Source organism: Lepisosteus oculatus, chromosome 10 (genome assembly GCF_040954835.1).
Source record: "Lepisosteus oculatus isolate fLepOcu1 chromosome 10, fLepOcu1.hap2, whole genome shotgun sequence".
NCBI classification, from domain to species: domain Eukaryota; kingdom Metazoa; phylum Chordata; class Actinopteri; order Semionotiformes; family Lepisosteidae; genus Lepisosteus; species Lepisosteus oculatus.
The window spans coordinates 33,660,666-33,804,844 of record NC_090705.1 but is presented as its reverse complement, the minus strand read 5'-3'; the positions used below and the strand labels follow the sequence as shown (position 1 = coordinate 33,804,844).

The 144,179-nt window shown below is 39.4% G+C and overlaps 2 protein-coding genes across 11 annotated transcripts in view; one reads left to right on the top strand and one right to left on the bottom strand.

Moving 5' to 3' along the window:
- dennd3a (DENN/MADD domain containing 3a) overlaps positions 1-49,116 on the top strand; it is a 49,372-nt gene extending 256 nt beyond the window's left edge. The window contains exons 1-25 of one of the 4 annotated variants that reach the window (XM_015357516.2): positions 1-25; positions 12,463-12,592; positions 13,243-13,513; positions 17,372-17,487; positions 19,717-19,856; positions 22,625-22,736; positions 24,409-24,528; positions 25,863-26,081; positions 26,852-26,958; positions 28,156-28,311; positions 29,607-29,703; positions 29,851-29,954; positions 30,441-30,622; positions 31,792-32,316; positions 33,115-33,207; positions 35,067-35,326; positions 35,903-36,073; positions 38,158-38,287; positions 38,769-38,876; positions 41,619-41,758; positions 42,961-43,121; positions 43,617-43,756; positions 43,972-44,090; positions 45,209-45,346; positions 47,571-49,116. The exon at positions 1-25 is cut by the window's left edge and continues 256 nt beyond it. In XM_015357516.2, the coding sequence (XP_015213002.2) occupies positions 12,509-12,592; positions 13,243-13,513; positions 17,372-17,487; positions 19,717-19,856; positions 22,625-22,736; positions 24,409-24,528; positions 25,863-26,081; positions 26,852-26,958; positions 28,156-28,311; positions 29,607-29,703; positions 29,851-29,954; positions 30,441-30,622; positions 31,792-32,316; positions 33,115-33,207; positions 35,067-35,326; positions 35,903-36,073; positions 38,158-38,287; positions 38,769-38,876; positions 41,619-41,758; positions 42,961-43,121; positions 43,617-43,756; positions 43,972-44,090; positions 45,209-45,346; positions 47,571-47,771 (3,894 nt within the window). In that variant the 5' untranslated portion in view covers positions 1-25; positions 12,463-12,508 and the 3' untranslated portion in view covers positions 47,772-49,116. Of the gene's footprint in view, positions 26-51; positions 319-12,462; positions 12,593-13,242; positions 13,514-17,371; positions 17,488-19,716; positions 19,857-22,624; positions 22,737-24,408; positions 24,529-25,862; positions 26,082-26,851; positions 26,959-28,155; positions 28,312-29,606; positions 29,704-29,850; positions 29,955-30,440; positions 30,623-31,791; positions 32,317-33,114; positions 33,208-35,066; positions 35,327-35,902; positions 36,074-38,157; positions 38,288-38,768; positions 38,877-41,618; positions 41,759-42,960; positions 43,122-43,616; positions 43,757-43,971; positions 44,091-45,208; positions 45,347-47,570 lie in introns of those variants that run through there. The other 3 variants (XM_015357517.2, XM_015357515.2, XM_015357518.2) reach the window with 3 other exon arrangements.
- Positions 49,117-53,753: 4,637 nt separating this feature from the next.
- LOC102696067 (solute carrier family 45 member 4) lies at positions 53,754-140,009 on the bottom strand. 7 transcript variants are annotated; one of them, XM_015357475.2, is made up of 10 exons: positions 137,618-137,849; positions 137,168-137,300; positions 131,149-131,250; positions 110,890-111,530; positions 74,055-74,243; positions 69,826-70,005; positions 66,466-67,568; positions 65,774-65,873; positions 64,609-64,820; positions 53,754-63,186 (listed from the first exon to the last, which is right to left on the bottom strand). In XM_015357475.2, exons 4-10 carry the CDS (start codon positions 111,137-111,139, stop codon positions 62,818-62,820), a joined length of 2,403 nt encoding a protein of 800 aa, XP_015212961.2. In that variant the 5' UTR covers positions 111,140-111,530; positions 131,149-131,250; positions 137,168-137,300; positions 137,618-137,849; the 3' UTR covers positions 53,754-62,817. The 7 variants fall into 7 exon arrangements, with proteins under 7 accessions (XP_015212961.2, XP_015212963.2, XP_015212960.2 ...); XM_015357477.2 differs by lacking the exons at positions 137,168-137,300; positions 137,618-137,849 and adding an exon at positions 139,941-140,009; XM_015357474.2 differs by lacking the exon at positions 137,168-137,300.
- Positions 140,010-144,179: the final 4,170 nt, after the last annotated feature.

Genomic DNA, 144,179 nt, shown 5'->3' with positions numbered 1-144,179 from the left:
CCTGCAGGGCGCATGTGTCGACCGGGTAAGGAAGCGGCCAGCGTGAGACAGCGAGGGGGGGGCGGAGGCTGGGAAAGCAGCTTCGCGATACAGTCCGGGGATCTGCTGGAGGGGGAGCTGCCATCAGCGCGCAGATTCACCGAATTGGACCGTATTTCAGCTTCTCTCACCTGCCTTATCATGTAAAACTGCATTGACGAGTTAAGGATACTCTTCTGGGCTGGGGTTGTCAGCTCGGAAGGTCTCACTCCCACTGCAAAAAGAATCATCCTGGGCGTTTTTCAGGATCTTTCATGACGAGAGTACGACTGCTGCCAGGTTGGTATTAATTGAGCCGCTAATTTACATTAGATGCTGCGGTACTGTGTGCGCGAACTGGCACCGTACGTGCATACGGTGCCACACAACTGCGTGTTGAGCTTTTTAACTCCAGAATGAGTAAAGACGAGAAAAAAAAAACCTGTAAAGAACCTGGTGGAAGTGAACCGTAATTTCATTAGCTTTTAAAGAATCAGCAGGCATTTTAAAGACAATGCCTGCATCGATTGCAGACTTTTAGATCAGTAGCTTGAAGAATGTTATTGTGCAGTGGCAATATACTTGTCTACACTGTGAAGTAGCGCACAGTTATGAGCTAGTTTATTGTCAAAGAAAATGTTTAACTTCTGCGTGGGGGAAGTTAACTTGTTTTACTAGTTGGTTTGTTTTTTGGTGACCGGTCTTCATGTGACATTTTATTCAGCAGCTTTGGTTTTGAAGGCATTGTCAAATTGTCTTAAACTTTTCCGGGTTTTAGCATGCTATGATAATAAGTGCGTTTTTCTGAGGTATGTTAACCGTGGGATATTTAATCACGAGGGAGACTAAAATCACGGACGCAAGTTAGTTGATTTGCTTACTTGTGGCTCTAGGATAGAAATCGTTTGTACTGTACTTATTTGCTTAAGGATAGTGGCAACGAAAGAACCATTTAAATTCCAAACACACATACATATTGCTGTTTATCTAGTAATTTTTACTTGAACGTTGCAAAATACCTAAGCTGGTGTAATTCTAATGTAACCCAGTGGAGTCAATAACTGTATCGTACAATTTAGGCATTTACAGTATGTTTCTTTATGGACTTGTGCTTGAGAGACGCATAGTCTATATTTTAATACATTTTGCATGAGAAAGACAATGTTATTTGTGCAGCACGTATGAAATTAAATCAAATTGATCGGAAGCGGTCAGCATTAATTATACATTTTTTTTCATAGCCTACAATATGATTGACGAAAGGTCAACGTTTTGCAACAGAAACGGTCAACAGCGCGACCACTTAAAGAGATAAACAGTAGTGTACGACCTGAATGTAAAATGAACATTACCGTGCATTTGCAAACAAATTACTACGATTTTGAACATGGAGTTGTGTTCTATTATAACAGTGTATCTGCATTTTCTTGATTTGAGGTCTGCATGATTCTTTTCAAACTTAACAACTGTCTAAAACTGAAGAGCTTTATGATTATGGAGTGCACAATTTAATTAGTCCATAAGAATATATAAGTACTTCGTGCGTGTAATTGCACCAGTTTCGGTTTTTAAAACCATTTTTAGAGAGAAGCAAATTGACCAGCGAGCAATCTGATAGCCAGCATTTTTCAGTGATGTCATTAGTTTGGAATGCAAACTACTTTTCAGGCATCTCCCATTTTTTGGAGTTTGTCCACTGGTCGTTGTACTTTCTTTTGCCAGTGCGTCGATATTGAGGTGATGGAAGTGCTTGATGTCACATTTTGGCGACTCAAAACACACGAATCGAATTGTAAAGGGAAAAGTCGTTCAAGTGTCTGGCTAGCAGTTCCTCGTCTTCAAAATCTGCATTGGCGGTGCTCTCACTTTATTGCCAATAAAATAGTCTAGGCCTATACGGTATATCTGCTTAACCAAAATGTGAATGGTCAGTATAATTTCCCAGGAAAAGGAGCAAGCTTGCTAAATGATTAGTACAGAAGTTCTACAGCTCCCTCTGTTGACTCTATCGGCTGTCCTCCACGTTACGTTCTGACCCGACCGCGGCATGATTAAGCGATTGCATTTTCGACAAATTGCAGCAGTCTGTGGAATCATTTTGACACTTTCAGTCCTACATCCTCGTGTTTGACCAATGACATTCTTTTTTTTTTGGTTTTGGCATAATTTGTCTTTTTTTAACTATATAAGGAAATTGCTGCGAACTCTGTAGGTGAGTTCCACGTGATGCCATGCTTATATAAGTAAGGAGAAAAAGGGGGTTTTGTTCTTTGCAATACGTGGAATAAATGTAGCCAACCACGCCTAAAACATTCACTTGTAAGAATTCACCTTAAGCCAATTCATGTCTGCAATTCCGCAGTTTTTATATTCCTATATTAACGAACAATTATTCGTGCATTCCATAAGCGCTCTGTGCAACACTAAGTTATTGCTGTCCTGTAAGGACTTGAAATGTTGCAGTTGTTCAGAGACTGAATTAAAACACGAAAAGTAAATTTTTTTCTGTACAGTTTGGACAAGTACCACCTGGCAGCAGTTTTTAAATAGAAACCAAATCTGCATTTACCATTAATGTGATATAATAAAAGTGTGGTGCAGTGGTTAGCATTACTCTCTCAGTGCTGGGGCACGAGGTTCGATTATAGATCTATCTGTGTGGGGTTTGTATGTTCTCCCTGTGTTTGGGTGGGTTCCCTCTGGGGGCTCTGGTTTCCTCCTACACTCCGAAGACATGCTGGCAGGTTATGTGGCTTCTGGGATAATGAGCATGTTTGGATTTGTGTCTGTGTGTGTAATTGTGATGGAGTGGGGTCCTGTCCAGGGTGTACCCCACATTGTGCCCCTTACTGGGATAGGCTCTGGTTCCCCTGCAACCCTGAACTGGAAGAAGCAATTAGAAAACGGATGGATAATAATATAGTGAAAATCTAAGGAAAAGAAAATATTTGTATGTGTGTTTGGGGAATATCAAGACAGGGCGAAAAACCTTCACTTGCCAACCACTGGAAATTCCTTGCGCTTTCTGGAGATATTCCACTGGGAATAAGGAAGAATTCCCTAGCACAAAGAAGTTTAGTATTAGGGATATTGGATTTTGTATTAGTGGACTGAGATGAGATTCTGATATTAACTACAGGAGCTTGTGATACAGGAGTCCGATTTCACAGCAACAACAACAAAAAAAAGGTCTAGTCAGGACAAGTTAATTTTTGTTGTGCAAAAGCTTAATCTTTTTTTTTTTGGATTAGATTTTGGCCTGTTTGGATTCCAGTGAATTCACAAGGTACTAGAATTGAAGATCTTGGGAATTCTAGCTTGTCAGGTCTTGAGCCTCACATACTGTAGTTTGGCTCATAATGTACCTGATGTTTTGCAGCACATCCAAAAAATGTCAAGTTTTCCCTTGGAAAAAAACAATAAATGAGCTTCCACAGCATTTTTTTTGGCATATACTTACTGCTTTATCTTCAGCAAATCCACAAACTGATCTTATAGTTGAGCCATTTTAAATAGAATTTTTTTAACATCTGCAAGTTTTCCTTCCTTAATAGTGGTAGTGGAAGTAGTTTATCATGACACTGCTGAACTCAAGCACCTATTTGCTTTCCAGCACAAACCTATGTTGAAAATATTTTATTTGGATGTTTTCTGTATGTGCAAATCAGCCATGTTGTTTCTGCACAGAAGCTCAAAATCTTAGATATGAGAGAGGAAATAAATTCTCCACCGCCTCATAGCATGCTATGTATAGATGAAAGAACAGGCAAGTTACAATTTATTTCCTTCTGATATAATCTAGCAAAAGCTAGCTTTTTTAGCATTTAGTCAATAACCACAGAAAAACAGAAGTACAACTCACTGGGTTTAACCTTTTTTTTGTGGCATTTTCATCTATGCTGTTTTCAAGTTACATACATCTTTGGCATAGTTGTGTTACGCTTGAATAATAATAATAATAATAATAATAATAATAATAATAATAATAATAATAATAGCTTACACTTATAGAGCACTTTTCTGGACACTCCACTCAAAGCCCTTTACAGGTAATGGGGTCTCCCCTCCACCACCACCATTGTGCAGCCCCACCTGGATGATGCGACGGCAGCCATAGTGCGCCAGAACGCTCCCCACACATCAGCTATCAGTGGGGAGGAGAGCAGAGTAATGAAGCCAATTCATAGATGGGGATTATTAGGAGGCCATGATTGGTAATGGGCCAATGGGAAATATGTCCAGGACACCTGGGTTACACCCCTACTCTTTTTGAGAAACTCCCTGGGATTTTGAATGATTGCAAAACCTTATGCTAGTAAAGCAAACAATTCAGTGATCATTAAGCAAGTTTTGTTTAGACCGCATTACTGATTTTACTGGTCCTACGTAGAGCACATCTGTTTCCACAAACAAAATCATTTCACTTCCGTTCATCTCTGTGCAAATTTGGGGATTGTACAAGACTGCTTGTGCACTTGAAATAATAGTTTTCTGATGATGAAAAACCCACAATCCTTCAACATCAAAGCCCAGAATAAACCAGAAACAGATCCACAAACAGTGGCTCAGTTTGTTCTTTAGTATTATGGAAGTTGTTAGTATAGAAATGTTGCAAACCAGATCAAAACGGTATAAAAATTTGAATTACTGTGTCAGTTCTGCTTGAATAAATGTTGAACGTTTTTCGTGTTTCTTCTTTTACATAACTCAAAGTTCCAGAAAACACTATAAACAGGAAACTAAAGGTTTTGATAAACAGTAGGTTCAATGTACTGAATTACAAGCGTTTTGGTGAAAAAGGGAACATTTCTCAAAAACCTCTAGAATATTATTTAGGCTTTCATGAGATATCATTGAAAGATTAAATGCTTGGAAAGAAATGTTTAGTGAAGTTCTACAGAATTTGTTAGTCATAGATCTCAGCTTGTTTTAGGTTTTGTGGAAAGTGGAGACAGTCAGCGCCTTCTCACAACAGCAACTTTGTGCTTATCAACCATTACCTCATTAAAGTTCACACTAAACCTGCACCCACAAATGTAGCCCCCTCATGTGAATATCTGTAGTGCCATGTCGCTGCTTTCTGTTTGATAATAGCTATCCTACCCCAGTAAGACCATTCCTGGCAGGGATCAGCTACACAGCCAGCTTTTGAGTTTCATTGAAATCATTCACAGGCAGGACAGCAGCGCAGTGGCTGGCATTGATGCCTTGTGTTCAATTCTGGGAGTGCTGTCCGTGTGGAGTTTGTATGTTCTCCCCATGTAATAATAATAATAATAATAATAATGTTGCTTTATTAGCCCTATACAATTTTTTTTGCATTAGGAATACATTTTCACATACCACAGCTTGCTCTCCATGAGACACAGACAGGGAGAGAAGCTTGGGATCAGAGCACAGGGTCAGGCATTGTATGGCACCCCTGGAGCAGTTGGGGTTAAGGCCCTTGCTTAGGGGCCCAACAGAGTAGGATTCCACTGCCAGCTGTGGGATTTGAACCAGCAACCTTCCAGCCACAGGCACAGATCCTTAGCCACAGAGTTACCACTCCACCCTGGTTTGGTGTCTTGGGTTTCCTCCCACATTCCACAGACATGCTTCTGGGTAAATTGTCCCAGGTGTCTGTGTGTGCCCTGCGATGGACTGGCGTCCTGTCTGGGGTGTACCCTTCCTTGCTCCTGAAGCTTGCTGGGACGGACTTGGTGTTGGAGGAAGAGCTGTATGGATGAATTACCCAGATGTTTTTGCCTCGATCTAATTAAGCGATCATTCGTGACCTGACAGTGATTCATTTAAATTGACTGTGTGTTAAATTGTGTGCAAGTACTGAATCATCTCGTGAGTGAGTCATCAGAGAGATTCGGTAAAGGAAATGGGGTGGTTTAACCTGTCGAATATCAAGCCTGGTCAGAGCTAAAAAAAGACAACACAGAAAGGATCCAATATGCCCTCTTACATTGGAGAGTGGTATAAGTTGTCACACTCACTTTCCATTAAAAAAGACTAATTACTCTGTGACTTGGTTGCAGTTTTAACTGACATGTTTAAACTGATGCTCCAAATATATAAGGTGACCATATTTACCAAAGATGGTAATGGTAAAAAAGGATTTTCAGTCAAGGGGCTTTACTGTAATTTCTTTTGAGGTTTCTAGGGCAGAAGGCATATGAAACATGGGAGAAATAGCTAATTTGTTTAGAAAACGTGAGGGCTGGAAATATGGGACAGTCCTGAGACTGAGACTATATGGTCTATACCATATATAAATGTTAATTGGAAGTTTTACAGTGGTCATGGTGATATTGATAAACTCCAAAAGGTGGCAAAGATATTTTCACTCCAGCAAGTAATCACAGAAACTTAGTTTAGATTGTTTTGCTTCATTTACAAGGCATTGAATGTATAGTGGTGACCATAGCTCTCCCACGTTCATTTTCTTGTTTTTTGCAACTTCACGTGATCACAGGTAGTCACAATATGTTCTGCCATTTTAACAGAATATGGAAGGAGAATATTGAATATGTATTTTGTCATATTATAGGTAAAGTTTTTACACGGACAGACAATAAAGCAGTCTGCATCACAGGATCACAAAATACTTCCCCATGTATGTCGCAGAATTCTATAACCTGTAAGTTGCTAAATTCTGTAAGTGTGAATTTGGCCGAGTCTTGGAGGGTCCAGTGTAAACTGGCTTTTAATGGTAGTGTAATCTGCTGGTATAGTATGCGATATACTGCAGTACTTTACAATAGCTCCAGATTTGCTATTGATTTTGCTGCTCCAACTCCAATTTGAGCTGCATTAGAAATGCTTTAAAAAAACAACCGACTATTTGGACATTTGTAAACATAGTACGTGATTTAAATAAACTGGCAGTTAAATATTGTATACTTTGAAGTGGGAACTTTACAGTAAGTTTACTTTAAACACGTTTGCACAATGAGAACTGTGTTTAAAGTGTGTTAATAGTTTTGCAGAAAGAGAATCTAAATAAGTTAAAGCAAATAGAATGTGTGGATAGTTCTGCAGTCTGCTCAGATGGCTTATGTTTCTGTGATGATAGCTAGAACGTCTGATCTCTTGGATTTAACATTTGTCACACTGAGTAGGCTAACGATTTAAAAAAAAATGTCAGATCATCATAAGCAACAATGAACACAACTGTGTTGATTAATTGTGGAGTGTTTAATGAGGTGGTTGAACATGAACACAAATATGAAAGACTGTAACATACCTGTCAAACATTAAGTTTTAATGTAAAAATCTAAAATATCAAGATTTAAACAAAAAAGTAAATTGCCAATTATTAAAGTTTAAATGTCAAGGAACGTTTAACATGGCAAAAGATCTTTCCAGCTTGCTTGTAGAGTTAAATTCAAACTACTTGTTGGGGTGCTCACCTTCAGTCTCCCCAGTATTTAGCCAGAGATTTACAGATTATGGTCCCTTTTTCGCTGTTTGAGAAAGACTTGTGTTGTCTTGCTGTGCAATGTCTTACAGTGCTCTCATCAAATATCATGTCTTTTACAAGTGCAGGGTATTGGATAATCATTGCCAGTTCTGTAAATACTCAGCATGGAAGCACTTTTTTCTTCCATTACTAAAAAATGCTAGGCCTTTGTATGTTGGGTCAAGTCATTCATTTATGGGGCAACTCTGGAGCTCAGTTCCTTCCAGGCTCAGGAGCTTCCCTACAGCTGAGCTCTGGGTTCCAGCAGACCCAGCTCCAGCACTGGAGTAAAATGGAGTAAAAATGATTCAGCTTCACTCCAGCTCCAGGTCCTGAAGGAGCTCTGGGGCTCTGGCCAACCCTACCTTACAAAACATTTCATTGTATTTAGATACACAGCAATGCTAAATTATCATGCGACATGGCAGTTACTGTTAAAATGTTTACATCGAATCTGAAGAGTTAAGCAATGTTAAGAAAGAATCACTGCAATATACTGTGCTGCGTAGACACTGAAGCCCCTGCTGCTTCTGGTAGAATGAATTAGAAATATGTATAAACCCTTCACCATAACAGCACACGTTAACCATCTTATCACAAACATAAGGGCTAACTGACCATATGATTGTCTAGAAACACATTTTGTCTCTCTTATAAAGAGATTTCTTCTCCTTGCATTCCCACCCATGAAGACCCATGCAGTCTTAGCTCAAGGATAGCCCATACAGTATGTGAAGGAAGCACTGCAACACAATTAAGTCTAAGCACAGATACCCTTAGGTAGGTTTTAACCTTCATAAGCAGGACAATGAATCTGACTAGGAAAAGCATGGTTAGTCTTTTGTATTTCAGAGCACAAGCTGGCAGAAAGGTCTTTTTTTTTTTTTTTACTTTGGGCACTGCTTAACACTGCTTTTTTTTCCCATACCTTAACTCTTAGGTTAATCCTTTACCCATTTTTCAGTTTTTTTAAATCTGAAATCAGTTCCAAATAAAGTAAGTCCCTTTCCCCAAGTTCAAAGTCTGCAAGTGACATTGTTGGGCAGCGTGACAGAAATTAGTGATCACTCTGTACTTAAACAGATCTGATCCGGTTATTTATCGGATACAGATTAATTTCTGAAAATAAATTTGCCTATAGCAGTCATATGGTGCTGTGAAGTTGTCAGTTAGATTAAAAACTCGAATCTTTCCCCCGTGAAAATGGTGATGCTGAGGAAGTTGAGGTTCATGTACATCGGAGTTGTTCTGCGCGATTAAGGCTGTCTTTCCACAGTACAGCAAAGTAATCCTTCGTTTGGACAAAGTGCAGTTTAAACAGTTTCCCTAACTGGTTTTGCTTCAGCGACACGCATTCAGGTTTTGCAAAATGGAAGACAGGATATGTACCAGTTTGAAGGTCATCTGATAAACAGAAACTAGACATTCACCATTACTTCACAAAAGCCTTGACGCCCTTTTTTTTCATTTTGACTTTTGAGGCAGCTGTTTCTTGTTATTCTTCATCACTACAGAGCAGTATGAAGTGTTACATGCAACGTGACACGTGCTGTCCATGTGGTCATTTTCAAAGCAGGCAGAATGTTTTCTGTTGTTCGCAGTAAGGTCTTATACACAACATGGCAGATGCACAAAGTAAATCCGGCCATATATTCACATGTCTTGCAAATATGGTACATACAGTATGAACTGCTTCCTGCAAAGCATTATCAAAAGAGCGAACAGCATAGTATATACTCATTTGATTGTTTGCTGTATCTTTGCTTGTACACCATTAAACACGATCAGTTTTGCATGCAGCTATCATGACACTGGTCTCAAGAGGTTACATGTTGCTCAATATGAAATTTTTTATGAAAGTCTTCATGAATTTGTCTAAAACATGCAAAATTATTGTTGCATGTTTTTTCTTTCCACTGAAGCATGTTGTTTAATCAATATTGAGGACGGCAAATGAAAAGCTCATCCAGACTTATCTTATTGCACACAGTCTTAAGATAAAAATTAGGTAGTTCTGGTTATTGATATTTTTTTGTTCTATAGATTCATTTTCTGTTTCAATAATCGTCATGGAAACAGTGTAGTGCCCTCGCCGGGTGAAGAAGCGAAGGCGCACCTGGCTGATACATGCGCCTGTGGTGCAGGCTGGGAACTGGGAGGCTGGGAGATGGTCTGAGGGTCCGCATAGCCCCTGCCTATGTAAATAGTGACTATAAAACCTAATGTAAATAGTAGTTAATTGCTTACTCCTGTTTGGTCCCTTGTCTTGTAACCACCCTAACCTTGCGTGTCCTATTCACAGCACTTGTGTGTGTTAACCCAAAGAGTTTGTGTATACATCTCTCTTGCCTGATTGCTAGCTGACAGAGTTCTGTCAATAAAGAAAGTAGACAGAAAAACGGTTAGTCTTTGCGTTTGTTAGAATCATAGCAATGATTGGCAGTACGTATGCAAATGGTTTTTCTCATCAATGGAGGTCAACAGACCTTTTTTTTGTGGTCAAGACTCACTGATGAACATTTATGAACAACATTGCAATTGGCTACTTCACGTAATATCAGGCCTAATGTTTACAGATGCACTACTGAAAACATACTGACAGGTTGCATCACAGTGTGGTATGGCAACTGCAGTATTGCTGACCGCAAAGCCCTACAGCAGGTGGTGAAAACTGCCCAGTCCTTCACTGGGGTACTCCCACCCATCCAGGACATTTACATGTATGACAGACGGTGCTTGAGGAAAGCTCTAAGCATCATCAAAGACCCCACACACCCCAGCTACAGACTGTTTGACCCTCTACCATCTGGAAAATGGTACTGGAGCATCCGGGCCCGGACAACCAGGTTCAGAGAGATTTTTCCCCTGTACTATCAAACTATTAAACTCCCAGCCTCTCTCACTTTTGATCTGATCATCTAGCCAGCAATACTCTAAAACTGACTTACAGAAAGTAAGCTGCGCCAAGTCATTTTTCCATTCAAGGCAACAGGAAGATGATACTCTTTCTGAACACTTTACTTTTGCAGTATCTCACTCCACACACCTGAAGAAACCCCACCACTGAAACCTTTTCTTTTTCTAGTTTTCCATGTAGAATTAACCCCAATATGTTCCTTAGAATGTAGATGTTTAATAAGTCACTATTTTTTACTTATTTTATAAAATAATCTCACCACTCTTACTAGGTAACTGATATATTGTATGTGGATTGTTTTCAATACATGAGTCATTTTCCTTTTATTATCCAGAAGTTTCCTATTACCCCTGATTCATGTTTAATAACTCTGTATTTTTGTTGGAATACTAACAAACATTTGACTTAATTGCAGTAACCCTTACTACAGTATCTCCCTCTTGGCCTTTCAGGTATCTTTTTCCTGGGCTTTCAATTCAAACCATTGGTTAATTGTTTCCTTTCACAGAATCATGTCATTTTTCAACATTCATTTCATAGAGTGCCTTCACTATCCATACGGTTCACGTGATGAAATGATTTTTGCTTCTATTTTCTGATAAGTATAGGTATATTTCAGTATGTTATCGAATCATGCATCTGATATCACAATAGACACAGGGTTGAACTGAGAGGCCTTGTCTGATCTGGCCCTGGACGTAATGGCAATCCATTGCTGGACCTACCAGTAATAAAGCAGGGATTCAAGAAGTCAGAGCATGGCTCAGTGAAATTTTGAAATGAGTTTATTTTAGTGAAGGCCTTTCCGGACAGCAATAAACAGAGGTCCATGCTGAAAACACCATCATTTTACAGCCCAAGTCAACCTCGTGTTCCCACAGATAGAAAGGTGGAGCACTTATCCATAGACTGTCACAGGTCATACATGGTATAGAACATTTATGCAAGTCTTACAGGATATTCTAGTGTACAGCTATCGGAGAGAATCACAACTGGGTTACAACCAGTGTCAAACAGATCTGTCTGCCAGCATATAGGCATATCAAAAATAATACTTATCAGGACTCTCTCTCAACTCTCATTGAAATGTGATTCAGCTCTTCTTTGGAATTCTTTAGAATCATTCCAAATGAAATCTTGGATCTAGTTTTGTCTTGTCATGCGTATTCTCTTCCTACTTAATGAAAGAAGAGCAAAATCCTTTTAAGTGTAACATCCATCCATCTTTAACCACTTTATCCAACTCAGGGTCATGTGGTAGCGGTAGCCTATCCCAGCAAGCAACGGGCACAAGGAATGGGATACCAATAATAATAGCTTACACTTATATAGCACTTTTTTGGACACTCCACTCAAAGCCCTTTACAGGTAATGGGGACTCCCCTCCACCACCACCAGTGTGCAGCACCACATGGATGATGCGACGGCAGCCATAGTGCGCCAGAACGCTCACCACACACCAGTTATCAGTGGGGAGGAGAGCAGAGTAATGAAGCCAATTCATAGATGGGGGTTATTAGGAGGCCATGATTGGTAAGGGCCAATGGGAAATTTGGCCAAGACGCTACTCTTTTTCGAGAAACGCCCTGGGATTTTTAATGACCACAGAGAGTCAGGACCTCGGTTTTATCTCTCATCCGAAGGACGGGATACTAATCCATCCCAGGACGCACACTCACACCAGGGCCAATTTTCCCAGAAGACAACGAACCTACCAGCATGTCTTTGGACTGTAGGAGGAAAGCAGAGCACCTGGAGGAAACCCATACAAACAAAGTGAACGTACAACCTCCGTGCAGATAGCACCACAGGAATTGAAGCCAGAGAATACCAACCACTAACCACTGCGCCACTTAGCTGCCTAGTGAACCATACAGTATGTGCTACGATTATATCACATAAGCAGTGCAAGCAAGCTATGGGATTGAGTAAAACTTCCAGTCATCAAATTATTTTTTCCCCAGAGAGTTAAGCCGCTCACCGCTTCCTGTAGATGTACGATTTCAATGTGCCGTCTGTCTGCTGCGTGTAACATCTGACAAACGGGAGTTTGTTTGTTTGTTTCCCCACACAGGAGGTGGCCATGGTATAGAGAGGCACAGTGAAGGGGGGCGTTTCTGATGGCAGATCCTGTTCCCTCCGGCTTGCTGGAAGTGTGTGTTGTAATTGGAGTGCCAACAGATAAGTTAAAGGAAACTTGCCAGGTAAATGGGGAAGACCTCTGCTTAATATTGATTCTGTTTCTGTTTCGCAGCATAAGTGAAGATCAATTTGTGAGAAATTAGGTATAGGCTTCTTTTTATAAGAAACAATTGCCCTTTATTTTTTAATGTTGGAGACTTATTGTGTCTGGCAGTAGCTCCTGCACGTACCTAGAGAGAACGAGACATGAGACAATAGACATGCTCTACCTTACGCTCCTGCCTGAAGAGGCTGTCAGGTTTTGAACAAGTACTGTTTTGTAAACCAGCAAAAATACATGATGCATTAGTTACATATTCAAGTAATAAATTGTTTTATCTGAAAATGTATGGAAAGGAAAAATTACAGAATTTCCAATAACACACTCCCTCCAAAAGAGACTGAAGACTAATTACATTAACTGATGTGTGTGATACATTTCTCACAAAGCTCATGGGACTGGTGTTGTATCTTTTTTTCCCCCAAAGTTTGATCATTTGCAGCTTAATATTTCTAAGATTTTTTTTTTCCTTGAATCTTTCAGATTTGATATGATTCCTCCAATTTTCAGAGCTTTAATCTCTGGAAAAGCTGTTGTGGAATAAAAATCTGATTTATGTCGTCTTGCCATCGCACACCTTGGTACAGTAGCCCTTTGCTTTTGTCTGTACAGATACAGCCACAGGGAAAAGGGGGAGAATGGCCACTTCTTGATCCTGAAGTCCTGCAAGTGCACGTTCCTCCGTTCGTGACGAAAGAGAATGCATTTGAGTCGAGCAGCGCGTTCAACAGAGTCCAGCGTCGGCGCTCGTTCATAAAGAAGAAGAGGGAGAAGCCTGACGCGACTTCGAAAGAAAACCCAGAGAGCAGTGAGCCAAAAACAGAGGATATCAGCGTCCCCAAAGACATTGATCTTATTGGACTGCCACAGCTTTGCTTTCCTGGTAATAATGCGGTCTGCTTTTCAACATTTCATTGCCATTAAATATTCTTCTTTGGTGTTTGGGATAAAATTGGTGATTTTGGAGACTTGCAGAATTAGTTAAACCTGCCCTTGTTCATCCAAAATAATGAATCTATAAAAAAGTTCTATGCAAAACTCAGTTTGTTTTAGCTGCTCGATCATAGCTCACTGTTGATTTCGATGTGCGAGTACTTTTCAGTTATAGTGGTATTTAGCCATTTCTTTATTCCAAAGTACAGTTATGGTGAAGAATTTGAAGACATAGTACTGGATACATGCATTTTAGAAGTGGCACAAGAAATGTGAGCAAATACTATGGATCCCTAATATATTTTAGCCTTCTAACTTTCTTATTGAAGACACCATTTTAAAAGATCTGATTGCATCTATATGACACTCTTTATAGGGGTCTTGATATACATGAGTTGATTTTATAGCTGTTAAATAATTGGGTCTTGAATCACCCACTTGATAATGTAGCCTGACTGTTATAAGAGTTTTTAGAAAACAGCTGTTGATTGTGCCCTGTGGTCTTGATTTTATAAACTCTTGTCTGTTTCTATACCAGCTATGATTACCTAAGGCAATAGAGCAGGGACAATTGCTGCCATGGTTATGTGGGTATTAACTGCTCAGCATGAGTAGTTACTGTCATCAGCCAGGTTTACTCAGATCAGGGTGACAAGTGCTAATACACTTATATCGCCCCATTTCTGATACTGTCAGAATGTCACCTTACGTTTTCACACCTCCATGTCCATACTAAACCTGAAACAGCTACTTCATCTGCATTCTAATTGCATCTATGATATAAAACCCTGGATGACTCAATTTCCTTTACCTATACTGTAACAAAAATGAGGTCATGCTACTTTGCACCTCCCATTACATATGTAAAGCCAGTGAAGTAACCTTATCTGTGAATGGCGCTGTGCTTAAATTTCAAACAACTGAAGTATTTAGAGCTGATTTGACCTGGGATTGACTTTTGAACCTCATCTGCAGAATATTGTAAAAACAACATTCTTCCATCTCAGAAATATTGCCAGTCTCTGTCCTATGTTTTCTTTGACAGAAGCAGAAAAGCTGGTCAACATTTGTCTTTTCATTAGAATTGAATTGAACAAACAGATCTATTCAGAACTCACCAGCAAGAATGTAGGTCATGTGCAAGTGATCACATTACACCTGTCCTGGAGTCCTTGCACTGGCTACCCTTCAGGTTTTGAGTCAACTTCAGGAGCCTCATTCTCAGCTATAAGGCTCTACATGGCTTAGCACCTCAGTACCTGTCTGACTTACCTTCCATCTTCCCAACCTTTGTTCGTCAGACTCCGGTCACCTGTCTTTTCCCTAAGCTCGTTTACATTCTGTGGGTGACAGGGCTTTCTCTTCCTGCACCACAAAGCTCTCGATTTATATCCCCAGGGATATCCGAGTGCCACCTTACTGATCACATTCAAACCCCGACTCAAAAGCCTCTCCAAAAATGTATTTAGTGTCTGTGTCTGCTCTAGTGACCATTATCTTCTGCCACAGCTATGGCCTCTTGCATTTCATACATGCTTGTTTTTTTAATTTGGTATCCTTATACATTTTTTACACCTACTGTAAAGTGCCTTGAGATGTGCTATACAATTAAAGATTACGCCTGGGCTGATCCTGTTTGACCAGGGTCCCCCGACACAGCAGCAGCAGCTGGTGTGTTATTTTCTCTCTCGGCTCTCTTTGAGACTGCCGTCTGTCTACTGCTGGTAAGGCACAAGGAGTACTCAAGACTCCACCTTTGCCATCCAGACTCGTCTAGACTCTTCTCTCTCGGCTCCGGAGAGAAGGTACCAGGCTATCTTGCCAAACAATATGGCCCACTCCTCCATGTACCAGTGACTCCAGTCTGCCCCGATTCAGCTGGCTCGCCTTGTTTCATAGCCAGTATACTTCAAGTCCCTTGAGCCTGGCAAAAATACTGCCTGTGACACCCCTCAGGACCGCCTGAGCTGTATTTGGTCCAGCATCCCTTGGTCACTGAGTCCCACAGGCCTGTAAGCCAGCCCTATCCATTTCTAAGAATGGATCTCTAGAGCTCTCACTCTCTCTCCTTCTAGGCTGTAGCCTAGACACCAACTGAAACCGCTTTCCACCCAGCTGGTCTTAGAAGCCTTACTTAGCCCAGAGGAGTGGCTAATTCCCTGTAGAGCCTATACTGAGAACAGTATTCCCCCATACGGTATCCCACTGAGCACATTCACATCAGGTTTTTCCTATTAACAGCATAAGCCATCTTGGCTCAAGACCACACCATGCGGGCTGTGGTTTGAGCCAAGATGGTGACTTTCTCACCAAGTCAGTTCTCACTACCTCACAGTATGCTATGAGGGAATGCATCTCTGCTTATTCCAGGTTTAACACTACCACTGAGTTTTTTTGTACATGCTGGTATATTTGCTTGTATATTTAGAAGGTTGAGCCCAAACAATTTAGCAAAAAGGAAGGTGAGGGGATAGCTTTGAAAGAAAAGCTGGCAATTTTGTAAAAATGTTATGGTCTGTATATTACATAATATAACAGTTATGCATATACACAAGGAATACTTAATAAAAAATTCTTAAGCTAATTTATATAGGTAATGTATGCTTATTTTGTTTTTAAAAACCTTGTAATTCTTCTACAGCTTCCAACCCCCCAAAAATGTTAGAAAACACTGCAAAACTTACTTAAAAGACTACACTTTCCTGCACAAAAGAAAAGGCTGGATCAGACCCAGAATTCATTGCCAGGGGGATTTTGAGGAAGAAATTAGCCAAGCTTTTGTCGTTTCCACATTGGTGTTATTTGCAGCAGTGCTAATGGGAATTCTTGATTCACACAAGGGAAAAACTTTGCCAGCATTTCTTCAAGACAGCATTTACTTTGGGAATCACACTAAAATCAGCTGTGGAGTGTAACATGCAGTATATGGAAATGAGAGTGTATTAATTAACACTCTTAGAAACCATGTACTGTATAAACAAAAAATCCAGCCCAGAGGCCTAGAGACAGCAAAATGTAGAAAGGGCAGTAATTCAAAAGACATTATCATTAGCTGCTTCTTGCATGGTACAATTTCTTTCACTTTAATGCTTAAGTGTTTACCAATTAATTATAAATGTACATTTTCTCTGTTATGTGGCATTTGGGGTGGCACAGTGGTCAGCATAGGAACAAGTAATAGGTTTTTTCCATGCTGAAAAGAGAAGAAAGGAAACAATGTTTCAGCTGTGGAGACTGCTTTGGTGCCAGGGCCCGGGGTTCATCTGGTGCTATCTGTGTGGAGTGTGCATGTTCTCCCCACATTTGTATGGGTTTCCGGATAGTCCGGTATGGTTTTCTCCTACCATTCAAAGACATGCTAGCAGATCAATTGGCTTCTTTGAACACTGCCCCTGACGTGAGTGTGTCTGTGTGCCCTGTGATGGATAGGCATCCTGTCCAGGGAGTAAAATCAGTTGTGGAGTGTAACATATACATGAACACTTTTAGAAACATGTATAAAAAAAATCCAGCCCACAGGCCTAGAGATGGCAAAATGTAGAAAGGGCAGTAATGCGAAAGACATTTTCACGTTTTCGCCCATTGCTTGAAAGGAGAGATGCTGGCTCTTCCCTTAAAACTATACTGGATAAAGTGATTTTGAAAATGGAATGGGTGAGCCCTTTTTTTGTCAGGGCATTGCATACATGTACATGTTTACAGAAAGATATAGGATTACAGGTTACAGGAAGTCTGGGGGGAAAAAATGAAACATTCCCACACAAACCTATGGCTGTGTGCTTACCTACTGCTCTTTGTCTGTCATCAGGAGGGCTTCAAGTAACCAATGAGCTGAAAGAAGACCGCTTCCACTTCCTGGTTTTCACTGACGTCTTTGGGACCAGAACCTATGGAGCAGTTGTTCAATACTACAGGCCAGTACAGGTGTGTGCATTTTATGAGTATAGCATGTGCTCATGATTAACATTAAAGACGACTTATTTAATGAAAACCAAAAAAGAGGTGGTTAAAGAGGTGGTTTGTAACGGAAATTTCCAGTATATTGACATGATTTGGAGGCTAACTAAGTTTAGCAACATTTGCATTTCCCTGCTGTGTTGCCCTGGTCAGAATGCAGAATGGTGTTTTTTTTCCTGTATTTACCTAGCTGTCCTGGGGCTAGGAGGCAAATAGGTAAAGACACAGTTGAGTAGAGTTCCTAATGATTTACTCTGGTTAATTAACTTCACAGTTAATCATTAGAAACCCCATATTAAAGAATAGACATTTAACAGTAACTGGCCAATAGGAAGGTTTAGCCAGCCTCCATAGGAGTGGACAACACACAAATGCAACCTAAGAAAGGGACTCCTATGAGAGAGTAGGAAGACTGAGAGGCAGGGGGAGAAGGAGAAAACACCATCTACTTCCTCCAAAGCATGACCGACGTGGGAAATCCTTTATGTGTAGTCTTGTAGACTAGATTCTGGCTAGGTAACCAGAGCATTGCAAGAGTTAGCAAAATTAACATTTTCTTTGTGTAAACATTCTCTTAGTATAGAAACACATTGTTAGAACAGGGCAATTTGGTTTTCATTCACATACAGGCATCTGTGTTTGTGAGATTCAACTCTGGCCAAGTTCCATTTTTCCCCAGGATGCAGGTGTCCTTTCTTTGGCCTTTTTAAGGTGTTTAATTGTTAATGCACATTACAGAGAATTCTATACCATTGTGTAATAGGTAACTATTACGTAGAGGTGTTAATATTTGTCTTGTCTAAGTTTAGGGCTGATTTATTACTCTATCATTATACCAGAGGGGAAAAAATTGTTTTATAAAGCTTGGTTATTTCCTGCTTTGCTATCTTGTAACAAAACGCAAAAGATAAGTGTTTAAGCTAAAATCTAGAGAAACAATTGTTTCCTTTTGCGAAATCCCAGCCTCCCAAGATACTGTCCCTAAATTGTTCTTAAAATAGTTTATGAGAAAATGAAACAATAGGCCATTTCAAGTTAAATAATGGAGACTATCTGTTGAGGGGTAGTCAAGACAGCACTTATACAGCAGTTTAATTAACCTATAAAGAAGAAATCTGAGCACCTCGAGAAAGAGGTGTGACCATTGGAGAACATACAAAACACTGATTCTGGACTGTAGCACTTTCTATGTGAACCCTGGACCCAAGAGGCTTAAGGCAGTAGAGCTAACTGTGCACTAAATCCCCATGATACCATACCAGTAACAAAAGTACGATAGAGAATTCTACTGCATGTTCGTTTGATCCGATAATGCTACTTAAGGCATTCAGTCTTATAAAAATACTGCTTGCAGGTACTTCTTTAGCAATAAAGCACATCGAGCAAATGGCAGAAAGAAATCATAATGAACCCTGTTACTATCTGGATAGAAAATACAGAACTGCAGTGAGTGTGAGTAAAACAGCTGAGAAACAGACCTCAAAGGTTGTGACAAAGACCCTCAACATACCAACGAGTGAGAATTTTTCAAGTTGAAAAGCCACACATGGAGATTCTGCTTCTGCTAAAGGGCGTCCCTCATAAAACGGCGCTTGAAAGGGCAAACTTGGAGGGTGAAGGGGTGTGAAATCGCCAGCTAAAGCAATGAGGGTTGTCAAGGGAACAGCAGTCACCGTTTCATTTGGTGTCCACTTAAAATGAGAATGAAAGAAAGCTTAAAAGTCCTTGGAAGAAAAGAACTGACTCTGGTCCACCCCTGCTCTTTATCTCTCTGGGGATCCTAAACTCCTGAAATGGAAGAAGAAAAATAAATCTTAACTTTCTGAAACTATAGGAAGGAGAGCAAGCAGCTTCAGCTTCATCTCCCAAAATGTAGGGCGATTCCAACTACCACGCTAAACCAGTGCCCAGCAAACACTGTTTTGAGCTGGTTGCCCTGTCACACTTTTGACGTGGCTAAATGGGCCCAATACAATGAAGAGAAGGATTAAACATCTAAGAAAAAAGTGCACCATTGAATGAAAGATGGAACTTAACAGGGGCTTACATAGAAAGCAGAATACTGTGATGTTTTGGCCAAAGTTGTCTTTGCTCGCAGGGGGGGGTGGTTGTGGTTTTTTATTTAATTTTGGATAGGAGGTGAGCTCAATGGGCATTTTTGCTTGCTAATGTGCAGTACTTTTGTTCATGTTTCAGTTCTCACAGGATGCCGTTTGCTATCAAAATGGGCAGATGCATTGGTCTGCTTCCAGAGCTCCCCGACTCTATACTGCCTTTGGCATCTGTATTATATCCAAATATGCTTACTACAATGCCCTCAAGGACTGCCTTTCATGGTAAGATTCCCGTTTATCACAGCCTGTTTTAAGAAATATGCCTTCCTGCCTTTTTGAAATACAGTAAGTACAGTATGCAGTTTGTTCATTTTGATGAGGCCTTTGATGTACAGTATTCCTACAGTTGTTATAACTATTGGAAATGGCTTATTGAAGTTTCAAATCTCAGGGTCAGTGGCAACTAACTAGTGTCAACATTTCCAGAGCTTCAGAGCAAGGAGATGTTTGGTGAGATGTAGGGGTCCAAGATTCATCGATCAAAGCAATCTCTGGTTTACCTTGGGTAATTAAGGTCTGGATAAATGATTAAGTCTCAATCAATAGTCCAGAAACATAGCATAATACAGATAGAGAGAGATAAAGGAAGAGACAAAAGACAGGAGAAAGAAGGACACAGAGAAAGAAGAAAGTGCGAGGCAAGACTACCTTGTCCAGATCTGTAAAGACCAGATAAGTATGTGAACCATGTTAAGATAACTTTGCCATTCCATTGTTTTAAGAAATGGATTGCCTGTATAAAGAACTTTGGTTAAAAGTGGCCTCTTGGCTTGTGAATACATTTTTAGACAAGGGCGATAGGTTCTTCATTCACTCATAGGTGTTACAGAGGATGTGAATGTCTGTGGTTTTTCCTCTAGTCAGGATATATTGGGCTGGTCAAGACATATTGTAGGCCTCTGGGACACCTTACTTGTAAAGAGCATAACTTGTATATTGTATATGTTTTGTGTTTAATGTATCTTTCATTATTAATAAATATTTGTTTAACCCAGTTTGTCTTTTGTTTTTCCCACCAAAGCTGTGCCAGAGACCAAAGAACTCATGCACCACTAATTAAACAAACCACTAGGGTATATTTTCTGGCAAAATCTTTGCAAATTGGGGATAATGAACAACTATAAATTTCAAAACTAGCACAATTTGCAGTATAGGAAATCAAAACACTACAAACCAAAACAAGACACCAAACTACTATATTATGGCAGGTACCTAAGATGCTTACCAGCCTCAAAACTTAAACATCTGCCTCTCTCACAGACTTCACAACATTATTCTAAAATAAGTCTGTCTCTTAGACTCCTCACAACACTTCCAAATTGTTATAACTCACAAATTTGTCTTTTTCCTCGTGTCCTCGCTCCCCTCCAGTGAGTGTGCACCAAAGAGATCTGCCTGCTCTTCTAATACAGCAGATTGACCAACAGGAATGCCCCTGCTTTCTGGTTTTTAAACTGCCACCTGACCAATTGTCATCTGGCAACTGGTCAGGTGACAGAGAGAGGCTGCTCATGCTCCAAAGCTTTCTGGGGAATGTAGTCCATACAAGGCTGCCATTGTGCCTGAACCTGCTCTAACAGCTTTATTCCAAAGCACTTGGAAAGCTTAATAGCCATGTGAGCTTGAATAAATTAATGGTTTCATATTTGCAAACGTTTCACTGTTTGCTTTTACTGCTCTCCGTGCTTCACACCTGACATCTGATTAAGACTTGTAAAGGAAAACAAAGATCCATGTTATTTTTTTGATGATGGGGTAGCCGGAAATAATTTTTCACTAAAACCTTTTGATATGTGAACAGTTTATATTAATGTATTGTTATATTTAATAACTTCATGTGCTTGTCGGGATTCCCTAAAAATTCAGTTGATTCTGGAGTGTTTCTCTCCAGATTTTTAGGAGACAGATTTTTAGGATTTGAAAACACTGAAACACACCTGATCTTCTTTAAAGGACCAAACTCATCATTAGGTGTGACCCTGGATGTAACCAATCTAATTACCCAGCGTTTCAGACGAATATCCCTGCTCAGAAAAAATCAACAGTGTGTATACAACTAGATGGATTTTAATAAAGAAGTTAGACTTTTTTCCCCAGTATTTTCTTGACTGTCGAACAGGTGGTCACATGAAGGTCCCTTTCTATCACACTTTTTAAGTTTGTGTTCTTTGCCTCTGATTTTACAATTTACAGTACATTTAGAAATAATTTTAAAATGCTACCAGGCAAGTGGCTGTGCAGTAGGCTGTCATTTCATGATAGAGCACAGGCAATTTCCAGTACATTACAATCACTAGGTGCTCCAAGCAAGGGCCAGTACTCATTGAGCCACTCAGGAGGCCCGTAAAGTACATTTTTAAGAATTATTTACCTTATTTCCATCATTCCGTTGTTGTTGATGTTGTTTTTCCTTCTTAATATCTTATTGCATAATTTCAATTAAGTGGCTGTATTAGTATGCGTATCCTGCAAAGGTACAGGTAAAAGTTTATTGCACGTGGAAAAAGTAAAAAAAGTAAAAAAATTTACCTTCTTTTTCTTATTGCATAATGTTGATTTCTGTACTGGAATCCACTGTTCAGCATTTTCTCTGTTTTGTAGTTTGTACTTTTCTATTTTTAAATCTTTTGTGAAATAAATCACTGGGGATAGAGGTATTAGCTGAATAAATTAATAATAATAATACTAATCAATAACCGTATGGATAACAGTGCTTGAGTAATGGAATAAAACACTATCTCACGACTGGCTGAGCAGATGGCCACATTAGATGGAAGGACATACACTAGATAAGTCTGTTATTTGCGTTTTCGAAAAGCATGTGTACAGAAAAATGAGAACAAGCAGATTTCTTGAAACCACACGGGCAGTTCCTCACCAGGAGGAACTTCCTCTCCAGATGTGAAGTGGCAGAATCAGTTAACACCTAATACATTACCGGGAAATCCAACTTGTTCTCCCTGAGATCTTTTCCCTTCTTTTTTTTTCAGTCTAGTGGCACAGCTGAAGTCTTACAGAGGGATGGACTTTGAAGACAGAGTCAAGGAATTTGCTGCAAAACTGGCCTTAGTGCCAACCCCCCCACCTGGACAACTTCATTTGGTGAGAACTGTTGGGCTGCTTTTTTGTAAGACCTATCAGTAAAAAAGATTCTGAATACATTTCCATTCACTAATTAACTGAAGAGGTGATTCCTGACATTCAAAATTTCAATTCAATTTATTTTTCCTGGGAGGAAATTTTGTTTGGGCTTGTAACTTGCAATTCAACTTAAGAACAGATACTCGTATTGTCCATATTAATTTTAGATTTTATTTTGATGTCATAGCTCAAGGTTGCCTCAGCCCTCATGATCACATCATTATTGATTTCTGGAAAAGAGCTACCACAGCCCTGACTCAGAGAGAGTCATTCATGATTAAAAAATTTAGAGCTCCTCTATATGTATGACATTATAATCTTTTGCTGAAGATGACATGTTTTCCTATGGCATGTCTTTGCATATGGTTTGCATTGTCTCTTTGGTTGAACTCTGTATCTCTCTGAACGTTCTTTGGTTGACACTCCTGTATTTGGGCATTAACTTGAAGAAAGTCCAATCTAGCCTTAAGACATCAAAATCTGATTTACCTCTTAGATATTGTCTTACTTACCGTCTTTATATTTTGATATATTGTCTTAGATATACTGTCGAGTGTGTTTTGGCCCCATAATGACACAATTAGTTAAAGACCTGATGTTCAGTAGAAAGGCTTTTAAATTCACAGAAGACATGCCAATTGTTTGATTTTGCACCATCATAATCTCCTTACAGGTAATTTTCTATCCTGTTTCTCACATTGGAGTGACAAGAACATGATATTACTACAGATATTTTTTATAAAGCCTGTCTTTTGCTCATCCCAGGATTTGTAGTCACACTACAATCGCTTCTTTCTTTCTATTCTGACATTTCTGCATTGCGTACAGTACCTAAAAAATCCCTTGAGGGAGTTCGTATACTCCGTACCTAATATCAGGGATAAAAGAAAGGGTTTCTTCAGCTTCTTCTGTTGAAGTCTTTCTGTTATGGACTTCACATACACTCTCAGCAGCATCTCCTGTCTGGAACAGGGGCTTGAATGTTACAGATAAGGCCATTTTCTTATCTGTCTCCAAAAATGCTCACCATCGAATGATCCGCTCAAATTTCCTTCACTGAAGGTATTTGAGTCTCGAAGATGATATTTTATGAAGACGGTTTCCGCTTCCTGCCATGAGCATGCTCCAGTCGCATTTATCCGCACGTTGTGCGCGTGTCCAGAGGTTTTGTGTCCTGGAAACAAGTCTCTTCCCGTTTGGCCATTATTCCATTATTCTGAATAGGAAAATGCCCTGTTTACGTTGGGTGTCCTTCTTAGATGACGGAAATGGGCGGAAACAGATCTGAGTAGTCTGCAGATAAAAAAATATTGGCTCTGCATTGGGAGCTCCTGCATTCCCTATGTTGGGATCACCGGAACCTGGTTTGTCTTGATATTATTCATATGGAACTTTTGACTGCTAGGTGGGGTGACAACAGGTGATTGGATCCTGTCAACACTATGGATCCTTCAGTTGTAGCTATTTGTACTACATTTGAAGGGGGGTACCATTGAGGGAATAGGTTAGGAGCCTTTATGTGGAGAGCAGAATGGATACTGTTTAATTTTTATAATGTATTTCATGCTTTGAAAAATACAAATTAAACTTCTTTAAAATGTTATACATTTAATGTTCTTTAATATTTATTTAGGTGTTCAATATGAAGCCTCTGCAGATTGTGCTTCCTTCAAAAGAGGATTTGGATCACCCTACTGTTGATTTGGATCTCCATCTTCCTTTGTTGTGCTTCAATGCCAAACAGATTTTGCAGGTAAGATTGAAAAAAATATAAGCTATAGTAACATTTTACAAGGGAGGTTTGTACTAGCAGAAGATGAGGATGGTGTTTACTTTGCTTTGTAAAAAAAATACCTGTTTTATGCAAATAATTAATGTAAAAACATCTATAATACATTATTTAGATATATGAAGTACAAAATAATCATAATAAATATTTTCCCATTGGGTAAATTGGAAGGTTGCGGTAATATTGTATTTCACACTAGTGACAGAAAATGTATTGTTTAGAACTGCACTTAAAAATTGTAGGACTGAATTAGTGAGGCTGTTGTATTGATTGGTTCTGAAACTCTTTTCACTGGTTTACTGATATGCGATCAATCTTCAATGGGTCATTCAAGGTCATTTCACAGATATGAATTTGAATGTGTTACCAAAACTCCACAACTAAAGAGTAGCTGTCCTACAGTACATCTTGTCTTAAACAGCTGTCACAGGCAGAAGAAAATAAAAAGCAGATCTGATGAGACCTACAAAGGCAGCAAATCTTCTGGTGTCTGAACTAGCATTCAGTATGTATTCACCTACCAGTATGTATTAGACTTAGACCCAGAGATCACCCCCTCGAACATGGAGAGAACTTTCCAACTCCATGCAGATAGCACCCAAGGAATTAAGGGCAGGGCCCCAGTGCTGTGAATTAACAGTTCTAACCACTGTGACACCATGCTGCCATGAGTCATTTCAGATCAGTCAGTGCAGATCATTAGGTGCCAGCTCATAAATGTACCCAATGAACAGCTCTGCCTGCACTTAAAAATAGAAATACCAGTAAGCTTTTATCATGCAAGTTCCATCATGTTTTTTTTTCATGTTATGAACTTGTATGTTCAAAAACTGCTGAAGATTCTGCACAGTTAGGAGAATACATCTTGGAACATATTTTGGAATTATACAAAATGTGAATTCTAGGTGAAGTGTTACACTTGTTTGCTTTCTGAAAGTTTTTTTTTATTAAAACATTCCATTAAGAAGAGGAATGAAAAGGTTTTTAAGCATTCCTCCCAATTTCTTTACACAAAGTGTTGCTGACTGGAATAATCTATCAAGCCGTATTACTGAAGTCAATGCCCTGGGATACTTTGAAAAAGGCAGGAAATCCTTGGATTAATAAGACAGTAGCAGTAATCAAGATGGGTTCCAATGGCGTCCCCTCACCTGTAATTTTTCCTGTATCTGTAAGTTCTAAACTGACGTTATTTTGGGGAAAATGAAGACGTGTTCACAGGCAGGGAGGTTAAAAGGACTGGATGTACAGCTCAGCGCTGACGAACGGCTGTCCGTGTGTGTTTTTTCTGCGGCCAGATCATCACGTGTTTCCTGACGGAGCAGAGGATTGTGTTCTTCTCCTCCGACTGGGCCCTGCTCACGCTGGTGTCGCAGTGCTTCATGCTGTACATCCACCCCCTGCAGTGGCAGCACACCTTCGTGCCCATCCTCTCCAGACAGATGCTGGATTTCGTCATGGCGCCGACCTCTTTCCTCATGGGCTGCCACATCGATCACTTGGAAGAAGTCGAAGCGGTAAAGCAGTACGCTTTCGGCTAAGAAAGGCTCTCCCAGTTTTTTCTCTGCAGGATGACAACTAAAACCGCTCAGCACTGGTCCATCCATTTTCTAACCCCCTTCTTCCAATTCGCCGGTGCCTATCCCAGCAAGCAATAGGTGCAAGGCAGGGTACACTCTGGATGGGACACCAGTCCATCACAGGGCACACACACGGACACACACATGCTCACCACGCCCAATATGCCCAGAAACCAATTAACCTACTGTACCAATATGTTTTTGAACTGTTGGAGGAAACTGGAACACAAGGAGGAAACCTGCACAAACACGGTGGGAACATGCAGACTCCACCCAGATAGCATCCCGGGTCTGGAATTGAACCCAGGGTTGAAGCGCTGTGAGGCAGAAATGCTAACCACTGTGCCATGCGCTGGTTGCAGTCCTTGCGCTCTTAAACTGATTTGACATTTCTAAGCGAATACGAAAAATATGCTTAACCATTACACTGGCATTAAAAGAGAGCAGATTTTTCATAAAGATGAACATTTAATGCATATTGTACTCATATTGTATATTTCAAACATAAACTCTAAGTTCACATATTTACTTTAATATTAAATATTTACTATTAATATAAAATGTGTTTTCCTATTTTGTACATTGCCCTTTTCTATTATTTGTTTGATTCGTGGCATCTTACACTACCTGTAATGCTGTAGCAAGAGTCAACCTTTAGAGTCAGCATCTATATTGATCACTCTTCTGTGTTTTACTTCATCTTCCAGGAGACAAATGACCTGATTTTGATAAATATTGACAATGGCACAATATTTGCTTCAAATACAGACATCCCATCTATGCCATTGGCTTCAGCAGACTGTTTCATGAGACGGTAATTTTTTTCTAAATTTCCTAGAGGCGAATGGGTCGAGATTTTTTATATTCTGTAGATTTTCTTTTGTATGCACAGTGATCCTTATACTGACATTGCATTTATGCAGTCAAATGTCCACCTTGGCAGTTCATTTTAGGTTTTATCACTTTAACCACTGTTATCTCAATAAAAACCAATAACATGTTTGTGCTATCAAAAAACTGGGAATTTTTCAGGTTTTCAAAAAAAATCACAGGCCAGCATGGTAAACTGATAAAGCCATTTCTTCCAGATGGGTTTATGTATTGTTAACAGGTCATACAGTACTGTAGGTACAGTATGTTAGGAAGTGCAAATGAATGCAGTTTCAAGCTAATAAGGGGGAATATGGCTCTGCAGAAAGACAGATGTGCTGCAAAAACATTACATTTCTTTTGGGACTTCTTTAATGAACTCAAAAGTATTTCCTTATTTAGCATTGCTTTACAAAAGTTACTGGTGAAAAGTTCAATTGCTAATGCAGTGCATGCCCTGGAATGTATCTACCACACATAAAGTAGCTCTGTACTTAGGGTAGAAAAACATATAGTCAACGCGAATCATTATCCGTGGCTGTGGTTGAGTTTGTGGTGTGAGCATGTACAGTAAAATCTGTACAAGAATTTGAATTTGGTGATTTTTAAAAGTCCATTTGAGTGCAGTCTTTTCTCATTCCTTCATTACAGTCTGGTAGCATTGGTATTTTTTATTTCACTCAAGACAATTAAGTTGGCCAAGAAAAAAACCTGTCTAGGAACTTTCCCTGTGTGTGTGATTTCCCTACAAAGAAAAGAATCACAAGAAAGAATGTAACTATTGTCAAGTGCTGATATTTTTATGGTTTCTGGTTCAGTGTAAATGCTGTACCAGACCATAAAGGACCATTGTCTGTTAACAAATATAATTTAGGAGTCAACTTTTAATTTAAAACATTTTGAAATTTTAAACAAGTTTATACATTTTACATTTTTTTAACATTTCAACAATTCACTCAGGAGAGAAACTTGTACTCATGAAGATTTTCACACGAAGCGAAGATTTTCATCCACCCCAGACCTCCACACTCACTGATACGGCGTGTAATTCAAATTGAAACCAGAGCATTGAAAATGGATGTAAAACATAGCGGAAAACCGAATTGTACTCATTTGTATAATTTCTCCCTTCTGGTTGCAGGCACGCAGGGCTTCAGGTCCATTACGATCTGGAGCTGTCTCATCTGGGGACCAGCATTGACATGAACGACCTGAGAATGCAGAGAAGACAGTGGCAGCAGAAGCTGAATCGTGAAATACAGCAGGTTACCTTAGAGCTAATAGTCAATATCCTTAGGTAAGCCCCCCTTCACACAGTGCTGTCTGCACCACTGTTATTGGAAGTGTGCATCTAAATGGAGTAGCAAGTGCTTCCCAGTGTGTATTTGTGCCTTTTCTGTCACTGCTCTCTTGTTATAGAATGCTCTTCCTCCGACTCTTCGAGAGAGACATATTCTCGTATTCTTTTCAGATCGACACTCAAACGTCACCTTTTGACTGGGGCCTGTGTCTAATTTCCTTGCATTCTATCCTGTATGTTCTTTTAAATTTTTGCCTTTTACTTTTTTATAGTGCATTTTTGTCTTTTTATCACAATGTACAACATGCTTGGGTTTGGAAAGGCACTGTATAAATTAAAGTAGTAGTTACTATAATTGTTGTTATTGTTGTCGTTGTTGCTTGTCACTGACAGAACCTATTCATTTGTCTGAGGGCTTCCTATTATTTTAGCCAGTGAATATATCAAGTGCAACAAGGAACAGTGAGACTGCAGATTTTCCCCCTACCTCAGCTGCTCTCCTGTACTATAGTGTTGATTTTATTTTCCCCTTTTTCTAGCTGTGTCTAGCTAGTACAGTACTTCCTGTGTGGCAATTTCCTGTGACATCTGTATTACTCACTTTCTCATACCGCTGAACCAACGTAGCTTTCAACGTAACTTTTAACACCCCGTGTCCTCGCAGGAAAATTAAAACTTGAATAAAAGGACAGAGGCATCTGTAGCAGTTGCCTCCCAAATGTAAACAGCCATCCCAATTAAACAGACTTGTGTCTCCCCCTGACAGGCACTGAGTTTCACGTACGATTGCCCTCTGACTACCTGATAGCAAAGTACAGTAGTGAAACAAATTGGATGGGAACCGAAACAAACCATAAAAGAACCATGTAATTTACATTGCATTTATGTGGGCTGGTACTATAATCATGAGAGTTACAGAATTGCTCCCCAGTGTGCAGTAATTCATTCCTAAACTTTTCTAACTCACTCTTCCAGTAAATCACAGACGTGATTTACACATTGGTATTCCTTATGAAGAGTCAGCATTGACTGGTGCAGATCTGTGACTCTCGATTAGAGCAAAGCACCCAGCAGGCAGCACACTGCCAGATGGACACCGTCATTTTGACACATTTGTCACAATCCAGGCTCAGACTGGCAATATCAGCATTAAATGGCACAACCTGTGCTCTCAGAGGGTACCTTTCTTGGATGAACCACTTGCGATTACCCCTCTTCTAACACCGGTTTGTGAAAAAAAAGCCATTACTGACAGTTACAGGGAGATTGAATGATGATGTTTCCCTCTCTAGGGAAGTCAATGATCATCTGAATTATGAACACAGAGTGTTTAACAGTGAAGAATTTCTCAAGTCCCGAGAGCCAATGGACCAGCCATTTTACGAAAAGGTGATATTTTTATATATTTTTTTTAAATGTCTTTTTAATACTTTAAATATAAAACCACACTATGCATTTAATTAACACAAGCTCATTGGATCTCCTACAGACATATTTCATGTAAACAAAATTGAGAAAATCCTTGTCCTCTTTCAGGTTTTAGAGACGCACATATTTCATTCCTTCCTGAAAGCGCGGCTCAGCAGGAAAATGGACGCTTTCAGTCGGATGGAGCTGAGCAGTCGATCGGAAGCCCATAGGTGATTCTCAGGTTATTGTATAAAACAGATCTGCATGTGGTGCATCTTAATACAGTGTCTCCCCTGTAATACAGAGTATTTAACAAGTATGCAGAGATCGAAAACATATAAAGCAACATTTATTTCAAGAATTGGTTTGCTTATGGACAGCACCAGTCACATTCAGACATGTTAGGTGAACTTTAGTATTCTTCATCTGCCTTATTCTCTTACAATTCCTGGGACAGCAGTTCCTGAGAAAGAAATTGAGATTTTTTTCCTAGTGAATATGGATTTTGTTTTCCCATTACTAGGCTACATTAAATTGTAGTTTTCTGACTCCAAATTGTTTTGGTACTTTTGTCTTTTCTGTTGATATTTTAAGAAAAATAAACAAATAATTTAATCTTGTGTGAGGCCTAGTTAGGGCCTGCCTTACCCTGAGACACTAGCAGGAGGAAATAATAAGAGAGGGCTCCTGCAGTTATGTTTTGGGTTACCCCACAGAGTGAAGCCCTCGATGGACTCTCCCCGAAGGCCTACCATGCAAGAAATGGCTCGAAAGTACAGCAGTCCTGAGAATCGCTTGAGCAAGCGCCTGGGGATGAGCATGCCGAACCTGGAAGAGGAGAGGACTGTGGGCTTCCCAGTGAGACAGGCCTCACTCAAGAAACTGGGCACAGAGAACGGTAGTAAATTACCTTTTTCCCTGTCGAAAAGGACTCCTTTTTCAGACTAGGGTTAATTTTGAAACGTAGTGTCTTTCCCGCCCTGGGTTCAGTTCTGGACCTGGGGTGCTTGTAGTTCTCCCCATGTTCGTGTGAGTTTCGTCCCACAATCCACAGAAGTGCTGGTGGGTTAATTGGCTTCTGGGATAATTGGCCCTGGTGTGAGAGTGTGTGTGTCTGTGTTTGTGTCGGTTTGCCCTGCAATGAACTAGCATCCCGTCTGGGGTGTACCCTGCCTTGTGCCCTTTTCTTGCCGGAATAGGCTCCAGCTTCCCTGTGACCCTGAATTGGAAGAAGGTGTTAGGAAGTGGATGGATAGATGAAAGTATGGGTTGTTCCAAGCGTATTTGCGCGAAACAAGTCCGACTTACAGTAGAAAGGCAGTTTTAACTCTGGACGCCAACCCGGAAGTTGTGATTTAGTTGCAAGCACATGTCCATGTTAGAATTACATGATTAATTTAATGGTTCATCTCAGAATCTAAGGAAGTCTACTGTGACGTCTTAACATTTAGCTTATGTGTCACGTGGGTATGGATTACAGTATACAGGCTACAAGTTATGTTTCTGATCTCTGTGCTGTATTACTTGTCATACTACAATCTCTCATTGGAGTGTGATTTCCTTCTCCCCCTCCTTTTTTGTACAGGAAAACATTTTGGGAGTTTTGAGAGAAACCCTCTGTAAGACAAACAATTGCCTGAGGACTAATTTGCCTAAGTGGTTTTAACTTTGTTACTGTTGAAGTATTTATAAGCTACTGTACATCTCATGGGTGAAAAGGCCACTCCAACTGAATGTAGAAGGATTGACTGAATTTTAACAAAATGTAGACGCCTACAAAATCTGTGCAATTTTAATGAGATTAATAAGTGAATTTCTCAAAGAGGACAGTTTTTTGTCAGAAGCAGTTATGGCATTAAGATAGGTGGCCTCAAGCTTCAAGTTCTTTCATCTTGGAGTGTGGATATTATTGACCTATTTATAATTATTATTTCCCCAAGAAGTAACACTGCCACAAAGTGAAGGGTTTAGCAAATCTAAGAGGTATTTTCACTATGCTTGAATCTGTGTGAAGGTTGTGTTCTCTCTTTATGTCTTTTTCTCCATGTATCTATACATTCTGCGCAGCCCTTATGATTCCCAAGATGCCCATCACCCTGTTTAAGCTCCCAGAGTTCCCTGCGCCCTTAGTTTACCATTATGTCCAAAACTATTACTCGGAACTGATAAGCCTGCTGGGGAAGGCTATTGCCAGTGTGCCTACGGAGAATTCCACCCTCCTAGCCAGATACTTCTACCTGCGGGGCTTCATCAACACCATCAGCGGGAAGAAGCTAGATGCTCTGAGCGACTTCCAGAACCTCTACAAGACGGACATCGAAATCTTCCCCACGGACCTGGTGAAAAACCTGGTGGATTCCCTGGCGCGGGAGGAGCGGGCCCAAGCCGATAAGCGCTCGGAGCTGAAGCGGCTGATTAGCAAAATGAAAAAAGACAACGAGCGGGACCTGGTGAAGTCGGATGACCACGTCAAGAAGTTTGAGCTCCCAAAGAAGCACATGCAGCTGGAGGATTTCGTCAAGCGGATCCAGGAGTCTGGTATAGTGAAGGACGTCGGGACAATTCATCGCCTGTTTGATGCGCTGACTGTCGGTAAGTGGGAGGGGGTTCCTCACAGGTCTTACGGAGAACCAAGATATTTCAAAAGAGAGTGCCTCAGGGCTGAATTGGAAATGGTCAGAAAAACAAGGAGCGCTGTTGCTTTTTTGTTCTTATTTTGTAAGATTTTCTTGATCTGTTAACAACCAGTCATTTTATTTGACTTTTTTTTTTCTGGCTTCTGACCATGATTTGGCAATTCCTGAGGAAGAGATGAGTAGTGGATGAAAGGACATGAGAGTTCAAATAATTCAAATTCCTTCAGAAGACAATGAGAAATGGAATGAGCAATCAGGAACTAAATTGCCTTTGTGTATGGAATGCAGGCAGAAGTATGCTTGTTTGACCTGGTTGTTCAGTTTACTATAAGATGGTAAATTGCTCAATTCCGTTTATTTCACTTTCAGGTGATGTCGTTGTTTGGTTCTGACCAGATGTAATCTTTTACGTTGTTTGCCAATTTTTCTTTTTCATTGTGTCATAATCATGTGTGCTTGAGGTGATTATTGCAAGCTTTTACCAACTAAATCATAGGCGACCGAGAGCCCTGATTTGCCCTTCTAATGAGCCTGCAGTACATGCTACATTATGATTGCAACTTCCTACAAAATCAGTGACTTATGTACAGTATATGTGTTTGTGTATGCTGTTGATCACACATATATACAGCATGTATATATGCGATCACATTATATATGTATATACACATTTATGTTATCATACATATACATGTGATTACTTAATGGGTGCATAGAATGCTAAATCTGACTGTCCCTTAATCCACTTCATTAGAATCTTTTAAGAGTGGCTTGAGTTGGCAAGGTCTGGATGCAGCAATGAGGGCATCTTCGCAATCTGTATTTTACCTTGATTCGTCTCTGGATGGTAAGCAAAGCAAATGTGAGGCTTGCAAAGTGGCTGTGCCTGTCTGAATCACAGCTTGGGAATGGGAGGATCGCTTGCTTTCACCAGTCCTTCTGTTTGCTTTTCGAAGTCTGCGTTAGCTTTTTTTTTGCTACACTTTTGTTGCTGCCAGGCCTTTTGTTAACACGCAAAATAATTTGTTTTTCAACATTTGTGCTCTCTCTGCAGTGTTTGCATTGCTACACGTCAGCTTCTGAACTAATATGTTTTCTCTCAGCCGTGTTTGGGCTTTATTTAAAGAGTTTTGTGTATTTCCTGTGTTTTATTGTATATGTTGGGTCTCAATTTAATGTCATGCACAGAGAAATCCGTGTTGAAATTTGTGAGGAAGGAAAACAGTTTTATAACAACAGTAGGTCAGCTTTTGTTTCTTGCAAACACTGTACTGTGTACAAAATTCAGATTATTCATAGCCAAGACAGGGAAGTTGAACTGGCTGGTTTAATTTGTCTTTCAAATATCCTGTAGTATTTGGATTTGGATTAGCATCTAGATGGCACCATGCATGTTTTAAAAGCCCCACACAAGTAAACGTGTATTTATATATACAGTACATATATGTACATAATCTGTATCAGTTCAGGTGGGTAGCTCCGTCACCATGCATAGGCTGCAAAGGAACAAGTAATAGGTTTATTCCATGCTGAAAAGAGAAGAAAGAAAACAACGTTTCGGCCGTGGAGCTTTCTTCATTTTTGCAGCAAGTATTCTGCTATTTTAAAAAAAAAGCGATTTTCCAAGTCAGTATAAAAGAGAACTTAAAGAGACTGAACAAAAAAAAAGCAGAAAGGCAGAAGAGTTCAATTGGAATTTAAAAAAAAAGCATTTGCTTGGTTCTGTAAGTGGTAAGTGGAAAGTTAGTGTCATGAAACAAAAAGGGCCTTTTTGATTGAGCCAGACCTTGTAGTTTTTTATGTTGTTGTAAAAACAAGGCGGTCATCTTTTGATTAAGGCCTCTCCTTATCAAAACATTATGTAGTTCAATGAAGATGATGCCCAAACATACAAAAGAGCTTGTTTTTACCATTGACAAGGCTATTGTGATCTTATATCAGATATTTCAGGAGGAAATATATGAAATATATTATTTTTTGGTGTAAGTCTTGTTTTAATTTTCCCTTATTTTATTGTCGGAGATGCTTATGGTCAGTTAAATTATATAACCTGCGTTCTGAATGTTGCGTGAATTGAATTCATGAGCTAGTTTCAACTCTTTGCTTGTCGGTTATGACTGTATTTTTATTTTTGGCGTGCTGGTTGTCTTTTTTACAAGAATTGCGTACACATACTATAGGTTTATTCCTGTTTGCACAGAACTAATTTCACTACTGGTATGCAGGTCATTCAAGGCTGATACTTTGTTTCCAATGATTTTCATATCCTAGGTCAGCATTATATTTATTTCTGTTTTTGAGGAAAGTTTGAGTTGATTGTAGCTCAGATAAACCAGTTTTTTTTTTTACTTTGCAAGAATACGTAAAAAGGTTTGTAAAAGATTACTATTGCCATTCTTTCTGCTGTGCAGTAAACTTGCTAATGTAGGTTTAGAGTAAGACAATTGCAGAACAGGTACAGTAGGTCTATAAGTTAAAGTTTAGCCAGTATTTATTCAGTACATCAATCAGACAAGTAAAGCTGATTGGAATGGTAATGTTTCTTTTTATTGGGGGGCGTAGCAGGGTGGTATTTTATAATAAGACGTCGAGCTAAAAGCTTTGTACTTTTTCCACTTTGTGATGAAATACCTGCGTAGTTCAATCTCATTGCGAATGAGTGAAAAAGAAACTCTGGTGCTCTTTTTTCTGCTGCTTTCATCCCAGGCCAGCAGAAGCAGATTGACCCCGAGGTGTTCCGAGTCTTCTACACTTTCTGGAAGGAGACAGAGGCTGAAGCCCAGGACGTGCACCTCCCTGCCGAAGTCATAGAGCACCTGGACACCAACGAGTGTGTGTACAAACTGTCCTGCTCTGTCAAAACCAACCATGGCGTGGGCAAGATTGCCATGACGCAGAAGAGACTCTTCCTACTCACAGAAGGCAGACCAGGCTACATTGAGATCAGCAAATTCAGAGACATAGAGGTAGATCACTTCATATTGTGAGGCATGAATTTTTTAAAATTTGAAAAAATGTTTTCAGAACCCCATCCCCCCACCCCCCACCTCCTCCAGTTTCCTGCAGTTTCTGAATGGACAGTTTGACATTCAGCTGACATGTTACGTGCTATCTGGTGGCAACATTGTCTTGAAACCACTTTGCCCAGCTCATTAATGAAACCGAGGTGGTGACAAGACAAATGTGGTTACACTGTGGCAGGGAGACACAACTAGCCACCTGATACTCTCTGCCGTCTTAGCTAGTAGTAAGCAAGAAGAAGGAACGCGTCTCACAAGGCTTGCAGGAAGGATCAGCCGCATTAGTAAACATGACACCCCAGATATTGTTCCTAAATCAACACCAAAGGCCCATCACACAAGGTTCGTACTGGAGTGTCATTCCTGTCCCAACCCCAGGTAGCTTGATTGTTTTTGACAGTGGCTATCTTTCATGAAGTTATTTTTAGTCTGCCCAGACTCCTCAGCATAAATTAGTACAGTACTTCCAAGTTGTTCTCCGGAAAAAGAAATGGCAACTCCGTGTCTGTGTTCTTCACACAGGAAGTGAAAATTTCTTCTGCGCCTTTCCTTTTACTGAGAGTGCCTTCGTTGAAGATCAAGACGAGCTCAAGAAAAGAGGTTTTCGAAGCTAATCTGAAGTCAGAGTGTGACCTGTGGAATCTGATGGTGAAGGAAATGTGGGCTGGGAGGAAGATGGCGGATGATCACAAGGTTAGAGACCTCACATACATGCGTGTTAGGAGGAGCAATGACCAGCAGTGGACAAACACACAGGTGTCCAGGGAGTGAAAGAAAACCTAGATTATTGGGACTGAATATTCTTATTGTAGTATATTTATACTATACTCTCATTATAGTATATCTACAGCAACACATTTTGGAAGAATTTGAGGGTAAATTTTTAAATAATCGATTCCTTAAAGGCACTTGCCATTGATTGAGTTTTTGGCCTCAGACATTTGTTTGTTCGAATCTGGGTCTTGTCACCAGCCATCCATGGCCGGGATTCTCTAGCACAGTGGTGCACAGTGTCCCCAGACGATGACTTAGGATTAATTGGCCAGGATTTTGTCGGCTTACAGTGAAACAGTGACTCCTGCAGCCTTCTGGGCTTCTGCGGGATTGCAGTGACGTCAATGAGAGACCCCCCCCGTGGCTCAAGGTGACACTAACGCGCTCTCAGAGGAACTGTGGGGCTATGAGCTTGGATCTGATAGGGGAGCAGGTCGGAGCCTCACTCCTGCCTGTGCTCACTCTCCTCCCTACAGGACAGGTGTCTGGCTCCATGATTTGGGACAGACAGAAAGAAATGGGAATTCCAAACTAGGTGGGGATATAAAACCAAAAATACAAAAAACAGTAAAAGAAACAAACCATTCTTGCAGTCTTGGTGAAACCCATTTTAAAGAACCCCCCTCCTCACAGCTGTAGCCCAGATGAAATGTTTTCAAACTTTACTAACACAAATTCTGTTAATGAGTTCAATATAACCAACCTAACGGTATAGGAGTGTGGAGGCAATTTCAGAATCTGGCCGTGAAGGTCAGCACCTTTTTGTTGTTTTTATTAGTTATAGACGTAAGAAATGCCTTTTCCTTTCATTTACCACATTTGTGCTGTCAACACCCACCAAACAATATTGTTTGCTTTGGCATATAATTAAGACTTTTCCTGTATTTGTAGGGTTAAGTATAAGCACATGCCACAGTGTTTTGTTTATAAATAAATATTTTCAGATGAATTACAGTACTTTTTAAACAGGGCTTCCTCCCGTGTTCAAAAGAACGCCTTATATTTCATTTGTAGTCTGCTTTTACGTGACGTGTGCTTTTTAGCCACTTGAGGACTTAATCAGATTTTCAAAGGGGAACTAAGAGAACTGTACTGTTAACATAGAAAATGACCAAGAGTTTGTGCCAAGTTCTAATGAGGGCTGTGCCTTAATTAGGGTTTTAATATATACAAGCTAAAAGACTTAAAAGCATTTGCCTTGGCATTTTCTAGAATTTTGCCAGTATTTTTTCACCTTTTATAGCTGCTATTTGGAATTATAAAATGTTATTCAACCCAGCTGATACTACAAGTCCATTGCAAGAGACACAAGCAGCACGCACTCGCTTGCCCTGGAACACAAGACAGAAAAGTCACACGTTTCTCTTGGTCAAGAGAAACAAAAAACGCAGAAATTCTGTTGTTGAGTGGATTATGTGCACGGATTCCACTAAAAGGTCTTGTGTGAGCATTGCCAGTAATAGTGGGTGCTGTTGGACAGGAAACCAGGATCCAACCCCTCCCTTTCCTAACATATAATAGTCATTGGAAAGTTCCAGTCAGTCTAGAACACAGCCTGGAACTTCATTACTGCCCTCTGAGCTGTAGGTGTTGTCCTGCCTTCCACAGAGAGGCTTTTTACACCTGAACCCCTCTAGAGCTGGACAGCTTTTTAAGAATGTTGTCATCCTCAAGTTAAACTGCCAGCCAAGGAGCTTTGTGAAGAAGGATAAGGACAGGTTCTTTTTCATATCTCATAAAGGAGGCATAGGCTTAATGGGTTCCCACACGCACCACACATGTACGACTGGGGTTTGATTTTCTTTATGAATGTTGTTAGCTGAAACTACCAGCAAAGTTCACTGAAGAGTGACTACCAGAAACACAGAAAGGGCAACAGTATGGGCCATAAGAACAAAACATGATCTTCAGACCTCATAGTAAACAAATTGAATTGAAGTGTCTATGTGTTTTCAAGACAGGGCACTGTATGATTACGTATTAATAGTTTCTGTTTACTCTAGGATCCCCAGTACGTGCAGCAGGCTTTGACAAACGTTCTGCTCATGGATGCTGTGGTTGGTTGTCTTCAGTCACAGAAAGCTATCTTTGCTGCAACTAAGCTGGCATACTTCGACAAAATGAAGCATGAGGGTATGTTTGGGATTTTTTTTGTTGTATAACTGTGGTGCACTAACACCCCAGATACCACATGTCCACTAGCCCACTTTGAGGTATACCTCAGACAGGCTGTCTGGCTGAAGGGTGTTTCCATCTTGTACTGAGGAGTACACCCGTCAGGGCATAATTTGCCGTTTCTGAGTCTCAATTCCAGGTGAAAGTATCCTCACGTAGCCTGGGAATGCAGTGTCTCTTTGTTGCATTCCAAACAATGACGAGTGAAAGCGAAACAACTTGAAAGCATCAAAAGCACAGACTTGCAGACCTCCTCCAAGGTGCTTTTTTAAAGCTTTGTTGCTCTTAATAAGATCTGAAAAATTCAGCGGTGCCGCCCCTGAAAGCAAATATTACAAAATGCCTTTGCTAGCAGGCTAAATTGAGATGATTCCTGGCATTCTCAAATGTAATACAAGCTATATCTGTGTCATCATCTGCGCATTTTGTTTTCTTGTAGTTCCTATGATGGTTCCCAAAACGACATCCGAGACCTTGAAGCACAAGATTAACCCGTCCCTTGATCTGACAGCTCCTCAGGCTGTGGATGTCTTGCTATACACTCCAGGTAGGACAAAAGAGGCATCTTGAATTACCAGTTTCCTGGTTACTTGCGTCATTGCTTCCCCTAGGGCTCTGCTCTCCACTGCAGGCTTCAGTAACAGTGTTAAGTTTCAGTTTCTTCAATAGCCTTTTAGACACGGTCAGAAAAATAGAAGCTTCTTTTTTTTATCTATTGTACTTCACTTGATAGAAGAAAGAGGAAGAGCTGACTAAAAAGTGGGTGTAACTTGTGGGACATTTTGTTTTAAATGTCGTGAGCTGTGGACATTACGTAGTTGTTCAACATTGTGCAGTTTGTTCGCTTACAATATACAACTATTAGCATGTTAAATAATATTCAAATACGTATACGGTAGGATAAAAAGTGGTAAGCTGAGACAGAGCAGTAATACTTCAAGTCAGGTAGTAAAGTTCTGAACATTGGAAAAACACATCCAATGCATCAGATGAAAGACAAGGAAGAAGATTTGAACTCTAAACAGTCCCTATTTCTCATTTTCTACATTATATAAAGTTAATAGGTAGTTAAGGAGGCTGTGTAGATTCCTTTCCAGTAAGAACAAACAAGGTGAAGCTTTTTCTACAACACACTAGTAAGAGAACTGTAGAATTCTACATCAGCAGTAGAACAAAAAAAAGATTTTAACTAGTTATTCTTATGTTAAGTCTTTTTATTGTTTGTGCTGTCTTGAAGATATAAATGATGTGTTAGCTTCTACAAGCTGTTTCCCATTTTGTATTGATAGTGTATTGTTTTCTATCTGCATTTAAAAACTGCACTTGTCTTCATCATACATCTCTGTCAGGTTGTCGTCCTGAGGCTCTCCATCCTAAGCGCCTGAGTGCAACATTCGTTGGGTCTAATACATCACTCATTACCCTGTAAATGGTCCAAAGGTTTCCTGTTATTATCACGGATTCATTTTACTTAATCTTTCTTTACTTTTTTACTTAATATTTAACAGCCATTTTATAAAGTGCTGTCATTATCCATATGGTTTTACTTCATGTATTAAACCATGTGAGCCATTTCCTGCTACTGTTTGATTTGCATACTCTGGAGTTCAATCTGTTTTTTGCTTCAAACAGAATACCTTTGGACTGTTTACATCCATTGTATACTGATTCAATATCCATCTTGTCCTATTTTACTTCTCTTACACTGATTCATGTCCTCATAGTCTGCTTTCCTGAAATTGTGAACATTTGCTGTGTACTTAGTTTCTGTACTTGAACCCTGTACACTTTCAAATTATACCTAAAGGCATTCCATATTATGATCAGTTTCCTAAGAATTCTCTCCCCTTTGTTTTCGTAACTCTGTCTTGATTGTTTAAAAAGATTTACAGTAATTAAAGCGCTTTGAGAAGCCACCTTTAAAGGCACTATATAAAATAAAGTTTGTTATTATTATTATTATTATTATATTAAGTGTGTCTACAGTTTGACTTTCTGTTGATGACATTCCCATTGGTTTTCCCCAGACTATGTGAGGAAAGTTAAAGTCTCCCATGAAGACTTCTTCTTATACTCTTATATTCTTAAGTTCTTTATTAAGTGGGAAATTATCATTGATAGCTGAATTTGGAGTTTTGTAGCATCATTATATATTTTTTAAAAGTTCTAGTCTAACTGAGCAATACAGTTTCTGAGACCTTTGCTTTATCTATCTCAATTTCCTGTGCACAATATTCTTTTTGATGCTACATCTCCCCCTCTTCCACCTTTCCTGTCTCTCTCCGATAGGTTCCAGTAGAACTTACTTTCTCTTCAATCTGCTATGGGGGCATTTCAATTTAAAAAAAAATAAATTTGAAAAAGACAAAATGTTTTTTTTTCTTGATTAAAGTCAAAAGAAGGCTTTAGATAATTTTACAGCTCCATAAACCTCTTTACATTAGTTATGTCAATACAACCTGTGGTCATGCATGCCCACAGAACTTCCTCTTAACGTATTTCCTAACCTTAACCTTTACCGTAACTGCAGTGCTATAAAAATAGCCTGTGGAAATCGCTATACGGATGATTTAAAAAGCACCTGTTAGTAAAACCCAAATAGGAAAGCAATAACATAATACTGCCAATTGAGCTGAAATTGACTCCAATAAAGCAAGTCTGTGTGTTTTTTTTTGGTTTTCCAGTGTGTTCATTTAACAAGATGAAATAACTTTAAGCAGAATATCTTTAGAACTAGCAACCTCAGGAGAGTTTTTTAACCCTCCTATTCTGAACCATTAAGTTAAGTGTTTTGCATTTGAGGCAGACTCACACGATTGTGTTGCTGCAAGTGATCTCAGATTGACCTCATGCCATTAGTAACACTGCTGGATGAGAACCACACACTGTTAAAGCATTTGACCCATTTGTGGGCTGAGCATTTCCCTCATGGAAAGAAGATCCTATCAGTCGCAATGCAATTTTCTTATTTACAGAGTACATGTTGAAAAACGCATGGGCATTGCTAAATAACAGCTCATGGCTCTTTCTATGACTAGAAAAGGCATGAGGAAACAACTCATCAAAATTGTTACTACATAGCTTTAAGGTTTGATCATAGGAACAGTTTTAATTTGCACTTTTACCACATGCCTGTGTATTTCTTACTTTTACCTGTGATGAGACATGCAGCTTCTTTTTTTAAGCTACACAGATATGTGGGATACGCCATCTTTCTTAAGCTGTTACTTGCCAGACCCTCCTAACTGGCTGCACTAACTGAAGCCATTTTCCTGTCCCCTTCTTTTAGGCCAGCTGAGTTTCTCTGATTCTGGCAGCGATGGGAACCCAAAATTATGGTGTGCGCTCAGCGATGGGAAGGTAGTGGTGTTCGATGCAGCGAGCTGGTCGATACAGCAGAACTGTATTCAAGTGGGAGCCACCCGACTGGTAAGATCAGAAAGGAAGAACCTTTTGAAACCTCAGTACACCATTGCCACAGGGAACCATGACAGAAAGAGCCCTTAAAGATCACAGATGTTGCGTTCTACTCTGTTACTTCCCCACTCTCACACATGTGTCTTCATACAGTAGCTAAATTTGGAAAAGGGAAACAGAATAAAAACATGCAGACGTACGGTTATGGGAAAATTACAAGAGATGGCTGGGCCTAACAGCTCACAACAGCTTTGGCTAGTTTAGATTGTATTGTGTTCACTTCTAATAAGAGCAGCTCATCTGTTAAATCGAAGAGATGCCCAAGAGGCGCTGTTTCTCAGTCAGTTTTGTGAAGCCACAATTGACTTTTTGGGTAATGTTGAAGTAGATGTGACTGAAATAAAAAATCTCAGGAAAAAAGAATAAGAATTTTGTTTTTCATTTAAAGAGAAATGATCAGTTTTATCTCCCTGGGCTTTTTTAAAGTCTAGATATCTAAGAGTGGATAACCTAATCAATAAGAATACAGATGTTGAAAGTCAGAAACCTGCTTGAGCAAGCAAATCTGAGTTGCTTTTACATATCAGCAATAGTTTTTTTTTATTCAAGCTTACATGAAGATCACTTGGCACTTAACAGAAGTATTTAGAGATTTTGTTCATGGAGGAATGGGTTAAATTATGACTTCTGTCTGTGTCTCTACATGGTTAAATACAGTAAATATGTTTATCTTCATTTAGAGGTAGAGTGTCTGAATTTCCCAATCCTCTGTGTGCTTAAAATAGGTTTCTTTGAATTTCACAGCTTTCCATGCTCCATTAGGAATAATATCGATTAAAGGGTACTGTACACAGTGTCAACAAAATGGACAGTTCTCATTTCTGAATGAGTCAGAACAGTTCACATTATCTTCTTAAAGCAGAGGCTGCTATCTGCTCAAGAAAAAGTTGTGGATTAAGCTTGGTGCATTAAGTATTCTTTTGTTGATTGATAAGGTCTTGCAGATAAAGCTGTTCCACTCTGTCGCCCTCTGGTGTTTCTGTTTTTATTTTTCTTGGTTAAAAAACCCAGTTTGCTTACACTAGAGATTACAAATAGTCCCATTTTATTTGGGCTTTTACAGAAAAATGATGAATTAACTGCTGTGTGTTACTTCTTTTTTTCTGTGGATTAAGTTATTCAGAGACTATAAACACCTGTTTCTGTTTGTGTAGAACTGCATGCTGGGCTTGGATCAGAGCCAGGTGTGGATTGGCTCCCGGGATTCTGTCATATACATCATAAACATTCGGAGCATGTCCTGTAACAAGCAGCTGACTGAGCACCGCAGTGAGGTGACCGATATAGCCACAGAGGAGAAAACTGACAAGTTCAGGTAAAAGACATCATCATCATCATCATCATCTGTGCGATACAGCACTAACATGATTTTGTCAGTAAGATCACAAATTGGCCTTCTTTAAAAATCAATTTATATTTATTATTGCCATTTTAGAAGTCAGATGTTTCTGATCTGACCAGAATTCTTTATTTTTATCATTTAAAAAATATTTATTGTAAAATATGTTTACATTTTTAACAAGGGAGCAAAGCTGGTTTATTTCCTAGAGTAGCATCCCCTAAAACAGATGAAACTAGTCAGCATGTTGATGGGTAATGTCTTGATTGTCGATAAATGAAAACTCCTTCTTGCTCTCCACCTAGATTAATCCTAATGTGAGTTTCTAAATCTTATAAAAACTTGCTCTTATCAAGCTGTATTGTACGCTCATTTGACATACTTTATTTAGCAAAAGTCTGCAGCCAATAAGTACAGTACATTCTGTAAACATGACTTTTTTTTATCCCCAAATTGTGTAACCCTTATTAGCCAGATGCAAGCCTACTCCTGCAGCGCTGACGGCACTGTAATTGTCTGGGATGTGTTCACACTTAAAGTCAAAAAGCAGTTTCACGTGACTTGTGAGAGACTCACTTCCATCAGGCCAATGAATGGAACACTGTGGTGCTGTAAGTATACTGGTTAATCTTTCTTTACAACTACCAGTTTAGTTTTCATTTCCTTGTCTTTTTTTTCAGTCATTTGTAACACAAACTCCGATCCCATCCATATTTGACTTGTTTGATTCGTATTTTGGATAATGCTGTCCTAGTTGTCAAGTATGTAGTCCAGTCGAGGCAGGATAGTTATGAATGTTATTGGTGTCCTTTGCTTACATGTCTAGGTGGTAAAGACTGCATCGTAGAACTCAGGAAAAATGGAATGACAAATCGCAAGATGACACTTCCAGACCATCTCAGAGATATTCCTACATTCTTCTGCAGTTTCATACTGTTTATCGAGGTGGGTACAGTCTATTGACGTAACTCACATGTAGTGGACAAAAAAATGGAAACACCAGGTTAATGAAGGACATCGAGTACATTGGAAGGAGGGGCTTCCACACAGGCTCATGGTTCATGGGACTCGCTCATTAATAAAACAGATACAATCCCAACATGCTGACGGTCATGAATAAAAACCATGGACACAGCCGGGTTGACTTTAATTATGGCTAGCACGACTGCAAGAGAAGACATTGGGGGACTTGGTAAGGCGTGAATGTTGGGGAGCCTCTGTCAGGAGCTTCAGTGACCATGATGACTGAGCCTGCTGACATTTCACGAGCAGCGATGCCTTTGGTGGCGACTCCAAGGGAAAGGGGAAAGGGGAAAAGGGTTGATTGATTTTGTCCTTCTTTTCTTCTTGAATTAATTCATCTTTGCCATTCCAAGGGAGGAAGAGGGGAGTCCCCTTCCGGGGATGCCATTTCTTCTGTTCTGTGTACAATTCTACCACAGACTATAGTATCTGAATAGTGAATGTGTTCAGAGTGAAATGTGTGATGTTAGTAACCATGACTCCCAGTAAGAAGTAGTTGGACTGGTACATGTACCTCACGTAGAAGAGCACTGACTTTGGTATCCTAAACTTAATAAGATGACTCCACAGTTAGGCTTTATTACACTTATAGAAATGCTTTTCCATGAATATACAGTATACTAACTGGGGGAGGCCTTATAGCGCAGTGAATAGCACTTCTTCTTCACAGTGCTGTGGACCTGGGTTCGATTCCCAGGGCGCTATCTGAGTGCAATTTGTATGTTGTTCTGATGTTTGCGGGGGTTTCCTCCCACAGTCCAAAGACTTACAGGTAATTTAACTGGCTTCTGGGCAAACTGATACTGTGTATACACTGTGAAAGACTGGTGTCCCATCCAGGGTGTATCCTGCCTTTTGCCTGGATAGGCTCTGGCTCCCCCCTAACCTTGAATTGGAGAAAGCAATTAGAAAATGGATGGATATCCGAATTTGAAAAAGCTATGTATGGTTTTGCATTTTAAACAGTAGGCACGGTCGATGTGTAGCCTAGGCCCTATACAGCAGTGTGGTGTCAGAGCCCGATCCCGACTGTGTTTCAGAAGGACCAGCTGTGGACAGGCTGTGCAGATGCTGGTGAGCTGTGCGTCTGGCATGTCAGAGACCTGACGAAGCCCTTCCACAGGATCCAGCTGCAGGACTGTGCCGGCGTCAGCTGCATGATAAAGGTCAAGAACCAGGTAATCTCTTACAATTGCTATAGAAAAGAGTTCTCCGTTATTGGAGACAGGTCATAACAAAAGGGATTCTGGAAGTTCGGTCAAATGCTGATCACTACAAAAAAACCAAAGGGTCAGCATACTTCATACGTTGTCGTTAACTCACCTGGCACAGAACTATCACAGTTTCCCTCCCTTATGAGGAATGAACTAGGGAGCCGCTGCAAGGGTGCAGTGTAGGTGCAGAGAGGGGAGTAGGAAGGATGTGCACAGAGATGTGGGCAGCCAGGGAGTATTTGTATGTAGGAGATAAGCAGAAGTACGAGATAATAATTTGACCTTCTCCTGAACTTCTTTTTAACAACATTTTTATAAGTAACTCGTAACTAAGTTTGGTTTTCTTTTTTCTTTGTGTGCTGCAGAAACAGTGGATATTTTATGACAGATTTGGTAGATTCAAATGTTTCCTGTTTACAGTTCACTTTTGGGGAGTCCTGGGGAAATCTCTGTCTTGTCAAAAACAGTATTTTTAGATTATATTTTTTTATTAAACCATGAAGACATCTCCTCTTATATTCAACTGTCTATTAGACCAAATAAACAGCTTAAATGGTGTTTATCTTGCCAAGAATCTGACAATGGACTCTAAGTCACTTTAACTTCTGAAGTAGGGAAGGTATATCTCAGATAAAACCTTCATTCATCTCCCTTAATGTGTGATACTGTAAGTGTTTAAAGTACAGAAACAAGAGCAGGCTAGCCAGAATAGACTTCCTCCTGTTTATACTGAATGTACACTATCGGTTTAGTTTTCTGAAGTAGAAAAGGTTCATGTCAAATATAGTCTTCAGTCATCTCCAGAACTGTTCAGTCTTGCTTCTCAAGGGCTGCAGACCTCTTGAAAGTTATTTCGTGGTTAGAAAGAATCGGCACTGATGAGTGCTTTTCAAACCACAATGAAAGTAGAACATACGCAGTAACACTTCAAACCTCCAATTTACATCACAAAACCGGTATGCACAGCCCCATATTCTGCAATTCAGAATTGTAGATGCAGGCCCGTGGATACATCTCTTTGAAGAAATATCTCGACAGTGTTGCCTTTCAGTGGACCTTGCTTGTTAACCCTGCATGCAGATCACTTTGGAATATTTCTGTGGTGAAATGTCTGCGGCACAACCTGTATGTATTCGCTCGTACATCACATTGCATTAGTCATTCCAGTGACTAGTGAGCAGGAAGGGCCACTTCACACTACAGTTTGCACAAACTCTCTCTCGCCCGTGGCAAGACCAGGACTTTTTGACAACATGGCGAATATGTAGTACTTTCACAAAGTTCATAATTTTGTGTTTTGTGAAATGTTGCCATACCGTCAATTCATTTATTTTGCTGTCGAGATTGAATAACTGGTCTGAGAAATTGGGACTGTAGTTCCCCTTTAAAACAGTAACAGTTAGAGGTATTAGTGAGGCCAGCAGGGGGCGCTCACCCTGTGGTCCACGTGGGTCCTAATGCCCCAGTATAGTGATGGGGACACTATACTGTAAACAGGTGAGACGTAAAACCGAGGTCCTGACTCTCTGTGGTCATTAAAAATCCCAGGGCGTTTCTCGAAAAGAGTAGGGGTGTAACCCCGGCGTCCTGGCCAAATTTCCCATTGGCCCTTACCTATCATGTCCTCCTAATAATCCCCATCTATAAATTGGCTTCATTACTCTCTGCTCTCCTCCCCACTAATAGCTGATGTGTGGTGAGCGTTCTGGCGCACTATGGCTGTCGTCGCATCATCCAGGTGGATGCTGCACATTGGTGGTGGTGGAGGGGAGACCCCATTACCTGTAAAGCGCTTTGAGTGGAGTGTCTAGAAAAGCACTATATAAGTGTAAGCAATTATTATTATTATTATTATTAGTAGTAGTAGTAGTAGTATTACCATAGGAAATGGGAATAGCTGTCAAACGGGCTCAGTTAAGATAATTAAATTGATCAGATGTGGGCTAAACTGGTATATAAATCGGTAAAAACTGCAGCCCTCCAGAAATAGGTTTGGACAGCCTGGTCTAGGCTGCGGCTCTTATCCATCCTCTGACTGCCACTGTCTTCTCACTCTTGTGTATAGAGAACCTGGGTTATACTGCAAAATCCTAGACTATATACGGAAACAACCTTTTATTTCACAAGCTTCAATGTCCGGAGACAATGTTAAGCAGGGGCCCGGTGTCCCGTTTGTGTTGCCTGACAGATCTGGGTGGGCAGCCAAGGGAAGACTCCTGGGAAGCCCAGAGGGAAGATCTACGTGGTGGACACGGAGAAGCACAGTGTGGAGAAGGAGCTGGTGGCCCACACAGACTGCGTGCAGGCCCTGTGCTCCGCTGAGGACCGCTACGTGCTCAGTGGCTCGGCTTCCGAAGACGGGAAGATAGCCATCTGGAAGGTGGAGTAGAGCAGGCCTTCCGACCGGAGTTCGTTCCTTGAAGCCGTGGGCCGGTGGACGGACTTTTCCTTCTGCGGCATGCTGGGATCAGGATCTTCGGACCACGGGGGAAAACAAACTTGGCCTTCTGGGTGTGCAACAGGTTTTAAAATGGTGGGAGACACAGACCGTTTTTTGTGAAGGATAATTGTGATGGCGTGTAGTTAATTTGGGGGGAAGAGGACTCACAGAGCAGAGAACTTTCAGAAGTCATGTTGAAAAATCGCTCGAAGGCAAAACCACCACCCGCCTTTAGGGTATTTAGGATATTTTGAGCTGAGGTGGAATGAAGACATTGTGGATCCCCAGACTCATGTCTGGAGGTTCATATTATAGATGATGGAAATCTATGTTTTTCCATGATCTTCCATTTTAAGTACTAAAAATAATCTTTTCGTAAAGACGTACACATTTTTCTCAAAACATGTTTCTTTGAGAGTATTACTTTTAATTCAAGGTAGTCCTTGAAGTTGTATTTTTTATTTTACTATGCATGTTTTTATTTATGTCAATGTAAATTATAGACAGTATCTCTCAGTCTATCGAGAAAAAAACAGTTGATTTGAATTGTAGTTTAAAAAGACATTTAAACTACATTTAAAAACATTTAATTTAAGGAAAAAAGAATCTTCAGTTTTAAGTTAACATCCAAGAATGTAGTGTGATGTTGAGGTGGAAGTTGAAAACAAACCCAGGCAACTGAACAAAGGGATTATTTCATTAATTTGTTTCTGTACGTTCTTGCTTCTATACAACGTTTCCAAAAGAATACATTTTATAAGAACTTGGTTCCTTTTTTCAGGAGATTACTGCTAGGACTGAAATATATACTCATTTGAAGCTTAAGAAGAACAAAGTGTGTTTTACTTTGAACCAACCCAATTGTCTGTTTTCTTTTTTAACATGCGCTCATTCTGAACAAAATCATCCTCCAGTGATATTTAAGGATGTGCTGTTGACGCACAAACACATTTCACACGTATTGTTGTTTTCTTACATTAAGTACGGATTTTTTTTAATGTTTGAATACTATTTAATTAAATCTTGTTAAACAGTTATAAGTGAAAGCAATGTTCACTTGAATAGTCATATTTTGGAATATGACTGATTTACACTGTATATTGTTCCATCACCAACAGCTAGTTTTATATAACTACCAGTAAAAAATATAAGAAATGCTATGTAATTACTTCAAAAGGGTATATTTTGAAAGATGAACAAAAAAGAGCCTGTAAATGAAACCCTATATATAGTTATAACATTAAGGTTAATGGAATAGTTTCAATATTAAATAGCAACATGTTTGCACACAAAACGTTCTGCCTGTGACTCTTCTTTCTGACAATAATCCTGTCTTTTTGGGTTATCATATGAGCAAAAATGTACAATATCTTCAAAGCATCGTTCTGCTGTAAAAATTCACACTGGTTTGTTTAACATTTTGTTTTAATTAATATTTCATATTTCTTGAGGCTGGTTTCTTACACCATGTTTATAAGTAGACTAGTTGTCCCAAATTAGAAGTAGGTAACTGTTTCAAGAGGAGTACTTATCAGATACTATATAACCATGTATATCGCTAAACCCCAGATCAACTGCTGATAAAATTACAGGGCTGTCTCCTGCCTGAGGAGTTAAGGTAACAGCATGACTCAGTTAACACAGTAAGAAGACTTTCCTTGTTATTTCTGCAGCATGTTTGTTACCCACTTGCTGAATATGCCTCTAGGTAGCAAGCAGGGAGAGATCAGAGCTTTCACTATATCCAGATGTGGATTTCACATCACTTAGAGCTACTAGAGACCCTGGCAGTCCATCATTATATTCAAATATACTGTAATATATTAGACAAGTTATTAATATAGAAGTATTATATACTGTGTATATAAACATTTAGGTTTTTGAGCCATTAGTCACACTGTGGAACCTTCTAGTGCTTTTCAGTATCTCACCACTAGGTGGCATAGTTGGGAGAAATCTGAATGCTGAGAAGGCCAGACGTTTTTCCAGACACTGCTTATTTTTGTTGGCAGTTTTCTATAAAAAAAAAACACATGGGGATATTGTAAATCTTGTGGGATTTCAGACTGTTTTTGAAGCATAGTATTCAACTCCTTCCTCCTTCACCTTTCTCCAGGTGACAATTCTCATTTGTGTCATAAGGCTTCAACAACACTTTTCACTTTGGAAAGGAAAGGAGAAAGGCCTCCAACACCATTTCCAGGTGGTTTTCCTTTTAGCAATAGCCACAGCACCAGGGCAACCAGCCCTCTCAACAGACACGTGGTTTCCCACAGCTACAACAAACTTTTACTGCTCTTCATAGCAGTGGCTATTGTACTTGAACATCTACCCTAGCACTGCATCTTGAACTTCCATTGCTGTTAAATTACTGGCTTATGAGAGTGGAATCACCACGACTCCAACAGCAATCACAAAGCCTGAAACTGTTGCAAGCTTTCTCTTCTGAGTCCCTCAACAGGACTAACTGAACTTACCTTGGAGTCCCTTCTTAAAGTCTACAAACACCTGTAACAGGTGTTTAATTGACTGATTGAGCAGCAAATGAGACAAAGGCTTTGCACACATTCTCATGCTGTCAATTAGCCAATTAATCCAGCACTACAAGAAACTGGCACAAGGTAGGATACACCCTAGATGGGACACAAACAGTCACACTAGGACCCACTTTCCCAGAAGCCAGTTAACCTACTGGTATGTTTTTGGACTGTGGAACCAGAGCACCTGGCAGGAACCCATGCAAACACAGAGAGAACATGCAAACTCCACACAGACAGCACCCCAGGTCTGGAATTGAACCCAGAGCCCCAGTGCTGTGAGGCAGCAATGCTAACACTGTGCCACACCGTGTCACTCTGTTGCACACATAAGTGTATGTAAATTATTTATCCTGCAGGAGAAGAACATATATACATTTGATGTGCCATGTGTAAGTCTATCCTGTCTTGTCTGCTCTTCTTTCTATAGTAAAGACACTTACCATGGTGATGACTGACTCTGTCTCTGACTGTTGTGACCCCGAGTGTCCCTGAAGTACACAGACAGACCAGAACATGACCATCCTAAAAAAGAGAAGGATATATAATGCCCTAGCTCAGGGGCTCCCAATTCTGGTCCAGGAGGAGGAGACACCTGCTGGTTTTTGACTCAAGAGAAGTATGACTACCTAACAGAAGACTTTTGGACTGAAAAATTGTATTTTACTTAAGAAACGCAATAGTTAAAAGGCAACTAACATGTTAAAAATGTTAATGTTAACCTACTCAAAGGCTGTGAGATGCATGACCTTGGTACTTTGATTTAGAAATTCTGGCAGGACTCTTTATTTATCCAGTTTCTGTTATTCATGTTATTACTGGTATGTGCTAGGATGGTAAGTATAGATGTGCTGGGTGGATACTGTTTATTATCTCCCTGTGTTGTATATTTGTATTGTATGTCTTCTAATTGCATGAGTTCACCAAACCAGATTCCTTCCACACACCTGGTTGTTACGGCAATGAAGGACTGAACTTCAACTGCAAACAGTCACGGCTCAAATTAATTCTTTTATGAAGTCAATTAAGGACTCTATTGTGTCCTTGGTAGCTCCCTCTCACCTGCAGGTGGGTGTTCCCCAGGACCAGGACTGAGAACCTCATCTCTAGAGCACTTTCCTGGCTAATAGTGTAGGTCACTCCGCCTGGGAAAGGAGCCATCTCTGGCTGAAGCAATGAATGCTCTTCAGGATTCGATCGAAGCCAGAAAACACGCAGTGTGGTTAAACTCATGCTGAAACAGATCCTGTTGATAATTGAATTGCATCTATTTTTGCATGTTGTCATTGCCAGTAGCCATATCACCCTGCAACTCACAACTGGCGGGTCACCAGTGGGTCATTGAAGCTCAGCAGGTGTGAGCCTGGTCAGTACCTGGATGGGAGACCTCCTGGGAAAAACTAAGGTTGCTGCTGGAAGAGGTGTTAAATGGGGCCAGCAGGGGGCATTCAATCTGTGGTCTATGTGGGTCCTAATGCCCCAGTATAGTGACAGGGACACTGTACTGTAAAAAAGGTGCCGTCCTTCAGATGAGATGTAAAACCGAGGTCCTGACTCTCTGTGGTCATTAAAAATCCCAGGGTGTTTCTCGAAAAGAGTAGGGGTGTGACCCTGGCGTCCTGGCCAAATTTCCCATTGGCCCTTACCAATCATGGCCTCCTAATAATCCCCATCTTGGAATTGGCTTCATCACTCTGTTCTCCTCCCCACTGATAGCTGATGTGTGGTGAGCCTTCTAGCGCACCATGGCTGCTGTTGCATCAACCAGGTGGGGCTGCACACTGGTGGTGTTGGAGGGGAGTCCCCATTGCCTGTAAAGCGCTTTGTGTGGAGTGTCCAGAAAAGCACTATATAAGTGTAAGCAATTATTATTATCCTTCCTTATGAATATCCCCAGTAATGCATGTTGTTGTGTTTGAGGAAGATGACAGCAATTTCTCTTTGCATGGGTCTATTACAGCTTGACTCTTATGTTTTCCATACCCCTTTTCTCACGCCACTGGAGAAATTACTGATCGGTTTATATTGTTCTAGTCTATGATGTTGAAAAACACCACCGTGGGCAGAGCAAAATGGCCTTACCACTGAATTTCAGAATGTCTACATTGGTACTAAGCCATCTTCGAAGGGCCCTTGAGCTTTCTGCATGTTTGGTGCTCTGTTGTTGATAAAAAAAACTTAAAAGCAACAGACCTCCAAGGCTGGAATTCTAAATACTTTTAAAATTCAATTATCTGTACAGTAATAATCTGTATCTGATTCCCTAAATGTAATGTAAATGAAGAAATTCTTTAGACTCCAGTTTCAGACAGTACACTTGCTGGCACTTTTGCTCCTGTATGTACTGATGCTCTGAGTGATGACAGCCATACTCCAGTCATGGGAAGCTAAGATCACAGATCAATTACACTCCATCTGCACTAACACACGCTGTACATGAGTATCAGCCACTTAGCCAACTAAAACAATAAGGCCAAACACCACTTATTTAGGATACATGCACACAGGACCCCTGTTCAGTGACGTGGCTGTGAATGTATTAATGTACAGAGGTGCAGCTGTAGTAAATGCGCATTGATTTACCTTATCTGTCACACATTCTACAGGAAAGGTCCTCTCTTCCCTATTTTGCTCATCAGCAAGAACCGCAATTGTGATGGATATTCTGTTTAAACTAAAAAATTATAATTGTCAAATCAATAATTGAATGCCCCAATCCGGCCCTGGCTTAGATGGGAAAAGGGAACGACCCAAACTATACTCCCACGCTGGTTCACGTAAACCCCGAGAGAACCCTGCCCAGAGCCGATCAGGGACCCTGGCACCAGGCCTGGGGCTGGTGTCCAAAATGGCGACATGGAGCCGTCATGTGGGCTCACTCCCTACGAGGCGAAGGATGGGGGTCGGGTATGATGGCAGTCAGATGACAGGCATGAGCAGGATAGACTACTTCTTCTGATATTCCTTGAAATTGCTGAGACCCCCAATTATTAAGACTGTACAATCCAAAACATAACATAAGATCACTTTAAGATACGATCACTTTATTGGCCATATACAATTTCTTGTATTAGGAATTTGTCTTTTCACATACCCGGCTTGCTCTCCATGAAACACACTGACAGGAAGAGAAGCTGGGGGGTCAGAGCGCAGGGTCAGCCATTTATACGGCGCCCCTGGAGCGGTTGGGGTTAAGGGCCTTGCTCAGGGGCCCAACGGAGTAGGATTCCTCTGCCGGCCGCGGGATACGAACCAGCAACCTTCCAGCCACAGACGCAGAGCCTTAGCCACAGAGCCACCGCTCCCCTCGTTTTGAAAAACATTCAAGACACACCACTGCCCTCACTCTTTCTTTACATTCACCATGGAAAAATACACAGAGCACACGAAAGAATGACAAGAGAAGCTGTTTAATTGAAATATATATATTTAAATTATTTTGTATGGGATTGTGAACAAAGCTTTTTCATACAACACTCTGTGGACAAAGAAGTCTTCTTTGTATGACCAATAAAACCCAGTAACCTCAAGAAACCAAAACAAAGGTTATACACTTCTTCAAAAGTGTCGAAAAGCTTGAAATAAAAAAAAAACTCCCAATAAAACCTTACAATTTTTTCAGTGAAATCATGCAACAGTATTTTTTTCCAACACCCCCGGCATTAAAATTCAGAGTGAAAGAAAACAAAAACACTAAAATAAAAACTTTAAGGTTGAACACAAAGAAAACAAAGACCATGTGTCCATTCCACCTACCTGCAGGAGTCTGGGCCTTTCCACACTCATGCACTGCAAGGTGTAACTTGGTTCAAACCGTACATGGACTCAATAAGGTTTCTCATAGAAACTCTAGAGAGGACACACTTCTCACTCCTGAGAGAAACCCTCTCCAGCAATGACCTGGCCCACTCCAAACATACAGAAGGCACAGAACCCTGTTTATCATCATTGTTTTGTGTGTGTGTGCCTGTCCTTTCTGTGACATTTGATGGTCTGTCTAAAGTGCTTTCAGCATGCTTTACGTTGCTAAAACTGATGGGCACAAAATCACATGCCACATGCAGTGATGGTCACGAACGGGAACTCATAAAGAGATTAAGTTTTGCCCAACATAAGTCAACCTTTTTTGCTTCAGGACGTAACCCCTTAAATATCCCCCTTTCTTCCAAACCCACGATGTAAACAATAAACACTGCGTCTAATCCTTACAGAAACTGTGTTGACATGGTCACAGAGTTCTGGTTCTCTTTAAGCATGTCTTAAGATAGTAAACTATCATGCTTTCAAACCAAATTGAAGATGGTTTGACAGCCAGTGGGGTTTCCACAGGTTTGCCTACTGGCGTACAGTGGTGCAGTCTAGTCCTGTGCCCCCACTACATAAGGAAGGCCTTTGTCCAATTAGTGCCCTCATCACACAGTTCCCAGCACTAGCTCTATTGCAACACCTCTTTGCTTTAATCCCTTTTGTCTTTCAATACCCTCATGTGTTTAACACACGCTCTTATTTAAAAAGTTAAATGACATTACTATACTCGGCAAGAGCTACAATAGCGCCCCAACTTAATAAGTTGATAAAAAAAGCAGTTGATTTACGATCAGTTCACTACGGAACCAAATATTCAAGAAACAAACAAAAAAAAGAAACAGATCCAACAATGAAGTGCCTATTTGCAGACTTGAAAAAGGAGAGCAACTACACCACGCGTGTAAAAGAGATTATATAAAATTTTAAATTAGTGTAATTATGAAGTTCCTAGAGGGGTTAATCTGTGCTACACCTGAAGCACATTATGATCAGCAGAGCAAAAGTGGTTTGCCCAACTGCTCCCATTACGTCAGGTGACTCAGAAAGAGTCCTGAAACAGCTGCTGTCACTCAAGAGACACCAAAAGAGGATTTGTTTATTCAGACATTGCATTGGACAAATAGACCACTGACAGTCTCCTGCCCCTTTCATCTCTGCTTCATATATTTTAAACCCCATCTGTTTTATTTTGTGTCAGGTAATTAATTCTAACATTAAAGAGTAAGGTCAATTAAGCTAATTTCATTCACCTTTCATCTGCCTACAGTCTGCTACCCTTCCACAAAGAGTTGAAGAAGAAAAGCAGATGAAAACAGCCTGAAAAGTGCTTGACGCTGTTTGTTTTGATGCACGCATATATTTAAATCCTTGCGGTATTTTGCACACAAGGTATTCCTTGTTTCCTGCTGTTTGTGAAGAACTATAAAGTTAATTTCTGAAGCTGGGCAAAAACATTTAAAAACATTTCCAGCTCTAGAGGGAGTGATAGCTCAATTCATAATGCAGCAAGGTATTGCAGCTTTACAGTGTACACCTGGTGAACAAGTTACAATTCTAGCTTCACGTAACAGTGATCCAAATTCTGAAACAAAGGTTCCTCTCCTGAAGAGACTTGCACAGATAAAACGAGTAAAATATTTTTGGTATATCTTTCACAGAAAAAAAAGTAATGCCTACAGCACTCATCACTGTATAACGTTTGGTGAGGCTGTTGTGTGAAATGAAATGAAACAATTCTCATTTTGGCATTAAATTCTAGAAGAAAGCAAAACATGTTTTTAGGCCAGTGACTTCTCTCACTTTGTATAGGTCTAGAAATGAAACTATTTTTTTTGGTTGAAGAACAATTCAAGGCAAACGTCATTTGTTTTTTAGGCACCCTGCTCATTTGAAAGAGGCTGTGCAAAACTAGAAATATTTTACGTAGATATCCTTTAATGGATGGATTGTTAGCTTATGTGGGTGTTTAATAGACTGCAATCATGTTTTTTTCCCCCACCATTTCTACCTTTCTGACTCTAAGGAGTAATGGTGACAATTTTTATTTTATAAAGCTCCTTTCATGTCATATCACATCCTCCTCAGTCATTTGAGTCATACCCACTTCACGCCAGTGACACAAGGAAAAAAACTTGTTTTAAAAGTTTTAAAAGAACACAAAATCCACACCTTACATAACTCCTGATTCCATGACATGGTATTTGAATAACTTCCAATTAGCTGAACTGGGTACCCAGGAAATGTTAAAAATTAAAGTGTAGCTGTATTTGTCTTTGTGGAGAAGGGGACTGGTTTCACAGTCATTTCTAGTAAACAAATCAGTACTGAGCATTACACCTTAACAGCATGTTAATACTTCTAAACTGCCTCTTCTGCAGTTACATACACAGTCTAGCTAAGAGGCAATGAGGCCTTTTCTCTCACAAGCTTCAGGTTAGAGTTCAAACAAAAAGAAAACATCAAAGTCAACAGACAACAGATCCAAGTGATGCAAGATACATGACTAACAAACAGGCCTGGTCAAAATGTACAGAGGATTGGTGGCCAGCATTTCTAAAATGTGAAAACTTGCCTGCAAAACCAATGGCGTCTCATCTTCCTCTTGTTTAATAGGAAAATACAAATTATGTCAGCAACATTCATCACTCTGCGGGTCTAGCAAAACAATGTGTTGCTACTGTATATATATATATGTAAAAGTACTTGTGAAGCCATTTTAAATGCAGTGTTGGATACCAAACCACCCAGTTGGGTGCTGCCGAACTACACGTTTGGTATGTTACTGGTTGTCTATCTTTTGCGATTAACAAAGCATAAAATTCGGAAGATGTATTTTAGGCTGAACTGGGTGCAACAATAGCTAAAGAGTTAAAGAACTCAACGCAGGCTTAGATGGTCACAGCCCATGTATTTCACTCTACTCTAACTGCAACCACAAGGTATTATCGTAAACTGTAATCATAATCGCCATCATCAATGCTTTTACGGAACAGAATCCATAACTATGTCATAGAGGAGCTGGAAAATAAAAGGTTGTCATTAGCCATCCCTGTGATCCTCTTAAGAAAATGGATGGTAATGAAAGACGTGCGTGTAGCCTTTGATATTGTAGTGAAATTTCTGTGGCTTGAATGCCATTATGATAGTGAGGCCCAAAAGGATTGTTTGAGTATTTACTATAAAAGGATATTAACTGGCTTCAAAGAAGATTGTACAATGCAGGTAATCAGAGCCCAGTAAACTTATTAAGCCAGATCTTCCAGTATCTGAAGATGACAGTCAATTATTTAATTTGGCTGCCGCTGTAGAAATTGGTTTCGAATGATGACCATTAATTGGCCTAACTGTTGCTTAGCTTGTAACATAAGAGATATGGAAATGAACCATTACAATGAACAAGCAAGTGATGCGTCACTTTGTCCTACAGCAGGTACGGTCACTTGATTTCACGCTATTATGGTCACATTTTCTTCCCGCTGTGTGACGTGCAGCAGGGCTCTCAAGGATTGTGTCCACAAAAAGTAAGCAGGAAAGGGTTTAAGGCATTTTAAGTGAACATTCATGAGTCTTTTCTCTTTAACTGATGCCTGTCAAACAATAAAGAAAAATTGATGTTTCTGTTTTTATTTTAAGATTATTATTTAGTATTGCAGTGCCTAATTTTGGGTTTTAGATCCAGTATTTATATTACACCAGATAATGTAATCACTTGGTTTCCTACTATATAGCAATACTGCTCATTTCATTAGTATGAGGCTCACTTTTTAGCTGGGACTCCAAGTTCCAAATGATTGAACCATTGATGTTCTTTTAGTACTACCCACAATATTGCTTTCTCATCACTGTCATACTGGGGCAATATATCAAATAAAAACTGTTTCCATATCATGAAATCATCAATGCAGTTTATAAATTGGAACTGCAATGTATCTTAATGTAATTAAAAACCTGCTTGACAAATTACATTTGACCAACATCTTCAGGTGTGATTTTAAGGAGCTCTTGTACCTTAAATTACAATTAAAACAAAAAGAGACTAGCAGAAGTTGAATTTTATAAACAACCCCAACTGGTTGCAACTGTAATTTTGGAATTGTAACTGGAAGGATGTGGATTCAAATTCTGGGCTGGACCCTGCTTTGGTACTGCACTCAGAGCATTCCAGTAAAAATATCCGACAGCAGAAACTTCATTGTAAATAAGAGTTTGCTCTCATTCGACAATCCTATTATGTCCTTTCAGTTCCAAGATACAAGGCTCTCGTTACACAGTTTAGAGCTGAATCCTGAAATGCAAGTGTCTTTGAAGTTAAAAGAGGAAAATGGAGCATTCTTTCAAGTTTTTGGAACTTCTCAATGTATACAGAGGAGCTCAAAACCACTTATTTATAATAGTGTAGACAACAGCTGCACAGGAGAGCAGTTACTCCTAACACCAAATGCCTCCTCCACCCTCTCTTAAGCAGAGATTAAATCACCATTTGTCTTGGCTGAATCAGAAGTAATCCGAACCTGACTCAGATCTCCTTCATGCAAGAACTATTCACAAAGTGTACAACAGAAGTCTGTATAGCAATGAAGGAATTCCACAGACTACACAGTATCCGGAGGTGCACTGATTTCAAAATGATGTCAAAGAGACATACACCTGAGATATCTAAATATAAACCAATCAATTTGCAAACCATTTCTCCTTAATCCCTGTTGACACAGTCAACTTCCCATCCAGCAGAACAAAATGCATTGGAGTACAAATGTTTTTCAGCTCAGAGAATATTTTTTCACACAAGCTTTTACTAGTATGGTCAGCAGTTCTTTAAAACTGTAAATGCAATATTATTTTTTGTATAGATATTTCGATAAATTCAGTGTTTTAAAACGTTTAGCTCAGAAGGCACACCCTCAAAGCCTTTCCAATATAGAAAAGTAGTTTCCTGAACATCTTTAAAATTCTTCTTGTCTGATTTTAGAATGTGTTTTTTTAATACAAATCAGGCACTCGGAGCTGTTGAAGTTACAGTGGAGCAAACTGAAAAGATCACAAAATTATATTTTCAAGTTCCTCACAAGTTTTATGACTATGTATTTCAGGGTAAGGATCTCTTAACAGAAAATGTTTAAGCTTCAAGTACCAATAGTTTTCCCTTGAAGAGTGAAAACTGCATTTTTGTCTGTAATATTCTGTCTGTTCATTGTTTAATCTTAATTCATTTAAACATGTTCAATTTATTAAAATTTCAATTTGGTATTTCTAAAAAAAAAGAAACAGAAAATTTATTTTGATTAACAAAGGTGAAAAGGTGCATTCAATACAGTGTTCTTTCATAGTTCTACATGAGAAAGGCTTAAGCAAATTTACATAGATTTCATTTATATATACAGTACGTATAGAAAAAATACCTAAAAAATAACAATCAACTTCCTTCAAAAGCAGCAAAAGAAAATTACTATAAAGAAATATTTACAACTTTTGAACGACAGCCCATGGCAGGCTGTGAGGATAATATCCAGAGGGTAAGCCGAGGATGAAGAGTGAAATCGGGAAGAACTGAAGAGGTGACTTTGGAGCCAGAAGCCTACCCAAGCACATCTCAATTCTCCTCTTGTGAGAATAGGGCTCATTTGCATTCAGTAGAAGACTAAATATAGATTTTCTTTAAATAAATCAAAAAAGGCAATTCTACAAGTTCAAAAAATAAATATCCACACAGTTTTTCTTCTTCTTCGGCAAGACCTTTTTCTCTCTTTTTTTTTAGCATACAAGGTTCATATAAAGTCCTGTGCAATTTCAGATGTGTTGCTCCAAAAACAAAATTTCAACAACAAAAAAAATTACATTCATCTTCTTTCCTCTGCCGCCCGATGGAACCAAATGAATCCGATATACCTGAACTAGGGGAACACGCTCCTAGTCTGTCCTGACATTTCAGTATCGCAAACCAAAAGGACTGGAAAATGTCACATTTTCGTGTATCTTAGAAATACTCAAGAAACACTTCAGATATTTAAAAAAAATGCCTTGAGAGAAAGTTTTACAAAGTTGCATTTTCAGTACTTAGATTATTATATATTGTTTTTCTGAAGAGAACCAGGATGCACATACGCCCACCCTTTCATTATAAAAGCACTGTACTCCCACCCCAAGCCTTATAATGCTTACACTTATTGAGGCAGATAAATTATTGCAACTTACATGATTTGTCAGATACTTTTTACCTTTGTCAAGTCTTTTTACATTCTGAAGATACTAAGATGTTAGTTTTTCCCCACTCAGTATAGATTTATATTTGCATTAATCTACTTCCGTATATTATATAATATGTGAGCACATATACCTTTACAAATACATGCACACACATGCTTTAACATATAATCTAATACATATGTATACATACTGTAAAATAGATGTAAAAAATGACCAGCATCCTACAGGATTTGGTTGAACAATCTTTCAATATAAGTGTAGGATACTGATGTCTATTTTTTTTTCCTGCAGTACAGGAATTGCTGAATTTACGGCCTGTAATACTTGGAATCCCATATAATGAAACAAACTGCACCTGAGGGTTAGCGGATTTCTGTCCCCTTGTTCTGAGTGGGTGAAGCAGCTTAAATGAATGCACTATTGAAATACCCACTAGGCAAGCTTGGCAACATGTCAGCACAGAACACAATGTGTTTCATCAATTCAAGGATGTTTTCTATATTCTCATGCCTGTCACGGCATCATCTCTACATCAGGCATCTCAAATTCTAGGATTCTGGGGTTTGTTCTGACCTGAGGACTCAATTCAATGATTAAGATAATTATTCCCTTACAGTCTTCTACTGTTTATTATGCAAAATGTTCACTATCTTAAAGGCAGAGTTACCTGTATAACACCTGTGAGTCTCCAATTAGAAGCATGTAGTAAATGAAATAATTTACTGTTTACTACATTTACATGTAGTAAATTCAATAATTTATTACACAATTGTAACTGGTTTTTTTTTGGAACTGAAACAAAATCCAGAATACACAAGGCCACACAGGAACATGAAGAATTTGAGAGCCCTGTGCTACATAGTGTTAACTAGCCGCCTGGTTTTAAAACACAAGTGGCTCACATATAATGCGGTGTATTGCCATTATCAAGAACCATCTCCTCATTTTCTCCTGTAACCACGCGCATCTGACCCGAGAGGCACAGCAGAATGTGCCGGCAGGCCACTTGGAGATGTGTTTCTACCGCCAAGATTGCTTGTTCTTTTCCCACTGAACAACGGAGGTGCAAATCAGTAGAGGTTCCATTAAAAATGACAAAAAACAAACACTTCATGGTTCTCTAATGTAAACAAAGAGCTAAGGACAGGATGTTGAGGAGAGTCCCGGTAAAGTGCTTTCTTCTAAATCAAGGGTGTAGAGTTGGGATTATACATCTGTATTCTTGCACAATAGATGTTCTACCAAAAAGTGCAACTAGCCAAAGATTTCAACATAAACCTTCGACTTCCCCCCACAAGACACAGATATTAAAAGAACTGCCAGTCCCTGTCAGATTCTAAGATAAAAGTCTTAATTCCATGCTTCAGTCTGCAGCTGCTGAATGAGAACGGCTTTTCTTGGTAAGGTAAACTCTCCTCGCTCGACCTACATTACAGCACATGGATGGTGAGACTTACAATATTCCATGTAATTTCCCATACAGCATTTTTAAAGTCTTCAACTTTTTTTTTTTGCTGTAAGTAATGCCCTCGAAAAAAGTTGTTTTATATCATGGAAGCTGATTATAGTGGAATTTCCACTGTAGGGTGGTATCAAAGTTATCATATGGACCACATGACGATTAAGTAACGTCAAGCATGGAAATGTCGTTTATAAGATGGCGCACATATCGTACATGAGCCATCAAGACTGACGCCTGTCTCACAGAAATTGCCACTTCCCTCAGAAGACAAAAATATTTCCATGTCTTAAAGCACTTATAGGTGTGGAGAGAAAAAAAAGACATGGGAAACATGTCAGATGGCACTCTCCTAACTCAATCCAGACAGCGTCTTCATCTTCTAGTCCAGCCTATAGTAAAATCACCCCAAATATCCCTGTACTGTATAATCATTGCTATATAAAGCCATTAAGCCTATAAAGTGTAAAACACAAAACTTGTAGGCTACTTGAAATTTTTTTTCAGACCAAACAGCTTTTGGTAGTTCAATTGTTTTGCTCTGAAACACATGCAGACAAAAAAAAAGATAAAATGTAAAACCTGTGCCAATAAAATGATTTCTAACTCTTAACGAACTGTATCAAGAATATACATTTACCACAAGCTTAATGCTTTATATCTTATACCTGCCAATTGTTCTCTAGAAGAACTTAAATCACGTTTATCTTTTTTTAATAAAAGAAAAATCCTCAGAAAACTGCCATTTTCTGATAGTCTGTGCCCTTCACAGGATGGCCACCTGGGGTCACCCTACAGCCAGGCTTCTGACTGTGAGGACAAATCTCACTACTCTGCTACTTCAGACCTCACAGCCGCCGGTGGAGCTTCATTTTCCACCCCCTGCGGTCTTTCCCGATCATATATAGGTGATGCGATGGACTTATTCAGGGTGGGGGAATGATTCTTGCTCTAAGAACTCCTCGTCTCTCTCCTCTCTGCCGCCAGGTCACAGCGTGGACTCGCACTCCACCTTGCAGGTGGTGGTGGTGGTGCCTTTGCGCGTCAGCTTGAGGACGCTGGGCTTCTCCGTGGGGCTTGCCCCGCTCCCCTCGCCCGGTTCCAGGGCCTTCTTCTGCTCTTCCTTGGGCTCCTCCGAGGCGCTGCTGGGGTAGATGACCAGGAAAGCGGCGCTGAGGAAACCCAGGAAGGAGCCGCCCGAAGCCACCATGGGGATGACTCTCACGCTGCCCACGGCATCCACCATCCCACCGAGAGCCGAGGCCACCAGGATCTGGGAGATGTAGACCTGGCACGACAGGATGGCGCAGTCGATGCCGAAGCCTCTCTTGGAGTTCCCAGGGCTGTGGTGAATGTACTGCAGAAACGAGCAATACAGGAGTTTGAGTTGAACAACCTGGCCACACACACAACAATCCTGTCTATATTCCACTCAGTGGTCAACATTTGAGGAAAGCCCAGTCAAATAATCACACTGGCATTATATAGCAGTGGTGTGGTGGTTCTGTGACTAAGGATCTGCGCCTGTGGCTGGAAGGTTGCCAGTTCGTATCCCACTCTGTTGGGCCCCTGAGCAAGGCCCTTAATCCCAACTGCTCCAGGGGTGCTGTATAAATGGCTGACCTCTGACCCCAAGCTTCTCTCTCCCTGTCTAAGTGTCTCATGGAGAGCAAGCTGGAGCCTGGGAAAAGACAAATTCCTAATACAAGAAATTGCATAGGCCAATAAAATTATCTTATCTTAGTTGATTTCAGCCTGACACAGACAATCGCCAGACATCAATCTTGTTGATAACCTGCAGTTATGGTGTCATGTGCAGTTTAGTGAAATCCCATACATGATTATCCTTATCAGAACCTCAGTTGAAGGTGTTAATATACAGGAAAAATAGAGGACTTAGCTATAAAAGTTGTACATGCTTGTGCTGCACATCCTGTTCACACTGTTCACTGCTCAGAATGTTAACTGGTGGGTTTTCCTAACATGGTGCTTTTGTTTTTTGAAAAATATATTTTATTACATTTTTGCCTTGCCCTGATAAACAGCCATTAGGGTCACTTCATTAAAGATGAACCAAATCTCAAACAGAACTATTTAATTCATTCTTTCCTTTTCTAACTGCTTTATCCAATTCAAGGTCACGGGGGAGCTGGAGCTTATCCCAGCAAGCAACTGGCACGAGGAAGGGTACAACCTGGACAAGATGCCAGCTAAATGCAGGGCATTTAACTGACACAGAAGACACACACACTCACACCAGGGTCAAATTTCTCACAAGCCAATTAAACCTACCAATATATCTTTGGACTGCAGGAGGGGACCAGTGCACCTGAAGGAAACTCACACAAATGTGGGGTGAACATCCTATACAAGCTCCATGCAGATAGCACCCCTGGAACTGAACCCAGCGCCCCAGCACTGCAAGGCAGCAATGCTAACCACTGTGTCACTGTGCTGTCCCATTTATTTTTGATCCTCATAATAAAACATTTACATATTGTAAAGTCTCAAATTGATTGTCTTAGGGTAATTGTTGAAGAGAACCTCTTGACATATTATACTTTAAGATGTTAAATTTACTTTGTGTCCCAAAGACACGAAGTAACCATTAATGTACGAAGCTTGAAAATTCCTCAAGAACATGTTCAGCCCTGTTCAGCTTATGTACAGAGGGGTGAAAGAATAAATGTGACTCAGAAATTAAATATTCTAAGCACCCCATCCTGCAAATGGAATGTAGCATTCACACCCAGCCATGTGCTCAGGAAGTCAGCCCCACCTCTTTGATCTCGTGGTACTGGCCCAGCAGCGCGTATGGACAGTAGGAGATGCTCATGGAGATGATGCCCATGCTGCTGATCATCACCATGGACACATAGACATTGGGGAAGATGGCCATCACTGCTGTGCCGATGGAGAAGGCCAGGGTGCCTAAGATGTAGATGATCTTGATGCTGAGGTCGTAGTTGTCCAGGTACTTTTGGAGTAAAGCTAAAAATCCAACAACAAAATGAACACTTAATTATTAGTAAAGCAGCCTTCTCCAGCATGGAATTTTAATGATAATTGATTTATGCATTTAATGCATGTTTAGCAACTCAACAAGGTTATGGGGACTAATTTACATCTACAGCATACTGTACGCTGTCTCATTTTCAGAGAATTCCAATTTGGGGTTTTCATTGACTGAAATATTTTTTTTCTGAATTATTCAGGCATTATTTTCGGTTTATATTACGGAAAATATACAGCGAAAAAACACACTCAAATCTCTCTGCATAGCTGGATCTTCAATCCTGTTCCCACCCTACAGGCCTGGGAACCAGGTGTTAATCTGGACCAGCCTCCATTTGCTCTTGAGGGGTATTAGATGCATCCTTAACAGCTAACTGCATAACACAGACTCAATGCACGTCTGAATTATGCACTTTTTGCATGGTCTACCATGTTTTTCTTTCCACTGCTGTATATTTATTGGTTGCCACAACATATGTATTGTTCTGGTAGTGTTATTTATTGTGTTTGTAATGTACTGTCTACATTGGGTGGTGTTGTCGGTCATACTGTGTAGGTCCCAAGGGATCAGCGCAAATAGAAATTCCAATGTACATGGACATATGACAATTACCTCTTCTACTCTACTCTAATATGTAGGCTGTGCTCAGACTACTTAGGGATCTTGGAGAGAGCGAAGGCTGTGCAAATTGCATGATGCTGCATTTATTTATCTATGAAACACTGCAATCTCACACTACAATAATAACTGATTCTAAGGTTAATACTTTTTTGGTCATTCTTCATAATGGAAACTGTCTATGTTAATTAAGAACTGTATCAAATTTGTCAACATTTGCTCCACGAAACCAGTGGGGAAAATGTTCACGTGATCCATACAGGTGTTGGTGGGTTTGCATGAGTAGAGTCGAAGGTTTGCCATTACTCACCTGAGCATATGGCAGCTGTAGCAGCATAGATGACCAACCCCCAGCAACCCATCTGCACTCCTTTGTGGTAATTCTGAAGAGCAGTAGAGTTCCCAGCAGCCTGCAATGAGTGAAGCCAAACCTTCAGTATGAATGCTCTTAATAGGCCGCACAAAGTACGTAACATACAGTCAGACTAGTTAGTGCCTTTTCACAGTTTAATTAAAAACCTAAAACTGCTTTATATACTGTTTTTCCTTGTATAGGTGTAAACAAAATGTTCTTACCTTATTACAAAGCAAATCACGCTTGGAAAGCTTTACCAGATTAGTTCTGCTTAAAAAGGAAGCTGGTTTTATATTTATATTCAATTAATGCAGGGTATTAGAAACCATCTAGGCTGTTAATTTCTGTTAACGGTACCTTCACAACGTGACATGACTAAAAACAGTGTTCGCAATTTGAATCTGTTAAACCAGTGGATTTAAGGTGAACTCAAATACATAAACACATACATATTGTTCTGTTATGCCCTTAAGTGTGACAAAATCTGTTTATCACATAGGATAAACATTTCTAAGATTATGGACTTAACATCTTTTTCTCTTTAAAATAATAGACCACAAATGACCTGCTACCACTAGATCAGGGCACACCAGTTATCTCCAAGGGAAAAAGAGCTTGAAGAGGTGAAGGGGGAACTAGGTGTTTACCGTGGGGTCCCCCTCGAAGATGACCTGGCCCATGAAGTCGGTGTAGAAGACGGCCTCGGCGATAATGGAGAACCAGGTGAGGAGGTGGCAGAGGCAGAGACGCAGCAGCTCTGGGGGCATCTTGAGCATGGAGAGCCACAGCAGGCGCACAGTGGTCTCGGTCTCGCCCTCCTCGCTCTCCGTGTCGCCGCTGGAGTTGGTGTTCCCGCTCTGGTGCCGCTGCCTCTGCCGCAGCTTCTTCTGCCGCTTCTGCATCTCGTAGATGTCGTTCAGGCTGCGCGAGGACTTGATGAGCACCACGGCGTTGGCCCTGCGGTAGCGGTAGCGGTGGGTGCCCACGCGGCCGTAGTAGGAGAAGGTGCAGGAGGGCTGGCGGTAGAAGGTGTGCCGGCGCCGCCGCATCGAGGCGGAGGTGTTGGACTGCTTCATGCCAGTGTGCGCTTGACCGTGGAGGCCGTTCGTGTCAGCGCCCGCCAGGCCTCCGTTGGGAGCTTTGGCTTCGAGAAGCTGGTTGTTCAGCAGCGTTTCCTGCCCGTCCCTTTCGTTCTCGTGGAGGAAATCGGAGAGGCGGCCGAACTTGGCCCGGAGGAACTCCTGGCTGCCCGCGCTGCTGCTGCGTCGCGGAGGGGTGCTGTGGTAGGAGGACAGGTGGTCCTGGAAGATGGAGGGCTCGATGTCGCACAGGAACAAGGCTTCAGCGTCCAGGTCCAGGGTGGCGTCTGTCACGTGGAGCACGGAGTCGCTTTTGCTCCTCACAATCTCCACGTCCAGGAAGTCCATGTCCATGTCGTGCTCAGAGTGGGCCTCGTTGTAAAGGCGGTAGGGCTGCTCTTCACCAATCAGGTCCAGCGGGGGGAGGGCGGGGGCCACCAGGCTGCCGTTGAGCTTCACCGTAGACATGGTGTCTGCCTCCTCATCCAGGCGATCTTGCTGAGGGCTGTACTGCTGCTCTTCAATGCTGAAGAGGTGCAGCCCCACAGAGATAGTAAACAAAATGGCAGCGAAGAAGAAGAGGACCTGCTCCTGAGACTTGAAGATCTGGCCAAGGAAGGTATGGGTCCAATCTAGACCTCCCAGCATGTACCCTACTGCTCCTCCCAGTCCTGCAGAGGCAGAACAAGAGATATTTGTTAACCCACGATGCTCTTCTACATCAGATCGTTAAATGTTATAATAGACTTCCAAGAATGAGATTTGATGATAAACAAATTGTAACCATATTCAACCCATTCAAGATATGAGAAATATAGTTACAATAAACAAAAACTAATTTAAAGAGTCATATGAAGCAGATACATGTGCCATTACTGTTTGGTGAAATCACCTACTACTAGATATCAAATTATAAAAGTGTAATACACCTATAAATGTATAATGATACTTTACTTAAAAGTCAAGCAATTGCAATGTTAGAATAGCAGTAGATATACAGTATATATGCAAACTGGTGAATCAACAACTTCTACATAATAACAGTTCAAGGTCTGTGGATTGTATTACAAATGCCTACTACAGCGGGGAGTATTTTTTTGGTCATCAAGTTAATTTGAGAAAAATACACAGAGCGTCTCTGTGTTTCTCTCCCATGCGCATGAAATAAATACTTAAAATAAACACTGAAATAAAAACGGAAACGTGGAAAAATGCAAGCTTGCGGATTGCTAAAGCAGGTAAGCCCCACACTATTATGTGTGGAGAAAAAGCTGCTGAACAGCTCGACCTGCTGCCCCCCCCCGAAAGACACAGTCATTCATAGAATTATTGAAATGAAGGATTATATCAAAAGTACGCTGACAGAGCGCGTTGAGCAGATGTTTTTCACTGCAATTAGATGAGTCTGTAGTCGATTTGGCCAATTTGCTCGTTTACATTAGATACGAGTTTGAGGGTACGTCCCGTGAGGACTTTCTGTTCTGTAAGCCGCCACCAACAGGAGAATGGCATCGACTGGATAAAATGTGTCGGAGTTTGTACAGACGGTGCTAGAGCAATGACAAGCCGACACAGCGGTGTAGTTGCACGAATTAGAGAGTTTGCTCCAGAAATTAATGGTTTCATTGCAACATCCACCGCGAGACCTTTGCCGTCAAGAAAATGCCTGACGATTTAAAATCTGTTAGACTGTTGTGAATTGTATCAAGGCTCGAAAAATTAATTCACATCTGCTTTGCTCAACTAAACAGGCTCACCCCTCTCACTGAAATGGTGCTTTTTTATTTTTATTTATTGTTTTTTTTCTGTAAAACACTTTGAGAAGCCACATTTTAATACATCAAACAAAGTTTATTATAATATTTATTATATGTATGTGTGAGTTTGTGTGCACATGCCCTCATGTTGGTCACTGATAATTTCTGGGGTTCCTATGAGATGATGACTTGTAGGTGGTACTTGGATGCTTTGGTTGGATTAGGGGTGGTACTTGGTCCAAAAAGTTTGAGAACCACTGCTCTAAACAGAAACACAGAGCTTCTTCTACACTGTGAGGGATAAAACAGAATTAGGAATTGGAAATATATTTGTATCCTTTGAGATTTCATTCTCAAATATTTCCATGCCATGTTCTCCCTGTGGTGTCATTGATCATCTCTGAATGCTCCGGTTTTCCCTGACCTTCCAAAGGTTGTGCCAATGGGTGACTCCAAAACTGTCCGTGTGCGAGTGTGTGTCTTGCAATGGACACAAGGTGGGGTTATACCACACACCCTGTGCTTCAGGGACCAGCTCCTGTTTGCAGTCTGCCTCAACAGAAAAAGAAGCTTTCTGATAAAGGATTGATGAAGAATAGACACCTCATATCCCGTGTGTATCGTACTATATAAAAATAGGTTTGTGTTCTCCAGGTCTACACCTCATGCAGTGGTTTAAAATCCAGTCTCCTCAAACTAGGTACCAAGCTACAGACTGGTGTAATGTTCCCCCAGCTTTAGGTGTGGTATGTGAAGCCAAGTTAAAAATGTACCCTCTTTAGACTTCAAGAAAAAAAGATCTTCAACAAAGTACAGTAAAGATCCAGAAAAACTTGAGGCTTCAAACTTGCCTGCAAACAAAATACATTTTGGCCACTGGAATAGACTGTCTGCCTTTCCTGGGCATTTTTCTGTTATGAAGCAAAAGTATTTGCGCAGATGTTTTGTTCACGGTACAAAAACCCAGCTGGAAAGCGGGATACATTTGCCAAAAATACCAAGCTGAGCCTAAGATGGCTTACATCTTCTAGAAAAAAATCCAAAAGAAAATGCTAGTTTTTTTCCCCCCAATACTGTTTGAAATAGGAGTCCTCAGACGCGCAGTTTGCCCTTCTTCAGGCTCAGTGTCCGTTTCGTACGCATGAAAGGTCGGCATCAGTCTGTTTCATACCAGCAGAGAAGGCGTGGATATTCAGTGCCATGTCTTGTTCTTCTGTGTCTGCTACATCCAGCAGGTAGGCCCGGATTGGCCCCTCAGTAGCATCGGCGCAGAAATCCAGCACCACCACTCCTAGCACTGTCAGTACAATTCCGATGGGCTGGTTATTAAGAACATCACCAAGGGCCAGACCTGTAACACAGAGAACGAAACAAACACCGCTCTTAACATCAGAAGAGAACAACTATCATAAAAACATAAATATGCTTTAAAAAACCCTTAAAACAGACCTGCGTCACAACACACTAATTACATTTATTTTTACTTATCATAATTACATTAATTTACGGTTACAACCACAGTACCCAAGGGAAAAGAAACAACTATCAATTAAAATGAATTAATATCAACACCTTTATTCTTCTTACAGTTTCAGTTCAAGTGACCAAGAAACGGTTGGACGTGTAATAAAATCCAGCCATCTTCTTTCTAAATGTTTTATCCAATCCAGGGATAGCAGAGCCATTTGCAGGGCACAATAAAAAAGCTCTACAATAAAACTATAATTAAATTTTGTCTCATATGGCAATTATTTTCGAAAGGATAGCCCTAGCTGACAGAGTTAAGACGGACCAGGGTTAAGGTTTGGTTTGGGACCAGGGTGTGGAGCAGTTCGTAGGGTTCTGGACCTGTAACTGGAAGGTTGTGGGTTCAAATCCCAGATGTAACACTACTATTCTACCTTTGAAGAAAGTACTTTACCTGAATTGTTTCAGAAAATAACTGACTGTAGAAATGGGTACAAATGTAAAACATGCTTTGGATAAAAATGTGAGCTAAATGAGTTAAGCATCAATTATCACGTTTGAAAAGGAACAAATAATGGGTTTATTCCATGCTGAAAAGAGAAGAAAGAAAACACAACGTTTCAGCCATGGAGCCTTCTTCAGGTGTGTGGAGTAGGCTCCACAGCCGAAACGTTGTTTTCTTTCTTCTTTTTCAGCATGGAATAAACCTATTACTTGTTCCTTTGCAGCCTACGCATCCTGACACAGCTACCCACCTGAATTATCATGTTTATTTGTTTAAAAGACTATGCAGTTTTTTATGTTTATTTTTCCATAAGATACTGTATATGTAGCTGCAATGCTTAAATACGGTTAAAATTGTAGCTAACTGAATACCAACCTAAAATATTTTTCAAAAGAAGGGAGAGAATAAACATTTTATATGACAATCAGGTTCTGACTGAAAGTCTTATTAACATGTTGAAATTGAGAAACATGAATTAAGATGTTTTTAGTTGGTTACAGATATACCACATGACACTGTACCATATTATATAAAAAAAACTGTACCATATTGTATAAAAAAAACTGTTCAGAAAGGTCTTGCCCTTTAGACTAATATACCACTTCAGACCACTTAAAATTTACAGCAGCTGGACCCTTGGGAGAACATTATCTGATTACTGGGCATTGTGTGTGCAGTCAGGTATGTCAGCGTCACTTCAAACTCAACATCAGCTGAACAGAAGGTCCTCTATACCTCCAGATCATTCTGTGAACCAAGGATTTGTATCTATAAAAAAACACCTTTTTAATAAGCCCAATTACATACTGTAAATACTTTGCGTTTCAAAAGCTCAAGCACTAAAAATGGGGTGAAGAACATATCTGATCGGAAACTAAAATGGGGGACTTTATCTTGGAGTTCTCTTCTTGGAAATCGCCGGGCACTCCCCTGTTTTCATTTTGAAAAAGTGGCAAACACTTTGTGTATTGCCGGGCATGTAACTGTGTATGTTACATGCCAAACTTGAACAGAGTTCAGATTCCTGAGTGGTTGACCATGCCGCCTCACAAAGACCTCAATTATTTCTTAAAACAAGCTAGATGACAAAGGAACAGTGAGCACTACATAGTACATTCACCCAGCTTGCTGAACCATTTTAAACACTGCAAGTAATACATACGCTGTGTCACACTTTCATTGATATATCCATCTCTGCTTTCCTATTGATCTAAAGGCAACCTTTCTCTCACTAGCATTTTAGAATCTGTACTGTACATCTGTCAATGTCTCTAGCCTGAATGATGATGAGACTTCATGTATCATTCGGTGTTGTAATACTATGCCTGCAGTTTATCTGCTGTACTATGGGATTTACTACATTCTCAAAGAAGTAGCATTAGCATCTAGACTTGGTCCTTGAATTTCCTTCTTTCTTTCTTGGTCCATCCATTCCAAAATACAGTGAGTGATTCAAATGTTCCGTGTTGGCGTTTTAAGGAAAAGACATTCTAATGACATCTATTGATTTAGAGGGCTCCTGAAGCACTTCACTCACTGTGAAGCTGCAAGAGTGCTGATTTCAGCTGTCACTGGGTCGGGCTGAAACAGAAATAATCAGTGTGAAATGTCACATCTAATCCATCACGTGTACCATAAGCCCAGCGAGGAAGATCTTTTGGGCACTCTGTTTCAAGATCGTGTGCTGTTGGAGGTAGAGAAAAATGGGACATCTTTATCATAAGATCAGTGGGATTCTGTGGTCTGCTGAGAAACTCTGTAACAGATGAAATTCATCCTGATTTGCTATATCGGACAGTGAGGGTTGATTTAATAGGCACACCCATCAGTTATGTTTAACAGGAATGGTTTAGTCAAAAAACACTAATGGCCAAAATACTAAAGGACTAACAAAGCATTTTTTGTCTTTTGTTAGCCTTCAATTTTTCATTTAAGAGATGCTGTTAATATTGGTATAAATCATGGATCATGTATTTCAAGTCTTATCATTTTATGCTTTCTTGAAATACATGGTTTACTAGATAACAACACACATGGGATATGGATTTCTATGCTTGAAAATGTATCTGAATGTCATTTTCCATTGAATTATTGCCATTGTTTGAACATGTTGGACACTGATCAGCACCACGGATGGCAGAGCCTGGCTACAATGATGCCTTCTCTTTGCTGTGTGCTATTTTACTTTGCTTTCGTAGAAGTCAAATAATTTTTTTTGTCCCAGAAGACAGTAACAGCTTTCGGGAGAAAAAACAAAACAAAACAAAACAATAACACAAACAAGTTATTAGTCAAGCTCTGTCACTGAGAAAGGAAACTGCGCTTTGCTCAAACATGTAGCTATTGAAAGAGAAAAGTCAGAGTCACTGGTTTGTGCTTGTGTGTGGTGGCAGCGCCGTCCTACTGACAATGGAACAGACGCTGAATGGGGAAAGGGGTGATGCTTTTTTTAAATAAAGCTGGAGACAGGAAGTATTTCCAGATAGGCAATGAAAGGTAAAAGGGGCACAACAGGAAATATTTCCCTGTGAACTGGTTCCTACTCCTTTCCCATGTCACACAGACAGACCGAGTTTGCGCTGCTAGCGGTGCACAGTGCAACCGCTGATGTTTGCATTACTGGCTATTATTGTGACTAGTTTTGGTGATGAATTATATATGAGGGCTCAGGAGCTAAGGGAACACGGCGCTCATTTGGTGGACCGGCTAAAGAGCAAAGCAAAATCACTACATTAACACACAACACTCAGACGACCCCAAAACCATCCGGAGTGTAAGAAGAAGCAACCAGCAGAATACTGTGTAACGTGTCTGAACATACTCGTTTTGTTCCAAATCCTAAGAAAGCATATGTAGCATGCTGGATTCAAGGAACTGCTTTTCAAAGGGCCTCTTACTTGTTTAACACACTCTTCATATTCCAATTCCTTCTTTACATTATGCTGGAAAGGACACAAGAAAGCTCCCAGACCACATTTACTTTGTGTTTCGAATGTAAAATTCGGAACACATACATTTCCTACAGGACGTGAGCGAGTCTGAAATGAAGTTAAATCTTCACCTGTCTTTAATTGTTATTTTGCTTTTGCGGTAAAGTGCAGGAGTCAGTTGTTAGAAGATAGGGCTGATTCCCACTGAGATGTTACCATCCATAAAACCCTCAAAAAACAAGAGTGGACACCAACTCTCCACACTGGCTATTAAAGGAAACGAACGGTGTTCTTTCAAAAGAACTGTGCATAAATTTCTTAGTGGCATTTCAAAGCAGGCAACTGCTGAACATAAAAGTACTTGCGTCGATCACACACACCATATGTTTTTGCATGAAGCAAGAGCATTGTTGTGTTCGTTTAAGCAAGCAGCTTTCTGGCACCCAGAAACAAATTATTCCAAAAGAAAATGAGAAATAAACCACTGTTTGGCCTCACCTATAACTGATCCATTGAGAAACAAAGCCACTCCGAGGAGGACACCCACACACAGGGCCAAGATGAATGGACGCCGGCGACCCCATCGTAGAGTACATCGGTCACTGGCCGACCCGATCAGAGGAGTGAATATCAGCCCCAGGATAGGGCTGAGGAACCAAGTCAGGCTGTAGTATTGTTCTGGAAGACCTGTAAGAAACAACCCGCAAAATGGCCAAAGTTAACATTGCTGTTAAGGTTAGAGTCGCATCATTTTACACTTGCCCACAGATGGCTGGAACACAGAAGACACCAGATAGAAGAGACAATTCTACTGACTTCCTGCTATATTCAGAAGACTATTTCCGACCTTATTTTCAATCAAATTCAAGTTTATTTTCAATCACATTTTTAGACAGCAAAGTAATTGAATATGAGTTTTCTGCTGGTGTTGTATTAAGAGGTAAATGAGCATGGTTTCAATATATAATTTGCAAAGGGAATAATAATATGTAGTAATTACACTGTAATACATAAAGTAATTATAAAAAATTGAACAGTATATCAATGCTTTCATTCAAATACTGCAGAGATACTGCAGTTCAATAAACCAATACCTATTGATGTTAATACAGCAGTATTTCAACCTTTCCCCATTGTCGTCTATGTTCCAACCTCACAGTAACATACAAAAACCCAATTTCGTTATGGAAGGAACATGGGTTCTGCTGGGGTTTGTTAAATATGCAGGAGGAGGAGTCCAGTAGCTGCTAGCGTTTGGGAGCAATGTCGACTTTCGCTTTGTTGCAATGAAAAAGCACACCCATTCTGCTGCTGCTTACATCTATGTGCTAATGCGATGTCTCGCTTCAGTATTCATGCAGAATGATTAGTTTCATTACAATGTGCTAGATGTGCTCACCATTCTTCACTCAGTTCAGCCATTGAGAATTAAAATTATAATTAAATGTCATGGTAATCACAGAATGTTCCAGACATGCTCAATTCACAATTCAAGCAATTGCAACCCACACAGAAGCAGTTGGACCCCCCTCCCAGGAGTCCAGGAGTAACAGGCCTTTGCAAGACCTTGGATCTGCTTTACCAGTCCCAAAGCTAGGCAGCAGTAGGAAAGACTTAGGATCACAATGCTCTTGACTCATAATACGGGGCTGTACAAAGGCTAGCTAATCTCCCAGAAAATAATTCGAAGAATGACCTTAAAGAAAGAGCAATTTTGTTCTTTTAGGTTTTTACATGACTACTGTTCATTACAACACCATGCTGTAAAATGGAGAAAAAAAAAGCTTTTCACACAATCCCCTAAATTACAGACATTGACTTCAACTACATAATTAAAACTGTGAAAGGTTAAAAATGGGAGTGTTGGCTCAGCTCCAACAGACAAAATTAACCCTCTATTCATGAAGCGACTTGAGTATCCTTTGGACACTCTAAAACACACATTTGCCCACTTCTAAAGCGCTGGAGCCCTTTATAATCATTGCAGTCTAAAGGTCTGCTTATTTGAAAGGACAGGCCATCCAAATAAGCATCAGTAAGAAGCATCAGAAAATAAGAAAAGAAAGCAGTTACAAAATGATAGATACTGTATATAAGTTGCAAAGTTTTTCTCAAGCATAACAAAGGTCTGGCCTTTGAGATCAACAGGACAATGTTATCATGCTAGGTTCTCACACTATTATTTCTGCTATCATAACACTTTCTAAATGATGAAGAATAAATATTAAACATGATTATTATATGCTCCCCTACCATCCTGTAGACCTGCTGCAATATCATACATATGAAAGTTTTAAATTATGTTAAAAAAGCTTCAGAGGTCAGCAATCATTAGTTGAATTAATATAGTGTCATTTTGGCAAAAAAATAAGAATTCAATATTCGATTCAGATATGGAGCAGTCATTAGGAAACAGCCCAAACGGTCAAGACTTTTAACATCATGTATCCCACTTAATAATTAACAGACCCAGTTTATTCACATTGGAAACTGAATACATGTGAGAAAAACAAAAACTAGCCTGATTTAAACTGCATTACATTAGTCCCATATTTCACTTATAGTGGTTCAGCTGTTAGCAGCTCACTTTACCATGAATCTCATCAGTGCTTTTCTTGAGGAAACCTACATCATCAGCACTCACAATGTGACGCGGCAACGTGCTCCCACAGCTGTTCAGTTAAAGTAACAGGGTCTGTACATCTCTTACCTTCATTTCACTCACACCTAGTCTCTGTTTATCTCTTGCACTTCTCACTGTACTGATTGTATTGTATGTATTGTATTATTATTGTATAATTCGTTACACTGTTGCTGTGTTAAGCTGCTGCTGCACTGCAATTTCCCTCACGGGATCAATAAAGTATCTATCTATCTTAAGGAAGATTGTTTCTACAATAAACAACTGCTGAAAATACAAACCTAAGTATATGACTCGCACACAGAAAATGCAAGAACTGAAGGACATCTGTACCATCTTAGGTCAGACACACACTATTCACACACACACACCTCAAAAACAAGTGCCTGGTCTAGTCAAAAAGCATGCGACTGCCATAAGAAGGGTTTAAGAGCAGAAGGATTAGAAATGAGAGGAGGCCGTTAAGCCTGTCTAGTCCACTTGCTAGTCAGAAGCTACTGTGGCTATCGAAAGTATTCACCAACTCCCCCGCATGAACTTTTGTGTATTTTATTGTGTTGCACTATGGAGTCATAATGTATTTAACTGGATTTTTTTTTTGCCATTGATCAATAAAAAAAACACTCCATAATGACAAAGTGAAGACAAAATTCTACAGTTTTATAACACAATAAAATGTGAAAAAGTCCAAGGGGTATGAATACTTGATAGCCACTATAATTGAGCCAAGAAGCCAATTCCCAAAAGAAGCCAAGCTACTGGCTTCAAGAAAGTGGGTTGGTGGTTTATTCCATTGAAATTGAGATAAAGGAGTACTACAGCTTAATCAATTTTCCTTTAAGTTTTTTTGTTTGTTAGGAAACTCAATATAGTACGTGTGGTAACAGAAACACTATGCAAAAGTATCTACAGAGTTTTTACACACATTCTCAGAATAAAACATCTGTCTGTAGCAGTATGAAGCAGTACCCAATACTGAGAACTAAAATTACATGTAGTAGCTACAAAAAGCCTCCAGACTATCTAGACTTTGGGATAATGGACTCCTTACGAACCAAGGAAAGGCTTTTCCATTACATTTAAAATATTCTATTCTGTTTAAGCTTGCTTTTAAATTCAAGTTCTTTTTAACTCTATGAAACTGAAATGTGGAAATGCACTGCTTGCATTAGCTCCATGATGGCACACACACTATTCACACACACACACCTCAAAAACAAGTGCCTGGTCTAGTCAAAAAGCATGCGACTGCCATAAGAAGGGTTTAAGAGCAGAAGGATTAGAAATGAGAGGAGGCCGTTAAGCCTGTCTAGTCCACTTGCTAGTCAGAAGCTACTGTGGCTATCGAAAGTATTCACCAACTCCCCCGCATGAACTTTTGTGTATTTTATTGTGTTGCACTATGGAGTCATAATGTATTTAACTGGATTTTTTTTTTGCCATTGATCAATAAAAAAAACACTCCATAATGACAAAGTGAAGACAAAATTCTACAGTTTTATAACACAATAAAATGTGAAAAAGTCCAAGGGGTATGAATACTTGATAGCCACTATAATTGAGCCAAGAAGCCAATTCCCAAAAGAAGCCAAGCTACTGGCTTCAAGAAAGTGGCTTGGTGGTTTATTCCATACTCCCACAACCGTTTGCCTAAGGAAGTATGTCTTGTTCTGCGTTTTTAAATGCACATTCACCTTCGGTTGTGTCCTGTGGTTTGCATTCACAGCAAAAACAAGCCTATTTCCTTTCAATGCCCCAAACACAAATAACAGGACTGGTATTAATCTTTTTCGTTAGACAGTAAGCCTATTACCAGAATCCTCAGATGTTAAGCAGACCTGTGACCTTGTATTTCTGTAGGCAAAGACAGCCATTATGCAATTCGATGGCAGGGGAAATCAATGCAAACTCACACATATGACGCAGTTCGCAAAAACATGTGCAGTGTGGAATCTAACACCAAGCAGCCAAAGGTCAATCATCCCCCACACGGGAAATCCCATCAGACAACGTTGTCAGAAAGAACAAATCTAAGCTGCTCTAGTTCAGCGACGCCGGGATCAATCTCATAACACAAAATTGAGATCAATACACTGCTCTTACTACACTATAGATTTAACTATTTAGTAATATTAAAATATTAATATATTATTAATATAATAATAATATTTAATATTAAAAGCAAACATCTAGCAAACATAATGCAGAATCATTTGATTCTACATAATGCATTATATATCAGCTTGTGTAACTAAAAGGCAGTGGAAGTCCCAAGCAACAGATTAAAAATATGAAAAATGTGAGAGAACCAGTCCTGGGTTGTTCGATGCAAGTTTCAGAGAAAGAAAACACCTAATTCTTCCAAATTAACAGAATGTTCCACATTACTTTGATTTTCATTTCAAATGTTTTAAATACCTATAATACTGTGCAAGAATAAATCACCCTTTTTTGGAAGGGATGCACCCTTCAAGAAAGAATAAAACAGAAAAAAAGAACAAGCTTTCATCTTTATGTCAGTTTAACACCTTGGAAAGACCAGATATCATAAGGACTAACGGGCTGATTATTTTTGCCCTTTGACTGTTGCTAATGGCTGCCAAAGGAACATCTGCACTCTCTGGCAACTCCTCTCTATGCCAGGTAGTGTTGCATAATTCTGCCATTGGTTCAATAGCTTCTCCACTATGTTTAGAAGCATCACTTTTTCCATTGTGTGCGCTTTATACTGTACTAGTCTTATAATTAGAAGCTTTCTCACGCACTGTGACAATCTATGTCTGCCAAGATAATAATAGAAGGTAAAGAAGCTGTTTTGAAATTCACTAAAGCTAAACGAGAATCCAAAACTTTCAAAGCGAATATACTGGCTACCTCAGATGAATATGATTTTCAAAACTAGGTCCATCCGAAGATATTCCCACACATTCAAACTGTTTCTGAATAATCAAAGACTAGACAACAAGGTCTAGCTTTCCAAGTACTTTAAAATATGTAAAATGCAAATCAGCAGGCTTTAGTTCTTGAAGTACTTGCATCTTTGAGTTTGCAAATATTAGTTAGGCACCGCTTTTCATCCTGTAAAGCACTTTGAGAAGCCACCTTTAAAGGCGCTATATAAAATATTTTTTATTGTTATTAGTATCATCATTATTATTATTATTATTATTATTATTATAGTCAGGCTTTTAAAGGTAGTACGGAATAAATATAAATTTAAATGGCAGAGAAAACAAAAATGCCACAGAAGATCTAGTTTAAAACAAAAACCTGAAATTGAGATAAAGGAGTACTACAGCTTAATCAATTTTCCTTTAAGTTTTTTTGTTTGTTAGGAAACTCAATATAGTACGTGTGGTAACAGAAACACTATGCAAAAGTATCTACAGAGTTTTTACACACATTCTCAGAATAAAACATCTGTCTGTAGCAGTATGAAGCAGTACCCAATACTGAGAACTAGAATTACATGTAGTAGCTACAAAAAGCCTCCAGACTATCTAGACTTTGGGATAATGGACTCCTTACGAACCAAGGAAAGGCTTTTCCATTACATTTAAAATATTCTATTCTGTTTAAGCTTGCTTTTAAATTCAAGTTCTTTTTAACTCTATGAAACTGAAATGTGGAAATGCACTGCTTGCATTAGCTCCATGATGGCACAATAATTTAAAAACTATTAGGCACCTGCAGTACTATCAGGAATTACAGCGACTTTTAAATAACCAGTACATTGCTGTAATTTTTTGCAATTTTTGCAATTTTTTTGGTTTTTAAAATGTTTTTTTTATTTAAAATTTAAATTACAGTATAATATATGCATTTTAACAGCACTAAACTAAAAATAAAGTAAAACCAAATTTAACTTGCAGGGCCTACTGCAAAGGAGCAAATAAGGTCTTATTAAACGACAGTACAAAACACCCTTGTTTTTCACGATATTCAAGGGAAAATATCATGACTGGGAGGCCAATCACGTCTCAGCAGGATGCTACTGATCACATCTCGTTTGTACTGTGCTGTGGGGTTTTTTGTGTGAGAAAATGTCTCAGGGTCAGGACCCAAATTTGAAAAAAGCTGGCATGTAAGACTTGTGGCTTCAAAAGCAATATTCTATCTCGGGTCATCAGCAAGTTCCATGAAATACTGATACTGAAAATAAGACAGTTAAGAACTACTTCTCTTCAATGCACAGGTAACTTCTGCAAGCAGCCTTTAACAGATGAGTACCACGTTCTTGATATGTCACAGTTAAAAAGCGATGGGATCTCTTATTTGTTATATTTATGTATGTTTCTAAACATAAAGGTACTACCACTTCCAGCAGTATTCTGAAAGTATTCTGACTATGCTTCATTACTGAAAGCAGCGTGTCCAGCTTCTACCTCAGAGTAATGGGTTACAATGAAGACTTCACCACACTCATAAAAAAAACTGGGATAGTCCACTGGAAATTTGTGGACTAGGCCTAGAAGGGATAAGTTGTCTTTTTTTCTACTTAGACATCATGGAGCACTATTTGAGATGTTCAGGGCCTTGGGTCAGTATAGCCATTCATGTCCACAATAAAACAGTTACAAAAAGTTTTAAAATTAACTGGATCCTGTTTTTGAAAGCAATAAGGACCTTGTCTCCAGTTTACTTTTATTTTACAGGCGGTGTCACTTTTATAAGTCAAAATGTTATATTATTAGGAAAATGTTCTGAGCCATATTGATCCATTCATTGTCAGGAAGCTGCTTACAAAGCCACTACACCCCAGAGCACAAGACAGAACTAGAAAAAAAACCAAATAATATCAGAGAAACCAATTTCGCTAGTCAGCATGTCTTTGGAAAGTAGAAGGAAAACAGGAGCACTCAGACAAAAGCCATGAGAGCTCTAGGTCAACAAATACAATGCAGAAGGTGCCCCAGGTCAGGAGTTAATCCATAATGTATAACCAAAGACCTGTGAAGCAGGAGGGCCAACCAGGGCTTGCAAATTAACATACTGATGTTAAAACACCTTAAATGAAGTTCCTGTTTTGTTTCTTACGCATCATATTTGAAAGTGGACACAAATGTAAGGAAACTGTTGATGTGCATCATGTTAACAATGGCAGTGACAGATGAGAAACGATCACCCAATACCTCTTGCTCAAATACAAAAGCACCAACCTGACCTTGTAGACCTCTGTTTCCATGAGATAACGCAGATGCAGACAAAGAAAAACAATTTTCTTCACTTAGGTACATCTTGTGCCCAGAAATTAGACACTGAGGCCAAAAACAACACCCCTTACTAATTTCTATAAAATTTCAATGTTTAGGTATTCATTATTCTATATTGCTACTGAGTCCTGTTATCTCAAGGTCATTGTTTATTGCTGAGCTACTGAATTTGTTGTTTTCCCATCAGATAATTATGCATGGGCCAGGGTTATACAAATAACCTTTTGTCTTTTTATTACATCCTTTAGAGAAACTACAGGTAGTAAGAAGTAAAAAGTGTCTGGACTGTATTAATCCTATGAATTTGTGCTATATAACCTTCAGTTTCTCATGATGTAAACAGCTTTAGTAGAAGTAATTGTATGCAGGATCTGTAAAATTGGATTAATGCACAGGCACGTAATCCTGTGAAAAAGGTGGAAATGGTGCTTATGTTGTGTGTTCATTAGATTGATATCTACTGAAAGAATAGAATTCTAAAATATAAAATTAGTGTAGCTGGGTTACTTGACAGCCTTTATTATAGCTCATATAAACTACATTCTATCCATCTCAGATTATTGTAGAAATAAAACTGGACAACAAAATAAGATAAGAACATTTTTTTCTCTGGTTACTAGGAATGGCATGCAAATAATAATAAATTATTTTATTTGTAAACTTTTAACCAAAACTTTTCATTAAGGGCTAGATTTAGTCATTAGTAAATTTTCGGTTTTAATGATTGGATCTCATGACATACAGTTAAGGCGATGTATTTGCATACTGGCCTTAAAATAAAACTGATTGTTAAATAAGGTGTTACAGGACTATTAGAACTGATGGAACTGACTTACAAATAGAACAAAATGTTTCTCTTTCTTTTGGTATTAGGTAAATCTCTTGCTTAACGCCTATCAGCTTAAGTCTAGCACAGCATTAGATGACCATTGTAATAAGAAGAACAGACATTATTACATTGAAGATGCTGAATTAATCTTGCCAAACAGACTTTAGTCTCATTGCCATTAATTACAGCAAGAAAATGATGTCTTTTCACCAATTTGGATATACTGTACCTGTGAAACAGACATTTGTTTCAACAACTGTGTCATTATCAATGTGAAACACCTAGTGCAGCTACTTTTGTGCATGCATACTCACATGTAACACCTACTCTTCCAAAAACATTATTCTATAGAAGACAATAACCAAAATCCAATTGAAAAAAACACCATAATCGAAAGAACAGTATCTAGACTCTGAGGTGTTCTCAGAGTGTTCAAACTGTGAATGTCACAAATACTGAATGTGGAGCTTCACACACAACTGTACAGCTTTCATTCCTTGTTTCCACCAAGCCATCATTGGATCAGAGACCCGGCAATAAATGAACTACAGGAATAATGAAACACATAGCTCCACGGGTGATATTCTCCGGAGTTTAAGCGAGTACAGATCTCTTTAAAATGTGTGAAACAAAAGAAATGAAGCAAGAAAGCAGGGTTTGTAAAGTTGATAAAAAAGTGTTGAAGAATATTGAGGAATACGCCTGGGTCATCCTTGAAGACATGTGGAGTATCACCTCTTTAAATGGCATTAAATGATTTTTTAAAAACTTTTGTATTAATGAAGAATAATTTTCCTTCTAAAAAGAAAACACGAGTTTTCAAGTGGCTCACACAGTACAGGTGCTTGTTTGAGTGGAAGATAAACTCAATGGCCCATAAATCACTAGCTGACTGTGACTGAGATTTCCCCAGTAGCAGCTTGATGTTGACCGAGCTAGTACCTGGATGGGAGACCTCCTGGGAAAAGCTAAGGTTGCTGCTGGAAGAGGTCTTAGTGGGACCAGTAGGGAGCTTCTCACCCTGTGGTCTGCGTGGGTCCCAATGCCTCAATACAGTAATGGAGTGAAAAAAAAGGTGATGTCCTTCAGATGAGACAAAAAACTGTGGTCATTGAAAATCTTAGGGTGCTTCTCGAAAAGAGTAGGGGTGTCATCCTGGTGTCCTGGCCAAATTTCCTCCTAGTTTTTATCGATCATAGCCTCCTAATAATCCCTGTCCATGAACTGGGTTAATCAATTGGATCTCTTCCCCACTCATAGCTGATGTGTGGGGAGTGTACTGGTGCCGTTCAGCTGCCATTGCATCATCCAGGTGGGTGCTGCACATTGGTGGTGGTGGAGGGGAGTTCCTATTAATCGTAATGCGCTTATTCTTCAACCAATGTCAGTGAAAACTCTACTGTAAAGCACTGTGGTATGTTGAAGGTGAATGGCTCAACTGGTGGGCAGGTCTTCTGAGGTCAGGTCTAATCAACCTGACTTGCCATTCAGAACTAGAGCTCAGTACTGTGAACTGGGGGATAAAAGAAACTATTGGGAAGTAAAACAGAAAAGACATTTGTCAAATTTCTGGATGTCCTCTTCCTACAGAAATTTCAGAAATTACAGAAAGTTGTGGCATTTAATCCATCCATTTTTTTAAGGGCGGAGCGGTGGCTCTGTGACTAAGGATCTGTGCCTGTTACTGGAAGGTTACTGGTTCAAATCCCGCGGCCGGCAGAGGAATCCTACTCTGTTGGGCCCCTGAACAAGGCCCTTAACCCAGCTCCTCCAGGGGCGCTGTATAAATGGCTGACCCTGCAGTCTGACCCCAAGCTTCTCTCCCTGTCTGTGTGTCTCATGGAGAGAAAGTTGGGGTAAGCGAAAAAGACAAATACAATTCTAATACAAGAAATTGTATATGGCCAATAAAGTGATCTTATCAGACAGCACCTCAGGTCTGTAACTGAACAAGGAAAACTAAAACTGCAAGGCAGCAATACTAACTACTGCACCATCTATTTAAATATTTGGTTCTTGTTTTTATTTAAAAGAGATGTACATTTTATAATTAAAATGCACTGCAACTTCTTAGTGGATTTTAAAGTTTGCAGGGTATGTTTTAAGTAAGACTGTATTTGACACTTAGATTTTTTGTTTGAATCAATACCTTAATCCAGAGACACAAGTGATAAGTAAAACAATATTCTTCATTTCTTTAGATTAAACAAAATACAACAACAATACAACAAAAATATTTTCCATAAAAGGTTATGGAAAATAAAGACCTACCGTGTTTAACTAGCTCTTAAAACATTTAATATTAAAGCTTAAAACATTTAATATTAAAGGACACCCAGGCTTCACTCATGAGAAAAAATAAATCTAAAAAGATAAAACATCTAAATAAAAGGTAGTTTGGAATTTGTTCCACGTTATTGTGTTTTTTTTAGTTTCTACTGGAATGCAGTGTTTTCTGAGTTTTGCTGTTTGTTGTATCTTTATTTGGCTCTTAGAGTAACTGGATACGAGCGTGAGAAGAACATTCTGGAAGCCCTTATCAGCAGCTACCTCAGACTAGACTTTTACCCTTTATCCAAACAGGATCTTAGAATTCACTCACATTTTTGTTCACACCAAAAAACAATTAACAATATTAGTGACCTGGCTTGGGAACATGTCCTTTTATTATATTTCATACCCAGTTTTTTTCCCGGTATAATGACAGACCTCCTGGATCACTTGTCAGAACTCAACTTCCTCTTCCTATTTTTTGTTGTGAGATTATGGGAAAACAAATATACTTTTCCCCCCTTCTAAAAACCTTCTGTGTAGCAAAACACAACAAAAAAATGATTTAATCACAGATTTTGTTTCTGAAACCAGTCCTGTAAACATCCAAACAGGACATAAGATTACAGTAAATTATGCTGTTTTTCCATTAGGACAAAAATGAGTAACAATACTGAGAGCTGTAAGACTCATGAACCTCAGGAAATGCTTATTGTACCACAGGATTCTAAGCAGAACCACGGCAAAAACAGTCAGAACAGGGACAACCACTTATAAACAAGTAAAAAAAGTACAGTCACACACAAAGGTGACACTACAAAAACAGTAAGAAACAAATAAACTCACTAACTCCTGTATTACTGTATTGTATTACTCTATATAACCTACATTTTGTTCAATAAAAAGTGTAAATAAAAGAGCACAGATTTTGCTGTTTAACAATGAGAGTAAAGCCATGAAGTGAATTATAGTGAACACCTTTTCTATGTTACTCTGACAAACACTTAAGAAAGATACAAAAAAAGGTTTTGTTATCTCTATTTGTTACACCTTGACCTAACTGTAGCAGAAACTTTGATTAAGCAACCACACACTTAAAATGTGGCTTACTCCCAATAGATTTTGAATTGCCCTGTTCAGGACAGACAGAAAGAAAGTACTGTTGACACATTCAAAGACCTAGGCCTATGTTTTTTATTTTGCATCTTAAGGTTTGAAAATGTCCCACAGAGAATTTAACTGATGAGGTCTCACTAACTGATGAGGCACAAAAACGGCACTGAAACTACATCAGATAATTAAGTTGCAATAAAGCAATTCAGCAAACTTCACGATCTAGCTTCTGCGGAACAAGGCAGGTCAGGCAAAAGAGTTCCTTCTGACGTCACTGTCCCACCAGCCCTATTTTATGTCCGAAAGGATCCAGTGAATCATTATACCGTCTGTTAAACTTAAAAAAAAAATGACTCATATTGGTGCATATCATGTGATGTACCTATTTACGGAAAGCCCCATTATTTGACTTGTTCTTCTTACGTCTCTTTAACATTTCTTGTGAGAAAAGCTGAAGAATGGAGAAACTGTTTGAATGGTGTGAAAAGTAAAAGGGAAAGGAATTAAGAGGAAGGAAGGGGTCAGGGGTTAAGTGCCTTCAGATGGGATGAATGCTGGCGTGGGGTTTGTTAAGTGGAGAGGAAACAGGTGCCTGCACTTGTTTAGTGAGTTGGTGCGCCCCTGTCTCTGCCAAAAAAAAGTCAAGTGCACCAGGTCCTCCCGGTATTACCATCCAGAAGGAGACCAAGTGGGAAAAGTTGCCTCAGATTAATAAACACTATTTTTGCTTGAGACAGCATTGCCTTATCAACACGTTGCGTCAGCTCAACTATTCAAAAACCAACTAAAAAAAAAAATAATGGCAGAAATTAAGACAAATTTCATGCTGCCTTTATATTATACTAATCAGTAAAACCTCTTAAAGTCATCTTGGAAAAGCTCAGGGGAAAAAGCGAAAAGGAAAATGTGATGGGGCTTCTTATGGACTTTTGGAATAGGCAGATGGAAGTCCTTAGGTTTACAACAGGAGCTGAGGTATGAAGCGCAGAGCTAAAACCAATGTCATCATTAGCACTAAGCTCTCTGGCAGGTACAGCACAGGCACAGAGCAAAGTGGAGGAAACGTAACGGCAAACTCAGCTCTTTACAAGCCTGACATTAATTAGTTTTCAAATACAGCCGACACACACAAGATTTACCGTTATTATCACATCAGCCTGCTCGGAAAAACATTCCCTTAATAATAAAAGACCTGCAACACTGGCTTGCTTTTGTTTTTCAGCTTCTGAATTGCATTTACAGTGCCTAGCAAAAGTGTTCACAGTTTGTCAATTATACCGCATTCTGATGAATTACAAGTAGTGTAGATATTTTTTTAATTAACTGTTTTTACTGAGAACAGTACTTTTCACCCTGAGCGTTTCAATTCAGACTATTATATGTGAAGGCAGCTGAATGCTAGCAAAACCTACAAAAGTAGATTCAGAAAGTCCATCATTATTTTTGGATAAGTCTTTACCAGCTCTGTATGGTAGAATGATGTAATTGTGATCATTTTTCATGCAAAAAAACTAGTCCAGTTGTGACAAGTTCACTGGGAATAGTTAGTGGACTGCAATGTTTGAGTCTTACCATTGTATTTCTGAAATGTAAATTTTTTACCCAGTTTTAAATTCGCTGGGGACACCAGGCCAACGTTCTTAAATTCTATATATAAAGTCCTATTTAAAAAGCATCATGATTGCAAGCTCAGATAGAAACACGGATACTTCACAGGGGGGTGAAATGTACTGTATTACAGGCTGACAGTAAAACACAATATATTAGTAGAATTCCTTAAATTGCAGCTGGTATGCAGTAAGATTGAATTATAGTCACAGTAAAGCTTTGCATATCCTGTGTTCTAGAAAGCATTTCTTCCGTTTCATCTTCCAAATATATTTATCTGCAGTTGTGACATTTATGGAAGTCTTAATTTTGTTGTTATTTCTTTTTCCAACCCAGAAAAGAACACAGCACTCGTCTAGCTATTAATTAAGACTACAAAACACCAGGAACTGCATTTCAAACACATGTGAAGAAAATCTAAAAAAATAAAATAATTTAAACATTTATTCGCATAAAAAATGAAGGAGAAAAAAACAAACTGGAGGTTAAAATCCCATTGCAGCCTCTACGACTAACAGTACATATGTGTTCTCAGAACCAATACCCTGGACACCCAATCCTGACTTCACATCACTGTTCTCCCTATACCTTGAAAATAATCAGCATGAGTCGTGGCTGTGCTGTGAAGGTCACAGGAGTGCTTTTAGATGACGTGTGTCTGGGAAGGGATTTGATTGGTAGCTGCCGAGACGACTTCTAATGCTTTTGCTTCTTATGCGGCAGTGTATTTTTTTTTTCCTGCTACATCTCCTGAAGGGCATAATTAAAACTGCATGAATTTTATGCGGTACCCTTCTGCTCCCCTTTTGCACCCATTACATAACACTGCAGCATTTGCACGGCAACTTGCTCGGATTTTGCAGAGGAGAGAAAAAGGGTTTAGACGATGGCCAAACGGAGAGATTCACCTGGTGTTGCTGGAAATTTTAAAGAGCGTGTTTCTTGAGAAAATGTGCCCGAAAGGTGGCTTTTTAAGAAAAATGAAAAAAACATCTCAGGTTAGGTCAAATAAAACACTGAAGGCAACCGACAATTATTTAAATGGTTCTACTTCATTTCAAATGACTATTATTTTATGAAACCACATTTGACCTATTGTACTGCAAATGGAAATCTACAATAGAAGGCTTTGTAGAATTCCAGAGGACACCACCCCTCCTTTAAGCTAACATCAGCACTGCTATAAAAATATAGCCAGATCGAGTAAAACAATATAATGGAGTACAACAATAATGCACTAAAAACAGCTCATTGTAATGCTTTCTTGTATTCCTTTGTTTCCGTGTGAACAAATAGTTCAAGGTTTTAAGTTTATTTAAATGCAAGAGCACTGGGGTTCAAGAGGCAGGCACATAACTATGTAAGTGTAGAAAGAGCATTTCTGTACACATTGTTAATGCTCATGGATATTCAGTAACACTATTTGATTACATTGAGGACACTTATAGTACTTCCGTTTAATTTAGTCTTAATCCAATTTATACTGACATAGAGCTATAATGGCACACTGCTGGCTCTGTCGTATAAGGCCAAGCTTCCCACCCACTTGTGAAATGTGCCATTCCCATGAAGAAAGGCCTGTTGACTAACAGCATTAGTGTGGCCTAATGCCTTGAACTGCATCTCGGTGGTTCGTAATCTGAAATTCAGCTCCAGGCTGGAGGTCTTCCTCACTGATTGCAGTTAAAACATTCAGTTACCATCACTGTAAGACTGTGTTGGAACTCAAGGAGTAACCCAATTCAAGAAATCTTACCTGATTACAAGAATTGCATATACAAGGGGAGGACAAAATAATGGAAACCTAACAATATATTAATATCAAGGACCTAATAAGGAGTAGGCCCACCCTTTCCCTTCAGAACAGCTTCGATCCTTCTTGGAATGCTGTCATACAAGTCCTGAACTGTGTGTCGAGGGATACTGCACCATTCTTCAAGAAGAAAAGCCTCCAGTTCTTTGAGGGCTGAAGGAGGTGGAAATCTACTTCGTATTCTGCGTTCCAGAACTTCCCATAAAGGTTCAATGATGTTTAGATCTGGTGATTGGGAAGGCCACGGAAGGCGTCTGACTTCATCCTGGTGTTCATGAAACCACTCTTGAATTTGTTTGTGTGTATTTAATTAACTGTTTTTTTACTGTGGGCAGTGCGTTTGCGGACATTATCATCCTGGAATATGGGAACAGTGTTTGCACCATAGGGTGCGCACCTGGTGCTGTAAAATGGCCTCATATTCCTTGGCTGTTATACAACCAAGCAGAGTTACTAATGACTCCCACGAGATGGCTGCCCATACCATGACGTATCTCCCACCATTTTTAACAAAGGGCAACACATTATGGAATGAAGGAATCCTTTGGCTTTCTCCAAATGTAAACCCGTCCGGATGTAGGAAATAGGGTGAAAGATGACTCATCAGACAATATCACTTTTTTCCCCCTTTGCTGCTCAGGGCTCCAGGTTTTGTGCTCCTTACACCAGTTTATGCGTGTTTGTGCGTTGGCCATGAATACAAGTGATTTCCGAATGGCAGCCCTGCCATAACTTCAAGCTTTGCGAAGCTCACAACGTAGTTTTTGTTAAGACTGGATCACAGAGGTGCCGATTCAATTCCGTGGTAATTTTTGAGGCTGTACTTTTGTGGCAACTATCCTGTGAAGTGTCCATCTATCCCCGCTCGGTGAGCTTCGAATTGCGATCCCTGTTCCTGTTTGCTGATGCAGTTTGGCCATGTTTAGCTGTCATTATTTTTGAGACCGTTCCCCTTGATACATGAAATCATTTTGCAGTTTTTGTGACCGATGCACCGGTAATTCAGGCACCAACTCATGTTGCTTTGAAAACTATCAAAGTGCTAATTGTCAGACCTCTTTTATACCTGACAGATACTGCTAATTGGCAATCAACCTAATACGACTCACCTTTGCAGCTACATTTGTAATTGTGATTTAGTCACTTCAAAGTTAAACTCCTTTTTCATGTGGTGTGTTATTTTGTCCACCCCCTATATGTAGTACAATAAGAAACCACTACAAAGACCACTTTATTAACGTATCGCTTCATCCATACAGAAAGAGAACACCAAAGAAAAGAAAGCCGCACCTCTATCACGGGCTACTATACATATATTTAGAGAGAAATGTCGCAGAAGTGTGATTTTTATGACCTCGATAGAAGACATTTGAATAGAAACCTTAAAACTTCTTGTCAACAGCAACTGACATATGCAGGCTGAGTAACCTCATGTTTAAAAAATCTCAAGCTGAGCATATCCTCTTCTTGCACTGCTTCAAATTTATGACCCGTAAATTTCCGTGCTTCCCTTTCTGTTGTTGTTTACAAGGTACTTCAATTGGATAGCAGGAAAAATAGACACTTTTAATAAACGTTTGTTGAAGAGGTTTCCCTAGAGGCTGGAAATATGCAGGCAACATTCGCACAAACATTATACTCAAGAGTAGAGAGGAGTTTTGGGAGTAATAGCTTTTCAGTAAAGCACGGTCTGTTGAGTAAAGGAAGGTTTTACCAATCAGGGCTCAGACTTAACATACTGCTGTGGTCTGCTGTGAAAAGCAATCACGCACATGTGTCTCCTCAGGAAACATAGTGGGATGGACAACAAACAGATGTATTTACTTGCTTCTTTCAACAGCAGCAAGTTTATGATGACACCTAAAATCTATAGAAAGTGACTGACGAACACGGTTCGATATTCCAAAAGGAAGATGCCTCATTTATAAAGTTCCAAATTCAAAAACGAGCCAGTGAAGACATTAACCTAACACTGAGACTACAAGGACAAATCCCTGCGTCTTGATCATTTGCTTTGTTACTTCTTGGCAAGCTGCTCTTCAACCATGTGATTGACATGAACATCCATCTCTAAAGTATTTTTAAGAATTGCATTTTTTCTTTTTTTTATTTCAGGCACGTACCTTGTCTTCTAAATACAAACTGATGCACAGAACTGCCAATTGGCAAGTAGATGTAGAACTAAATGAGGACACTACTCCTAATTTCAGGAATCACTTCGACAAATTTGGAAAATTGACTGAATATTTTACATTATTTATTTGTATGTTTTCTTTCCCATCATAAATGTATGTCTATTTGTTAATGAGTTCATGCTGTGTTAAATGTATTGTGTAATGTGTTATGCCTGCAAAGCAAATTTCACATCTGGGACAAGAACAAAAACAGCAAAAAAATGTGTTTATGCACCTGCATGTTTTCCACAAAAATGACTGCATTTCAGAACCACAACATTTCACTCACAGTTTTCTCAAACAAGTGGTAGGCAACAAATAAATACTGCTCTACCTCCATGGTTTTGAAAACATTTTAAGCTGACTGAAAATATTTATCTGATATCCGATAGATACAGTAGAACACGAAAACGACACAATTAGATGAGACCTGAATAATAAGAACAGATGGATTTAGTAAATATTTTCACAAATTAGAAACAAATGGCAAACAGAAAAACCCTGTAGTACAATCTATGAAGTTAAAGCATCTCAGCCACACAATCACACAGTATTATTTCTGTGTAGACTCTTTTCCCCCACAATTATTCAAATTAGCTTCAGAAACTCGGTTAGAGCTAGCAGACGCACAACATACAATGACATACCTGCCAATTTGACATCGTTTGTCTAGCACTGTTATCAAGAGCGGTTCAGTTGTCATTTTATTTTGCAGTCAACTATAAAATGCAAATATAAGCTGTGAATATTTTGTCAACTATAATGGGGTCATTTCATCCCCAGTGTCCTACACGACAGGTGGAACAGGATGCAAATTAATCTGTTGACATTTTCAGTGTTATTTGTATGCTCTAAAGGGTGAGCCCAACTAAACACTGACATTAAAGCTAGCACCCACTGAGAGAGATTACGAAAATACTCTGGACAAGTGGCCCTGAGTGGCAAATAGATTCATACTGTGACAAGGGATGACAGTATCATGCACTCTTAAATTATCCACAGCTCAAACGGGGAAAAATAAGAATGTGCTAACTCAAAACATTCCTACCATACTTTACCAACTTGAAAAACTTCATTGTTATTTTTGCCGCTGTAGGTAAACATTCCTGACATTGGTCTCCTTGCTGTCTCTGCAAATAATTAACATTTTGCTCCTTTCTTTTTAAAAAGGGTGAACCTGGCATTTACAGGGATTAACCTACATTATCACGCAGCTGAACATCAGATATTCCCCTACAATATATGCCATACACCCAACATGCAAACTCTGCATTTCATACAGAAGAGAAATTGCAGTGGAAAACATTCCACAACGTTCAACAAACGTATACAGAATAAGCCCTACAGTTCAAATCATAGGTATGTCCCTGAGCTAAACGCGTTAAGATTGATTTTTGTTCAATTCAATGCCTGAACAACCTCAACTAATGCATATAACACATTTTGATCTGTCTACAAAACTGGAGTTCATTTTTTATTCGCATAAAACAACAAATAATGCTCTTTCACGTACTGTAAACATGTTAACAAACCAAAGCATCTAAAAAAAACTTGATTTAGGAACACATGGTACTAGTTCTAGGTAGGCTTTCTGTTCAGTATGGAATGGAATTGAAGATATACACAAGATGAAATTAATCCTTTGCATTTCTTAGCACTGACTTCAGATTTGAATTTTATTGCCTATTTAGCAACAAAAAGAAATCAGTAACTCAATTGACCAACACTTATTTTCCCAACCCTTCTAATACACAATCAAGTTGTAAGAAATGAAAACCTAAGTCATGCATTTTAACATGAAATTTAATATGGAACAAAAAAGGCAGTATGTGGTACCCAGTGGCCCATCAAGTGGAGTCATTAGTGTAAAATGGATGCAATTACTGTTATAGCCCCTTTATGGATGTAAACCACACCACCTTTGGAAAAAAGATTTCACGCACAGGGAGTTTGTAGAGTACTTACAGTGTTGTAGTCCATAATTTAAATTCAATCTAATAGACTTATTAAAAATTCTCCAGGACTTCCACATCTACATGTATATTAACCCTGAACTTGCCCTTATCTTAAAATTCTATTATTTAGCCTGTAACATAATAGCTCAATCCTTCCAGACACAGAAGTCCATAGCCTACCTATCCTTGTAGGATAAAAGTGTCACCCAAAGGCTTTTGATGTCGCTGCCTGTTGGATTGTGCGAGTTAGCTACTCATTGTAGGGATCAGAAGACCCTTACTGTGATTCACCATGCAATATGAGAACACATCACCTTATTAAAGCTTTATTGTGTATAAACACTATAATCCGATAGCGTCAAACCAAGAATATATATTCAGGATAAAGAGAGTCTGTGAATTCCTGGTTATCTTTATATAAAAGTGTGGTAAATCAAAACTGTTTTATGAAGCTCTATAGCATAATTTCCTTTCTTAATGTCCGAGTATCGGAGAGATTAAAATTTGAAGCCTTTCTGCTTTAGAAAAACCAATAGCTCTGAAAACAGAGTGTACTCTGGGTAAACATTGATCCTGGAGAACCCAAATCCATTTATAGTCTCACATGCCATCCTAAGGATGCCCATTGAAGTTATTAATCAATTAAGCAAGTCATTTACTCGATTATTTACTCAATTAAGCAAACATCTTGAGGACTGAAGGGGTATCCAAATTTGTCTCGCTGATCCCTAAACTTTATGCAGCAAATCAGCTATTTGATAGTTAAATTGTTTCCAATCTTTAAATGTTGATGATTTAGTGGTTATCTTTCAGACATGCTGGACAGAGGCTCTCCAGCATTAGGGTTGGAGTGGCCTAGTGTAGAGAATCCTCTTGTTTGGGAAAATTGTGATTTAATTTAGATGCAGTTACAGTAGCTATGGAGCGCAATTGATTACCACTTTAAAAAGCTGCACAAATGTGAACACTGGAACCATTACATTCAAACTGACATGCTTTTAGTTTTATTCAACTGTTTTTAAAATAGCAGCACTCAGAGCATTCTACTTTCCTTTGCAGTTCAATATAAATGCATACTGTACTCAGTCCACAAGAAACAAACATTCATCTTAATTATGAAAAGACAAGTCTCTGCAACATTCTGGTTTAAGATGTGGGGGATAAAATGTCTTGAATTATGTTAAAAAAAAGGTTTTTTAAATACCACCAACACAGAATAAGAGAAACTGACAGTGCCCCGTTAAAATCCATTGGATCTAAAACTCAATGTTTTGACTTTTTTTAGCTATAGTTCACAGCTCTTTCATTTTAATAGGTGTGTGTGCTTATCACACATGACAACGTAATTTAGAACTATCATGACAATTCGGTGTGTCGAGTCACGGCGGTTTGGGCTTTTGGAATGGAGAGAAGGAACAGACAACAGGAGCAATTTTCTTTTTAAGATGCTGAAGTATTTACAGACGCGCCTGCAGTGCAAACCAAAATGACCACAAATTGGGGGAAAAAAAAGGACCTAGTTCCCTTTTTTAGAGCACTGACTCAGTTCAAGGTTTCAGGTCTCAGGCCTATCAGAAAGGTTGGGTGAGTCGACCACTTAACAACCACACATCAGCACTAAGGCCCTTACAAGAACCTTTCTTTTCCCAAATTCTTCGCACAGCTTTCACAAGCCCTATTCTAGGCCAGTTATTCATCCTCACACCACAATATTTCATGGCGAAACAAATCTCCAACCCAGAACAGCTGTTCCTTATCACCTATGCATTCAGCTATTCCTTGTCCTTTCCTATTACTTTCTGGAAAAGGAGTCTCCTCTGTCCAGCTTCCATGGGGATAACTACAACCTTTAGAAAGCAAGCAACACTGTATATAGCACACTCCCTCTATAACTGAACTGTATTCTGTCACACTATGTGTTAATCCTTGAACTCCAAAAACAAAATAAAGCAGAAAATGAAATTTTTGGACAGTGCCCTGGAACAGTTTATAAGTCCACAGTCAAAAATGAGCAGTGGTGCCATTTAGAAATAAAGACTCTACTCACTTAAGGTGCCAGTGGCAAATTAAAACAAAATCTCACGGGCTTAACAGTTAGAGATGAGCCTTGTTTAATAAAAAAGTTGTTTCAAAGTAATGCTATAATATCAAGGCTTTTAAATGAATAAATATCACCTCAAGGTCTTGAAGGTGCTAGCAATTAAGTGAGGAGCTTCTAAGGACAGCACTTCTCACTCTTGAAACACGAGATCTTATAAGGAAGCAAAACAGCACACAATTTGAAGAAATGCTGGCTTTCCATCTCAGAACTGTATTTTCCCTCAACAAGATTTCCATACACAAAAACTCAAGCTAAGCATTGTACTCCATGTGAGACGTTTGTGAAGAATGTACCGCAACCAATAAACACTGGGGGGGGTGAAAATAGTCCTGGCCCCTCCCCCAACACACACAAGAGTACACATTCACACACACCACAAAACCGCAGCTGGCAATGGGCAATTGTTTTTTGGGGATCATACGGTCTGTTAAAATGGATTTAGATTCTCTCAGCTCAGTCAGCCTATCAGACCATAATGCAAGTGTGGTCACACACACCTTTGATTTATCTGCTAATCTTTACCCTCCATATGGGCATTCCCTAATTAGATAAGAAAAAGAGAATCTTTCAGGTGTGGTACATTGAGAGTCTCGGAGGCCTTCAATCACAAACACACATTGATCTAAGGTTCTGCAGCACAGAAGCCTGCAGAACCTAAGACTCTAAATGGAAAGGTGTGATCCTAGACTGCTGTCCTATGCTTCTGTAGGGTACCTTAGGCCAAAAATGAGTTCTAGACTGCTGGGGGACTCCCACAATGGACTAGTGTACCATTGCGGGGTGGGCCAAACACTATTTTCACCAGTGATACATTTTTTAAATAATTCATTGAAGTCTACACTCAGCTGCACAGATATTCCAGCTTTACTTTTAAGTTGTATGCTAATGTCATTCCAAAACACATAACTGACTTCACACCTGAAGAAATCTGTATGAAATTCAAAAGCTCCGACTGGTAAATGCGTTATCAAATTGCTTTCTAAAACATGAATTAGTTGTTTTAAAAAGCAGTAAGAGTACATTCTTAATCAAAATGTGATACCACACTTTACTATACTCATGAAACATGTAAGGTGCTGTTCCTTTATCTACCTGCCACTATTGGGTATTTAATCTAATATACATAGGTTCAATATTACAGTATGCTATTTAGTTATTTTGTGAAGTACTTTATTTTTATAGTTAGCACTACTAATTATAGTTTTTTTTCTCAAGATCTTCAAACACAGGTTTTTATGTTGGGGACGATAACTATCTTTACTTATTACTCCTCTCAACAAAGCTGTGCCAGGAATAAGCCTGGCACACTTGGTTAAACAAATAATTACAATGACAAAGCACAAACGACACTACACACACACAACAAAACACACAAGTTACTCTTTCTACAGTATTTACAAACAAGGCATTTCAGAGGCCTAACATTCTGGTCACTCAAAACTCCAGACTGCTACTAAGCATTAAACTCATAATGCCTACAGAGGCCACATAAGAGTTGAGCTGCCTTTTAACTAAATACAAAGCAACCTGCTGTTAAATCTCTCTCTCTCTGCACCCATGATTCCACAAAATAAATGGGAGCCTGTATCCCTATCCATAAAAATGCACCCTAAGCAGGCAAGACATTTCTAACTGAGGTATCCTTTACCCAGGAAACCCAAGTTTCCTTAAAACACAGAATAGCATGCCCTCTCTAACAAGGTTCAAATACGTAGCTCCGGTCAGGTTTGGTTTGGATGATCATAAAGTAGGGGCTCTTGCCTGGCGCAAGCTTCAAGTCCCAACTCCTCTGGACTCCTCTCTCTTCTCGTTGCCTCTCTTTCTTCCTCCTTCTCTGAGCTCTTCATGTGATCTTCTACTGTGTGTCTGTACTGCTCCTTGACAATCATTCATCCACCACTTCCCTAGGGATACTAGGGCAAACATAATTGTTTCTGTTCAAGGGACCCCCCAGACCTCAGCAAACGTCCTCTCGCCTTTTAAGTTAGAAGCGTTTACCCTTTCAAGTGACAGTGACTTTATCGGAAATCCAAGAGACACTTCTCACTCACCTAAATCTGTAACAGTATTGTTTGAGGAAATATTGCCTCATTGCTATTTAAACCCCTGATAAATCATGAAGATAATCAAGTTGGAAGGTCGGCATGCCCAAAGTCAGAACATTTTTTTGCCTTGTGGCAAAAATGTTCACATGTAAGGGACTAAGAACATTTGCCAAGACAAGAAGCTCATTTCCTTACTTTATCAAAGAGAACAACCATGAAATCAGTTCCCTTTGCCCTTCATGGTAGTCAGGTGACAGACTAGCAATGACAGATATCTCCAGTGCTTTTTTGCATGTTTCTACAGAATGGGTATCACTGCTCTTAAAGGGGAACTGCAATGCTGTTTTTTTATATTTTGGGGTTGAAAGAATTTGCATTGGGCAGAGCGGTGGCACTGTGGCTAAGGATTTGCACCTGTGGCTAAAAGGTCAAATCCCATGGCCAGCAGAGGAATCCTGCTCTGTTGGGCCCCTGAGCAAGGCCCTTAACCCCAGCTGCTCCAGGGGCGCCGTACAATGGCAGACCATGGGACCAGCTTATATAGCTCTGACCCCAAGCTTCTCTCCCTGTATGTGTGTCTCATGGAGAGCAAGCTGGGGTAAGCGAAAAGAAATTCCTAAAGCAAGAAATTGTATATAGCTAATAAAGTGATCGTATTTAATTGATGAGTGCATTAAAAAAAACTATGAATTAAAAAAAACTATGAATCACAACAGACAAAATTTCCAGATATGTTAAGCGCTACATTGCCGTCCTTGTCTGCAGTTTATAATAACAACAACAACAACAACAACAACGTACACTTATATAGCGCTTTTCTGGACACTCCACTCAAAGCGCTTTACAGGTAATGGGGACTCCCCTCCACCACCACCAATGTGCAGCATCCACCTGAGGATGGCATAATGAGGGAACCAGACTTCCGGTGAGGTAAAACAGCCCCAATTACATTGTAATCAAGCAAGTTTGTGAACACATCTCTTATAATCCAGTGACGGAGACACTATACTGTAAAAAGGAGCCATCCTTTGGATGAGATATAAAACTGACTCTCTGTGGTCATTTAAAATCCCAGGGCATTTCTCGAAAAGAGTAGGGGTCTTACCCCAGCATCCTGGCCAAATTTCCCCATTGGCCTCCACTCTCCACCAACACCAATGAAAGCACACAGTGGGGAAAGTTTTTACTGAACATACCGACATAAGCAAAATTAGGCAGTATCGGTAAATTTTCGGTACATTGGCCAGCCCTACTCGGTTCTCCTCCCCACTGATAGCTGACGTGTGGTGAGCGTTCTGGCACACTATGGCTGCCTTCGCATTATCCAGGTGGGGCTGCACATTGGTGGTAGTGGTGGAGGGGAGTCCCCATTACCTGTAAAGCGCTTTGAGTGGAGTGTCCAGAAAAGCACTATTTTAAGTGTAAGCAATTATTATTATTAATTACTTGTTAAAGATCATATATTGGAATATTTCTGCAGTAAAATGTGCTGCACAACCTGTTTTTATTCGCCTGTACATCGCATTACAATAGTCTTTACAATTCAGGTGGGTAGCTGCGTCAGCATGCGTAGGCTGCAAAGGAACAAGTAATAGGTTTATTCCATGCTGAAAAAAAGAAGAAAGAGAACACAACGTTTCGGCCGTGGAGCCTTCTTCAGGTGTGACTGGTCAGCAGGAAGGGCTGCTTCGCGTTACAATTTGCCCAAACCCTCGCTCTCACCCAATGGGGAGACGAGGGGTTTGCGACAACACAGCGATTTAAAATATTTTCACAAAGTTCATGATTTTGTGCTTAATTCAGAATTTGTACAATTTTGGATTATAGTCAATTTATTTTGTTACGGAGATTTAATAACCAGCCTGAGAAATTAGGACTGCAGTTCCCCTTTAAAGAGGAAGAGACGTATTTGATAGTCAGACCTTTGACAGTCTTTTAAATTAGTAACTGACAAGGCTGAAAGGAAACTACAAAAGACTACTGACAATGTGCCTTTCAAACCTCTTAATAATTCATGGTTTGATGCAGTTGTCATTACACATTACTGTAGTGTAAGATTGTTAAGTCTGCATCACATAGATCGCAGTGGTTATGTTCACAGGCAGTACGAGTTTCACTGGAGGAGAACTTAAGAGGATAAGAAAAACCCAATTAATTTTTGACTGAAGGGAAGTTTAAAAAAAGTGTTATTTTCACTAGGACCAAACCGGGCTGTCTACAGGCACTATGTAAGAATTCAAGACAGAAAACACTGCTAATTTTTCCCTGAACAACTCTTTTCTGTTGACTAATATATTTAATTTTAAAGTTTCTCTGTGGAATGTTTTCTCTAGATTAAGACGCCAATGGGACATACTCTGAAGAGTCAGTAAAAACAAGCAGTTTAAGAAGTTTTTCTTTCTGTTACTTTGACTATATGCAATATTTCAGGTGACTTACACGGCTTTACCCTTTTCAGTTATTTTCTAAATCCTAAGTAGCCTGGCTTTTTTACTACTGAAAACCACATGAATTGCTTTAATGCATGTTTGTGGTGAGAAACCATTTTTTTTCATTTTCAAAGTGCCCCTTCCCTGTATTTTTAATATTGCCGTTTCAACGCATCCTGAAACAGTCTGAGATTTCCACAATTTTCATATCGCATGACAAGGAATTTTATCTGCGGGGTAGTTGCTGGTGCCACATTTTCAAGTTGTGCAAATATGACTTTGCAACTATGCGTGTTGAGGGATAAACAATAGAGTCAACACAATGTAATCTGCATATACTGCTAATGTGGGTGCTGTGAACAGATCACCTGAATTATGAGTACCTGGAATAATATTTGCAGGGTTTAGTTTAGCAACATTCCACAGGTAACACTAAGAGCAAAGCACAAACATCTGTCAAAACAGGTTATAATAAAAACAAGGAAGCATACATGTTTTTAAGGCCTAAAACATTATTAAAGTTTTTATTTAATGATATAAAGAAGATAAGGTGTTTTTGGTAAGAAACTAGTTTCACATGTTTAATTACTCCTTAAAGGTTTTATGATCCTCCAACATAAGTGATGTAATACTCAATTCATGAAATTTTCTGTTTTTACTGCCTTTCATATAGCTTTAAGTATACATTTTGGCGATTCGTTTCCTAGTCAAAAGCATTAAAATTCTGTTTATTCTGAAATAGGGTCTGAACAGTTTTTTACTGAATTTACAGCTAGGGCAGAGTATTATGTCCTATCATTCTTTCCAAAACAAATAACAGTAGCTGCTGTTTACTAATCCCAGAGCGAAATTATCTTGAACTTCAGTCTAGCAGCATACCAAATGATATATGATATGGCATTTATTCAGCCGAGTTAAGAATATATAAACATAAAGGTTCCAAACAAGAGAAATAGCGTGAGGTTATCAACATTCAATTTAATTTACTTTGACATTCAAAATTTTCAAAAATCCATTAACACATCTTTCTCAATTGCACCACAACACCGATCCACGACATTGTTGCCCTTGACCTCCAGCAAGGTGGTTCGCAATCACAAATACTATGGTTAACACTAGTTCTTTCATTGCGTACTTTCAATAAACAGTGGTGGGGAAAATTCGTTTTAAAACATAATCCATTAGTTAACATGTACCTGCATAAGGGATTACTTCTTACAAATAATTGTACATCTTAGGAGGAGTAACTATTTTACATAGTGATCTAATGTAGTGCATACGTGTATGCAAAGTAATACATTACCTTTAATTAATATATTAATTAAAAAAGCAATCCCTTATGTAAGACACTTGTGACTGACTACTTTGTAAAAGTTCCCCAAACTTGCTAATAAATAAGTAGCACCGTTAAAATTAGCAGGTGTTTTAATAGAAAGAGCTATTAAGGGGGCCGCACTCCTCATTTCTGGCACCAGTTATTAAATAGGGGCAACAACAAAAAATTCATTGACGGTATTGCACAACTTTACAAATTCCAAATTTGTCTCAAACAAACCGTCTCAAAGTTTTGAAAAATATTTCTATTGGATTCAAAAAGATCTATTCACAAGCCTGGCGGTTAATCTAATAGGGCTGCTTCACCTCACCTGAAATTTGGTTGCCTAGTTCTGAATCACAGACTTATTTCTAACTCCAAAATATAAAAACTGCTGCAGCTCCCCTTTAAGTCTATACAAATTTAACTGCTTTTCCCTTTGCTTCTGCACTAACATACATATACACATTTTCTAAACAACTCAATTTCTCAGATTATCACTTATCACCACAGAGAGACAGCATAAACAGCTTCCCATGCAGAAAGGCTATAGCCTACATGTCTGAGCATGAATGAATCTTTTGTTTTGTTTTTAATTTATTCCCTCATTGATACATACCTTCACTGTCAGATAATCTAATATCAAGCCTTCCATAACAAATACACAGCACAAAGATGAGGAAGATTTAAATCGATTAGACCAGTGTCAAACATACAGCGGTATGTTTAGAAAAAAAGTCAGTAAGGACAGTGTGGTAACAGGATAGCTGGATAGAACACTGTCTAGAATCAGTTTGCATTTTCATCAGCATCTTTCAAATGGGAAAGTTATGAGCACAAACTTTTCAGCGTCACTAACTATACCATCCCAACCAAGTCGGACGTGGACATTATGCCCAAAATCATAACCATAAAGTATAAACAGGATTCCACAATGATGCCATCTTGTTAATAGCTTTCTTACTCTGCTTGCAGGACTGACCCGTCACTCCATTTCTGACTCACTAGCCAAGGAAAAGCTGTAGGGCATTTACACAGCCTGCACTTAACAGCAGACTTGGGCCACACATAAATCACAAGGACATGAGGCAAACATAAGCCTGCACGATTCAACAGTAAAAAGAAGCATTAGGAAATCATAAGGCCTGAAACAAGAAAATTACATTAACTGCACTGCCTTTTGAACACTAAAAAGCCACAAATAGACCTTATATAGTTTATCAAGTACAAGAAACAGCCTACATGTGGTGGCTCACCCACTCGGCACTGCTCAGTTCACTTACAGGAACAGTACGGCCCTGTGGAATAATGTCTGTCCACAGACCTCCTTCTATAGTAAGTAATGATTCTCCTCGTCTGTTTAATGTTCAAGCATTCTATAAGCAGGTGGCTCAGTGGCGCATTTGTTAGCGTAGATACCTCACAGCACTGAGGGTGTAGGTTCAATTCTGGACCTGGAGTGCTATCTGCATGGAGATTGTACAGTATGTTCTCCCTGTGTTCACGTGCGTTTTCCTCCAGGTGCTGCGGTTTCCACCCATATTCCAGACACACACTGGCAGGTTAACTGGCTTCTAGGGAAAATAGCCCTGTTGTGCATGCCGTCCCATCCTGGGTGTACTCTGACATGTGCCCCCTGCTTGCTGGGAAAGGCTCTAGATTCCCTGTGATCCTGAATTGGAAGAAGCAGTTAGAAAATGCTCGTAGCAGCTCTTCCTTGAGTACCTCAGAAGTTCACTATTTTGAACTTCATAAAACATCAGCATGATCAAAAAATGAAATTTGGAAGCTTGCTAAATCTCTCAAAGAGAGACAAACAAAGTGACTGCTATGAAGTTTGAGTAAGTTTTACAAACTCAAGATATTGACTGCTATACTTGTATAGGATTAGAGATTACTTAGTTCCTAGACATAATCAGCAGAGTTTTACTGTGAAAGCGAGACAAGCTGTGGCGATTAAATGTAATTACTACAATAAAGATTTATGCTTATTAACAGATACAGTATTTGACGAGAAGATCCAAAGTAAGAAATAAGTGGTCTCTCATTATAATTAAAGTGCAACTGCATTGTCCACATAATGCTTGTTCTTTAGGACAGAATAAGGAGTGTTACTCAGTTTATGGCCCTTCCAATCTGCTCCATTCTCAAATCTTTATACACCAGCTCCTAAATTACCTGCTAATCAGCAAGATAAATACAACACTTCAGTAGCTTGTTGTAAAAATCTCTCAGGGAATGGATTGGAAGGGCACCAGGTTGATAACTCTGGAAGAGGGAAGTAGGGCAGTAGTGTGCACTCAACAAACTTCTCAATTACAGATTTAGGCAACACTAAAAACTAAACCTTGACCGATTTCACATCTGGCTTCTTTATATTAACAGCATACACATCAATCTAAATATACAGCTGTTCAGAAAAACACACCCAAGCTGTACACAAGATGAATAATAAAAATAATTTTTCGTGTCAAGTCATATCACATTCAAATGATATATTACAAGGTTCAAAGGAGAACATGGATTTCTCATCCCTGAAATGACTGAACATTAATTTAAAATGGCTTTTCAAAAAACGTGCAATATATATTTCTAAGTGCATAGGAACACTTTTAATAGGAATTACTATTGGCTAACGTTCCATACACTACAGACTCTTTTCCAAATGATATACGTACAGAGCGCCTAAACTGATCATATTACTGCACTTCATTCCTTAAATCTGGAATTGCATGATTTGTATCCACAGAATTCTGCTTAAACAAGAAAGCTTAAAGGAAAACATTTGTTTTTAATCTCACGATTGTAGCGGTATTGAAGTTATTGTGTGTAAATACAAGTCTTCATCTTTTTTCCCCCAACTATACTGAATGGCAGCTATAGTCTGCAGGTTTATCGCACATTACCAGCAATAAAGTAAAACAGATCCAATTTCACAGATGCCACTAAAGCCCATTTAGAACTGTCAGGGAAGGGCAAAGAAGCAGAGATGCTCCATTATCCTGACTTGAAAGACATTAAACAACATTTTCTGTAATACGGTTTGTGTGATTCAATTGCACACTGTGTCCCAACTTGACGCGTTTTGTCTAGATCTGAGATGTCCTTTTCCAGCCTATTTCAAGACACAAAGGTATAACAGAATCAATCTGGCAGGTCTCTGACATTCAATCTCAACCAAGGTTATGGTACAAAAGTGGTTCTTTTGGGAAAGACTGTCCAGGGAATTCCTTCTAATCTGATGCTGTCTACAGTCACCTCCCGATCCATCTGTTTTCCAGAGTAAAATAACTCTAAACGTTAAATAAAGTAACGACCACCTGGACATTATCAATGACTTGCATACTTAGCACTTAATTTCTCTATGATCAAAGACTGTACCAGCTTTAGTAAAATATTTACCACAGTTCCAAGACAGGAACCTGCTGGGTTAAGTTTAACAAGGGTTTTCTATAGCTGTTAGGCAAAGCTAGCTTTACAGAAAATAGTTCAATCAGACTATTAACCTTTACATTAGAAAGATTGTGCTTAAGCCATTTTATAGTTAATGAGAATTCTACACAGTACCTATCTTTATAAAACACACTGAGCAGAGCTTTGGTTATTATCTGGAATCTGTCCCTCTGGCAATTAATCATTATAAAAGGTTGAAAAGACTCAGGTGTTCCAAGTCTAGCTGAAAGATCTTATTAATTTTCATTGTTATTATTCGATACATTTCTCTGTTGTACAAACATTGTGGCAGCTTAAAGACCATTAAAACATCTGCAGAAACTGCAGTGGTGCACTCTTTTGGCACAAGGTGAACAGTACAGGGTTTTGTCTAAACCATTACCTGAAAGGAAAAAAAAATACATTTGAGTTCCATTTAGTGTGAATTTCACTGCCTTCAGTGCATTTCCACCAATAAGGCTCTCACTGACATTACTGTACCCACATCTGCCAAATCAATGTGTTAGCTGTTGTGCAGCAAGGCAATGATATTCTGCCTGTTTGAAGATCTCCCTTTGTTCACCAAAACTGTGTACCACCTTGGGGGAATCTGGTCAGTCTACTAATGATTTAGCCAGGATTTGGAACTGCTATACTAGGATCCCATTTTAAATTACAGTAGGCTACAAAATCAAACCAAGTCCCCTCAGTATATGAACAACTGCTATATGGGTTTTTGTTTATATGCAATATAGTTATTACTGCCAGCCTTTTCATTTAACAGATTTTAAAAGAGATTTTCCCTCTTACAAGCTTTGCTGTCGTTAAACATTGCAGAGTGTTTTCTTGCATATTCTCAGATGAGAAAGCTCCTTTTTATTCCTTAATATATCTTAACCTTCTTATTATAAAGGCATTTGTGTGTTAAATAAAGTACAGGACAGTACCTAATGTTAATGCATTTACTAATGACTATAGTTACAGTATGTAAATGCTGTACTATACATAAGGCACTCACCCTGCGGTCCCTGTGGGTCCTAATGCCCCAGTATAGCGACGGGGACACTATACTGTAAACAGGCGGTGTCCTTCGGATAAGACGTAAAACTGAGGTCCTGACTCTCTGTGGTCATTAAAAATCCCAGGGCGTTTCTCGAAAAGAGTAGGGGTGTAACCCCGGCGTCCTGGCCAAATTTCCCATTGGTCCTTACCAATCATGGCCTCCTAATAATCCCCATCTATGATTGGCTACATTACTCTGCTCTCCTCCCCACTGATAGCTGATGTGTGGTGAGCGTTCTGGCGCACTATGGCTGCCGTCGCATCATCCAGGTGGGGCTGCACATTGGTGGTTGTGGAGGGGATTCCCCTTTACCTGTAAAGCACTTTGAGTGGAGAGTCCAGAAAAGGGCTATATAAGTGTAAGCAATTATTATTATTATAATAATTATAAGGTGGAGTATAACTGTTTTTCTACATATTGTTTATGCATTGCTTTAAGCTTGATACTCAAATAATTAGCAAGCTATCTTACTGTTGTTATTCTTAAGTACAGTTTTGTGCTGAATTAAGATACAGTTTGGGTGCTGGAGGGAAAATTTATACGTTTTGGAATCAATTGGAGGTAACACGGGAAGTAATGGGAATTTAATAAACGTTATATAAGTTTTCACATTACGAGCCGTTTTTTGGGGAACGAATTAAGTTCCAATAACAATGGATTACCGTAATTATATATGAATAAATCAGAGTCTTCTATGCAGCATTGTGGAAAAGGTCAATAGAACAGTGGATCAAGTGGGGAGCTGCGTTACTATGTGGAAGATAAAGGGTGCAGGCATGTGTCCCAAAGGAGAAGGAAAGAAGGCATGTCAGAATGTGTACGGCCGGTGAGAAAGTGTCCCATCAATGCCCAAAACCAGGTCCCTAAAATGCGTCTTTTTTCAGTTGATGAGGGATATCCTTTTAACTGCATTGAGAGGGCCGTCACCCAAGCCATTAACAGCCAACATTAGCCTCTGGGGCGATTATCACCTGTTCCTTTGCAGCCAACTCACCTCTCTATTTCAATAAGCATTTAAGGAATTCAGGTGGGTAACTGCGTCAGCATGCGTGGGCTGTAAAGGAACAAGTAATAGGTTTATTCCATGCTGAAAAGAGAAGAAAGCAACATTTCTTGTGGTGAATCAAGACTTCTTTCTTCTTATACCTGAAGAAGGCTCCACAGCCGAAATGTTGTTTCCTTTCTTCTCTTTTCAGCATGGAATAAAGCATTTAAAGGAGTTTGAAGTGATGTTCAAAGAAATACGGAAATAGACTCAGTTAATGGATAGAGAACAAAGATAGAGTCTCTCTTTAAAGCGGTGTAGACAAAAAAAAACACATATTGTAGAGCAGTGTATTGATCAAGGTTATAGCCACAGGTATAAATGAGAAGACCTGTTTGTTGTTAAATACGGAAATCTGTATCTGAGGGAATTAATTGGAATTTGTTAAACAATGTGTGAAGAGGCCAGTAAAATGGAATATGCACAGCCATATCACCCTGCAATTCACAACCGGCAACCCACTGAAGCTCAGCAGGTGTGAGCCTGGTCAGTACCTGGATGAGAGATCTCCTGGGAAAAACTAAGGTTGCTCCTGGAAGAGGTGTTAGTGAGACCAGCAGGGGGCTCTCACCCTGTGGTCTGTGTGGGTCCTACTGCCCCAGTAAAGTGAGGGGGACACTATACTGTAAAAAAGGCGCCGTCCTTCGGATGAGACGTAAAACCGAGGTCCTGGCTCTCTGTGGTCATTAAAAATCCCAGGGTGTTTCTCAAAAAGAGTAGGGGTGTAACACTGGCGTCCTGGCCAAATATCCCCCTGGTCTTTACCAATCATGGCCTCCTAATAATGCTCTCTTCCCCAACCCCCACGGTGGTGAGCGTTCTGGTACACTCTGGCCGCCATCGCATCCTCCAGGTGGGTGCTGCACATGGGTGGTGGTGGTGGAGGGGAGTCCCCATTACCTGTGAAGTACTTTGAGTGGAGTGTCCAGAAAAGCGCTATATAAGTGTAAGCAATAATTATTATGCAAAATACTTAGCCATTAGACATAGGATAGGGTCGAAACATCAGCACAAACGACCTTCTGACACAGTTTGAGAATAGTTCCCAGTTTCTGCTTACTCCTTGGATTCAGATTCCCAAAACAGCAGATCAGGGCAAAAGTTAAAGCAGATTTAATAAGAAATGAGAAAACACGATCAATAGAAAATGAAAACTTTAAAATACTAATATAAAATTTAGTTTCTTTAAGCCAAAATAGATGTTGTTGCCCCTTATTTGAGAATAACATTAATGTTGGTCTCAAAATTTAACCTGCAGTCCAGAACAGTCCCCAGATACTTATATTTGTCTATTTCCGCTTACAGTATTCGCTCCTGCAGTTTTAAGAGGAGGAGTGAGGGTTTATCCTGAAATCAACTGCCTTGTCTTTGGTATTAGAGACATTCAACATTTTCAAGTTTCACACAAAGTGGCAACCTCATCTTCACCTGGCCCCTTGCCCCTTCTCATCTCCTTGCAAGAAACTAACAATAACAAGTCGCCTGCAAGTTTAATTGTGTCTTGAGTAGAACTCTTACAGTCATTTGTATGCAAAAGAAAGAGTAATGGAGACAATACACATCCTTAGGGGGAAGCAGTGGAAGAAAACAGCTCGTTAGACAGGAATTTATGTGGTAACACAGGGAACTGTATTAGCATGACTAAGACAGTTGTATTAGCATGTATAAGCATGGATTAGCATGACTAATACAATTTTCCTGGTATATTTCCATCATCTTGATTTTGTTAAAGTTGGTTAACTACACCGAACAGACACTGCAGGAATTGGAAGTTCAGCTGCACATGTACTTAAACTGGAACGATACAGAGAGAAGGTGGAAAGGATATTTAATGGGAGGTTAGTATATCCAGTTAATAGCATAAAAGTTTGTATCAGGGGATATGTCAAGATTTTACAATGACTTCATTTAGTATTATTGAGAGGGTCTCTGTGAACTGTGTACACACGTTTCCTGCAGAAGATGCAATATTTCATAAGGTGGACATTCAGAACTGGTTTGAACTGGATTGGAAGAACGTTGGACACAAGGCCTACTATACAATTCTATCATGTTATATAGGAATGGGTGCTACGAACCCAAGTAAAAAATTGTATTAAAATAAGTTATCTTTAGCAAATAGGGAAGCCGGAAGATGTGCGTGATTTTGGAACACTGTCAATCTTGTAAATCCAGGGAACAGAAATATTTAAGGACTGTTCTAGTTTAATTGCTTTGAGAAACATACACTGAGCATCTCTGTGTGTTTCACTTTTCATGCGCATGAAATAAAAACTTAATTTAACTTCTGAGATGGCTTTTAAGGGGAAGTGGGCGAAAAATGTCTCAAACAGTGGAATGCAGGCAAGAGAGACCAGACAGATACTCAAATTTAAAAACGATGCCCTACACCGACGGACTAAGAAAATGACTTTTGTTAGCTTTGAACAGAGAAGACAAAGAGGGTACCTGATCAAGTATTTTTAATCTTGCATCCCATAGGCTTCTAAAGAATCAAGCCTTAAGAATGAACCAGAATGGTAACGACAGTAATTCAAAATGGAATACAGGAACCTATACATTATACTCCTCCCCACTGATAGCTGATGTGTGGTGAATGTTCTGGCGCACTATGGCTGCAATCGCATCATCCAGTTTGGAGGCTGCACATTGGTGGTGGTGGAGGGGAGTCCCCATTACCTGTAAAGGTCTTTGAGTGGAGTGTCCAGAAAAGCGCTATATAAGTGTAAGACATTATTATTACTATACAAAACAATGTGCAATTTTGGAACCAGCCACCCTGCCATGTTGATGATGTCAAAAGCTTTGCTTCTTTCCAGAAATGACTGGATAACAAAAAAATGAGTTAGATAAGCCAAATGTCCTTCAATGTTTTGCAGAATTTCCCTATAATGGAATTTCCCATTTCTTATAATGACGGTCTCCACCTTCACAATTACTGGTTAAGCTTCTTGGAAGCCATGGATGAATATTTTTTTTTATTGTCTTTATAAGGTCTCAGATTACTGCTCTCGACACCCAGATTTAAACAAATCAGGACAAAGAAAGATGTCATGTCTGATCTATGCTTGTATGTTATTTTGTTTGTAAGCTGTATATTCCAAAACAAACTGGCATTTCAGGGTAGATACAAATTCATTGGCCCAGTTTATGCTGCAATGTTATATAAGTCGTAAACTGCAAACATCTGAAAAATTGCAAGTCTACACTATTCAAGACAGCATTATCACAGGTACTGCAGGTAGTGGAGTTCAGTGTCGTTTTCAAACCGATGATAAATGCAAATCTTTTCGGTCTGCTGCTTTTGCTGTAGAGATTTGTGCAGCATGCAATGACCCATATAGAGCTATAAATACTGTATACGTAAACCCTAACTTAGAGACAAAACTTTATCTCATATCAGATACTGGTTAATCTTGAAAGGCTATGTTTAACATTAGGATTAAGTCAACTGCAGCATTTTTACTTTTGCAAAAGAATAAACATGAAATAGTTCCATTTAAAAGTAAACAAAAAGCAAACATTCAATTTCTGGCGCTCAGTGACATTCTCTTGGCTTAGAAATCTGAGACTGAGAATTGCAGTTCTGCTTGAAAAACAAAAAAGGTTTTGTCTATCTGGTGAACTTTCCATTTTCCTTTTTTGGTATTCAATTTATTTTTAGCATCATGTTACTATTCTTTGATATCTTTATATGCCTTAAGAAAATAAATATATAGTACTCAAAACAGTTAGGGCTTTGAAATCTTAAGGTCCCGAAAAGCTTGACAATTTTTCTACACAAACGCAAAAATCTTACTCTTTCCAGCTGAACAGTCTTACGGTTAAAATAAAACAATTAGATCCAATTATTTCTGTGCACTGGGAAATGCTTAAATGAACCACAGTGAACTACAGATTCATGAGAACGTGTTTTGCCATAAATGTCCTCTGACTTGGCATCATCATTAAATCAAATTCAGTCCTAATATCCATTACATTTGCTACAATAAAATGCACTGTACATTTAGTAAACTAATTACTTCTGTGAGGAATAAAAATAATGTGTGAAGTACTGGAAAGGAAGAACGAGAAGATAGAACTGTGTTACAGAGCACTTGGAGAAAAATGGAAGAAAAATCTCATTTGAAGCCATTTCATGTAAACTGATTCGCATGTCATCTCTTGGCTTATAAATGGGAGTAAATAGGAAGAATAACTATCCAAGGTTCATGCAAAGGAGCTACAGATGACCCTGGAGCTCTAGCCCGCAGCTGTGCACGGAGAACAGAGGGAGGACGGCTTACCAATTTGCAGCAGTACGGGTGTGACGAGGGCAGTCTCCATGGCGTAGCAGAATTCCCGTCCAAACATCACGGCGCCGTGCATCACCCAGCGCCGCATGGGAATCCGGTCTATAGAGCCCTCGCTCACCGATTCATCCTGGCTTTCCACCTCTCTCCCGCTGCTGCCCTGCTTTTTCACAGGGGCCACGGCGATATTCTCAACTTGCATAGTATCCGAGTCAGCGTTCTGGGGCGCCATGCTGGTCAGCATTAAAAAAAATAATCAACCCAAACGATACAGCTTTGTTCCTTTAACAACGATCGATTGGCGGTTTGTCTTCGATTGCACTTAGTTCCTTTTGTCTTTGTCCCCTTCCTGGTGATCAATTCTCCAGAAGTGTGGCGAAGTATGAAGACATTCCTTGGGGGTTCTCAAGAGCACAGACAGGTATTTGGTAAGGACATGCAATAACATATGGCTTCGTCATGGGCTTTACTGTCTACTACAATTAATGAAAATCCATATTAATTGCCATTCAGTTAATACGAGTTTCATGATTTCTGTGGAAGAGGTCCTGAAGAGGGAAGGCAGGCGGCGGAGTGGAGGGGAGGCGACACCAGTGGGAGCTCCTCGGAAGATCCCCATCGAGTGGCCGATTAATCTGCAGAGCCACAGGCCCGGGAGGGAGAGAAACAGACGCCAAAGTTAGCGAAAAACATTCGTTTACATCACCTTTTGTTGAAAGCACAATAAACAGAAGGTGGGCCAATAGGGAAGCAGCAGCAGCAGCAGAGCCATCAGCAACTGTGTGTAGGGGAACATGCATCACCGAACCACAAAGTCAACCCCACCACCTGGATTTTTATTAAGAAAGGTGAGGCCTCTCTTTAGAAGAGGGAGAAATGGACTCTTTTTAATAATTTTGTGGGCCGAACGGTGGCTCTGTGGTTAAGGATCTGCGCCTGTGGCTGGAAGGTTGCCGATTCAAATCCCACAGTCGGCAGAGGAATCCCACTCCGTTGGGCCCCAGAGCAAGGCCCTTAACCCCAACTGCTCCAGGGGCGCCGTATAAATGATTGACCCTGCGCTCTGACCAAGCTTCTCTCTCCCCACCGCTGTGTGTCTCATGGAGAGAAAGCTGGGGTATGCAAAAAGACAAATTCCTAATGCCAGAAATTGTAAATAGCTAATAAAGTGATCTTATCTGATCTTTTTGTTGCTTTTAAAGTGACATAAGGAATTGTAAATCTACTACAACGTACAACTCTTCATTGAAACAGAAAGAGACTAAGAAGCAGACAAACAGTTTAACTTCACTGCCTTTACACTTCTGAACAATTCAAACAGGTGAACCTGTGTGCAGGCAGCAGGACCGTGTAGAGGCAAGGGCTATGAATTTGCACCTTAGGTTAAAAACTTAAACCCCTGGGGATGAGGGTAAGCTGCTATTGTACTCCTGGACAAGATACTTGACTGAAATAAGATTCATTGAAATTCCCAGTGTCATAAACAGGTAGAAAAATGTCACATTAGATAAAAAAGACAACCAGATAATCTGATGACGATATGAAAAGAGAAAAAATTAAATGAAAATAGCTACGGCAAGCTGTATATGTACGAAATCCTTCTTTAGCAAAGCATGCATTATACCAAAGTTACAGCAACGGGTTCTGAATTCTTACTTGAACACAGTGCGGAATTAACATGTTTCAGAAGATTACGGGTTTTCTTTGTTTAGAGATTAGCCTATGCTGGTCTGGCATAAAAAAAAAAAACAAGGAATTTAGCAGGAATTAGATGAATATGAAAACAAGCAATTTGGAATAGATTCTCCATGTTGTTTTTGTAAAACAGGTACAACAAGTATTGGGTGTACAGATTCTTCAAACTGTAAAATAATGGTCTTCCTTCATTTTTCTAAAAACATTTAGTGCAGCTAGGAAGCATATACAATCCCACAAAGAAAAAGGAAGCAGTGAAGTGAGTTGTGCACAACACAGCTATAGATACAAAATAGCACATTTCTGTGATTACTGAAGCGATTTGACACACCTTGAATTTAAATAGGCAGTTTGCTCTTTTTTTGCAATGCTTCAAACTTTCTAAAAAACATGTTGCGTTGTGTCGTGTCACGCAAATATTTACTATTAAACCAAAATGCAAAATCCACTTGGTCTCAAGTATGTTCACAATGTAATAGTGCTGCTTTGTTGCCATGTTCTGAATCACAGAGAAAGACTGCAATATGTCACTGTGCATACATTGAAACTGTCTCTTTTGGGATCTATATTGGAGGTTGTACATGTTACCATGTACTTGGTAGTTTCACTGAGGTTTAAAACACACTCGTCATTGCCAATTTATTATAACCCTCAAAATGTAAAAACATTGTTGCAGTTCCCCTTTAAGTCCTGATCATAATGCAATTATTTTAAGACTAAAACTATTAATGGTTAGCTATAAAAGTTGCTGGACTGGGGTTCTCCAGCAGCAGGGTTGGAGGTCTCCCTGTAGTTATTTCACGGAGATGAATTCTTGATCTTTGCTTACAGTCTCAGCCACCATGCATCCTCTTGTTAAATTAAACTACATTAATACACTAAATCTGCCTTAGGCCCAAAATGTCAAATGGTAGTTCCCCAATTTCAGTGCTTGATGGCAGCTCTTTGTTTGCCAGTGGATTCAAGCATAAGCTGTAATATGCAACTAGCTGAGAGTATCAAAGTTCCAATCTGTTCTGGTCCTTTCTCTCCATATTTGAGGAATCTAATAGAAAACGTAAAAGCAATATTAACAGGGACAGGAAAAAAAAACCATGAGAAATACATTTTATCACTCCCACTACAGACACTTGTGTACCTAATGCATCTTATCATCATAATATTTGAGAAGAATAGATCTTCTCTCCATTAGAACTGCTTCTTCTAATTCATGATCGTGGGGGAGCCAGAGACTATCATGGCAAGCAATGGCCGCATGGAAGAATACACCCTGGATGGAACACCAGCCCCTTGCAGGGCACACACACAGACACTCACTGTTACTAGGGCCAATTTCCTCAGAAGCCAATTAACCTACCATCATGTCTTCGGACTGTGGGACGAAAGAGACCCTACCAGTTAAAAAAAATGCAAAATCATCCTGCAAGCCAAGTGCCTGTCACACTTCTTTCCCAGTCTCACGAATGCCTGCTCTAAATGGGATGCTGGCAGGAGAAAAAAAATAATTCAATCCATGGGAACCAAAAACCCTTTTTTTCCATGAAATACTTTGACAGGAGCCTGTTTTTAAACCGATACAAAAGAAGATGGCTGCATGATGATGATGTCTCTTAGTGCAGAGACTGTTTTAGTCCACGCATACAGAGGACAAATATTGGCATAACTTAATTTGCATAAAAAACAAGTTTAACATGGATATTCTAACATCTAAAGAACTGAAGGCTCTTAGATTGTGGAAGATTTTAATCTTCCACAATGCAGCTTCTGAACTGCTTTAAAGAAGTTGTTTCTTTAAAGTTTACATTGAACAAAAGAATACTTTCTGGGCTGGAATGACAATACTTCATACATATCCTTCTTACCATATTTATATGTTTATTGCCGAAAAGATACATACATATTCAAAAGCTTTTTTTAAAAACTGCACATTCTCCGATCTTGACAGAAGATATTGAATCAATGTTCATCGTGGATTTTTCTTTCATTTCTTGTATAATAAATCACCAAATAGTGTCACTAAATGGTGCTTTAACCTATCTAAATGAAAAATGCAGGGACTGATTTATGTAATAAAAACACCAGAGCATTTTTACCACTAATAGTGCAGATTTCTGAATTATTTACGTAATGTTATTTAGTTGATCACACGTCGTTACCATATAAATGGTGTGAAAGTGGATTAGTGGATCACAGCTGCTTATTAAACGAAGAACTCACGGTACTCATTTCAGTCTATAATCCCAAACTACCAATAACACAGAAGCGATTACAGCAATTGTAAGGTGTTTGACATCCCTAAGCTAACATATAAAATATGGAAATCGTATGCATATTTAATTGTTCACATTAGGACTGTTTCCTATGCGTTCATATGACAATTTTGTAACAGACACAAACATTTGGTTGGGTTTTTGTGTTTGACAGAAATATGCCAGTAACTTTAGCTCCTTCCAAACAGAAAAAATGGCACTGGGAGAACATGTGAGATTTCTTATTCCTCATCAGTCCAATCAGACAGATTCCCCAACTAGTTTATCAGAAAATACCTTTTGGATATTTCAGAGACCGCACGAACGTATAAATGTGTGTAAACATGAAACCGAGAAAAGAAAAAAAAAGCACTATTCTGTTCTTTTGCACAATACAAAATCTAGCATTAGAAAGAAAGTATGCTAAAAAAACTCCGATTGAAGGTTTTGCAAATGTCTCTTTTTACTGCATCTAGAGATGGGAGATTATTTCTCAAAGAGATTAACACACTAAAACTCAGTTTATGAGTGCCTGGTAGTTACAAACCAGCATTATGAGAGGTCTCAAAAAAATGTATTGCTTGAGGAGCTGGATTTAAGCACATAACTGTGAATGTGTGAAAAAAAAACAACAAATAAAGGGCTGTTTCACTCACTCTGTGAAAATCATGGGCTGCCATTTTTGGCCTGTTCACACTAGCTTATGGCTTGCACATCGGTTTTTGTTAATTCAACATCCATGAACCACTTGTGTGTAATAGTACAGTCAAGTTACTTCTCTGCTGAATGAAATCAGGTACATTTCTTTAATAATTAAAGGGTTTGCATAATAAAATTCAAATGGCTTTGCTCCTTCTCAATGTTTTTCATGTGCTCATCTCTCTGAACTTTCTTTCCCTGGTGACTGTGTAAATGCATCACTTATGTGCATTTACACAGGGAAAGAAGGTTCAGTTTAGTTCTAATAGAACACGTATTAATTTTTGCATTGCTGTTCAACAGTGCTGTCCTATCTAAGGTAAAAACTCATTGGAAACTTTCATGCAGGATCTTGGATGTAAAAACATTGCTAAAAGGAGTCAACATCGTCCTGTCCATTTTTTCCGGTCTTTAAATCAGTAAAAATTCAAGCTGGACAAATATAGCTGTCCACAATAAGGACAGTTATATTGGTATACTGTTTCACACAAGGCAGGCTGGATAATTAAAATGGCAGTACCATGATATACAGTTGACCACACTGAAAACTGGATGAATAAAAACAAATGAATAGCATTCAGTTCGTATGAAATTCCAATCATCTATACAAACATGGCATTGCAAAATACAGATGTATACAAAGGTAATTCTAATTATAAACATAAGAAATTACAATGAATGTTAATGAATACTATATTCCAAGACTATTTAAGAGCACTGTTCATACAATTTAATGCTGATAATGGTGTCTTGTAGGTTTACTATATCACCTTCATCACGGACTTGGCCAATGACAAACTCTGTGTAGAGGCGTTTATCTAGCTTCTAAATACAGTCCTTGTGGAGCTATTTACAATGTACAATTCAGGTGTAACATGAAAACATCTGAATTCCTGTGCTGGAAAAAAATCAGCTTACAGACCAAGCATGTACCTTTCAGGATAGAAAAAGGATTAGGCAGTTTACGAAGCTATAAATCTCTTACACACAGTTTTAATTACCTACCAAAATAGGTCAAATATTGCTGGTTTTCAGTTAAATTTAATTTGCCTTAAGATGTTCAGCTATAGTTTAATTATTTTACTATATACTTGTATCTGTATGTGTTACCATTTGCAGTAAAGTACATGGGACAACACACTTAACAGAAAAGGTCCTATACAAAATGAATTACTGCACAGAATCAAACAGTACAATATGTAAAAGATCACTCATGATCCACTGGCCCAAAACGCTTAAATTCCATTTCCATTAAGCTAATAAATTAAAAAAGAAACACTGACTTCTGATATACAATTTTATGTAGCCTTTTTCTGATGGTATTTTCCATTTCTTTCCTTTCGATTTACATATTGCGAACCTGATGAACACTGACTTGCAAAACTCCAGGACATAAAATTCCTTAAGTATCCAAACTATATAAAAAAACACAGCTGTCAAGTGATTAAGGTACTACAAATGTTTTTTAAATACCAAACTCTTGAATTGTATACAAGGAATTTTGTAAGCTGCTCTTCATTCTTTGCATGCTAAGTGGGGTACGAAATGTTCATTTTATGGAAAGATGTTAAGTGTTGTCATTTTTCAATAAGACAGTAAGAAAACAATTGACAAAATATCAAAATACAACTGCCTGACTTTAAGCTTTTGACATTCTGCACAGTATCTGCTTGTTATGAGCAAATGCAAAATTATACCTGCTACAGAAAAAAAGAAACATGCATCTTGTGGTCAGCCCCTCTCAGAAAGCTGCTAACCAGGAGAAACCCACCAGGCTTCCATCAAGATGTGATGCAGCAAATCAAACTGCGAGTTTCACACATTCTTCTTAAGATTGCCTTTCATTTCCCAGACAACGGTGAGATGTGGAAAGGTTTTTGGGCATTTCTAAGGTCTGTATTGAGACCTCACTGCAGAAAAATGCACGGAAATTCCATTGCGATATTCAAAACTTGAACAGAATGCAGAAAACGCTTTCGCAGTGCAAACACCAGATGGCTTTATGTTACTTCTACATTCCATTTGTTTTTCGCTTTTAGATTCTGACAGACCAAGTCTTGTCACACCCCAGCAGAGGGTGTAGATTTCTACACCAGCAAAAACACAACCACAATTTAATGAGCAGCTGGCAGCCAAGAAGGCCTTCCTGGTCAAAAAAAGATAAGGTATGAGTTACATGCTTCAGTGTGGAGAGGCCAGCTGATGGGAAAACGAGCTATCGGATTTAAATACATAGGTCAGTGCAGACTCAAGAGCAGGCACGCCTGATGCCAAAATGTGTCTACAGAGATCCCTTCCTCAATGACTGTTTGACAGCAATTTATTTTCCCGTAACTCTGAATCATTACCGGTGACGGGGAGAGGAAATTCAAAATATCCTATTTTGACAGCAAACTTGCAGCATGCAAGATCTCAAAATAGGGCTCCATCTGACTGGATCAAACACTTGTACAATCTGCATTGCTTCTTTTGTTGGAATAGAGATTTACCAATTTAAGGAAGCAGAAATGCACCAACAAATCAAAACTGTTACAGTAATGATCTATTCATGACTCATCTTTTCAGAGAGGGAGTTATTTTTGGAGCTTTCAACTTACCAAACACTGCAATTGAAAAGACTTTCATTCTTGATTCCTGTTTAACCAGCTTCATTGACAAATTACAATACTGTCGCCTCATGGTATAAACCAGGGGTTTTAAACTCGCACCCTGAATGATCTACTGGATCTAATGCTGCTCTTCCAACATGAACAGTCAATTAGATAATTAACCTAATTATTTTATCAGTCAGACATACAGTATACATTATGGCATATTCATTATTTTACACTTGATTACTCAAAACACTTCATTAAAAGATAGTTACTTATAAAAACACCTCAGAGCTATTTTGCAGCGCATTAACTAATCAGACCCAGTGTAACCGAGAGCTCAGGTTGGAACAAAAACCAGAGGATGATGCTAGGTGCTCCAGGAACTGAGTCTGACACCCGTGGTTTAAACGGGATACACCGCTAAGACACAGAATCACCAAAATCCTGGAATTCAGGCACAGGGATGTTAAAACGACTTTGGACATCCACCACTTTATTCTCATACAGAAAGAGAAAACACTAAAAGCCTGCAAAATGAATAAATCACATATGCTCATTATCGTTTTGGATCATTCCAGCCGTGCACTCCATTGGGAATGTCAGACTTGCCTGCTTCCTTAGATCTCTAATATCGAGATGAATATAAATCAACAGAAGATTCACATACCCTATCTTATTCTTACACTGGGGTAAAAACAGAATAATTGTAAAAACAAAGTACTAGACAAATGACTTTTTTTTAAAAAAAAAGGGATCACCAACACTGTCAATACTGCCATTTGTTGGCATTTTGCAGCGCTAATTGTGAATCAACACAGCTCATCTCTACTAGCCTCGTACCAGCACCAGTGTAAGAAAAGAGCAAGCGTTCCTCTGTGAAAGCACATTTGCCAGCCTTGTGCCAGCCTTGGTGGTGTTCGTACCAACCGAAGACGTGATACTACCGTCACTGACAACAGTGCCAACAGGTGCCCCCCTGAGCTGAGGTCCCCCTGACAAATCAATCCCAATCAATGTGGCACTTAGCCAGTTCTGCACTAAGGCTTGAGGAACACCATCATCATGCAGCACCGCGTGGTATTACAGGGCTCTGAGCAAGCACCTTTACCGAGTAAACCACTGAGCTCGCAAATCGCATTTTTAACAGGAGCTCGGAGTTCTAATCACTGAGGATCATCTTAGGTTGAGGTGAAACCTCAAAAAAGCTTTTGCCCTTCGGAGTACATACATGAAAGCCACCTGTTCAAGTTGTTAGAGTCAGGCCTATCCGAGTTTGTGCTGTTTGAGCCTTCTACAGTACGTGTATGCAATTCAAAACTAGCTTTCTATACTGTATACCCTACCTTAAAAAGGAGGAATCATTTAATAAGAATGCGTCATAATCATTATGATTTTGGGGGTGTCATGGCAGAGCAGTGGTTAGCACTGCTGCACTGCTGGGGCCCTGGGGTCAATTCCAGTCCTTGGGTGCTATCTGTGTGGAGTATGTATGTTGGCCCTGAGTGTTTTTGTGTGTGTGTGTGTGCCCTGCAATGGACTGGTATCCTGTCCAGGGTGTATCCTGTCCTGTAGGCACCTGTTGCTTGCTAGGATAGGCTCCAACTCCCCTGCAACCCTGTACTGGATAAAATAGTTAGAAAATGCATGGATGAATGAGGAAGTTCTTTTTAGAAGTCCGTGTTAGGTTTTCAAAGGTAAAAAAAAAAATCAGGTTATTATTGCTTTTAACACTATATCACTTTCCATGGAACACATACAAGCGTAAAAGATAACTGAAGAGTTCAGTGAAAACTCGTAGGCACCAGTCACAACCATTCGACAGTCTTCACAAACAGGACTCACCCCCACCCCTTAAAAGGATATATTATAAACCCAACAAAAGAAACCAAGAAAACTAAACCTAGAATTTGGTTTGCAGAAGAAAGGTTTTTTGGTATTAGTGCTTATTTAATAAAGGTATGTTAAAGTTTCCAAATTTAAGACAAAATAGCATGAAAAACACTGTCCTAACTCTTTAGAACAATTAATCAGGCTCTCTAAAAAAGCATTTGAAAATAAGAAAATAAACAAGTGATAAAGCCATGCACCATCTGTTGCGTTCAAGGAAACCCCATTTCTCTGCACCAATAAACAGTCAAAATGACAACGATCAAATACAGCTGCACAGCCTCCGAGTTCCCAAATGTCTCCCAGGATGCACAGCTCAAATCTGACATGACAAACAGCTTGACAAAAGCACGCATGCCTTAAGATTCACAGATTCAAGATCCACTACTTCTGCAGAAAGATAAGGACAGAACCTGCACTGGGAAAAAAAAAAATCAACCCAATATTACAGTTCCTGTGGTTTCTGTGTTCAAAACGATGGTGTTTAAAGTGTTTATAGAGGAACTGCCGGTATATTAGCTGGAGCACTCTCGACTCGGCATGGGGCAAAAAATTCACTGTAGCACTTAAGGACAGAATCAACCACAACAAAACTACACAACCATACTATGACACCTGTCAAACACACACCTCCACCACAGCAAGTGTCATAAGTCCAAAACAAGGAGGACCAATGGAAAGCCTGCATTCCTCCTGCCTTCATCTGAAAGTTTACTGTATGAACAGATTGAATATCACGACTCCGGTCCCACTGTCAGGTCATTGACCTGTTCTTTAACAGTCCTGCCAAGGACTATACAGGCTCACTAGTCTATTACAAGGCTATCATCATCATCCCTGACTTTATATTTAGCAGACACTAGCCCTCTTAATTCCGTGACGTTGGCATGCTCTGCTCTCTCATTACTCCAGGCACATTAAGTGTCGGACGTAACCTACTGTAACCCAGCTCGTTCATGCACTTGTATCTGGTTACCGTTTTTGCTCATGTACGCCTTTTCAGAGGTAACTCTTTCTTATACAGTATTTTAGTGCAACTTAGGGAGCAATGCTCCACACGTGTAATGTAATTTTAGTTACTGTACATTACTACTGTACTACTGTACTAATTTACAGTATTTACTACTGTAAATTGAACAGCATCATTACTGCCATTGTTAACCAATATATAAGGAGTCTTCAAACATAAATAAGTCATTGACATTGTACTACACAGTGTGGCATGTGTGTCCCCCACAGGTTTTTGGCTGTGATGAGATACTGATAATGACTTAAGTCTTGGTGGCAAAAATTACATTCCATGTTCACAGAGCTGGATGAGGGTGGGTGATGCAAGCTTAACACTGCACAATCTGCAAGAGCTCAATAAGACGTGTGCATCTGCAGATAAGCCAAATTTGCAATCTTCTTTGGTTCCTTCTAACGCATCAGATTTCTACTTGCATAGCTACACAATAACATTGGTAGGTTTAATACTTTCCCCTTCAAACTATAGAACTGTACTGATGATCTAAATGGCAAAGATGACAATGTAAATAACCTGGGAGTTATCACAGCAAATGTGTTCACTGTTTTTTTTTTCTTAAAAACTAGAAAGAAGGTTTACTAGAAAGACACATCAAACAGAAACAATTCAGTACTTTTAAACATGATATACAAAAGGAAAAACACATGCAGATTTTTCCACTCATTAAGCTTAAGAGTATTAGGGGAGGGAGAAAGGTTCTGCAGTATTAAATATGGCCTACATTAGCAGTCAATCATCATCATGGAAAATGTTAATTAGGCATTGGGAATCGATACTGTGTCAAGCTTAAAAGTTTAAGAGAATACAGTCCCCGGTTACTCTCAGTGTTGGCTAAAAATGAAAGAAAATGCCTGCTGCCATAGTCTGAAGGGTAGGTTATTTATAGTCGGTTAAGATGATTTAAAACTGCTCAGGAGAAACCTGGAGCTCTAGTACAGTATACGCATGTGTATGAAGAAGACAAGAGCTGTAGTGATCTGCCACAAACTGAGAAGTGGAACAGGGTATGAAACAAAATCACATACCCTTTCCGAAAAAGACCATTTTACAACATCACAGAAGTTATTTTAGAAACAGCTACCAGGATCAGGTAAAAGGTCCAAGTTAATTATTCTACACCACAATATTCCTGCTCTTTGCTTAATCACAGCAACTCCCTGGACAAAACGCATCACTTAAAGTGATGACACCCCAAGATATACCCTGCAGTATTGTAAGGTTTCAAATGCAAAATGCACCTGAGGAAAGTGGAAAAAATTGCTGGTAATAAAAGGGGAATATTTAATTTATAAAGGGCACAGAGACATTTCAGGTCAAATTGCTGCAATATATATACGAGCAAATAATTAAAAAAAATACACAAGGACTTAAAATTTTACATATCCTAACTGTGAGGTTTATGATACAGTACCTTAAAAAACTTGCATTAGCGTGTCTTAAAGTAAGATTTTTCTATTCTATCAAATTTTCACAGGCCAAACAAAACAGATCTGACAAAAGCCCTTATTTGCCTGCTTTGCTAATGGGGGTTTTGTCATGTGTGGCAACAGCTCAGCAGAGTAGCAGGCTGTTTGACGAGGCCTGGTCTGAGTCACCAAGCTGTGGCAAAGAGCTTTAAAACACTTGGATGGAGCTTGACAAGAGACAGTCACAGCTCCACTAATATTTAGACTTTGGTGACACTACTCACATTTCTGCCTGTGGCACTGGCTAGGCTTTGCCATTGTTTACCTGTTGAAAACTTTAAACAAACACCAGGCAATAAATGGACTACAAGCACAGAAGCATGGCTTTTTTAAACAGCATTTAAAACACTCTTACGAGTTTTTTTAAAATAAAATAGTTTTTTTTTAAAGTTAGAGTTTAACAATAGAAATACTAGTTTATCTGTTAGTTATTCTGTTTCAGGAAATTATTTAAAACATAGACAACATTTTAATCATCAGATGCTCCGGATTCATTCACCAGGGAAACTCTCTAAGGACCAGTCATACTTTGAAAACAATGACAAGACAGAAAACGTTAGCCCTTTAGGCATGTACAAGTCATAAATCAGCATTGGGTAACCAGTCGTTTTATTTCTGTGAGAAAGAGATCCTTATAAAAAATACAAATAATTACAAAGTTTTTTTTTTCCTGAGCCCCTTAATCTAAAAATTCTATCTTAAAAAAAAATAGCAGTTCTCGAGGGCAAACTACAGCACAGAGGCTCATCAGATCAGGGCTTAACCTGGATTCTACAGTATTAAGCAGACAGAGTAAAGGGAGATGCTGAAGCTGTAGCACATACTGTACCCAATAGTGTTAACTCATACAATAAGTAGCTATGATGCCAAATACCGTAGAAGACTCAAAAACTACCCTAGCAGTACGTGAAGAAACCAATACTTTTACTACCTTATGAAAAATCTGATTTACAAACTTCATACTGATTTTAATATCCCAGACTACATGAAGAAAAGAGTTTAACCTGTTCTGGGCCTGTTTGACCACTTTTATGTATCTAGAAGAATTTATCTTGGAATTTTGGGAAGTCACTCAAAATCCGGTTTCGTCTTTTCACCGCCATTTTCTTTCACGAGAAAGAGGTGGATCCACAAGCGTTCAAACTGCCAACTAGATCACCACCTAAATTAGAGAAAAGAAGTTGTACACTCCTACATCTCGCTTACAAATTCCATTTCTTTGCCTTTTGAGCAACTCCATAAATCCAATGCCACACATTTTTTGAGCAAAAATGCTTCAAGTTATGCCAAGAATTTAAGTCAGTGAAATGGGTTTACAGAGCTTTACTGTACACTTGATTTTAGTGTAAAATCCATCCAAAAAGGCAGCCAGGCAAAAGAGGCCGATTCTTCACCGTTTGAAAAAAAGCAGAAAGCCTTCGATTCGTCTGAACTAACTTAAATGGGCAGTGTCAATGGGAACATCAGACGCAGCGTGTAAAACAAAAGAGGGAAGGCAAAGGTGAATAAGCACATTTCTGTCATAGTTATGGGCTCAAAGTCAACTATTCAGCAGTTACTCTACAAATTGGACCTGGTCTTGTTTGAATAAAGGTACTGAACACAAAACTGAAGAATCTAGAAAGCACGTTTACTGAGCCGAAAGACTGATCCCAGGTAACATCTACATTGTGAACCAACCAGAGGGCTGAGACTTGAAAAAGCAGTCCCTACGTGGTGTCCAGTTTTGACAAAGTGTGACTGGAGCATGCAAAGGGCACACAGCATACAGTATATGGAGATCACTCGCCCAGGGAATGCAAAAGCCACCAAGTTTACTTTCAAATTCCTCTGGGACGCCGTGAAACAATTGTGTTTGAAAGAAAAAGGGCAATATGGACATACTTGCCCAGTTGAGGTTACTGTGCCCATCTTTTTTTACTTACTCCACTCCAGGCAGAAGTTTGTTTACACTGCTGTTAATTTCTGACATTCCATTATTGCCTTTCACCTACTGTTTATTAATTCAAGTGCTACTTATTCCTCTCCGATATGAAGTTTGGACTCGTATCGATCATATAATGTTCCTGTTTTGCCATTGACTTAATTCTCTACTGTACGTCTAATCTGTGTGTGGTAAATTAGATTACAGGGTAAGAAAGTTCCCATAACAATATTTGGGACAGGTGAAATTAGGCTTCCAAAAATATTAATCAGCACATGATTCACTCAAACTTTCTTCACAAATTGCACACAGGTCCCTCATACAAGTCCCTTGTGTCCATGATACACTATAGGTGCCTCTATGAAAGGGTGGTTAACATTCGGCAGTCGGACTCTTTTTGGTGTATTATTCTAAACAGGGATCTTCCTTGCTCTCATCCAGCACCCATATTACCCTGCAACTCACAACTGGGAGCCCACCGAACATACGTATGTGTGGAAAAAACTGCTGGAAGAGGTGTTGGTGGGGCCAGTAGGGAGTGCTCACCCTGCGGTCTGTGTGGGTCCTAAGACCATAGTATAGTGACAGGGTCACTGTACTGTAAAAATGCGCCGTCCTTCCGATGAGACGTAAAACCAAGGTCCCGACTCTCTGTGGTAATTTAAAATGCCAGGGCGTTTCTCGAAAACAGTAGGGGTGTTAACCCAGTGTCTTGGCCACATTTCCCATTGGCCTTACCAATCATGGCTTCCCTAATAAACCCCCATCTATGAACTGGCTTCATCACTCTGCTCTCCTCCCCACTGATAGCTGATCTGTGGTGGAGGGGAGTCCCCATTACCTGTAAAGCACTTTGAGTGGAGTGTCCAGAAAAGTGCTGTACAAGTGTAAGGGATTATTATTAAATGATAACGGCAATGATTGCTCTTCCCAGCAGCAGAATTTAGTCTGAAGGGCCAGTCTAACAGCAGCTAAAATGATAATGGCGCTGAACGCATTTCCTCCGCTGGCATTACCTCATCCTGGACTATCCTGACAAATCCTTGTTCTGATGTTTCCATTCTTGTTATCTGGTTTTGTTTTAGGGTATTTTGGGTGCAGTGAGGGATTCTACTGATTGTGGTGGGGGGAATTTCGAATTTATTCATATTTATTTTGTTTTGAAATATTTAAAAATAATAAATTGAGGTCCAAGATGCAAGAAGCACTGGGTATTAACGTGAAATGCAAGGTGTAGAGCAGAATATGGCTGCATAGAGGATATTACAAGATGCCATTCTTGCCAGATGTTAAATATGCATCATACCAAGTGCTGATAACATTTGGGGCTCTATAACTTCCTGTGGGTATCTGTGAAAGTTCATTACTTTCCACGGGTTTATTTATAATCCATTCCTCAAATTCAGATCTCGCTGGCAGTGAAATAAGCCTCATTATACTACATGTTAATACGGAGTATGCAACACTGCAGAAGTTATCAAGTCAGGAAATGTGAAGTCTCGGGTAAAAGATTATACAGGTTTTAAGGAGGCGAAAGCAGATCTGTCCGACTGTGGTGTGAAAACGGTTAATAAACATATTTAAAGTATTACATAAGGTGTGATCACTAGCATGCTGTGCAAAGATTAGTTAGAAGACAGACCATATGAGTTTAATATTTAAAGCATAACAGCAGCACCTCTTCGGTTAATACATTTGTGTTTTCTCGACTGCAGTGATCTCAATGCCTATATTCCTCGGCTCCTGACCATCTCCTGCCACCCACTTACAGACGCTCCGCGGGACCCACTCGTTACAATTTTTTCTGCTCTTCAACTTGCAGTCTGACATAAATCCCCAAAAGAATGCAAGAGCCTTCAGCAAAATTTCTAAGGCTGCACATAGTTAAAGGATAATGTCAATTTTCAGGGAATAATACATAATCTGCTTCCTAGACCGAAATCTCTGTTGTGTACCTTAGAACGATGTCTTGCACTGGGTATTACCCTGATTTGTATCACAATGCAATATAAAGCAGGCAATTGCCTCTCATTCATCTCTTTTTGGTATGACACTATGCATTCACACCTACTACTATAGATGTAAAGTTTTACATCAATAAAAAATTGCTTGGCTCTATCCTTCCCAGAATATCGGTCCCTAACTTCTTTAAGGAGGAGGGCTTGCAACAAGTGATCTATATTACACATTCAATTGCTGTGTCTAGACATAAAAACAACTAATTCTGTATGACATAGCCTACATATTGTACAGCCTTAAGCCTGTCTGCTCATAACAATCCTTGTTCAAAGGGTTTTTTTTGTACTACTGCCAAGTACTCCCTGGTAACAAATGGTGTATACCAAGGAAACTTACCTTGTGTCACTGCAGGTAACAAAACTGGTAGTCCCAGAGCACTAGACCGTGAACAGAACCCAAGAGCAAGTAAACAGCCTGAGGCCCAGATCATCTCCAGGAAAAGATCGAGACACGGGTGAAAGAAACAGGTAAAGTTCTCATCTTTCAGGCGTACTGCTGGAATCCAAGGGCAATTAAGTGAAATGTATTGCAAGTGTGTGAAACTCCAGGCAGCAATGTGTCCATTTCACCTCCAGCACAGCTTCGGCCAAACATTTCTCTCATTCCTACAACTAAGGGGTACCTCCCCCTCCTGCCCTGCCCTCTCAGTGCCTCTGGTTCTAGGAAAGAGAGGGTAACCCCGGAGGCAGGATCTGCCATCTGATTCGTTCTTAAACAGAAGCAGGAAGAAAAAAACCAACAACAGGGCAGTCAAAAGAGGCGAGGACAACAACACCCAGACATGTCTAACACTCAGAAATACAATAAACACATACACACATAGCTCTTCCCTCACTTTTGCCCCACCCTGTGATCTAAATTGATTGACCCAGAAAACTGTAAATACGCTCAGATTGGGGGGGGGAACATGCCTAAGGGTCTACTCAACACAGTATTTTACTTGTGATGCTGCAACATCTAGGCATTACACCTTATGACCAAGTTCAGTAGGAAATAAGCTAAACATTCATAGAAGGCAGCATGTTAGCCAGCATGCTTCAGAGCAGTAGTCCTAGATCTGATCACACATGATCATCCAAGGAGAGGCCACTTACTGAATGGGTTCACTCTTCACATAGATAGACTATTATTAGCAGTGTTTTGCATTACTGAATAGCCAAGGAGATCTAAAGATTCTTCTGTACCACACTTGTTAAAGTAAAAATGTTCTACTGTAGTTAGGTATAGAGTACTGTAATGGAACAAAGCAGAAAATGGAACTGTAAACTAAAAATGTATTTTTCCTAACTATCTAGTTTCAATTCTTCTTTACAGCATGCACAGATTTCACTTTTAGGACACTCTACAATGCCACCTCTGTTAATTAGATTCCAAGACAAGATCATTAAAAGACAGTCAAGCAAAATATGTTTGAAATACCAGATTGGCTTTTCTTTATTCACCTAGGGATCTGCATGTTCTCATAATTAATCATCACAAGACCCCTGATTAAACCAAACAGCCCACGCAATACCGCACCAGAAGAATAAAAGCCATTATAGCTCCATTCCTTCCTTTAGCTGAATCCACACTTTTATTATGAGAAAGAAAAGCTTTCCTCCAACTTGATGGCTAAAGTAAAACAAAAATCCCTAGAAAACATTCATTCAGGAGTAAAAAGGTTTAAAATATGCCTGTGTCTTAGGAGAGGCCTTGGAATATGAATAAAATCTACTACACCACAAACCTACACTAATACAAATTAATTCCCTAAATATGTTTTGTTCTCAAAATCTCAAAATAACTCCGTTGATCTGTAAGAATGTCAAAACAAATGAAGAAATACTGTGTAACCACAATGGACATTCTGCTGGCAGAAAAACAAGAATAAGCACTTTATTGTCACATGAATATGGTCATTACCTCAAGTTTGCAAGTGTTTCAGCTACTTAACCTTAAATAGCACATGCTTATGAAAACCAGCAAGCTGCAACAAGCAAACTGATGAAATAAATACAGATCTTAAGTAGTAGTTTGTAAATTCAAGGCAGAAGTTAATCCTAGAACATACTGTAGCACTGTGCTTCAAGGATTTAAGTAACTAGAAAACAGAAGTGAAACAAAAGGACTGTGGTCAAAGTTTCAACCAGAGAAGGGTTCTGATTGAAGGCCATGCAAGGTCATAATTTCAGTTTTCAGAAATAGTACTTTAGAATATTAAATTCAGAAGAATCATCTTCAGAATGTACCTTATATTATCTATGATCAACTCCCAACAATAGCAAAGTATGGATTTATTATTTTTGTGAGCGACGCAGGAGTGAAAAGGGCAGAGGCAGGATTTCTGGAGTTCTTGTAGCTTTATAGTAATTTATAGAAACTTTATAGACATTTGTGCTTGAGTTAAGAGAAAATAAGCAATTGAAGAAAAAGGTAAAACTGGATTTTTGTGATTTAGAGCCCACCAAGCCCTAAGGCAACCTATTAAAATACTTCAATTGAAATATTAACCTTTGAAAAGTCTTGTGAATAGTATATAATATTTGGATTGTAAGTGGTTATGTACAGTACTCCTCTTTCATCCATTACTGCAATGTGGATAGATCAAATGATTCCTTCAGCAGAAGAATCCATATGATACAGTGAAGTTGACGTATTGAACAGCACCAGTTCTGTTTCTTCGTTTCTGAATACCAATTCTTAACGACATACCAGAAACAAAGGAAGGTTTATAAGATCACAAGTATGTGCATGTTTCACTTCCTTCAATGTTGTTCTCTAGTCCAATTCAACTTTCTGCTGAGTCAGCGAAAGTGACTACTGTAATCAATACCAGTAATGGGAAGTAATGGTTTAATTTCATGCAATTCACATGATTCACTGCAGACACATTGCAAGACTGAGTCAGATCATACATTTCCATCACCTCGCCTAAAATATCACATGCTTAAAACTGCAATACCCCCTTATTGTAACAATATCTGCTGAGAAGAAATGGCCATCTATGCTTGATTAAGTGATTATTACATTTTGCATAACTTAAACTTCTACCAATATTCAGAATTCTCGGTTTCATAAAACTACTTAATTTACTAAACTACCTGCTTGATGATAAGCCAAAAAATATTTTTCTTCTGTGTGCACAGACCGTAATCCACCACAAACAGCTGGTTTCACTGCCATTAAATTCAGTACTGTACTAGTACTGAAATTACATGCTAAAATCTAGGCTTTCAAAACCTGAATTTGACATAACAGTACAGGTAAATCATACATTTTACAATAGGTAAACAAAACGGATGTCCCTGATGGTCATAATACAATGAGCCTTCACTGTTCGTGTAATATAAAAATTACTAACTGAAAAGTATTACAATACTGAGTTACTGGCAATGGTCACCTCCACTTGAAAATCAGGATTTTCTAGGAAAAGCTGCCCTTCTAGTGTAGTTTTCATCTTTAAAGTAATAAACCTGGATATTTATGAAAGGTTTCTCTCTGTATTTGGTAGCGTTTATGCAAGCATACGGTGTCTACAATAATTAAAACATGTATGCTGTTTGTACATAAATAATTGTAATAACTACTTTAGTAAGGATAGTAGGCGCCTTCTATAAAAAGAAAGAAATGTGACTCTGTATGAAGCCAAAGAGAATTCTTTAACCTCTTTGTTATAGTATCAGATTTCATACTGTATTCTTTGTAGAAACAGACAAGACTCACAAATTATCTACAACCAGAAAGGAAGATTGTTGAATAATTAGAACCAGATCATCCAAAGAGACATTTATTCTCAACAAACATTATTCACAGGTTCTAGAAAATGTCACCTAAAGATCTTCTGTAATTTGAATTATGCTATTATTACATATCACATTTTTAAATTCCTATTCAACATGGCAATCTCATAACACAGGCCTGACAGAAGCGAGAGAAAAAGTGTGTTCTATGGAACCTGAGTCGTTCGTACTAATGATATTTATTTGCACTGAGTCCTGACAGCAAACACCTATGGTAGGCTAAAGACACATTTAATTATAAACAGATGCTTATTTCTGTTGACTAATAAGAATGAACAAAATTGTCAATATGTTCTGCTATACATATTCTACTACCTAATGTACAGTATATGCTGTTCTCCAAGCACATACAACTTTAATCAAAGGTTCTGTGTAACACTCCTTGACAAAAAAATCCTTTTAGTCCTGGCCAAATTTCCAATTGGCCCTTACCAATCATGGCCTCCTAATAATCCCCCTCTATGAATTGGCTTCATTACTCTGCTCTCCTCCCCACTGATAGCTGATGTGTGGTGAGCGTTCTGGCGCACTATGGCTGCCGTCGCATCATCCAGGTGGATGCTGCACATTGGTGGTGGTGGAGGGGAGTCCCCATTACCTGTAAAGCGCTTTGAGTGGAGTGTCCAGAAAAGCGCTATATAAGTGTAAGCAATTATTATTTTATCATTTTAGCATTTTACCATTGTTCATTATTCAATGCAAACATGAAGAGACATTAATTTCTTAAGCTTAGGACAGTAAATTAGTTAACATTAAGATTAGAATTCAAACAAGAACCGACTAGACACACACAGCAATCTAATGCACTCTGCCTTTAATTACCATCTTTATGAAGCTATCCTCTTGTGCTAACACCCACACTTTTTCATTTCAGCATCTACAATAGGGCACAACATCTGCAAAGTCTGACTCACCAGTAGACCTTGAAAGCTTCATAAATATCTCCCAGCCTGCATACAAGAGCACAGGTTGGACAGCTGCAGTGCAGTAAGTGGTGACCAGTATCGCCTTGGCACCTGCAAAGGTCAATAAATCATATCAGTTCAAATCTATTTTTCAAGGAACAAAATTAAGACCGACATCACAAGCATTCTTGTAGTTTTGAATGCACATTATTCAGTGAATCCTTGTGCACAGTTAAAATGTAAACTGCTTGCCATTTCAGATCCCTTGGGGGTAAAAAGCAATTTGTGTCTCATTTTAATGAAACTCAGTGCAGATCCAGTAGAGACTTTATGAGTACAGCAATCTGTCACTCTTGTATATGAAGAAAGGCCTTGGAGGCAGCATATTACAGATCCTATGAAAACACAAAAATCTACTTTGACAGATTTCTAAAAACGAAGTCGAATAATTTTTGGAGTTCATCCAACTTCTAAAGGAAAGTTTAGCAGATGATAAAACCCCGGCAACAATCAGATTTTTTAAAAAATGTGTGAAATACAACCACCAAAAAAAAAGGAAATTATCTTGGCCAGACAGCAAACTGAAAGCTATGACCCCCTTCTGACTTTTCTCTTTTACAGATTCTCTGACATGGGCACAAATTATATTATCTAAAAAAATGAAAAAAAATCTAATCTTTGACACAGAGCCTTTTAAGTTCCATACTGAATCTAGATTATCTCCTATTACACAGGGGAGGGATTTAGGCATCAAGATAACCACTAAGACCAAGAGGTTATCTTTCACATTTAAAAATAACACAGAGATGATTGTTTACCTTTACTCAGGGCAGTCTACTGGTGCATGTCAGTGCAGTATGTGCCCTATCTTGTGTCAGAAGCACAAAGTACTGCAAAACACTCCTGATTATCCTTACATAATGCACTATAACAAAGCAATGTTCTAATTTGTTACGACTTTACTATATGGTCAAGTAAGTGCTGAATTTACTTCGGTTCATACCATACCATGGCCAGCTGCCATATCACTCTACAACTCACAACTGGCAACCCAGTGAAGCTCAGCAGGTGTGAGTCTGGTCAGTACCTGGATGAGAGACCTCCTGGGAAAAACTGAGGTTGCTGTTGGAAGAGGTGTTGGTGGGGACAGCAGGGGGCACTCACCCAGCGGTCCATGTGGGTCCTAATGCCCCCAGAATAATGACGGGGACACTACACTGTAAACAGGCGCCGTCCTTCAGATGAGACGTAAAACTGAGGTCCTGACTCCCTGTGGTCGGTGGTAAAAATCCCAAGGTGTTTCTTGAAAAGAGTAGGGGTGTAACCCCGGTGTCCTGGCCAAATTTCCCATTGGCCCTTACCAATCATGGCCTCCTAATAATCCCCATCTATGAATTGGCTTCATTAATTTGTTCTCTTCCCCATGGATAGCTGATGTGTGGTGAGCGTTCTGGCGCACTATGGATGCTGTTGCATCATCCAGGTGTAAGCAATTATTATTTTCCAACTTGAACAGACCCCTTGCTTAATTCAGCAATACTATAGGGGTGTTGCTAATATTTAGAAAGAGGTTACCTGCGAGTAACAGAGTTGGGGTCATCCAGCTTGAAGATCCTGCTCTGGTGCAAATGTTTGTATTATTTCGGTTTTCAAAGACAGACATATGATTTTACTAATGATAAAACTCAGACGTGAGGCATGGTGACATCGTCATAGTGTTTCTGCCACGTAACGCCAGGATCCCAAGTTCAGTTCCAGTCTTGAATACCCGTTTCTGTGGAGCCTGCGTGTTCTCCCACATTAGTATGTCAAATACAGTTCACCGATTAGCACCAGGTGCATTCAGCTCCATGAATCATCAAAGTATGATCTATAATCCACTTAAACTCACCCGTGCATGATGATCTTAATCTTTGAGGTATGAAAGAATGACAAAGTTTGGCAAAAAAGGGTCATTTCATTTCTTCAGTTGCCATTGGATGCTGTGTTTTTCCTGAGGAAATCGCCAGTTTTAAAATGAAAGCATCAAGTGTTAAAGACTACAAAATATCCTGCCTGGATTTCAGAAGGCTTGAAAACATGCATATCAGATACAGCAGAATATTGTGGTACCCCTTCATAACCTGCTTCCTTTATTAGCAGGTAAGAGGTAATTATTACCGATAACATGATTAGAGTGTCTATCTTGTTATTGTATCAAGTGTACTTTATACTGCAACTTGGATAAAGGCCTCTCCCAAATTAATAAAAAAAATCCAATATTACTTGAGCTACATTTGTGAAGATCAATAAATTAAAGTCTATACCAAGGAAACATTTTAATTTAGTCTAGGCACAGAGTTAGGGTTATGTATAGTTTGCACTGAAATGCTATTTAGTTGATGTTTGACTGTAACAAGTTTTATAATGTTTTAAGTAAAGACATTTTCCTTTATTGCCATCAACAATAATATTTTGCCTTAGCTTAGTCGTTGTTGCAATTTTTTCCAAAACACAAACCTATACACACAGACATTGCTGTATATATTTTTAAGGAGGTTTTTTGGGATTTAATCACAGGGGTTGTAGTTTAGAATGGAAAAAAAATACCAAGCCATGTTATTGGAGCCGATACCCTGGCTCCTTTCAAGAATCTGCAACACATGATCCTTGGATCAATTCACTGCTTCACTACCAACCAGGCTAGATGAGCTGAATGACCTCCTTTCAGGTTTTTTTTTTAATGTTCTTACGTTTGTACATCAAACCCAAGTCATTAGAAGGCATCTCAGAAGGAAGTTTTGCAGTAATTACATAATACAATTAGGAAGAAAGCTGCGTTTTGCTTGAAATACCAAAGTTGGTTATCTTACAGTGGAACCAAGTAACAAAACAAAGGTTCAACCACCATTCAAACACAAAATAGCAAAAATACCATGCAAAACAATACCAACCACCCACATGTAAACAGAGTTTACAGCACAGCCCAGAGCCCTTGAAGCAGTAGTCAGTGGAGATGTTGAACAATGAAGAGTTAAGTGTTAAGTGTTAAGTTACAAGCATTGTTAGAACAGAAACTGGTTTTGAGATAATTCTACATGTAGTGATTGTAACTAAGAAACTGAGATTAAGATCACAATGGGTTAAAACAAATCAGTCTGCAGAAAACAATGACTGACAAAGGGTCAACACATCCAAATATGGGGGAGAACAAATTTCACATTCAGAAATCCAGATAACTACAGTATGTTCACAGAAGAGGTGGGGGATTTTAAGATGCACAAAACCTGCAGGTAGCTGACACATTGGGTGGGATACCATGTTTTGACATGGTTCCTCTATTATTCCATTTTAGGACTTTTCAGGAAGACCAAATACACAACAACATTGAGAAATGCTTGGTTTTAGAAATACATGGCACACACGTTGCTATATCCATTCATTTTCTAACTGTTTCATCCAATTCAGGGTTGTAGGGGAGCCAGAAATGATCCTGGCAATAGGTGTAAAGTTGGATCCACCCTGGACAGGACATCAGCCCATTGCAGGACAGACACACTCACACCAGAGACAATTCTCCTAGAAGCACATTAACCTCAATATATCATTGGGCTGTGGGAGGAAATCAGAGCACTTAGCAAAAAAAAAACACCACACAAACCTGGGGAGAACATACAAACTCCACACAGAGTGCATCCCAGGGCCTCAGCAATGTTAAGTATTTGTCACTGTGCCACCATGTTACTTTACCAGTTAGATGACACAGAAAAATGTGCTTCCTACTGCCAAAAGCTTTAGGTATACTTGTGTAACAAAGACTAAGGTTGTAACTGAAAATTGTGGAAAACCAAGCCCACATTTACATTATTTAAACGCAGCTGAACTTTAGGCAGCAAGGCCGGTTCTGCCAATTAAACAATTCTGCATTCAAAAGAAATTTATATAACACGATAACCTGCTTGTTTTCAGCTAAGGAACAGTAAACTATACTTTTTATGACAATATATCCACGTACAGTCATAAAACAATTACCCCCCGTGTAACAATAGTTTGGTCCCAATAAATTTTACTAAGGGTAAGTAAGCTACAGTACATGAACTTCTCTGTTTTTTTTTTATATAAGGAGTTCAGTTAATTTTCTTATTTAAAAAAAAAGTCTTCCAAGATGGAAACAATTTAAAGGATTAACAACTTCCAGTTGTCCAGTTCTAGTTGATGATCTCTCTTGCACCAATTTAAATGAGAATTATCCGCAGAAACGCTAAAAAAAGTGTCTGCGACACAGACGGGTCCATACTAAACCATTCCTTTATTCCGCGGATTTGCGTTATTAGCCAAAACAGAAGTCAGAAAAACCAACAGAAAACAGCGCTGCATAATATCAAAAAAGGATAAAATGCTGTGTAATAGGCTGCCCGTTTAAACTTCCCGAAATGTTTTCCAAAACGGTATGCCGCAAGTGATGCAAGATTATCAAATGAACCCATTGTATCAGAGCAAAACCACCTTTCTGACTAATCCGTTAGACAGGAAGGATACATAGAAACCTAAAGAATACTTAAGCAAGTCGTGACAAGCTTTCAAGCCTGGAAAAGTACAGGATTGCGCTGTGGAGACGCTGTTGTTATGGGTCTCCGTGAAACGCAGCGCAGTACTTTTCCAGAATATTATTTCACCTAAATGAAACACACTTACGTTATCTTCTGTATTTTGACACGATTTTTATATAAAAAAGGGGATTTCAAAAATCAAAATGCGTCACGTTTAACACGGAAAGAGCGGTCGAATGGGAGATCGAATTCCATGCCTGTACATTTAAAACAAAAACACCCAACGGACCAAATATAATTTTTAGATCTAATATTTTAACGTTCAGTTTGGTCTTCTTTAAGTGTCGATGAGGTGATCTCAAGAAAAGCTCCGCATCGTATTACACTCCTTTTCGTTATATAACACGGCAACAGGTTTTCACTTAATTAAAGCAACGATAAAATGCAGTCTTTAAATACCCTAATTCTTTCGTAAAAGAACTAGTGTCAAGTAATAATCAATAACACAGGCGCATACCTATACAGCTAAAGGCAATTTATTCTCTTTCGACCTGTACTGCGCAAACGTATGCGTGCTCAATGCTTTCGCTTTAAGCAATCATTTCTCAAATTGATAACTGGAGTCCATGAGTAAGTGCAGCGTGTCAGCTAAATTATCAGATTTAGCTACACGGCTTGCTGTTTTGACTCGCTTTTAACAGCTGCGAGTAAACCAGTGTATCCGCAGATATTTAAAGTGAACATTCATTGTCGGACCAATCACAAACGCTGGATTTATCTGCTGGTCCATCACGAAAACTGGGGGAAATCTTTCGAGAAATCCGCACTGACGACGCGAATCAGGATTTCAATTAACACCCTGAGTCACAAGAAGAAAAAAAGAGTAAAAAAAAACACGTACCCGCAACGTCGAGACCCAATACAGGACTGTTATAATGGGGGTATCCAATGACTTTAATGTTGTCTTTAATAACCTATTTAATGAAAAACACCTTTTGTTTATAACGTATTAAAAATTTAATCTGTTAATATAATGTGGCGTCTTTTGTCTGACGCAGTGTAAAAAAATAATTAAAAACGGCCCCTTGCCATAATAGCGTCGCATAGCATTCAGACTAGTTCCCCTGCAGAAGAAATGACTTCGCGTTTAAACGTAAAAACGCATTACGGAATAAGTGAGACAACCAAACGCAAAAACTAGTCAAGACATTTGAGTTTCACGCTACAGCACACAGAAATTTTAGAAGCCGTTTTCCTAAACGAGAGGCATCGTTTCTGTAGGACTTTTTGAGTTGTAACTATTTTCTTAACCAAAGCACGGAAAAACATATTCTTGTTCGTAAATCGACTGAAGAGATCTAGCCCCTTAATTCATTTCGAGCTGCATTTTGTCAGTGGCAATCTTTAATGCGGCATCTTATTATTAGTCATGTATGACTATCCATTGTTAAATACTGTATGCTTCATCGAAGAAGAAAAAATACAACAGGTGCACGTACTCTTAAAGGTGCCCAAATTGGACAAGCAGATGAGACGACGTCGTTTGAATTCCCTGTTTTTCCCCAGTTGCTGATGCACCTGTAAGTGCGGTCGGCCGGGATAACCGCCTTCTAGCTGCGTGGCTCGGCGTTTCTATGCGAGGAAAAGTCACGAACAGGGCGAAACAGTTCAAAAATTGCTTTTGTGACTGACTGCACGCTGCCTCGGCAGAAGGCGACGACGACGATGATGATGCATTACAGGTGTCGCTAGATGGTTCAACCATGTACAGTAATGCATCCTGACGACCCCACAGGGTGATTGTGAATGTATTGTCTTTCATGTGCCTTTCCACAACATCTTGAATGTAACTTGAATACATCTACCCACTGCAGTGCGATAGTTGAATTTTATGCATTTTTAAATGCTGCAATTGCAAAAATGCCACAATATAGATTTAAAATGCTTACCTGGTTTCCTCTTTCTAATGCAAGTGCGTTGAGTTTATATGTTTGTCGGTTTTAGTGTTGTATTCGTCTCTCTTCTTTTAACACCCTTCGGGTGGTATTTTTTTTTGTTGTTGTTACATTAAAGGGATATATTCTCGGACAGGTCCCACTGTTGCCTCCACGGTTTAAATTCTCCTTTAAAAAGACATTTCTGTCGGAAATAAAATCTCACTCGCTTCCGCTGACGGAGAATAATTGATTTGAATAAAGAGGTGGGGTTTGGTATTTAAAGGGGAAGTGATGGCGAGAATATGCAAAATATATGACCGAGCAAGGACAAACGGCTGTCAATGGACCTGCTGAGAGGTACTGACTAAATCTTAAAGGCAAGACAGCTGGTCTGCTGCTAGTCAAGTAGTTTTAAAGGGACAGGCTCAGCAAATGCAAATTGAGCACTAACGGGAGCTTTTCTTTCTACTTTTTAAAAATATATATTTTTGGAAAATAAGGTATACGAATATTCAGCATTGATTAAATGTTTTGGACGGCGTGTTGAGTAACTAATCGTTCATGACTGACCTCAACACATCCGGGGGACCTGCACGCATGAGAACTAAATGACCTCATTGAGCAAGTGGATTCGAGCTCATGAAATGAGATCGTTGGAGCTGTTGCATGTCGAGTCTGGCGAAAATCAAAAGAAAAGACAAAACGGACACAAACGAATGTTTCCCACGTATCAGGCGAACACTTCTTTTGTGCCATCAGTACGCTAGTGGTTGGACTAAGCACACGGTTGCTTCCTGACTGGGGTGTTGTAGCTTGGCAAGATGTTACAGGCAAAACACAGTCCATTAATACAGGCACCCTTCTGTGAAACCATTAATTACAATTAATGACCAAGTGTAATGATCCAGACAAGAGTGTCTAGTCAGAGCCACACTCCACTTGTAGAGACTAATGCCCACTTGACTGTATAATGCTGCACTGATCAAGTCCTGGGACCTTATCTTTCTGCAGGCATATCCCAATGTGACAACATTTCCAGCTGCTCCGGTGGGAGCCTTGCCATGAAAGTCCTATCGAACATTTGTGGGATGAACTGGAAGCTTGTGGTGTTGAGGACTCAGAGACTAATTAACCTGCTTTTACAGGGTCTTTGAAAGTAATGAGCCAGAATCCCAAAAGAAATCATCTGCAAACTGGTGCAAAGCGTACATTACAGATTTACAGAAGTGCATTGCTTTTAATTTACTGTACGTGTTGATTAGCTCTGTGTTAATGACAAGTGTTATTCAGTATAAAGAATTCACCTAGGTTGTGTCTCCTCGAATAAAGGTCAGTGCAGCAGCTACAAAAAAGATGTGGTAATTTTCCAGACTAATAATTTTAGAAACACAATCCAATTAAACGATGCATCCGGTACAATTCAAGGAACAAATGGTTTTTAAAAGGATACCTTCAGGTATCCGATGGGGGTATTTTCTGTATGTGCATATGGAATATTTTTTCATGTTAAAAACTCCACTTTCCCATTCACAGAAAGGCAGCAAATCCAATCATGAAAGTAAAGCACAGTGTTTGTGGGTGATGAGGTTAGATGATACTTCACTGTTTATAACGCTGAAGCAAAATGAAAACATTTTAAAAAACATTTTAAAAGCAAGGCATTGATATCAGAGCCTTTTACTGTATGTAAGGCTTGTAAATTTGTCATATATCAAAATTCAACATATAAAAATCAAGGTTGTTAGCAAATGATTTTTTGACTTGTTATATTACAAAAACATTACTAAGTTGAAATCCATTCAATACCTTAAATGTACAATCCAATCGGATATCTGACTGGGCTACTTTAGAATTCAATGCTTGCTTTTTTTTTTACAAATCCACACCAGTGTCCTTACAACACTGCCTGCCTCTCGTCTAAATTCACCTATTTGCCCCTCTAGATCCTACACTCTGCCCCTCTATCAGACCTACTGTCTTCAACACTGCTTTGTAGTTAATACCATGCCATTTTTGTGAACAGGCACCTTACATTTCCTTATATTTCCACTATTTACATTACAGTATTCTTCACCCTGTACAGTCACTGTATTTATTATCTTACTCCATCACATATTCTGAGATTTAGTGTTGCCTGGTACGTATACTAACTAAGCCTTTTAACTGTAACCCTAGTGTGTCACCTTGCCTCAGATAAATGCCTCAGATAAATCTATTGTAATACACGTAGGACTATTCTACTTTATTTATCTACCCTAGGTTCGCTAAAAACCATCTTTGCCCTGCCACTCTCCAGTATGAATTCTCCTCTCCATTTATTTACTCAATGCTTTACCTTCATTGCGTCCAAGACATTTCTCTGTCTCAGCTTACTGTGTGCCGGGTAGGATATTCTTGCTTGGATGAGCTCGCTCTGGCTATTGGCAATGTGGGTTTAAAGAGTTGAGGAACTGGTAAGCCAGGACAGCTTGAATGCTTGAAAAAGAGGAGTTTTTATACCACATCCTTTTTTGGCTGCTTGTTCGAATTAACATGCTGTTTGCCCAGTGAAAAGAAATTTCAGTCGTAAATCGTTATTTAGAGTATAATACCTTTAGAAAAGTGCCAAACACATGTCCCTCCTCTCACCACCAGTGTGGGTTAGTACACACTACATAACCTTTTCTGACCCTTTTTTTTGTGTTGTGCGAATCACCCCTGAGGCACATTTTAGGTAAAAACGGCTTACCGCACAACGTGCTGAAATACAAGGTGGAAAAGCTTGAGCACTTGCTAAACAAAATGCTCTGATTCTGTGCAAGCAGCCATATCACCCTGCAACTCACAACTGGCAACCCACTGAAGCCAAGCGGGTGTGAGCCTGGTCAGTACCTGGATGGGAGACCTCCTGGGAAAAACTAAGGTTGCTGCTGGAAGAGGTGTTAGTGGGGACAGCAGGGGGCGCTCACCCTGCGGTCCATGTGGGTCCTAATGCCCCAGTATAGTGATGGGGACACTATACTGTAAACAGGCGCCGTCCTTCAGATGAGATGTAAAACCGAGGTCCTGACTCTGTGTGGTCATTAAAAATCCCAGGGTGTTTCTCGAAAAGAGTAGGGGTGTAACCCCGGCGTCCTGGCCAAATTTCCCATTGGTCCTTACCAATCATGGCCTCCTAATAATCCCCATCTATGAATTGGCTTCATTACTCTGCTCTTCTCCCCACTGATAGCTGATGTGTGGTGAGCGTTCTGGCGCACTATGGCTGCCGTCGCATCATCCAGGTGGGGCTGCACACATGGTGGTGGAGGGGAGTCCCCATTATCTGTAAAGTGCTTTGAGTGGAGTGTCCAGAAAAGCGCTATATAAGTGTAAGCAATTATTAATTATTATTATACAGACTTTGCTTTGTTGTCGCCACACTTGTGCCAACTTCCATTATGTGAATCTTCAGATACTGCCTGAATCCTGCACGACCAGCACCTGGTGGGGACTCCGATTTGACTCTGACGTTGTGTGTCGCTTTACATTGTTTAGTTTGTCAGTAACCTATTTGCTTGAGCCCGTATTTGTGGCTTGGGAGTTGGGAGGTGTCGGCTCAGAGGAAAGAAGATTTTGATTTCAGATGGTGTGGCTGACCTGGAGGACATAATTCTAAACCCATTCTGTCTGTTCTGTGTGAAAGCATTGTTTAACAATTCATACATTGCTCAAAGATCTTTTCTGATAAAGGAAAGCACGCCAGTTGACTCCTGTGACTTTTACACTGGTTTCCAAATGTCGCAATTGTCCAAATAAAAAAATAATCTTTGAATGATTCACTTTTTTATTACTTGTGCATTTGGTCCATATTTTGTAGTCTAGGTACTCTATTTCACATGCCCTGCATCAATAATTAACCTAAGGATTATCTGTGGTCCTTCTTTGTTCTCTATTAACTAAGACATCAGGGGGAAGGTTTTTCTAGTAAAAGATCAGTTTTATTAACCCACAAAAAAAAATCCTCAAATCTTCACTTAACTAAAATATATTTTCTGCACTGTGAGTTTCCAAATTCAATGCGACAAAAACAATTTCTATACACATTCTTGGCTAGTTAGGTGGCTAGTCTGTGCAGCAAGATGGGAAAGTTGAATGAATTCCATGTTGCTGAATACATTCTGTGAAATCTGATGGATTTGTTGTGGCAGGTTTGCTCGGTTGTGCCTGTAAATAAGAAATTGATTATCACTCCATACTGTTGGAGTCTGTTCCGATCCACTGATTTTTGAAACGACCTTGTGTAATCTTACCATGAAATGCAAAAAGGCCACATCAGTTTAACATTAGGGACTATGGTGTTCATGGAAGAGAATCCAGAACAATGGAGGGCCAGTATCAGGGATTATAACAATATGGAGAAGGTACTGTACAACTGTCTTTAAGTAAAGATATTTTAAAGTAAAGAGTTTGTAAGTAAAGTTAAAGACTGAGAGCTATGGTTAGACCTACAAAGTGTCTGGTGAGTGTAACACTGCCTTGTGACTCATTAAGCAACCCTAGTGCCTATTGGCATCGCCAGACCTTTGATTCAGGGTGTGTATAGAATAATTCTTTGCAATAAGGACAGTAAAGTCAAAGTACACTTGCAATAACCAAAGCACTTCCCTTTTCACCTAAGAGTCAGGAGACATTTGCCATTGAATGTTCATGTTCAAAACCAAACATACACAGATACCAAACACATAGAGTTTTTGGCATTGACATTTTCTTATTTGTAAATAATTAAAACTGAACCCAGCCCAGGGAAACTGTTCGGGTGTAACCAGTTTCTCCCATCGCCACCACAAGGCTCCTTGTTAGCAACGCCACGGACGGAGTGAAAACTGAATAAATCTATTAACTGAAAGATAGCAGCACAAATTCACATATACTATAGGTGCTCCAATAAAAGTGCCTTCTGAAAAACAGATGTGGGGTTCTAGGTGGTATGGAGCATTTTAGAGAAACACATTTGAGCATTTTCATTATTTATAATGAATTCCTATGTGACGTTAAATAAACCTGTAGTAGAAAATGCAGACCGACAGTCATATAAAGTGTCACATTTACAGTACAATACATATTAAGAACAATTTTCCTACGCATGGGTGAATCTGATCACTAATTTATATATGCAGTGTGCATTTAACAACAGCTCCGCCAGATAACAGATACCTGTTTAAAAAACAGATCAAATAAGGAGAAAAACTGAGAGAACAAGGAAAATAATGACCATTCATTAAAAATGATAACGTAGGTAACATTTCCCAGGTGACATAGCTGGAAATAATCTCGTCTTTTTCTTTTGGGGACAAAGGTCTTGGGCCTCAAGTGCAAATCATTGCCAGTCCCTCCTTCCATCCTCTCCTCTATTAGGAAAGCACCACTAATGTTTGTGAAAAAAAGCTCTGAGTCACTCACCTGAATAAAGCAGGGCAATAATCATCTCAGGAATGTGCTGAACGGTAGGAGATTAGCTGTTCTGTAGGTGAAGTAAAGGACATCACCTCTTTCAGATTCAGAAAGTGTTACATTGCTGTTAAATTAACCTCACATGTTGTGGACTTTGAATAGGTTTAAAATAATGTAAAGAATTTGGGAAATTCAATTGAAAGTAGACCTTTTAATTAATGCCCTACATTATAAACATATGTATATAAATTGTGTATAATATTTATTTTATAGGCGCTTATAAACCTGTGCTTCCAGAACACTAAAGGTGCACAGAGACTTTTTTGGGAAAAGAAAAAACTGTGAGAAAAAGTTGGGCACACAGCAGAATGTTGATTCTGCAAAAGATACATCAGGAAATGTATGGCAAACGCCCTCCACTTTTAAGGAAGTTTTTATTTTTCTTTTCTTTTCCTAACCCAACAGAAGGGAGAAGACTTCGGGGAGGTCTGTGGCCAGATCCGCTCATTTAATCGCAGAAGGAAATCCAAAAGCCATTTTTTTTTGTAGTGCCGTAATAAAATTTTCCTCCACAAAATGCAGAAATAATCTTCAAAGTTGCTGAGTGCAATAAAATGAAACATAGAAGAAAGAAAAGGGTACAAAGGTGAGAGGCCTATTCAAACTTTCTTGTAGATATCTGTATTCCTTTCCTTTGAAGTGTTGTGTCCTCTTTGTATCCTCAAGAAAGTTTAGATTAGAAGGCTTCATAGCCTCCTCTTTGGCCATGAAATGACAAGATGGGAAGATGCGCAAAGATGCTCCATTTACAATATTTTCAAAGTCAACAGACATACTTAAGAACTAGCAGCCAGAAAAGGTCTAGTGTTGCTGGTGACAATTATATTAAACACATAGAAATCCTGCTGTTATCTACCTCTATTTAATAGGGGATGTCAGTAATAAGCAACAAAAGTGCAAACATTGAAGAATTTGAACTTTCTTACCTGGATTTAAATTAGCTTTGGGTAAAATTGCATGAGTGTTTGAGTTTGTATGAGTCCTGCAATGGACAGGTGTCCCATCCAAGGTGTATCCTGTCTTGTGCCCATTGCTTGCCAGGATAGATCACTTTATTAGCCATATATAATTTCCATTGTACAGCACCCCTGGAGCTTTAGGG

Excerpts from the sequence above, each read along its gene's own strand:
- LOC102696067 (XM_015357477.2), bottom strand. The coding sequence starts at position 111,139 with ATGCTGACCAGCATGGCGCCCCAGAACGCTGACTCGGATACTATGCAA. Across the intron at positions 74,244-110,889 it reads ACCCGTACTGCTGCAAATTG|GTCTTCCAGAACAATACTAC; the intron begins GTAAGCCGTCCT and ends TGTTTCTTACAG. Across the intron at positions 63,187-64,608 it reads AGTACCACGAGATCAAAGAG|TACATTCACCACAGCCCTGG; the intron begins GTGGGGCTGACT and ends TCGTTTCTGCAG.